This window comes from Marmota flaviventris, chromosome 8 (assembly GCF_047511675.1).
Source record: "Marmota flaviventris isolate mMarFla1 chromosome 8, mMarFla1.hap1, whole genome shotgun sequence".
Taxonomy (NCBI): domain Eukaryota; kingdom Metazoa; phylum Chordata; class Mammalia; order Rodentia; family Sciuridae; genus Marmota; species Marmota flaviventris.
The window spans coordinates 14223611-14367789 of NC_092505.1; the positions used below are offsets into that span (position 1 = coordinate 14223611).

A 144179-nucleotide genomic window follows, 5' to 3' on the forward strand; every position below is an offset into this window, starting at 1 on the left:
TTCATAAAAATAAATAGCTCTCCTTTATACAAAGCATAATAAAACAAAAAGCAATTAAACAAACTCACAATAGCTTTAAAAAATTAGAAATAATTTTAGTGAATATCCAAGTCAAATTAGAAAATATTATAACTTTACTGAGGAGATATGAAAGGACAATTGAATAAATGCCCTGATATATAAAACTTAGAAACTCTAAAACTATCAGTTCAACCTTCAAATATACAATTTAAAAAGCTACAGGACTTGAGGAGATATGTGACAATATTATATTAAATTCACCAGGAAGGTTAAATGTACCAGAATATCCAGACAAAAAATCTTGAGAACATACAGTCAAAAGGTCTAATTTTGCTAAATATTAAAACATATTATAAAACTACACAGGAACTAGCCAGGTGCAGTGGCTCATGCCTGTAATCCCAGTGGCTTGGAAGACTGAGGCAGGAGGATCAAGAGTTCAAAGCCAGCCTGCCTCAGCAAAAGTGAGGCACTAAGCAACTCAGAAAGACCCTGTCTCTAAATAAAATAGAGCTGGGGATGTGGCTCAGTGGTTAAACAACCCTGGGTTCAATTCCCAGTACCCAAAACAAAACTAAAACATTTTGGGACAAGACTATGAAATATTTTGTTGTCTGTTGCTGCATAACAAATTTTCCCAAAATATATTGGCTTGAAACAATATATATTATTTTCCCCAAACACACATCTATGCCCTGAACTCATATATTGTCTCAGGACACATTGGCTTAAAACACACAGTTTCTCTGAGGAATTGGATGTGACTTAGCTGGGTTCTCTGACTCAGGGTGTCTCACAAGGTGCAATCAAGGCATCTACTGGGCTACAATCTGCTCAAGGCTCAACTAGGGAAGGACCTTCTTAGGAGCTCATCCTATAGGTTGTCAGAAGGTTTCAATTTCTTGCAGGCTGTTGGACTGATGGCCTCGGTCACTCCCAAGCTGCTGGCTAGCAATCTCCTTCATTCCTCACCACATGGGCCTCTCCCTGGGGCAACTCACAAGTGGCAGATGGCTCCATTAGCACAGGCAAGAGGATGAGAGAGAAAGAGGGTACTAGTAAGAAGGAGGTCATAGTTTTTGTAATATAAGTGACATCCCATCACTTTGCATATTCTATGGATTAGAAGTATGTCATTAGGTTCAGCCCACACACATGGGGAGGAGTTAACACAGAGGCTTAAATTCAGGAGGCAAGGATCAACAGAGCCATTTTACATATCTGCCGTCCACAGCTGGAGAGTACAGAAATGGACACCAATTCCTTGAAGAATTTCAAACACAATAATATAGCATTCCATATTAATGATGAAATGTTGTATTAATTTTCATGTCATTGACAAACTAAATCATCTCTAAATCATAGCTCCAAATAATATGCTAGTCATCTGAAAAAACATTTGGATACCTACCTTTCTCATACAGAAATAAAATTCCTAATAGGTCAAAACTGTACATCTAGTAGAGGTAGACTTTGGATTTTTTTTTAACAATTATTATCTTGCAGTGTGAAAGACTTTTCTTAACCTGATACACCATGAAAAAAGATATGATATTATTTGCCCATACAGAACTTTTAAACACTCATAGAGAATAAAAAATCTGGAAAAAAAAGTTGCTATACATACTACAAAGCACCTGTTTCCTTAATGAAAAAATAGGACTTATAAATAAGTAAGTGAAATTAAAACAGTAGAAAAATAGAAGAATATGTAAATATCAAGAAATATATGAAAAAACACTGAGCTGAACTCATAATTAAAGAAAAAAAAAGTCAAAAAGAAAAATGTGATACCATTTCTACCTATCAAAATGCAGGCCGGACACGGTAGTGCATGCCTGTAATTCCAGGCTCAGGAGGTGGAGGCAGGAGGATCTTAGGTTCAAAGCCAGCCTAGGCAAAAGTGAGGCACTAAGCAACTCAGTCAGACCCCTTTATCTAAATAAAATGCAAAATAGGGATGGGGATGTGGCTCAGTGGTCAAGTGCCCCTGGTTCAATCCCCACACAGACACAAAAGAAAAAAAAATGCAAACATTTTAAAGTTTTATAATCTACAGTTGGCAAAAGCGCAGGGAGAGTGTAAATTGATGTTATCTTTTTGGATAGTCATTTAGAGGACTCTTTTTAAGTTAAAAAAGTTTATAACTTTTAACCCTACAATTCCATTGCTAGTGACTTAACCTACAAAATTCACAGAAGCACACAAACCACACACACACACACACACACGCAAATATCATTTTGGTTGTGATCCAGTATTTGTCTTGCACAGTACAGATGCCATGACAAGGTTGCAGGGAATTTGGGGGAGTAGCTGATCAGGGTAGGCAGAAATGAATTACAGTACAAGTTCAGAACATTGAACTCAGCATCCTGGTATGGTGCTCTGTCAGGAGGAAGATGTTATCAGATAGGGTCTAACCAGAAAATTTACGGCACATTCCAATTGGGTGGGTCACCTGAGCAGAGCTTGATAAAGTAGTCTAATTACAAAGGTTGAGCAAGGTATAGAAACTTGAGATAATGCAGTAATCTAGAGCTAAAAAGCCAAGAAGGGAGGCAGGTCTGAGAAGAGGCAGACCTAAATTAGGGAGAGAAAGAGAGAGAGAGAGAGAGAGAGAGAGAGAGAGAGAGAGAGAGAGAGAGAGAGAGCGCACTTGAGGGAGGAAGCCAGCATAGTTGAGCAGGGAGGAAGAGACATGGGCAATTAACACATTGGCCTCTCCTTACTCTCTTCCAGTTTCCTGCATCTCCTACCATTGGCTGAACCCAACCCAAGCCTAGTGAGACCTACATTAAGGTGGTTCACTGGTGAAGTGGAGACTAGATCCACAGACCAAAGCATAGATCCTGCCTAAATGAGTGTCATTTCTCACCTAAACTAACGCACCACAACATTGGCAGCTACCTTGGTGTCTGCATTTTTTACTTGCACGAAAACAGAAATCGTGTAAATGCTCATTATTAGGGGACCACATACCAAGTTAATGTGTATGATACAACAGAATGCTAATGAGCTATTAAAGCCACTGAGGAAATTTTTATATGCATGGATGTGAAAAAGAAACCACTAAGACATTAAGTTAAATAAAGAAAATATAAATTATTATCTCCAAGTATTGTGCACACACAATAGGTAGATAACATAGCGTGTAGAAAATGTTACTTTCACTAGTATGGCAATATGTAAATCAATGGATGTGTAACTGATGTGATTCTGCAATCTGTATATGGGGTAAAAATGGGAGCTCATAACCCACTTGAATCAAAGTGTGAAATATGATATATCAAGAACTATGTAATGTTTTGAACAGCCAACAATAAAAAATTAAAAAAAAAAAAAAGAAAATGTTACTTTATAAAAAAAATATACTTTTATATGCTGAGAATTTCTGGAAGGATATTGGAGACTTGTAAAAATGGTTATCTCTAGGGAGTTAATAGAAGTGGGGGGGGGGTTGTCAGGAAAAGCAGAGCAAAGGAGACTTCATATTTTAATATTATTCTTATAATAATAAACAAAACCAAAAGTTATTTGGCAAAAATGACTTTTAATGTTGCTTACCAAAGATGTAATACAACTATGAAAAATATATAGGATACATTAGGGTATGACAACATTACATGTGTGATATAATTTTATGTTTTTAAAACGTGTACAAAAGACAATTTTTAAAAAAGACATATCAGACATTACCAGTGGTTGTATATAAGTCGTATTATTGGCATGTCTTAACTCTTTTGCATGTTTTAAATGTTTTTAATAAGAATGCAGCACTTTTATAATGGAAAAAAAGGAAAGTTTTCTAAGGCATGAATTCAAACTTTGAAAGAAGTGAGCATCATTTTCAAAGGAATTCTTATGCAGCACCCTAACCATAAAGAAGACATTCAAATATTTCCTGAGTGAATTTTGAATATATAAAGTTAAAATTATCTGAAAACACCCAATAAAGCAAGATGTGAAAATATCTTTAACCTCATGATATAAAAACTAAAGAAGATGGATATTGTTATTAGTCATCACTGAATTTTTTAAAGTACATATAACAATTTAGTGCTTTTTAAAAACAAGTTCTGATTTCTTAGTTTTATTCTTCACTAGACAAAGAACCAAATTGGAGGAAAACTTTGAAAGCTGGAAATGTTGACTTTAAACATGAAAATAAAACTGTGAGTCCTCACTTAAGCTGAACAAGGAGTCTAGTCCTAAAAATCTATGCATACATACGGCCTATCACAGAGGAGAGAGTCACAGAAGTCACACAACCTCCAGAGCTGGGAGGGAACCCAGGTTTCTAGAATGTGGAACAGGAGAAGGACAAAGGAGTGTTTGTCTTTTCTAAATGCAATGCTGACTCCCACCCACATGGCTCTCTGTGGAGAATGAAAGCTGTGTTGTAATAAATTCTGTTTCTCATTTGTGACTAAAGGAAGCAGCAAAAATGCTTGCTGAACAATATAGCTTTTAAAGGAAGGTTAGCCAACTTTCTTCTTGGAAGAAGAAATGAAATCTTCCCAAAAAAGCACTTTGGGAATCATGATGGAAATGGGGAAATGATCTCTTCTTCTTGTGAATAAAGATTCAGTGTTACAATATCTAACAGTGCAGAAACTGAAAGTAGGAAATGTTTAATGGGGTGCTCAATGTCTGCTCATCAAAGAAAGATTCATTAAATAGAATATTCACTATCTGAATAGAATATTTAATAAAATAGAACATTTGGTAAATATTCTATCTATTTATTAATATTTATTTAATAACTATTCTATTTCTCTAAATATTCTAAATAGCATATTTAATATTTGAATATTATCTGAATATTCAGATTAGAAGTTTTTGTGACGAAGCCAGGCTTGGTGGTATATACCTATAATCCCAGTAACTAGGATGATGGACCGCGTAGGAAGATTATAAATTCTAGGCCAGTTGTAGCAGTTTAGTGAGACCCAGTCAAAAAATAAAAAATAAAAAGGGCTTGGGATATAGCTCAGTGGTAGAGTGTCCCAGGTTCAATCCCCAGTAATAAAAAAAAAAAATCAGGCTACCAAAAGATAAAAATTCTATTAGGAAAAATATGGCAATGTGTGTTCTATTTCTGCTGACTAATTTCTATATATGAACAAGAATCATTATATAGAGGAGATGGAAAGGTGCTGCATAAAATAACATAACATTGGGAAATTTTCATTTTTAGTTATTTCAAGAAATATAGAGTTACAAGGAATTGAGATATAGGGCATAGACCAGTTTCGCCATTTGGGAAATGGGAAACTACATTCTTATCAGAGGTCAAATCAAAGTGTATTACCAATGTGTCCTCACCTTCTTCATCCTAAGGTTTTTGCAGCATGAGGAATCTTCATGTGGACATCCTTAAGACAAAAGAAGAAACATTTCCCAATGTTCACCTTGTACAACCAAGTTTCAGTATGAATTTTAAATGTCAAATGTGAATGTGATGATAATTTCTTGTATTATTTCTTAACAGGAAATATTCCTCAGAAGTATATTCAGTTTTTTTTTTTCTGTAGAAGCATAGTCTTAAGAGTGGACAACCTCAAATTAATTTTTCTACATAAATTTTGCAAAGCTGCCAGGTGAAGGAATTTTTCCTGTAAGAGAACCTGGGATTTTTCTGGAGGCAGCAAATGGCTTGCCATCTAAAACCCGGGTTCTGACTTGACTCATGCTTAGAAGCTTTAAGCAAGGCATAACTGCAGATGCTTCAACTGTATACTAACAACAGGTGCCAAAGGACCACCACATCTTGGGGTTCCCCCTGGGATCATTTTGGAAGCACATGTAGCAAATCCAAGTTCAAGAGAAGATTTAAAACTCTCTCCTCTCAATGTCATTTTAGCTCACTCAAGATAATATTCTTTAATAAATCATTATTTATTTCTCTCATAATCAAGCATTCTAATGAACAGATCCCCTTTAGCTCCAAAGTAGCTTGTACATGGGTAGTTCTTAATATGTATCCTTGAGTGCATTCTGAAGTATAATCTGTTCATTCCTCTCCTTGATTTTTATTTTTTTAGCTATGAAAAAAAAACATCAAATGACAATGTAAGGTCTATTTTTCTTTCTTAAATTATTTCTTAAGCATACAAATATGAAATCATGAATCTTAGGCATATTCATGGAACATTCCTCAAAATCACTTACATGTCACATCATTATATCATTATAGCATATTACAGATAATAATAGTAATATGCCTATCATTCATAAGACTTAAGAAAATTATTATCTATAAGACTGGTCAAATCCTGAGTTGAAAATAAAGCATGTAGAAATATATTCTTTTTGTACTTGGTGCTATCATTTGATTGATGTTATAGTGGGAAAAGACTATAATATTCATGAGCCAGTTCTATGTAAAACGTAACTTTAGGCCATTGATTTTAACCTTGGCTTTCTGCTCTACAAAATAGCCATCATTCTCACTTATTTATATACCTCTTAGTTTGATGTGTGGATAGTGGGAAAAATACACACAACTCCCACTTGACAACTTGAATACAGAGGTAATGGTTCCCAGAGCTTGGTTCAATTGTTCTAGGTAGCTTGCTGGCTCAGAAAGATAATTGGGAAAAGCATGGCACTGCTGAAATTTGTCCTGTTGTTATGGTGGTTGGGGTGGTTGTGGTTTTGGTGGTTGAGTTTGCAGATAGTGGGAAGGGAGCTAGAAGTTCACTAAAATTTATCTGACCAAGATCTACTGTAAAGTGAAAGTGCGTAACTTTGAGGAGTTGCAAAAAGAAGAAATTTGCAATCACGACATAGTTGGACATGTTCTATGCATATAATAGTGGATCTTTCATTTGTTTCAGATACATGTTTACAGAAACATATACCTGAAGTGAGTTCACCCTCTTTAGCTTTTAGGATTAATGCCCCTGTGGAGCAGGTCTGAGCTGTTTTTAGGGGCATGGCATAGACAAGCTGTTGAGAAACGTGGCCTAGAGTGCATAGGATTCCCGGCATAGGTAATTAGAGCTGATGGTCCTGTTTCCAGAACAACCCAAAATTACAGAGGAGGCTCCTGTGGGGTCTGGGCTTGCCCTGCTCTGTCATCATTGCTTCCTGTCTCCCTGGTAAAGGGCCTGAGAATTGGCTTGCCAAGATGAGCACGTGGACAACCAACTTACTTTCATATTTGGCAGACTGGAAACAGAAACTTAGTTGCCTGAATCTTAATCTAGTATTTCCCAACCACACTTGAGGAGAGTAAATAAACTATTGCTATTTTAATCATTTGACTATGAAAATAATATTTTCGGCTTTCCAGCTGGATAGACTAAGCATCAAAACAGCACCCTTGGCCATATGCTCTGGTCCATGCACAGTCTGTGAGCACAGATTTATTTTAGGGGCTCCAAATTTGGCTTCTTCTGATCTACAAGACACCTACACAAAGCCTCCTGAGAAACAATGTGTTAAAATACTTTTTAAAAAGTCTAAGCCCACCTTTTTAATCTTTAATGCACCACCTCTAAAAAAATTGCTTAATATTTTTCTACAGTGAAATATTTTCTACAGTGGTAGTGAGTTTTGGAAACCATCTTCTTGGAACTGCTTCTTCTTTTTTTTTTTGAGTAATTAAAATATTTAAAAATAAATACATGCCATAAAATCCTACATAAAAAGTACTGATATACTGCCTTTTTCTCTCCACAACTAAGTTCAGAAGAATGCATATGGGGTAGAACCACATGCAGTCAGCACAGGAAGGAACTTCAGAAGCCATCCATCCCCAACTCTTGTTTTACACAGGAGGATGCCAACGGAAATATGTTGGAACCCAGATAGATCTGCTCCTTTCCATGAAACCATACCTCCATTGCTTAAATCCAGGCAAGTCAGTGGTGTTCTAAAAGAACTTCTGCATTCATTCCATCCCACCTTTTTATTACTAGCCTCCCATCTTAGCCTGTTTTACAACATAGAAAGAATAGAGGGAAAGTAAAATTCCTTATTGCCTTGAGTATCGAGATAAAATACAGAGACATAGGTAACACTCATTTTTCAATAGTATTTCAGTTGTATTGTGAAACAACATAACTCCACCTCCAGGTTGGTGATTATGCCAATTATTTTAAATCTAGAGAAAATCTACTTCATATTACTTAAAAATTTAACTTATACATGGTTTTGGAGCTTTTCCTATTTTCTGACTTTGAAGATGCCTAATACAACAGGGACTGGAAGACACAGGAAGAAAGTATTTGTCAAGAAATGCAGTTGATTGTAGGAAAACCTGGAAGAGACAAGGGCCCAAGACTTTTGAAAGATGCTTACTATAGAAATCCACACCTGATAATTCTGAACTATTTAACCTTAAAAACCATGAAGTTCATTTTTCAGAACAGGTTGTTTTGAAGATCCATATGTATGCTCCCTAAGAGCAGAGGTACATGTTGGAATAGTTAGTTGGTACTCCCAGTTTTCGGAAATGCGTCCAGCACATGAAAGAATTCAATGAATATTCTTAAGTGAATGCTGCCATACCCAGAAAGAAGATTAATTTGATTTGCTAGCTAAATAACGAGGAACTCATCTGAACATGACTGGTTGGACAGATTCCCTGTGCCTCTGGCTCAAGGATGGTTACATAAGAAGACTCTGACCATGTAAATTATCTGGTAATTATATCAAAAATGTCAGCTTAACAGACACCTCCGTGAGTTATCTTGGGAATCCCATCACCTTTTGTGTGATTAAGGAAATGCAGCACATTTTTGACAGAAATCCACAATTTATGATTTCCTGACATAATTACAACACTTAAAATGCATTTACCTTGCTTTGAGATAGATCTTGCCATGCATACTTTTTGAAAGAGGACAGAAGAGGGACAAACACATACATCATAATTACAAAAGTATGTTACCATAGTTCTTTTTAAAGAAACACACCCTCATTTCTAAGTATCTCATTGTCAATTTATATTTATATTGTAAGACCTTAATTCTAAGAGACTACTCCTTTCATTGTCGGGGTGGAAGCAAAGGGAACTAAGTGATTCATAGAGAAAGTGAGAAAGTGGAAAATATTGGGAAATAAGACAAGACAAACCAGCCAAACTTTGGGTTTCCATGGAACCAATAACCACTACTCTGCAATTAGAAGTGGAAAATACACCTGCCTGACATACTTTTTGGAAAAGCCTATGTTGGAGAGGGGAGGGAGGTGAGGAAGATGCTAGAAAAAAATTAAAGAGAGCTGTATTCATTTTGAAACAAAGGAGTATATAGATGGTGGAAGAGCTACTGCCAGAGGCACAGGCAGAAACTCAGCAACTTGACTGTAAAAGGCCTACCCAACAAGGGCTGAATGGCTACTCATTGACTCTTAAGAGAAGGGAATATTATGCTGAATCTCTTTGCTGCTTAACCAGAATTATTTCATGTCAACTAGATGCTTCTCAAAGCCTGGGCTATGGAATCCAATAGTCATTTCTCTCACTACAGCTTCATCACTAAGCAGCTGTGGGATGTTGGACCAGTAGTAACTCTCTCCAAGCCTCAGTTCCACATCCAACATGGAGAGAATAGTCCCTGTTCCCAGGTATGTAGAAACCTTTGCACAGGACTTGACATACAGGACAATGTCAATAAGTGGGAGCTGTTATTTTTCATCTCTTGAATGGGAGGAATTGCTTTTCATTTCTTTTTATGTTTTCTCTTGGTAGTTTAGTCAAGTTAGTTTTCAGATAGTGGGTTCTAAACAAGAGTGCTAATATAGAGTAAGCAAATATGATATTCTCATTCAATGGACTTGGGAGACAGCAGCAAGTGCTGGGAGTCAGCTCAGTTGCTGCAGGAAATGGGGTAACTCTGCAGAAAAGGGAGAAATGCTAAGGAAAAAAGCTTGCCTTGTCTGTTTTAGATGCTCTTTTCTTTTCTGGAAGGAGACTATGTATTTTGTTCATTCATTAGACTAGTTATCCATTTCATCCTCTACAAATGTGAGGCCTCGTGCACAATGTGTGGGGAGAGGACGGAAAATAGCTTGGATCACAAACTTTTTCAAATCCTAAGTTCCATAGAGGGACAAAGAAACTGACAGATGCAATACTGATGGTGGAGGGAAGAGTCCAAGGACATGGAGGTTCGCATGCAATTTCATTTCCAGTAAAAGATGATACTGGTTTGGGTGCCAATAAGCATGCTGATAGGGACAGTAAAATATTTCTAATGACATTATGTATTCTAATACTAGCTTATTGTCTTATAAATGGACCAATAAAAGGACATAATTATAGAAGGATTTATTTTACTTCTTTAAGAGGTTTTGCAGACATTGAAAGTAATTTGATTGCTGAAAAGAGAAGCAGCGTTCCTGATTACTCTGCACTAAAATCAGATTTTCTTTCTATTTTTAAGTTATAAAAATTCGTTGTTTTTACAAGTCAGAAACATGTATCCTCTTTTAGACTTTAAAGAAAGCATAAAAGTCAAAAACAAAACAAAACAGTTTCACCCTCTAAGCTATTATGTTCCATGAAAGAACTCACTGATAAAACAGTAAGATAGTCCAAAAATAATTCACCTACTAAAAAGTGAGCAAAAATGCTAACCATAGAATCCCTCTAAAATCAGGGACATCTATGCATCTGTTCCTAGATCTAGCTCTTCTTTGTCATCCCATACTTCTTGAACTTCTCTTGAGGCTAAAAAGCCCAGGTCTCTGGCTATAACCTTTCCTGCATCTTCTGGCTTGACTCCAAACCACAATGATTTTGCATCTGCAAGAGCACTATTTCAGAGCCAGCCTAAAGAAGAACAAAGTATGCATTTACAAATGCCAAATCCATCGAATGCATTCAAAAGATGAAGGCAAAAAAAAAAAAAAGAAAAAAAGAAAGAAACTTACAGAAAAAAAGATCTGGTCTAAGAGGAATAAGCAAATTTCAAGGGAGTTAGGTCTGAGCCAGGCTTCATCTCATAAAAGAAACCTTGGCACAGATTCCCAAGCATAAGAACCAAAGAGCTATTCTTCCCTGTCTTCTTTTTATGACAGCACTCAAGGTTAGGAAATGCAGATTTATAGATCAGAGGCTTCTGTCCAGAGCCTCGCCTCTCTCATGAAGTTACATGTCTAACATGTCATCCTGACATGATGGATGGTACGGATGTTGCCCACATTGACTCTCTTCCCTGTAAGGTGATTATACATCCCAGTCCATTTCAACACCATGTAGTCTCTCTCTATAGATGGAGTAAACATCTCTGCCACATTGTCAGGCTTGGCCATAGGACATATCTGGGTAATGAAATGTGAGCAGAGAAGACAGAGCACCAGGCCTCGTAAGTTCTATAGCTTTGCTTGAAGTCAGCTTCCCAGTTCTATTTATCCTTTTTGGATTAAATGGCAGCATTTTAGAAACAAACCCCTCTGCTCAGCTCTGCTTTCCTGCCCCTCAACTCATTCTCTGATTCTCATGATTTCTAGCAGGACAGTTTGTCAGGCCCAGCTGAGTTGCTGTGGGCCTGTCCAGGTGGTTAGGACTTTGGTTGTTCTTGGCTTCTTTGGATCTGATATACCAAAGCAGTAACACAACTGCCTTGAGATAAGCAAATTTATTCTCCATGCTAGGAATCCACAGAATAAATGTACATACTCAGGGCTACAAGAGCCACTAAACAGAAAATGCTTCCTTTAGTTCCTAGTTCTGCAAATGCTTTTTGACCCCACCTCTTCCTTTTAATTTATTTATTTATGAGATCTCTGACAACTTTACTGCTAAGCCAGTGGCCTTAGGGTATAATTATAAATACTCTAAAACTCAGAGTTAGCATTTTTTTTTAATCAATTAAATGCACTTAAAATATCCAAAGAAGCCAAGAACAACCAAAGTCCTAACCACCTGGACAGGCCCACAGCAACTCAGCTGGGCCTGACAAACTGTCCTGCTAGAAATCATGAGAATCAGAGAATGAGTTGAGGGGCAGGAAAGCAGAGCTGAGCAGAGGGGTTTGTTTCTAAAATGCTGCCATTTAATCCAAAAAGGATAAATAGAACTGGGAAGCTGACTTCAAGCAAAGCTATAGAACAGCATGCCTCCTTAACAAGCTTATGAGCCCAGGCCTCGTAAGTTCAGCTAGCAATACACAGAGTATACACACATTCAGACATGATTTCTACTGTCTCTGGAGTGAGTTATTCTTCAGAATGCTAACAGGTAGACCATATTGAGGGGATAACTCATCCTCCAGGTCTTACAGAGTCTGGGAAAGGATGAGCAGAAGGAACTCACTGGCAAGAAAACCTAGTGATACCAAAAGCAAGGATTTTCCAATGAGGATGTTAGGTCACCAAGCAGCCACAAGCTGGAAAGGACATTGGAGGTCCTGGCAAAACAGATCCCTACTTTTACAGATGAAAACAGCCCAGAGAGGCAAAAGACCCCAAGGCCACACTGGCAGCAAGAATATGGCAGAAGGCCAGGTATGGTGGTGTACACCTGTAATCCCAGCAGCTCAGGAGGCTGAGGCAGGAAGATCACAAATTCAAAGCCAGCCTCAGCAATAGTGAGGCACTAAACAACTTAATGAGTCTCTGTCTCTAAATAAAATACAAAATAGGGCTGGGGATGTGGCTTAGTGGTCAAGTACTGCTGAGTTCAATCGCAGGTAACAAAAAAAAAAAAAGAGGAATATGGCAGAAGCAGGGCTGGGGGCTAAATTTTATGACTGCTGATGAGAGTTCTTTCTTGTCTCTATAATGGTCTATTCTGAAGCTTCTAGAAGTCAGCTAGGCCATTCAGATCAACAGATACAGAAGATGTTAATACAACAGGAAGGGCTTATGAATCTGAAACTCTGTTGACACTGACAATTGATCAGCCCAAGAAACTAACTTTTCCTCTCAAAGACTCCAGATCTAGTAAGGGCATGAGATGCTGTTGTATAGATATTACCTGCATGTGGGGAAAAAAATCCACCATGGCATTGTTCAACCATGTGATATATAAATCATTGAAACTTCCTATTTGAGAATGCTACAGGTCAACTACCAGTGGGAGGATCCTTCCTAATGAGATCTTCATAAAGCATAAGTAAAATGCATTATACCCTGCAAGGGGCTGGAGATAGGGAGGCAGGGAAGTGGAGCGGAAGGGCCCAGAGAGGAAGGAAGATGAGGGAAGTGCTTAACAAAACACATACTGACAAATAATGAAAACAAAGAACTTGACTGAGGTGGGTGCAGCTAAATTAAGTTTTCATATGAGAAAGAGAGCAAAAGACTCATTGAAAATGTTTGTAAGTAGGCTGAAAGTTGTATTAAAACACTGGATTGACATACAGATCTTCAGAAATATATAGAAAATGCAACCGTCTGTAGATCTCCTTTACCACTACCAGTGGGCTTGCTTTCATTTCCTCCAAACCAGATTCTAATTTATCCATTCAGCAAGATGTGATACATGAGCTCATAAGCAGATATCTTCAATTACCATTAAAGCAACTAAACTTCATTGTACAAATATTATCAGACCTCAGTGGACGATGTTTTTTCCTTCATGACTTAGTTGCAGCTGGGCTTCATACAATGAACTTCTCAGGAGGACGGGGCTCTTGAGCACTTATTGGAGAAGCACTTTTGTGGCCTGCCTCTATTTTCGTGCCTATTATTGCTACTTAGGGAAGGCTATGGCCAGTTTCTCTTTGCACAAACCACAAAATAATCATGACCTAGAATAGTCTTCGGGGCTTCCTGACTGTGACAACATTTGAACAACTTTGTGAGCATCTGGACGCTCCTAAAAATGATTCAATCACCTGGCTACCTCAAAAGACCAGAACAAATTTGAATATTGAGTAGAAAATATGATTCATGTAGCTTCCTCTGCAGCTCAAGATAAAGCAGACACAAGAGGGCACTTGAGTTCATATCCATTTTAGAAGCAAGGTCTCATAACTCCCTCCATCTTCCACCCTCCACCTGCGAGCCCCATTCCAGACGATGAATCTGATCCTTTAATATATTAAAAACCACTTTTACAAAAGGAAAAAATATTAAATTGATTGATTTAAAACTTCACATGATCCTACATTATGTGTCAGGCAACACTGGTTTTCAGGTTAGTTTTAGAATGGAAATTTAGTTTTTTGCCAGAGTAGTGACTTTATAGCCAACTCTTGATGATAGACATGATAGAGGTCACAGAGAGAAAGCATAGCTCACACACAACCCACAACCCACAACCCAAGGGCTTTTTCTAGACTGTAGTTCCAAATTGGGTGATCAGAGCCAGTGTCAGAGAAACTCAGTTGGCCAGTTTGAGATTCATTTCCCTCTACTCAAGAAGTAATGATGAAACACCACAAAAATGCTGCTTTAAACACTGCCTGAATTCCCCAGGTTCTTTCAGATTACCTCATGGGAAAATAACAAAGTAGACAAATGTAAAAACTTTACTAGTTTGGGGTTTTGATTTGTTTTACCAATTAAGACCTCAGAGAGGTATATGATATGAGCTGAACTGTGTCCCCACAGCTTCACCCAGATGATTACGTTGAAATCCCAGAACCTTGGAATGTTACTTAAAAAAAAATAATAAAGTCTTTTAAGTGGCAATTAAGGTGAAATGAGGTCCTTAGGGTAGGCCCTAATCCAACCTGACTGATGGCCTTATAAGAAGATTAGGACACAGATGCCCACAGAGGGAAGATGTCCATCTATAAGCCAAGGAAAGAGGCTGCAGAAGAATTAACCCTGCTGACACCTGGATTTTGGAGTTCAGTCTCCAGAAGTGTGAGAAAATAAATTTCTGTAGTTTAATCCACCTAGTTTGCTGCAGCCCTTGCAAACTAATGTGGCATGCAAACTTTTTCAGAATTTAAGTACATACCACAGTGCAGACATTAGTAAATTAAAAATCCACTGCTGGGAAGTCACTTAAAAACCAAGTAAAATCTGTCCCTTACAAAAATTACTGCTTTGTTAATGTCCACATTTCATTGGAGTCATGTCCAAATAACTGAAATATAGTATGACCAGCCTGGAGGTTTGGGCCATCAGAATTATAGCATGTGATGCAATTCTGTGGACATGAACATTTACAGTTTGTTGCTACCATCTCCATTTTTACAAATATGGGGGACTAAAAATGCTATACAACTTGTTTAAGATGTGCAAATGGAAAAGGGAAAGGCAAGGATGCGAATTTAGGCAGCTGAAGTGAGAAATTGTACTCCTAAGAATTGTAGGACACTCCCCCTCCCAGCAGGGAGAAGGGACTCTGACATGTTGTGAGCCTTCATGGCTGAGGGAATGGTTGTACCACTGGCACAAAGTTCTGTTTTATGGGGGGGAAATGACAAGTTGGATGTTGGACCTGTTAACTCCAATGAAGAGCTCTACAAAGAGCTGGAGTGGTAGGATGGGCTATTGGCAGGAAGCGGCTCCTCTACACAAGACAAGATCTTTCAGAAGAAACTGTAGGGAAGACTTCATTTGGATGGGGCAACATTAAGATGAGAATGAGAGAAAGGGAGCATGAAGAAGCCAGAGGGGCAGAGTCTAACCAGAAAACACAGTGTTCAGGAAATCAAAGAAAAATAATATTAGGGGCACAACATGCAGAATAGCAAATGGCTGATGTGTACTGTTTGTGAATTGAAATAAGTATTAACTTTGAAGTATGTGAGGACAGACAATTGGTTGAATGCAAACTTACTCTATTTTTCATTATTGAGATATGCTAGACACTATATAATAAGAAACTAACATTAAAAAATCGTTTAAGCTGGGCACAATGATGCACACCTGTAATCCCAGTGACTTTGGAGGCTGAGACAGAAGGACTACAAGTTCAAGGATAGTCTCAACAATTTAGTGAGACCCTGTTAAAAAAAATCGAAAGGGTCAGGGAAGTAGTGATAAATTGCCCCTGGATTAAATTCTCAGTATCCCCCCAACAAAATAAAAAGTGAAAAACTTTCAACCTTCAGTATTCACTTCAATTTGGAAAAAAAAAAAAGTGAAATACATAGGAAAAAATAGTGTGGTCTTTGCAAATAATCACAACAATCTGAATACAAAAGCATGCTCTAAAAGTGTTTCTAACATTCAGAAAACAATATATTTAAGGGCTCAAAAAGAAAACAGAGAGATAGCTACATTTTGACAAAATAATGGGTATTAAAAATGCATATATCTAGTAATCTCTACCTTGTGACAAGTTGAAGAAAATAAAATAGTGATCTATTAAGAAACAGGTAGAAACTGTTGCTTGGCTTAATTGGTGAAAAGAAAAGGTCTTTTAGTGAAGTGTCATGGTTTGTGGAAAAGTACACACATCCCATATTTTGGTCATCATTTTAAAAAAATTAGAGAAACTCCTCTACTTAATATAGAACCTCTGTGATGGAAAAGCCATCCAAGTTAAATTAATCACCACACACCCATACAGACAGGAATTCCCCTGCATTGTGCCCGACAGATGGCCATGCAATTGCCCACATCATTGTCTCTATTAATTATAGAATGCTCATCTTAATAATGAGTTTACAACCATATCCCCCCTAACATCCATAGCCATCTTCTCTTGAGACAGGACAAAAGCTGTCTGAGCCAAAATAATAGCCCATTTCTCATTAATCTTTGCACACACCTAATTCTTCCACTGAACTAGCATATATTCTGACCTTCCTGTTGAGCCATCTTTATGTGCAGAAACACAACCACAGAAACAACAGCAGAAACTATCTGTAAAGGAAACACAGGGCTCAGAGAGCGTGGCCTGTAGCACCAAATTATGTGCAAAAGGTCACGAGAAGCAGAATCCTTATCCCCTTAGAAGACTCTCATGTGCCTGTGCACTTTCCTAGGAATAATGGAATAATTTAGAATGTGTCAAAGTATATGTGTGTGTGTGTGTGTATATATATATATATATATATATATATATATATATATATATATATACACACACACACACACACACACACTACATAAGTATATTAGAGGTTGCTATAAATGAAAGGTAAGTTTTCATGAACTTTGGCTTAAGATAATTATTTTTGAATGCTAAAAACATTTATTGGCCAAATTCTTTATTATTATGATGAACTCACATAAGTGACAAGTTGTATCTTCTCCAGTAAACAGTGCACAAAACATGTTTAATGGCGACACATAGCATAGCTGAAGTAAGCAATTGGCATTTGCCTGAGCCAGTTTTTGTGCCATTTTAGTTCTTTGCCGCTAAACAGAGAATGGAGAAAGACCCAGCAAGTTTTTTGATTTTATAGGCATTATCATTTATTTTTCAGCCTTCAATTTTACTGAGAGGATGTGACAATGCTCTGTATGAGGACATTTTTTATTTTTTTAAGATCTGACATTGTAAACAGTTTTGAGACTGGTCCTTACTGGCTGTCAACTGTTGTTACCTTAACTTCTTTCATGTAGATTTTGACCCAGTGAAGGAAGCTGGGAGTCCCAGGTTGAATAAGTATACTCTCTGTCAGCTATATGTACAGGATGCTTTGCGAGTACACAGGGAACTAAGTTGACAAAGGTCCAGAAGCCGCCAGAAGAGTTTACTCTTTCTTTTCTTTTTCTTTCTTTTTTTTTAATATTTTTAGTTGTAGATGGACATAATAATTTTATTTATTTATTTATTTATTTATTTATTTATGTGGTGCTGAGGAGCAAACGCAGTGCCTCACACGTGCTAGGCAAGCAATCTACCACTGAGCCACAACCCCATCCCCAAGTTTACTCTTAAATTGAGTCTTTCAAGCAAGCCTGACCAGGAAAGGACAGGTGACAAGGATAGTACTTCAAGCCCAAAAAGAAATTCGTGCAAAGACACAGACGTGAATAAAGGCTTGGTGAAAAAAAATAACCACAGTGAGTCAGCATGTATGGAGTTCAAGGACAGGAGAACAGCAAGATGTTAATATGGACAAAGAAAATCCAACAGTATATGAACAGAATAATGGACCATGACCAAGAAATGCAAGTCTGGGTCAATCAATGTAATTCACCATATTGGCAACCCGAAGGGGAAAACCACATGACCATGTCAATTGCTGTAGAAGTCATTTGACCAATTTCAACATCATTCTTGATTTAAAAAAAAAAATCTCTTTTCAAAACTTCTTGCTTTTAAAAAATAGAAGCAAACTTTCTAAACATAATAAAAAACATTCCCCAACATACTTAAGATAACTTCATATTTCATTGTAAAAGACTGATTCCCACCTCAAATAAGGAATAGACCAAGAATGTCCACTCTTATCACTTCTAGTCAACAGCATATCCACCTCCTAAAATCATCACATTGAGGGTTATAATTTCAACATATTAAATGTAGGGAGTGACACAAACATGAAATTCAAACAAGATTATGTCCCTGGCTTTTGGAGATAAGAAAATAATAATCGGATTGAAAACTATTCAAAAATTTTTCAGATATCCAAGTGAGTGTGTGTATGCATGTACACACACATACAGTGCTTGAGGACAGGATATTTCTGTTTAAGGTAAAGAGCAAAGCTATCTTATTACACCATTCTTCTAATATCTAACAAAATGTTGAATGTCTATTTATTTATTTATTTATTTATTTATTTTTGGTACCTGTGATTGAACTCAGGGACACTTAACCACTGAGACACATACCCAGTCTTTTTTTTTTTTTTTTTTTTTTTTTTTTTTAATTTAGATAGGGTCTTGCTAAATTGCTCAGGGCCTTGATAAGCTACTTCGGGCCTTGCTAAGTTGCTGAGGCCACTTGCCATCCTCCTGCCTTGGCCTCTGGAGTCGCTGGAGTTACAGGTGTGTATGCCTGGCATGTTAACTATTTTTGAAACTTCAAAATAAAATTACCAGAAGAATACAGTGAAAGTAAGAGACACAATCCAGGGTCAATAATGTTAACAGAAAGAAATAAAGGACATTAAAGTTTGTGTACCACCGCAGAAGCTCTTAATTTCACTCCTGATCCCAAGTGTTATTGGTTCACCAGTAAAAGCTCAAGAATTCCCACTAATGCACTCTCTAACACACGTGTGAAAAGAAGTAAGGAGTGTATTTTCTTTTCTTTTCCCTCTTCTGACAGGGAAGGGTGAAAATAAGTAATCATTAAAAGTAGGAGGTCCAGGGCTGGGAATACAGCTCAGTTGATAGAGTGCTTGTCTTGCATGCATAAGGCCCTGGATTCAATCCCCAGCACCACAAAAAAAAAAAAATGTAGGAGATCCAAACAACGTGGCTGATTCTGTGCGAGAGAAAAAGTCCCTGAGATGTTATGAACTGAAGGTGTGTGCAAACCAGAGTCTAGAAAGGAAATACACCCCAACAAGAGAGACAGAGAATCCACGTACCTTACAATCAAGAGAACCTTGAAAGTGAAAGCAGATCCCAGACACGTACTTACACACACGTGTGGATAAACACACTCACCCATGCCCATAGACTACTGGACACTGAACTAACACAAAACACTACCAACCACCTCTTGGCCGTGGTGGATAGAGTACTGAACTGCAGCCAGGCTGGATGGACAGACAGCAAGTCTGGGAGTGGTCTACATGCCGGTGAGGATGACCAGTCAGGTTTTGCTTAAGTTACCTTCACTTGTTTCTCAATCAAATCAGGAAACAGGGCAAAAAAGACCAAGCTTTCAGGGGATGGAGGTGGATCCCAGTGCCCCTCTCTGCACCTCAGAGAGAATCACCCAACGTTCAGTGCTATCGGTGCTTACAGAAAATGAATAATCTGCTGGTTGGAGGAGCAAAGAGCCATGCCCAACAATGAGAGTAAAGATAGGAGAAACTATAGACAAATAGAAGAAAATACTATAATATAAAAATAAAGAATCTAAACTGGAGGGGAAAAAAATCAAACATGAAACAAAGGATAACTTTCAGAAAAGCCTTGAGTAGTACGTAACCATTTGAATTTGACAAAATAAGAGCAAACAATCAGCATGAAGAACAAAGATTAGAATAAAGAAAATGGAAAACCCGTTCTTAAAACACAAAACGAGAACCAAAATGATGTCATGAAAAATAAGCAAACTAAAAACAAGTTAAAAAGAAACATGATAATAAGAAAAAAATGAATTTACTTACCTTTAGAAAAGGATTTTGATAATGACAGTAGTACAAATGGACACAAAATGCTTAAAGAATCATGGAGAAACTAGTAAGAACGAAGGACAAAAACAGGCAACCCAAAAGTACATAATTGGTGTAATGTAAGGGGGAAAAGCCTCAATAAGTAGAACAAGAAAAAATATTACAAAGCTGCAGCTTCTTACAAAAATAATATCCCTCAAGTACGATTTCAAGGAGCACAATGAATGAGCATGAAAATTAGGTATAGAGCTCTTCACATTGTTATGCTCTTGTTAAGTCACTGAATTTCAAGAACAAAGACATTATTCAGGCATCAGAAAACAAATCACCTAAATGGATTTCAAAAAAAAAACCAGACTTCTGCATATCAACACGTGATGCTCAAATATAATGAGAACTGTCTATAGTGTGTTATCCAATATGGTAGCATTGCTATATGTGTGTCGTCCAATATCATAATACTGGCTGTGTGTGTGCTTTCCAATATGGTAGCACTGACTATACATATGCTATTCAATAAGATGACGTTGGCTATATGTATGCTATCTAATATGATAACACTGACAACAATAATCTACAAAGTTTTCAAGGAAGACTCTCATAGCTCTCCAAGATGTGTTAAAGTAAATGTATATTCAACTTGAATATAAGGAAATTCAGCCTTATAAAGCTTTGTCAAAGAAACTACTTGATGAAATCTAGAAAAGAAGAAAAATAAAGGACTTGCCATTGAAGGAACTATGGTAAAAAGGAATAGTGGTCATTTAAATACACTGGTGCCAAAAAATTGGGAATTTATAGAATGAAAGTGCTATAAATAGTAATGATATTATGGGAGGGTCAGCAAACTTTTTCTGCAAAGGTCCATATAATAAATATCTTAAGCTTGTGGGCCATATGGGCTTGTCAAGGCTATTTAATTTCACAGTCATAACTCAAAAGCAAGAATAGATCATACAAAAACAAAAGAGCCCGGCCGTGTACACTAAAATGTATTTACAAACCCAGTGCCACACTGCTATTTTCAAAACTGCTCAGTTTCACTATTATAATTCAAAATCAGGATGGCAATACATAAGCAAATGGACATGGGAAAGTCACAATAAAACTTTATTCACAAAACATTGGCCTGCGGATTCTGGTTTGTTAAACTTATAACAGGGGAGGAGAAAGAAATATGGTGTGATAAAATCCCCATCTTCGTAGGGTTTATATACAAAAAGTACTCTCTAGAAATTGAAATATATGGATTTTTAAAACACAAAAATCAACTTTAACATTTAATATATTTTCCTCTAAAGAAGGCATTTTACCCCCCCCCCAAAAAAATATATATATATATATATATATCTATATCTATATCTATATCTATATCTATATATATATATATATATCTTTGGGGACTAAGAAACTTTAGTATGACATTCAGTTATTTCTTTAGTTGTACATGAGCATGTTTTCTATAAGTTAAATTTTAAAAATTGAAATTTTACTTCAAAGAAATAAGCAATAGATTCTTTTCTATGCCCTTATATTGATAGTATTCCTTGTGCTGTTTTTTTAAGTTTATGTTCAAATGCCCCAAAATATATATGATTGCCTTTTTTTTCAAATAGTGATTTGAAAAATAACCCACTGAGACTTCACTTGGAATGGAAAAATGGGAATAAAATAAGCAACTGTGTTACAATTATAATCTGCCATATTCAGCTCAATCTTACAAATTTGACCCCCCATCCATGCCCTCTCTGGCCTCTGAGTTCCCAGCTGCTTTTCTCTATCACATTAGTTATTTTTTAAAATAACCTGTTGCTGTTTTTGTTTTTCCAGCTTAGCCACTTTGGTCAACTCAGGTCAACTATCCTGATACTGTGTGGTCCCCTCTCATATCATCTGACCCTAAAAATAAACCCCTCCAAAGTCAAAGAAGGAGCTTTTCTTTCTGAGTCACTTTGACAGGTATCTGACTCTTAAACTAAAGAATTACAACTGTTGGGATTTCAGGCATAAAGAATGCTGGGGTGAGAAAATCCTTTCGTTGGGTCCCTGTGTTTACTGCCATTTCTGCTTCAGTTTTTCTTCTATAAAATTAGAAAAAGATCTAGTCTTTGGGGGTGGAGTGCTGTCCACAGAACACAACTAAAATCAAAAGGGACTTCCCAGGTCCCTAAGAAAAGCAACAAGTGGAGCTTTATAAGAAAGTGCCAGTAACTCATAAACAGCTCAGATATCGTTTCCTAGGAAGATTAAGTTCTAAAAACAATAAACCTGTTGCCTGACTTGAATTGTGTATCAGATACTGTCTTTTGGTATAATTACATTTTTAATATTTAAAATTTTGTACTACAATTTCATGCATGGCTTGGAAACTGTAAGCAAGGTTGTCAAACATTAATTAAATGCCAACCATCTAAATTTTAATACTTAAAGCTTCTATGATATATTTGAACATTGATCTAAATATACAAGTTGAAAAAAAAATTTTTTTCACTCAAATAATTCACATTGTCCCTTGCAAGTAATCTCACCTCAATAACCATCCATTTTCGGAAATTCACTATCACTGTAATAGCTTCAGATTATTACAAGAATGAAAAAGGAAACTGAAGTCCCCTGTATTCTGCCAGTCAATCCATTTTCTTCTGATTTTGGCATGGCCCTAGACTGTATCATCTTCATGGTAAATTGTTGGATAATTTTTATGATAGATAAGTTTTACTCATAGTCCATTCAAGCATTTAAAAATAAATTTCTCTGGAAGAGAAAAATCTATTCTAGACTGCAGATAGGATAATTCTTCAGTGGTCCTTAAATAGTAAGGTGCGTCATCAAACCTAACATGCCACACGCTCAGGGTCCCTACAGAAATAGTTATTTTGTTTGTTCAGCTGCACATAACCCCACATATCTCAGTCCCATGCCTTCTTGGCATATTTAGTAGCTGCTCAAGTTGCTTATCTTTCTTTAGCATATTTTTTAATAATCCTAAGTAAGGAACCTCTACTGCTTTAAGAATTTATTCCCACTTTGCTGTAGTCAATGAGTCTTGTTTGAGATCCTTTAGCCCACTCTTAGACTCAGGAGATTATTGCTTCTCCGCAAATTGCCACCAAAGGAGTTTAGATACCAGATGAGATCATGTTAGCAATGTAGGGGTCACAGACACCTGCATTCACAAGTGCAGGCCTAGCACAGTGCTAACTACTCCGAAGCAGTAGAGTCAGGATGGTTGGGTGACAGAGCCTGCTGCTTCACTTGGGTATGTCTTGATTTTCACTTCTTAGTCAATGGTGAGGGAACGAGTGAGGGCCTTGGTGAATTGGTAAAAGTTTATCCAAAATATTGCTAACCCACCTTCTGGATTCCAAAGAAAAAGGATGTACTACTAACTGCCTTCTGAAAATCAAGCCTCAGCTTACATTTTTAGGAAGACAAAGAAGAGGTTGTTGCTTTTGTTCCTTTTTCTTTTTCTTTTTCCTATGAATAAGGAAGGAAAACAAAAAGGCAGGCAGGTGCTTCAACAGCTATATCTGAGATCTGGATTTAATTCTGAAAGGATTTTTAGACCTATCAGTTAAATATCAAGATGTTTTACTGGGTGAAATTGTTATCTTCTCACATGGCAGCATTTTAAGAAAAGCCTGAGTAAATCATTAGAAAAAAAACTACTTAATTTTAATTTACAAATGCATATTTTTTAAAAAAATTATGGATCCAGCTCTGTATGTGTATTATGAATTGAAATGCATTCTGCTGTCATGTATGACAAATTATAATAAATAAATAAATTTAAATTAAAAAAAAAAAGTAATCCAGAAGATTCCTTCTATCTCCTTCACTGGTATTGAGAAATTGTCTAATGTTTTGGTTATAAGCACAGACTCAACCCTTTGGGACTCAGTTTCCTCATCTGTCGAAGAGATAATCATTGTATCCACTTCACAAGATTTCTGTAAAAATTAAATGTGTTAATTTAACATACCTGGTGGGTATATGGCACATGGGGGGTACTACATGTGATTGCTGCTGTTACTTTAAATGCACATCTCACACTTCTTTACATAGGATAAGACAAATAGGATAAAATAAATTCGACTTTCTTAACATCTTTATAGACATGACCTTCTATGGAAACCTGGCATAAAGGCAGAGACAGAGGAACTATTGAATTTTAGTATTCTTTATTACCCCACTTCATGTGTTCATTCATTAATTGGGAGCCTGAAGACACGAAAGTAAATAAAGGAGAATCTTCAGGAAGAAGTAAAGGGTCATGTACATAATCCAAGCACATCAATGCAAGATGCTTAGGCTGAGGCCTGCAAGCTGAGCAAGGCTCCCATGGGGTCTGGGATATTCTGAGGATGCAACATTATACATAAAGGAGGACATGAGTGTGACACAGCAGGTAGCACGGAGGCCCTCCAGCAACCTAATAGTGGACAATCTGACAAATCTCACGTGTCTTATAAAGCAGCACAGAAAAAACAGCCAAGCCTGAAAGGAAGAGGAAACCAGCAAGACGTTCAAGAAATGAAGAGGAAAATTTCAATACAGAGTAGTAAATGGAACTGGTTTAGCAATCTCCCAAGAGGTCATCAGCCCTTCTTAGCAATAGGACTGAGACTTAACGTGCAGGCAGTAGAGGATAAGGATGCTGGTCTAGGTGAGGTGGAAAGCTATAGCTGAGACCTCTGTACCTAACTGGGTCCACCTGTGAGAAGGAGACCGGAAACGCTCCCCCATACTACCCAGAGAAGTAACAGAGAAGCTTGTAATGTGCCTGGGTAGAGGGTGGGGCAAAATCTGAAAACCCCAAACCAAAAGCACGCATGCATGTGAGGACCTAATTCATATTATGCCCATGATATCAAGATCCCCAGTTAAGACATTGGCATAGAGCTTCTCTAACCCATGAAGCCATAAAAACCTGCAAAACTGGGACTTCTACTACCCAGGGTGCTACCCTCATGGCCCAGAGGGAAGGGAATCAACCCCTGCTGAAGATAATTCTCACAAGGAAAAACATACACACACACACACACACACACACACACACACACACACACCAAACTATGACCATGAGAAAGAGAGAGTAAATATAAAAAATGGAAAATTCACATCACAAATACTAGATTTAATAGGTCTCAGCACGACTATAAAATAAGAATGGTATGAATAATCAAGGAGATAAAAGAGAGAGAAGAAGCAATAGTAAAAATGATGATTGAAAAAAAGGCAGACCAGAGCTCAGCACAGCAAGGTCCATTCCGATCATCACCCATAGCTGAAGATCTGTAAAGTGGGCAGGTGGGCAGGGAGAGCAGGGGTACAGGGATGTGTGTCGATGGGGGATGAAGGAAGAATGGAGAAGATGCATGAAGAGAGAAGCTGTGAAAGGGAGACTCCTTAGCAAGGGGAAGTTTTGGAGGAGTTTTACCTAAGAAAGCAAACACATGGATTTGTTTTAGAATGTTCTCTTTGGGAGGAATTGAGAATGATTGAAAAGAAAGAGGAGGAACAAGAGAATGAAGATCACGTCTTTAGTTCCTAGCAGAAATTACAGGTCTGAGAAACATTCAAATAAACTTATCAGAATTCTAAACTTTGATTTCCCTGTGAACACCAGCAGGACTCCAAAACTGCAGGACCACTCCCAACTTTACATGCACAGAGCATTTATGCCACAGACACTGGACATATAGACACAAATAAACAAGGGTGTTTTCTTTCCTCCAAGTGCTCACAGACTAGCAGGACATATAAATAAATAATCATTACACAATATAATATGTATAAAGGAGTTATAAATGGAACACATGGGAAGGTGGGCATAGAGGGTGATGCCACTCTCATATAAGTCATGGTGTGATGTAAGAGAAGAACAAAACAATGCTCGGTGTTAAGGTTTGGTGAAAGTTTGGACATGAAATGATTGGGTTACAAGAGCTTTAGCCTAATCAGTGCATTACGCTGATATGGATTAACTGGGTGGTAACTACATGCAGGTAGAGTGTGGCTGGAAGAGGTGGGTCACTGGGGGCGTGCTGTTGGGGTTTATACTTTGTCCCTGGTACAGGGAGCTCTCTATGTTTCCTGTTTGCCATGTTCTGAGCTCCATTCCTCTGCCACACTCTTCTGCCATGATATTCTGCCTCACCTTAGAGGTGAGCAATGGAGTCCGCCATCCATGGACCAAGACCTCTGCAACCACGAGCCAAATAAATTTTTCCTCTTTTTATTGTTCTTGTTGAATCTTTCGGTCACAGCAATGAAAAAGCTGACTCAAACACTCAGGGGGCTTTTAATGCAATGATCCTTTATTGTGGATGCTGTAACTCAGAATAACTTTACAAGCATTATTCACATTCTCTTTTCCCCACAATGACTGTGCAAAGCTTATCTCATTCTACCCATTTTTGATGATAAAATTTATTAATAGCAAAGTACTTAAAATCAATCTAACTCACAAACGATAATGAACATTAGAGGCCACGCAGTGTGTGTAATGGTGATACATCCACAGTTGTTCCATCTCACGGAGAAATTTCCAGCTGTTCTGATCAGTTCCACTTAGGCCAGGATGATTCTGTGTTTCTCTCATGTTTCCTTCCCTGACAAAGTAACAAAAACAAAAAACAAACAAACAAAAAAAAAAAAAAAACTCACCTTCTTAGTAGTTTGTCCATGGGCAATGAGTTACTGAGGGCTAAGTTGACACTGCTCCTTCCTTCTGAGTTCCTCTCTGAAAACTCTGTCGCCTCCACCACTTCCTCTCATGTCCCAGTCTCCCTTCTGCTGTCTTCTGCTCCTGGTTTCAGCCTCAGATTTAACATAGTCATCCCAAGCAAATGTCTGAAAATGCACAGGTAGGTGTTGATTACGTTCATGGGGAGCCTCTGGGTCCAAGTGAAAGTAAGACATAGAAGGAAAAGGAAATGTTCAGAAATCAAATTTAATAACCAAGATCATCCCACGGGGCATGGTGGCACAGGCTTGTAATCCCAGGGACAAGGGAGGAGAGGCAGGAAGACTTCGAGTTCAAGGCCAGTTTCAGAAATTTAGCAAGACCCTGTCTCAAAATTTTCTAAAAGGACTGGGGATGCAGCTCAGAGTAAAGTGCCCCTGGGTTTTATCCCCAGAGCTGCAAATAACAACAAAACATTCTGCCGAATATACGGTGGCCTGAAGTGGCTATTGGAAGTTGAAGAAGGAATAGAGAATTTAAACTGAAATGTTCCCAGACCAGGCTGGACAGGGATAGAAAAGACGCATTTGGAGAGAAGAAAAGGGCTTATAAATTTGAGGACTGGTTGGGACCTTAGAGATCTTGGAATCTGTCCTTCCACCACCCCCACATTCTGGGGGAAGAACCGTATAAGGAAAGATCCAGCTTGGATCTTCCAGTGACCAGACTGGCCTTCCAGAGGAAGTCAGTATTGTCAAGAAATAGTTTGGAAATAGGCATTAATTTAAAAGAATGCAGATGAATATAAATCTATGAATAATGAGCACTTCCTTTGTGTAAGCCAGTATTAAATTTTTATTAAGCACATAATTCATGTCCATTAAAGCATCCATGTCCTTATTAACCCAAAAGACCTAAGAGGAACAGATTGTTCTTAGGAAAGTACCATCTTGTTGAGCAGCTAATATTAATTGTATCTTCCCGCTCACAAGAACATCCCAGTGATGGGGATCTCTGTTACGTTCTTAGTGAGGAGCCATCTCTTGGTAGTCGATTACACATCTTTGAATGAACATCAGATCCTCAAGCCACTAGCAAACTATTAAGATGCTTACTCTTCCACCATAATGTACTGTCATTTAAGTATGAAAAATACTTTGAGTTCTGTCATATACAAACAAATCTAGGTGAGGAATTAGGTCAAGTCAGTAAACCACGCTAATTTTAGTACAAGAACTAATTAGAACTCTGTGAGTATCTGCATGTCATCTGTTTTTGTGAATAAAGTTTTTTTTAACATAACCATGCCCCCCATTGTTTGCCTATTTGGATGGCTGCTATACCACTACAACAGCAGAGTTGAGAAGGCATTAAAGAGACCAGACGCCAACAAACCATTAAATATTTACTCTCCTGCTCTTTAGTGAAATAGCTTGCCCATTCCTGATTAATCTTAGTTCTCTTATCTGAAAAGTGATTAGGAATATGTCTTGAGCTTTCCTGTTTCCCTCTGTTCAATGAACATTTATTGAGCACCTGCCAAGTGGTAGGTACTGAAATAGGCATTTTGGGGAGGGATATAAAGGTGAATAAGACATATATCCTGCCAAGACTATTATGAGGGCTGAGAAGGAGTAAAAAGGATAATTTCAAGATGTAGGTTAAATACTGTGATACAGGTATGTGTTGACACAGTGAAGGCATGACAGGAGGAGAATATCCCAGAAACTGTAGAAGACATTCTGGAGAAAGGAGACCAGAGCCATGTGATAAAGGATGAGTAGTATGCTTAAGTCAGAATAATCTAACAATAATGTATTGTGTATTTAAAATTTTGTTATGAGAATAGATTTTTATGTTAAGGATTTGTATCACCAAAAATAATAATAATTAGAAGAAGAATATAGAAGAGAAAGAAAGTAGGAGGAAACTTTTGAAGATGATGAACAAGTTTTTTGGAGTTTATGAATTCTGGGTGATGGTTTCACAGGTATATAACTATCCCCAAAAGTCATCAGGTTGTATACATAATGTGCTTCTTTTTGTGTGTCAATCATATCTATATAAAGTAGTTCAAAAATAAGTAGGAGTTAACCAATAAACGTGCTAAAAGGAAACTGGAAGGATTTAAGAGCTTATTTTGGCAACCAGCAGTCAAAAATTGACTCCTGACTGCATTTCTGCTGTAATAATTCTTGCTGAGATCGCAGTGCCTTAGGCTGGAGGGGGCAGAGGAGCGTCTTGTGCTTTACATGGTTTACTTCAGAGTGAGAACTCCATTCCTGAAGGCTAATGAAGAGGAAAGAAAGAAGGGAAAGTTTAATATGAAACTCACAGAAAATGAAGCTTTCATCTCCATGAAATTCAAGTCATTTTTAAAAAGTCACTTGAAATTTACTGATAAATCAATCTACTTGCAAAGTGTAGAAGCATCACGCAGTTGTTTTTTTTTTTTTAAATGTCTAAAAATCTGGACAATTTCAACTATGTAACAGTATATAAAATAAAACTTTTTATCTTGTCTATTTTCGGTTGAGCCTCCAAAACCTGTTGATTCATTAGGTGTCCACCTCCGAGAAAGGGTTTGCAAATTTGTCTTCATGATATGAATTGAAGAGAAAAAAGTCCTTAGCTCCAGAAGTTAATTGCCATCGTGCCTTAAATTCCAGTGAGTTAAAGGCACTCCTAGGGATTATTTCAGTGAATTTTCAAAGGCCGTTTACCTGTCAGGAGTGTGCATTTGGACCTGATGGATACCACACATGAATGTGGTTCCTTCCACCATGAATCCTAGTGGGAATGACTTTTTCTGTGTGCTGAATGGAAAGTAAAGCCCAAGACCCCACAACAAAAGACACACAAATTAGGCCACAGTTTAAAAGACAAGAAAGATCCAAAGCATGAGCACGGCACTGGAAGATTTGGGTGGATTATATGTTACACAATGAGCACCAGGGAACACACAGGAAGCATAAAGAACAGAGCTAGTTTTCCTATATTTAGGGTCTGTAAGTGGGTGTTAGTGTAGGTGTGTGCACACCTGTGTCTGTTTGGTAGGTGCAAGGGATGCAGAGTAGCCAAAGGAAGGGAGTGGGATTTTACCAAAAAGAGGAAAGCATGAGTGGATAGTCTCAGAGATCAGCTTTCCTACCTTCTAGTTTCTGCTTACCCATTTTTATAATTTTTCTACATGACAGAAGAATGCACTTTGATTCATCATATATAATGGAGCATAATTTCTCATTCTTCTGGTTGTACGTGATGTGGAATCACACTGGTGGTGTAGTCATACATGTACATAGGGTAATAATGTCTGATTCATCCTATTGTCCTTCCTACCCCCTTACCCCCTCCCCTCCCTTCACTCCTCTCTACCTAAAGTAACTCTATTCTTCTCTAGCCCCACCCCACATTGTGAATCAGCATCTGCATATCAGAGAAAACATTTGGCTTTTGGTTTTTTGGGATTAGCTTATTTCATTTAACATGATATTCTCCAGCTCCATCCATTTACCAGCAAATGCTGTAATTTCATTCTTCTTTAAGGCTGAGTAATATTTCATCATATTTTTTTAAATAACATTTACTCTATTATTTAAGTAATATTAAACATACTTATTTTCGAATATATTAATTCAGAATAAAGTCTTAAAAATCCATCTAAAGTCCAACTTGTGACATTCCAATATTCATATTTAGTATTTGGGTGCCAGCAAATCAATCTGCTTCCCTGCATCCATCGTATTTTTAAATAATTTTACTTCTATATAGTTAAAGTGTAAATATACCTAAATTCTGTGAGAGTATTTCCTCAATGTTAGAGTACAACATGTACTACTCCAAGGTGATCCATGTTTAATAGAAGATGAATATTGGTATATTTTCATTTTAATATCTCCCCTGAATATTAAGAAAAGTATTTTATTTTTATTCTTTTAAAATCGTATGTCTTATAATTTTAAGACTGTTTCAATAAGATCCGAATTAATTCTACCAGTGGGGAGGGTGTTACCACAGTGCACCATGTTTCAGGTCCTATAGAGAAGTATTAGTGCATCTGTGCATGATTTGCTGAAAGACTACTCAAAGCTCATGTATCCCACCTTCCTTCAGCTTCACACCAGAGGAGTAAGGAGATCTATAAGGATTTCTTTGTAGGTTCGCCCAATCTTTCCCTGAGTAGGAGGGGTGCTTCTCTTCCATTCTCAGGTTGTTACAGTCCACTTGGGCTGTTATAATAAAATTACCATAGAGTAGATGGTTTGTATAAAAAAATTTCTCACAGCTCTGGGGTCTGAGAAGTCCAAGGTCAAACTGTCAGCTGAATCAGTTCCTGGTGCACATGACATGGAGGAAGGGCAAGATAGGTCTCTAGGGTCTCTTCTTATAAGAGCACTAATTCTGGATTTAAAAAATGTGGCATTTATACACAATGGAATATTACTCAGCACTAAAAAATGACAAAATCATGGAATTTGCAGGGAAATGGATGGCACTGGAGCAGATTATGCTAAGTGAAGCTAGCCAATCCCTAAAAAACAAATGCCAAAGTCATCTTTGATATAAGGAGAGCAACTAAGAACAGAATAGGGAGGAAGAGCATGAGAAGAAGATCACCATTAAACAGGGTCCAGAGGTGGGAGGGAAAGAGAGAGAGAAGGGAAATTGCATGGAAATGGAAGGAGACCCTCATTGTTATACAAAATTACATATAAGAGGAAGTGAGGGGAAAGGGGAAAAAAACAAGAGAGAGAAATGTATTACAGTAGATGGGGTAGAGAGAGAAGGTGGGAGGAGAGGGGAGGGGAGGGGAGGGGGGATAGTAGAGGATAGGAAGGGCAGCAGAATACAACAGACACTAGTATGGCAGTATGTAAAAAAGTGGATGTGTAACCGATGTGAATCTGCAATATGTATACAGGGTAAAAATGGGAGTTTATAATCTGCTTGAATCAAATGTATGAAATATGATATGTCAAGAGCTTTGTAATGTTTTGAACAACTAATAATTTAAAAAAAGAGCACTAATTCTACCACAAGGGCTTCACCTCCTAATCGCCTCCCAAGCACCTCACCTCCTTAACCTCACATTGGTGATGTGAGGTTCAGTTCATGAATTTTAGAGGGACATAAACATCATCCAGGCCATAGCACATGCCAACCGAGAGTGTTCAGAACTAGCTGTAGAAACTCGGGTTCTAGCAAGAGGGAAGCATGACAGCTCATCACTACTACTCCCTCCCCCTTCCCCCCCCACCCCTCGCCAGCCAGACGCCAGCCAAGTTGGGCCCCAGTGATGACATGGACCCTGAGTGGAGGGGCTTGTAGAAACTGGGGTAGAATTTCCTAGTTCTGTGTGAACCAAGAACAGGTTCCTGACTCTCGTCTGGAAATGTCTAATGTGATGTTGGCTAGAGATCCCTCCTAAGCAGAATGAAGAGAGATGGCTTATACTTTCGACTCTGTCTGAAGCCAGGTGTTGAGTGTGCTTTGGGGAAAATGAACACTAGGGAAGGTAGCCATCCTGGGAAGTCTTGAAAAGACCCTGTGCAAGGGGTCTCCTGACAGGGCAACGGAACCCCTACAGAAAAGGCTGGGGGTTGGTTTTCTATGACACAAGAGGGTTGCAAAGCAGGGATCATTGTCATCTAGGGACACGCAACTTACTTCACAACAGAAGATATTTGATACTCTGAAGCCAGACAATGAGGCAGGGTGAGAGCCCTTTGGCCATTCTCACAAACCAGTGGTGAGAAAAAGTATGGAATGTGCCTTTGGACATCTATTTCCTGGAGGGCTGGAAACTCCCAGTTACAACAGTGACAGTCAACTTGGACTTTGCCACCCAACCAATCCTCCTGCATCCTACCCTGAAGACAGGAGACGAACAGGCAGCTGATGAAGAGAAGGTGGTGGGGAAGAGCAAAGAAGTTGACCAAAACACCTTTTCCCCTCTGTAGGATCTCAAGCTCAACAGACCTGAGCCTTAGAAGATGGGATCAGGTTGGGGGAGTGATTGAAAGTTTGCTTTTACTTGGTGTTAGGGTTTGATCTTAAATGTTCCTCCAAAGGCCCATATGCTAAATTTAGGCTTGGTTGTCAGTCTATGGTGCTATTGGAATTCTGGTGGTAGAACTTTTAGAATGTGGGGCCTAGAGGAAGGAAGGTAATTGGGGGCATGCTATTGAGGGGAATATAATATTGGGACCCTTGCCCTTTTCTGTCTTTTTTCTGATCTGGGTCTGCCCTGAGGTGAGCAGACCGCTTTCACTTTGTGCTCCCACCATAAAGTGCTATGCCACCACACACCCAAAGTGATAAGGCCAAGTGATCCTTCACTGAAACCATAAACCAAAATCGACTTTCTTCCTTTTAAGTTTATTGTCTCAGGTATTTTGTCACAGTGACAAAAAGCTGACTAACACACTCTATAGTAACTGAAAACAGATCCTATAAGACAGATATAAATTAGAATCAAGAAAGGGAGATCTGACAGGGAGTTTGAAAGAATGAGATATATTAAAAACATGATTATCAAATAATGAAACTGGTTTCCTTGCGCGGTATATAAATGTTTTAGTCGACTTTTTCACTGCTGTGAACAAAAGACCTGACAAGAACCATTAGAGGAGGAAAAGTTTATTTGGAGGCACATGGTTTCAGAACTCTCAGTCCATAGATGGAGAACTCCATTCCTCAGAGCCTGAAGTGAAGCAGAACATCAGAGCAGAAGTGGATGGCGGAGGGAAGCAGCTGGGAACATGTCAACATGAAGCAGAAAGAGACATTCCATTCACCAGGGACACAATACATACTCCAAGGGCACCCCCATGACCTACCCCCTCCAGCCATACCCTACTGCCTACCATTAATCCCTATCAGGAGATCAATGCTCTGATTGGTTTAAGGCTCTTATAACCCAATCATTTTACCTCTAAACTTTGCATTTTCTCACACATGAGCTTTTGGTGGACACCTCACATCTAAACCATAACAACCGACCAAACTTAAACAAAATTACCTGAGAAAAAGAAATGAGGTCTCAAGAAACATTATTATCATTACATTGAAAATAAGGAAAGAACTTGAAGGGGTCTTCCTTCTAGTTCATTCTCTGAATGCTTGGCCTGTGGTATGCTACAGGCAGTCAGGTTCCACTTCTAAAAAATGGGTCTCCTTATTTAGTCTTATCTCAAAATTTAAACCACAACCAGAAGAAGGTAAAATAGGTAATCCTTGCCTGGGGTTGTGGCTCAGCAGTAGAGTGCTGGTCTAGCACATGCGAGGCCCTGGGTTCGATCCTCAACACCACATAAAAAAATAAATAAAATAAGAGTGTCCAACTACTTCTAAAAAAATTAATTTAAAAAATTTTTAAAATATGGGGGCTGGGGATGTGGCTCAAGCGGTAGCGCACTGGCCTGGCATGCGTGAGGCCCGGGTTCGATCCTCAGCACCACATACAAAAACAAAGATGTTGTGTCTGCCGAAAACTAAAAAATAAATATTAAAAAATTCTTTAAAAAAATTTAAAAATATGTAATTCTTTTTTTATTACAAAATAAATTAAAGGTTTCACTCAAACAAATATAAATCACACTAGAAGGAAACAGAATATGGTAGATCTATGGTACCAGCAATGATTCTACCTCCTTCACTGTGCTCATGTTTTCCCCAATCCTCTTTCTATACAGGAGACAAGCCTTCCCCACAGACCACATGTGTGAGGTACTTTGGACTTTGTGTCAAGCATTTCTATGACTTATATAACATCATCTAATAGAGCATTTATATTATTATTTTCAGGAAAACAACTCCAAGGAATAGCACAAAAATATATAAAAGTTTATTCTTTCTATATATGTAAACTCGAAAATAACTTATGTAATAAAAATATTGCTCTAAATTTTATGTTAACAATGGAAACAAAATATTCCTAGTGTTATATTGCCCAGTACTATAGCCACTGGCCAGACTTAACTATTGAAATTTAAATTCTGATTAGTTAAAATATTTTAAAAGTTAAACATCCATTTGGTAGAGGCTATCATATTGGGCAGCAGATACACAGAACATTTTTATCATTATAGAAAAGTTTTATTGGACAATCGCCATCCCAGGGTTTTAGAAACAATCATTTTTGGAACTGAGAACAAAACTCTTTTTTTTTCTCTGCATGACTAAGTTCTTAATATTTTAATCCTCAGTGAATTTGAGCTTTTGGTAAAGTAAGGAGGTCTGTGATATCAGAAGCTTGACACAGCAGAATATAATTTCTCATTTTAGAGAGAGACTGAGTTCCCTTGATACTTTATTTTTAAATGGCCTTTTAGGGCCAAAAGACAAGCAGAAATCCAGAGTTGCAAAACTTCTTCCTAGAAGCCTGAGCACTATTCAGAAATCTGGCAAACCATGAAAACTCAGCCCTGGGGGATTTAGAGTGTTGAGTTAGTCATCTCATGCATTTAGTTTTGTTTTTTTTTTTTTTTTTCTCAGAAGTTTTCATGGTTTCTCTACTAAATACATAAAGCACTTCTTTGTATGACATTCTTTTCCCATTTTAGACATTTTCACTTCCCTTTTGTATGATTCATATTTTTTAAAGCTACATTATTTACTGACATGGATAGATGTTAATGTGAGCTTTGAAGACAGAACTTTCAGTAATATTTCTGGAATTCTGTCACCGTAGAGGCTGATAAAACCTAGAGACTTGCTATTTACTTGGAACAAGGAAAATTATGAGTTTTGAATATTTGAGATTTCACTATATAGCTCTTCTTCCCCGCCAAAGGACCAACTCAATGAATCTTTGTCGGAATTTAAATTTGTCCCTAACTGCTTCATCCAGAAAGATGTAGAGGCTTAGATCATCAAAAACCACTTTCATTGTATAGTGAAGATGTGTCCATCTCAGAACTTTGTTCTAATCTCTAGTAAGAATATGTTATTCAATCTTCCTACAGTGGAAAGCCATCTGTGTTTAATGTGTAAATTCTCGTTATGACTGTATTTTTAACTTTCAGTTGGTTGTAAGGAGACTGAAAGGACAAAGTCCTTTTACAAGCAATGTGGCCACTACCAGAGCAACACTTTGTCCCCATCCCAGAACAGGGAGGACAATAAGGAAGCAACCTTGCTAAAGACTTCTAAATATGCTCTTCAGGATGTTTCTTGTGGCTACCACTTTAAGGTTCCGACAGTCAGACTTCTGAAATTAAACTATTGCAATGAAGAATGTTATTTTTCCCTGTTTGGAGAACTTACATTTTTATTTCTTAGAGACCTTTATTAAATGGGAAGGGATCATTGGTATACCTACAATCCCAGCTTCTTCCTACAATTGAAGAAAGGCTTAGAAAGACTGACGCTGGAAAACTGATTGACAGTGTTCAATGATTTAGGAAATTAAAAAAAAAAAATCTAAACTTTTACTATTGTCCTTCTAAAATTTTCCCAGAGCCAGCCATAGTATTGACATAAAAGAAATCACCTATGACATTAGAATTCAGAGAAGGGAAGAAGGAACAAAAGTTTGGAATGAAATGAAGTGTAACGATTTTTGATTTCCAGGAAGAGCATTGCAAGGAATTCCAGAGGGAGTAAGCAGTTTGAGAAACAAGGTGACAGGAACACGCCTAAGACCTGTCAGGAGGATAAAAACGACATGCTGTCTCAGTGATTTCCGGACTTTCACATGCATAGGAATTAATCTTGCCACAGTGAAGCAATAAGAAGTTTGGATTAGGACCTGAGAGTCTGCATTTCTAACAGGCACCTAAGTAATGTCCCTGCTGTGCTTCTATGAGTTGCCTTTTGAGTAACAAGGCTGTAGCAAACTCAGTCACCAGGACTGGTCCTCACCTATTTTACTTCATTTGATCATTGTGAGATATCTGGTTTTATTTTAATTATGCTATGGAAACATGCTTAAGGAGGCTTGAGGGACTCCTCATCACACCACAGTCTTGGTTTTTTTTTTTTTAAGGGATTCTTCATTATCAAATTCTGAAGATCACCTCAAATCTATACTTGCCCTTCCCAGATTAGATGCAATCAGATACATCAGTGATAAAAAAAAAAATTCTCCACGCTTAAAGAAGTTTGAAAGTATTGACTTAAAAACAATTTCTTCAATATAATATTTCTCAGTGTTTAACACGAAGGTATATTAGGAATGTCAGAGGGAAAACTATAAAATTCAGCCAGGCCATGGTAGCACATGCCTGTAACCTCAGCAACTCAGGAGGCTGAGGCAGGAGGATCATAAGTTTGAGGCCAGGCTCAGGAAATTATCAGAATTTATCAGGAGTTTGTCTCCAAATTAAAAAAAAAAAATTTAAAGAGGACTGGTGGTAAAGGACTGCTCAGTGGTAAACCAACTCTGGGTTTAATCCCCAATACCAAAAAGAAAGCAAAATAATTTTAAACTATAAAACTCTGAGAAGAAAATGTAAGAGTAAATTGTCATGACATTGGATTAGGCAAGTGTTTCTTAGATATTTCACAACAAAAATGAGTAGATGAATTAGATTTCACAGAAACGAAACACTTCTGTTTCTGAAGACACAATCAAGAAAGTGAGAAGACAAAGAATGAGAGAAAGAATTTACAAATCATATATCTGAAAGGGATGTGACTACAGAATTTATCAAGAACTCTTGCAATTCAAAAATAAAGAAAATCCAATTAAGGTGGAAAGAATTTCACAGATATTTCTTCAGGGACACCCAAATAGCCAATAAGCACATGAAAAAAATGTTCATCATTAGTCATTAAAAAAATGCAAATAAAAGTCACAGTGTGATGCCACTTTACATCCACTAGACGGCTATATTACTTATGTATATATATGACTGCATGGCCAATGTGATTCTACAACATGTACACTCAGAAAAATGAGAAACTATATCCCATCTATGTATGATATATCAAAGTGCATAAATGCATTCTACTATTATGCATAACTAATTAAATAAAAATTAAAAAATTTACAAAGGAAAAAAAAAAGAAATAAATACTAGGGAGGATGTAAAGATAGAACCCGCAAACACAGTGGGAAGTAAAACTATGAAGCTACTTTGAGTTCCTCAATAATTTAAATATGTTTAAAAAGTTAAATATCAAGTTACTAAGTGATCCAACAATTCCTAGGTACCTAACAATTCCTACCCCCACCCAAGAGACATAAAAACATATATCTACCCAAACACTTGTAGATGAATGTTCATAACAGCATTTGTCATGGTCTCTAAAAAGTAAAAACAACTCAAATGTCCACTGGCTGTTAGAGGAATAAATGAAATGTCATATATCCATACAAGGGATTATTATTCAGCCATAAAAATGAATTACTGATATATACTATCATATGATGAGTCTTAAAAACATTTTGTTAAGTGAAAGAAGTCAGAACCCAAAGGCTACCTATTGTATGATTCTGTTTATAAAAAATACCCCAGAGTAGGCAATTCCATTGAAACTGAAAGTAGGTTCGTGATTGGCAGGGGACAGAGCAAAGCAGGAATAGAAAGTGCTAATGCACAGAGTTTTCTTCTCGGGAGAATGAAATTGTTCTGAAATTAAATATTGGTGATCATTGCACAACTCTGAATATACTGAAAAAAAAAATCTCTGCATTGGATATTTTAAAGGAGTGAATACTATGGTATATGAAGTTCTATATAAATTTATGTTTTAAAAACTATAATGATGCAAATTTCAAGTTCCTCCACTGCAGTCATCTGCTTGGTCATTTGGAGTTGAATTTTCATTCTGGGATAGCCAATGGATGGCAATTAAACGTATATATACACACATATTTAACAAAAAGTCAGCTATATCTGATTCAGAATCACTAAAAAGCTGAAGGAAACTTCAAGGTCATAATCCTAATCACCCTCCCCCACCTCTATATTATAAGTTTGTAAGCTAAGGACTTCCCAGGTCAAGTGAGTGTCTCAAAAGTCACCATTATTTATTTAGACCAAAATCAATCCAAGATTCCCTCCATGACATCAAGATACGTGAATCAAAATAAAATTAATCAGTGTCAACCTAAGCTGGGGGTAGGGCACAAAGAGCTTCCTGGGGAAGGACCCGCACTTTCTTACCTCTTTCTGAAGATTCAACATAGATTTCCTGGACAATAGAACTTCTAGAACACCCTTCACTCTGTTCCTCACCAGGACCACCCCTGCCCATCGTCCCACATTTCTTCCTGCCTTTCCCCTTTTCCCTCTTCTTAGTGACAGCAATGGCCTGGTCAGGTGCTTCAGATTGCCTTCTCTCCTCCACCTCAGGAATCAGCCTCTTCCTGTCCCCTTCTCGGATTGTCTGGAAGCCCATTTTCCATTACTCAGCATTGGATTAGAGGGGGTCCTCCCACCAGCTTTTAACACCTGGGGGAAGGATGGGAAAATGTTCCTAGAAACCAAACTGGAAAGTTGAATATAACTTCCCCACAGAAACAAGATGCCTGGCACGCTTCGGGCACTGTGGCGTAGGACATGCTTGAGTAGGCTAGTCGAGAAGAGCTTCCCAACAACCAAAAAGGGTCCGTTCATTAAAAAATGGAAACTACATCCCCACTGCTAAACAACCACCAGCTCACAAACAGAACCTTTCTTCTAGATTTTTAAAAATCTGGTCTCATTCTATTTTGTTGCTGCATTCCTACAGAAAACCCCAGAATGTAGGCACTGAGAACTTAGCTCCTGTGCAGGTCACATAGGCCTGGTCGAAAAAGCTGCCTGGCACAAGAGGAAGATGGAGCAGGGGTTTTCCTGAGGGTGTGGCCATGGCAATGACTCAGGCCGCTTCCTTGTTCTAAGCCTTTCCATGGGTAGGGTGGAGAAAGCTCACAGGCTGGGGGAGGATGTCTGTCTGTCTTTAGAGGCTGCCCGTAGTGTGGTGATTGCTTTTTGTTTTCCTTTTGCAAATATGCAAAGCAAGGACATAAAAATGCAGAGCAAGATAAGGAGAGTTCAGAACTGTAACTGTGTGGTGATGGGGCTCAGTAAAGGATGCCCCAAAATACAGTGTGTGGGCATGCTGAGGACCTTGAACTAAAGGGCATTGCAAGGCTTCAGAGGCAGCCCAGAACCAGGGCTTCTCTGACCTTATCTGCCTTCTTGCTTCTCACCCTTCACTCTTACCTGAAGCCAGTTACAGACACCAGAATTCCTCTTCCCCATGGTGAGTTACAGAAACCAGAACCCCTTTTCCTCAACGCAAGCTATAAAGCTTAAAAATATTACTACATTCTCCCCTTCTACCTTTCTGTGTCATAGCTGGTCATAAAGACATTCTCTAACCTACCTGACCTATCAGACAGAAGATCAGAAGAACTTCCTGCCAAGAAGGAGTCCTGCCCTCTACCGAGGAGGTGGGAATGCCACACAGACAGGCCAAGAAGAATCCTAACATGCTTGCTCACTGCTCACTCCCTGCTCACTCTATTACCATGAGGTCCCACCCTTTTGTCCAATCACATTCTACCTAGCTGTCCATGCTTTATTGAATCTAAGTATAAAAGTGACAGAACATTTTCCCTGGTTCTTTAGGTCTGCACTCTGAAGGCCCCCAAGTCACATAAAACTTGGATTCAATAAATGTGCTATGTTTTTCACTTGTTGACTTACCTTTTCCTATAGAAGTTTCAGCCATGACCCTTTTGAAGGTAAGGGAAGCTATTCCACCTTTCCACCCCTGCGGGGTCAACAAGAAAGATTCGTCTATAAAATAAATGCAACATATACTAAAATGAATATTCCTTGGTGTGTGCAGAAATGAAGGTCACACTCGGCATCTTTCTTTTTGTGAAGTCAGGCACTCAATGACTCTCCAAGCATACAATGCAGATAAAAAGAGCAGAAGGAAAAGGAGAAAGAGGAGAGCAAAGAAGAGAGGGAGTGTGAACATCAGCTGGCTTTCCAGAGTGCCTAGTGGAGATAGTATCTCAGTTCCCCAAACAGTCTTTGTTTTGTAATTGCACTGCATGCCTCTTTCCCATGTTTTCTCTCTGAGCGGCTAGAAGTCAACAGGGCTAGAAGCTGAATCTGTGAAAGCAAGGCACTCAAGCCCTCTTCAAGTCTCTCCACTCACAAAAAAAAGAGAAATAATTGAGGTTTTTGTATCTCAAGAGATGTTCAAGGCATTGCACAGAGATGAAACATCAGCAAGCAATACAAAGCCATCCATAACTTACAACCGAAGGAAAAGAATCCAACTATTGAGGAAATGAGAGCCAAAAAAAAAGGGGGGTGGGGTGGGGAGTTGTTTAGTCCACAGAATGCTGCTGCTTTTCAAATACTGTAATTCCAATCATTCAATAAAATTTACTTGCTTAAAATCTCTTCTTCTTTATTGAAAAGAGGAGCTGAGAGTAAGGAAGCCAGAGATTGCTATTCCATAAAGTAGGCATAATTATATCCATTCTGTGTAGTATTATGAAAATTAAATGTAAAATGTTTAGGTAAAATACCTAGTAGAGTGTCTGGCACATGTAATTAGATCAACACCACTTTTGTATCTTAGTTATTATTATTATTATTATTATTATTATTATTATTGCCATTACTAGTGTTGTTATTATCATTGTTATTATTACAGAGGTGGATCTGTGAATTTTAAGGAGATTTCTGGTAATTGTATAACACATCCAAATTATTCGGAAGGCTTGTTGTAGTTCATGGACCAGGTATAGAAAATAGAATAACATTTTCGTTTTTGTGTCAAATTATAATTAGTTAACACTAACTCCTCCAATTACTGATTTTTAGTTATCAAAATGAATCTCCACCCCAAATTCCTGAATATATTTTCAACCTGTAGGAATTCCTGAGTATATATTTGACTTGTAGGGGACCAGATTATGCCCCATAGAACATGGATCTTTAGCATGAGGAATATTTTGAGAAGCTCTGAAAGGAGTAAAAGTTCTCCTTTGGTAAGGAAAACTCATGCCTTTAAAGGAAATTTTCATTTTTCAGAGTGTCTCCCTCTCCATACCAGGAAGAGAAGGACAACTAACCACCAAAAACTCTTATCAAAGTGAGACGACACCAATTTAAACCATAGTTGACCTTCCCTGCATTCATCTTTCTTTGCATCAGTAGAAGTTAGCACTTAGGCTCAGTTCAAAGCTCCCTCTTTGATATTTTCCACCTCTTTGAGTTTCCCTTATTATCTCCCCTGTATACATAAGACATCCATGTTATTAAAGTTCTGTTTGTCTTTCTCTTGTTAATTTATCTTTTGTTATAGGGGTCTGTTCCAGCTAAGAGCTATGAAGGGGGAAGAGAAAATTAGTTGCATTTTTTCCCTATATGCCCCAATGACTAATTTTATTCCCGAATTAATTTCTGTATCTTGATTCACTTAACCATTCAAAGATGTCAGATGCACCAAAATCACTTTATAAAGAAGGAATACAGCCAGGCACAGTGGCACACACCTGTAATCCCATCGGCTTGGGAGGCTGAGGTAGGAAGATTTTGAGTTCAGAGCCAGCCTCAGCAAAAGCAAGATACTAGGCAACTCAGTGAGACCCTGTCTCTAAATAAAATACAGAATAGTGCTAGGGATGTGGCTTAGTGGTAGAATCCCCTTGACTTCAATCCTTAGTACCAAAAAAAAAAAAAAAGGAATACATAAGAAACAATGAGAAACATTTTCAAATTTACTAAGTGTCCTAACTCATCCAGCTGAGTTTCCTATACCTGTGTTTGCTTCTGTGACTAGGCTATTTTACTACTTTTTAAACAGAAATTGAAGAAAAGTGATCATGTTACAAATAATTCCTGTGCATAAAAATGCAAATTGGGTTTATATGAATATTGACCAGTTTGGGGTTTATTTGTAAATTCACTTTACATTGCTTATCTGACTAAAAATGTTGGTTCCCTTTTGAATTGGGAATATTTATCATTAATTCCTGAGTGAAGTTCTCTGATATAAAGTTCATTTCATATTGCATAAAAAACATCATTTTATCCTTACTTAAAATATATCCTTCAATGAGTATAAACATTAAGCTTACATGATTCTCTAAGGCATATATTACTTTTAGTTTCTTTGTTAAATTTACCTCCAAGGCCAGCATCACTCCCTTCTTTCTGGGGCTGCCACAGTGGCTGATGGTTGCTCACAGGTACCTAGTGAAGAGCAGTGTGCCCTAGTGTTTTTGAATAGCTTTTTCTGTATAAGAAAAATTTGCATTGCTTCTAAGGGAACACATGGATAAATTTCTGGGGAAAATAGGTGAGTATTAACCAAAGGAAGAAAACAGGAACTCTTGGAAGGAGGATTTGGAAGCCAGACATGATTAAAAAGAGGACAGTAAACTAGGTGCTAGCACTTGCATATAATCTCAGCTACTTGGGAGGCTGAGGCAGGAAGATCTCAAGTTCAAAGCCAGCCTGGGCAATTTAGGGAGACCCTAAGCAACTCAGTGAGACCCTGTCTCAAAATAAAAAATAAAAAGGATTGAGTGCATAGCTCAGTGGTAGCTAAGCTCAATCTCCAGCACCAAAAAAAATAAATAAAGATAAGAGGACAATAATAGTACTCCCTCTCACAGAAGTATATTCAAAACAAACTCTTTGGTCTTTTTAATTGAAATTTGGTCAACACTTTTTGAGGGAGCAAAGTATTGAAAAACATTTTGCTTCATATATAATAATTGTAGTTTTAAAAATTATAGAAATAATAATTCAGCAGCTTCTCTCTAGGAAATATGCTGCTAAAATTTCAGGCCTTTCTTTACACTGACTTTAATCCCATGTAATTGCAGAATTGGATATTTTATAGCTACAATACCATTGTAGTTAGTAAGTAATTGAAATAATTATATGGCAAGAATTTAGTTAACTCAAATATACAACAATGCATATAGGTTACAGAATTATAAAGAAATTTAAAACATTTTTCTATGTGAACATGTAGTACTGCTGGAAAAAAATAGCACTGAACTATAATCATATAAAGAGATGAAGATTATAACTAATGATTATTTAATGAATGTGACTAATGATGCTGGTGGGCGTTTAGTAGAAAGGAAAGCAAGTACAGTATTTTGTGTCTTCAGTGTGGAACATTTAGTAAAACATTGCACAAACCTAGAGATGGCTAATTAGAATGAAAAGCCACATTTGATTGTAAAACTATTCATATTTCTTTGACTTGTATCTTTCATACATGACCTCCTATTAACCAGATTGATGGTGAGATCATTTTGTCAATCACTATTCAAGCATTTCCTCCCTGTAAAGCCATCCTTGATGTCCCCAAGACAGAACTAGATGTTCCCTCTTTTTTAATCCCACAGTGTTACCTGCCACAGGTGCTCAGTAATTAGCATTTACCTGGGAGTGCCTATTTGTAAGTGTGGAATCATAGAAACAATATAGATGTTGGAGCCAAACCAAATTTGAATTTCAAAATAACCAATTGCTACTTGAGTGACCAGAAATGAGCAAAAGAACATTGTGAAACTCAGCAAGATGCACATTAAATTGTCATAGTATCATTGTATTAACTTATGCATGCAATAGTATTATAGCATTGCTGTGAAGCTCAAGGGCAATAACATGCTGTAAAGGTTAGTAACAACCATTACTAAGTACTCAGAAAAGGTTACATACAAACACTTCCACTTCTTTCCTAGATCATCAATAAGCTCTGAGTATCTGTTTCATTATTCATTGATGCCATAGCTTTAAACTGATGTTGTAACAAAAAATTGGGAAAGACTAAGATTACAAATGCCATAGAAGGTAATAATATTTCTCACACCATCACATCTTTGGTAAGTCATCATTAATGTTCTTTTTCCTCAACTTTGCTAAAGATGCTGTTTTGACACCAACATTTGGGGAAAAAATGCAAACATTGAGCAATGTATGACCCTTGTAAAATGTTCCTGGTTTATTTCTTCAATATTTGTTAAGGAAGACTAATATCTAAGTCTAATTAACTGGATGAAACATCTGCCCAGACAGAAAGATTTAGTTCTGCCTGTTGGCAAGTATGGCCAAGATGCAGAGGGCAGGGTGCCCAGCAGACTGAGCCTTGAGTATATGCAGCATCATCAGACCCTGCCCAGCCATCTGTCTGGGATTTCTGCATGAGTTGAATCAGATTTCATAAGATACAGTGGATTTGGACTGGACACCATCACTGAGTCCAATAGGCCAAACAAATATGGAGTTTAAATTGCTGTTACTGAACTTTATTTGGTCATAAGAGATCCTGTAGCCCATTAATTATTTAAGCTATAAATAATTAACTGGTAAAGATGTAACCATTTGAGTGGTTGGTTGACTATAGTCAATTAAGTTGTTTTCTATATCTCACTGCTACTTTTCTACAGATGCTATCGGATCTTCCTCGTGGAGACCTCTCAGAACACACTCTGGTTCTGGGAGCCTCCCAATTTGCAAGTTGATTTAGTTTCATTTTGCTCAAATAAACTTCCTAAATTTAATTTTCCCTAAGAAATTTTATATTAACATGTGAAACTAGACGTTGTAAATGTTATATAGAGTTTGCAACAACAGATTATCTATGATGATTTATTTCATGTGTCACATTGGCAGGGCATGGAGGCCCCAAATATTTGGTCAAACATTATTATGTGGGGGAGACACTGGCGTAGACACTTTACTCAGGTAGACTGAGTAAAGCAGATTGTCCTACCTAGTTTGGGTGGGTCTCATCCAATCATTTGAGGCCCTCATAGAACAAAAAAACTGGCTGTCCCCTGAGTAGGGAGAATTCTTCCTGCCTATTTCCTGTACACAGAGCCATTAGCTCCTCCTGAGCCCTGAGCATCCTGGCCTTTGGAAGGGAACTACATCATCTGCTCTCCTGGGTTTCAAGCTTGCTGGGTCACCCAGCAGATTTTAGGACTTTCCCACTTTCATAATTGTATGAGCCTATTTCTTTTAATAAATTTCTCTTTCTTATACTCTCATACATACACACACACACACACACATACACACATCTTCTCCAAAAACAAGAATAGAATAGAATATATATATATACATACATATATATACACATATATATATAACATTACATATGTAATTACAAATAATATCATATAAATTATATATTTATACGATATTATATGTGGGTTATACACAGGATCATATAAACACAAAAGTGTGTCAATTGACAAAGTAGCAAAATTTTATCTTTATAAATATATTTAAACTTAAAATAATCTGTATAGATACTAAAAATGAAATAATCTGTATGTGATGGATATCTTTCATGAATTTTGATCTGGTAAGACAGGAAGATACTGCTACCCAATGTGATACATGTATATGTGTGTAGTATTTGTCTTGTTTCTGGAGAAGCCCCTTATAGTATCACGGGAAATAAGGAAGTCAGAAGCTACTTTGATTAGAGTACATCCTTTTAATTTGCTTGATCATCCTTCATGATCCAGGTAGATCTTTTCTCCTTTTCTGCTATTTCTAGGTCTGTTGTGAAGCAGAACCTCATGGCAAAGGGTGTGTTGGAAGAAAGTTGATCACCTCATGGTGGACAGGAAGGAGAAAGAGGGAGAGAGAGAGAAAGGAAGAGCCCAGGGATGAAATAAACCCTTCTGAGGAAGCCCCCAGTGACACTTCTTCCAAGTAGGCATGACTTGTGAAGTCTCCACTTTCCAACAGCATCACCAGCTGGGACCTAGCCATTAATATGTAAGCTTTGAGGGAAAATTCAAGAACCCAATCATAGTATCATGAGACCCTCTCCTGTTGTGTTATGCAAAAGGAAAACTTGTGGAAGAAATGGAAGATTTGGGGACTCATTGGGGAAGGCTGAGATGAGAGTATTGTAAGGATTTCAATGTCGTCAAGATGCGAACTGTATAACGCCGAACAGAGGCCCCGTCACAGGTGGGCTGCCTGCGCAGTGACACCCACTCCTGCACTTGGAAGGGATCTGGCTTCGATGCTCTGTCACTGTCTTGAGATTCTTAAATATTTTTGAAACAAGGGGCCTGATGTTTTCATGTGGTACAGTGCCCTGAGAGTTCTGTAGTTGGTTCTGATGCGGAGTAAAGCTTTCTTCAGTTCAGTACCAGTGTTAAGTCAAAAGTAAATGTTTATTCAACTTTCCACCTAATGAGTCTGATGGCTTAGTACAAGCAAGTCAGACTGATGCTTCATATTATTCCTCTTCTCCCATGGATGGAAAGAACCATAAGCAAGAAATACAGAGCAATAACCTTAAGGGTTATATTAAGCAATAACCTTAAGGGGTCTCGTTCAATTGGTTCTTATGTAGCACTTGAGATGCGAATGCCTAGTAGCAATTCTTACAAAAATATAGATAGCTGCTTCTGAAACCAAGATGAAATCTACCCTTAGTGGACTAGCTTCAAAATCCCCTCTCTAGGAAATGAGTAAGTAATTCGGCACTATGTCAAAACCTTTCTTTGTCATACTTCACCTTTGACAAACTTCGTCTAATGGTAGAAAAAGGAAATGCCAATAATTTAGGAGCTTATTACTTGCTGTACAAAGCTAATCACCCTCACTTCCACTTCTACCATTAGAGAAAACTAAATAACCTGTTTCAGTGTTTTACACACACATGCAACAAGTGTATCAGCTGACAAAGTGAAATATTTTATTTTTATAAAGACATTTGAATTTAAAATACTCTGGATAGATAGTAAAAATGAAGTAATCTGGATCTGATAGATATGCTTCATGAACTTTGGTCTGGTAATACAGGAAGACACTGCTACCCAATGTGATCAAAAGAGACATGAGATGCTGAAGTGTTGGAAGGTAATACTGTCAATTTCCTCCTTAATTTAAAAAAAAAAAAAAACCTGTATAGGTAGGTAGGTAGGTAGATAGATATTAGTTTATTATAATGAATTGGTTCATGTGATTATAGAGACTTGTTTTAATCAACTTTTTCATTTCTGTAATCAAAAGACCTGACAAGAACAATCTTAGAGGAGGAAAAGTCTATTTAGGGCTCATGATTTCAGAGGTCTCAGTCCACAGATGGCCAACTCTGTTGCTCTGGGCCCACAGTAAGGCAGATCATCATGGTGGAAGGGAATGGAGAAGGAAAGCAACTCAGGACAGGGCCACCAGGAAGCAGAGAGAGACTAAACCTAGCTCACAAGATATATTCCTCAAAGGCACACCCACAATGACCTACCTTCTCTGGCCACACCCTAGCTGACTGTAGTTACTACCCAGTTAATCCCTGTGAGATGATAAATGCCCTGATTAGGTTAAATCCCTCATAACCCAATCCTTTCACCTCAACTTTTTTTCATTGTCTCACACTTGATCTTTTGGAGGACAGCCCATATCTAAACCATAATAGAAAGAGAAGTCCTAAGACCTGTAGCTGGCAAGCTGAAGACCCAGAAGAGCTGACAGTGAAGTTCCCACCCAAAGGCTAGCATGCTCAAGGCCAAGATTTCAGTATGAGTCTGAAAGGAAAAAAAAAAAGAAGAAGAAGAAACAAGTCATGTCGAGGTGGTCAGGCAGGAAGAGTTTCCTCTTACTCCAAAGTTACTTGAATCAAATCTTCAACTGGTTGGAGACTAACCATATTAAGATGAACAATCTGCTTTACCCAGCCCACCCTCATAGACACATGCACAATACTGAATACTGTTTGACCAAATAGCTGGGAACATTGGGACCTAGTCAAGTTGACACACAAAATTAACCATGAAAGGGTAGAACTAGAAGCACCTACAGCAGCTTCCAGAACAGCCAGCCCACTCCTTTGGTCCTCCTCTTCTTTGTTCCTTCCTCCACTGCAGCTTGGAACATGGATGCTGCCCACTTGGACCATAACAATGAAAGACACTCATCAAAAATAGCAGAGAAATTGAGGCCCCAAAGACTTTATGCAACAGAACCTCTATATCAGCCCAGGACCACACATCCCCCATCTTTTACAGGAGAAAACAAATACACTTCTCTCTTGCTTAAGCCTCTGTTACTTGATGGGTTTCTGTCCTTGACAGCTAATTCCAATCCTTACCTTCCTTTTACTCCCATTGCTCAGAAGATAGCATTACAGATTGGACAACAAATTAGAAAAAAAAAAAAAAATACCTATAAGTATCCAGGAAAAAGTAAGAGCTGTGTAGCCCACCAAATCTACAGTGAGGGTAATAGCCGAGCTCCGTCAGCACAGCCTTTCACAACATTACTGCAGAACTTTCCAAAAATAACTGGGAAGCAAAGAAGTCATCTCTTTTTATTCTCATTTTTCTCTCTGAATAATCTAAGATTGTCCCTGCTTAGATGATAATTTGGTTTTAATTGACTCTTTATATTAAACTAAGCAAAACTATTCAGTATCAAGTGGACAATCTAATCTCTTATTAAATGGAATGCTATCTCTTTGCAAACATTTATGGGGAGCTTTGAAGCATCTTTATGAATGTAAATTTAGCCTTAAGGCAAGATTATGAGATAATGATGAAATTCTGCTGTAGTGTGAACATCAAAATGGCTTTGTTAAATTTAAACTGCATTTCAATGGAGACCCATGGTCCCAGTGGAACAGGGACACTGAGCCTATTATTTGTTCATTGTGATTTAAAAAAAAAAAAAAAGAAAGAAGAAAAAGCAAGGAAACATCTTTATTGGTTTCTTTTATTTATTTTTTTAAAGAGAGAGAAGAATACAGTGGAGGGGGTAGAGAGAGAGGAGGGGAGGGGAGGGGAGAGGTGGGGAGGGGGGAGGGTGGAGGATGGGAAAGGCAGCGGAGCACAACAGACACTAGTATGGCAATTTGTAAATCAATGGATGTGTAACTGATGTGATTCTGCAATCTGTGTATGGGGTGAAGGTGGGAGTTCATAACCCACTTGAATCAAAGTGTGGAATATGATATGTCAAGAAATTTGTAATGTTTTGAATAACCCACAATAAAAAATTAAAAAATAAAAAATAAAAAAATAAAGAGAGAGAAGAGAGAGAGAGAGAGAGAGAGAGAGAGAGAATTTTTTAATATTTATTTTTCAGTTTTCGAAGGGCACAACATCTTCATTTTATTTGTATGCGGTGCTGAGGATGGAACCCAGCGCCCCCCGCATGCCAGGCGAGAGTGTTACTGCTTGAGCCACATCCCCAGCCCTTTATTGGTTTATTGATGCATGTTAGTATTAAATGCCAGGAGAAATCTTCAAGCCGTGAGAACTCTTTTTTGTGTGTCTATGTACTGGGGATTGAACCCAGGGGTGATTTACCACTGAGCTACATCCCCATCCTATTGATTGATTGGTTGATTGACAGGGTCACCTTACAAAGTTGCTGAGGCTGGCCTCTCAGTCTTTAGAGTCTCTGAGATTACAGGCATGTGCCACTGCACCTGTGACAACTGATTTTAAGGTTTTATTTGACCTTAAAACCTTTGACCAGTGTTTCTTCTCTTTCTCTTTTGCTTTTTGCTTTTTTCTTTTGTTCTTTCTTTTTTCTTTCTTCACTGGTGTTGAAGATCATGGTTTCAGAGATACCTTAACATATTCTACTTCCAGGTCATTTTCTCCTCTAAGCATACATTAATGGACCACCAGGTTGGAGGGGTGAGCTATTACAAGGGTACACTTCCAGAACCTTCCTCAAACCAGCCCCCTAATTAGGGGTGTCTGTATTTACAAACATACAACATGCTCAGTTAAAATTGACTGCCGATGAATGACAATTTTTTTAAAAATGGGTAAGTATAGCCCTTTCAATCTTTGGGACATCCTTATACTAAAAATTATTCCTTGTTTATCTGATTTCTGAAATTCAGTTTTTCAATGGGTATGCTGTATTTTCTTCGGCAACTGTACCTGTGCTCATCCTGAAGGAAGACTCACTGCTTGTCCTTCTGGCTCAGGCTTCCAGACATTTAATGGAGCTGTACTGCTAGGGTGTCACAGGATTAAAACCACAGGACAGGCCAACCTGCTCTCTGCTTGCTAGTGTAGCATGTCCATCTCTTTAGCTCATCAGTCTGTGCTGGAGACTTTCCATGTACCCCCGAAGATCCACTGTCCACTCTCTTTCCCTTCCTCTCAGTGCCCCAAGGTCTGGTGGTATGGATCACAGCAACACTCCTGTCGCTCGGATTCTAGTCGACCTTGGAACCACCAGAAGAAGATGAGGGGACAGAAGGAGAGAGTGTGCCAGGCGTTTCTGCTCTTGCTTTCTGGGAAGGCTTGGCCAAGAGAAAGCAAGCTGCTCCCCACCAAAGGGCTGTCCCCAAAGACAGTCAGGGCAGGGGTGGGCTGGGGTCCCTCCCCCATAGTCACAGCCCAGTCCAGGTCCTAATGCTTCTCCTCTTGTGCCTGCCCTTGGCTGTCCTGAGGTGGCCAGCCCCAAGGCCTTCACAGCCCGACTGATTTCCCTTTATTCTGCTCCCAACTTAGTAATCGGCCCCTTTGTTGAGCTCTGAGTCACCCCTTTTTGAGTGTGTTTCTCTTGCCCACCAAGACCCTGACTTTTGTGGGATTAGACTGAGATACATGGTAAATAGAAAGTCCCTGTCCAACACTTAGTCCTAAATCTCATATCTGTGCCTGGTTTTGCCAGAAAGTCCTGTGTCAGGAGCTTCAGCACCTGCCTAACAATAAAGGGATCCTTTGTTCCCCTCCTTCTGGATCAGCTTGCTGGAGATCAACAAATGCTCTAGTGGGCTTGACATAAATTATTGATATCACCCCCACTACTAATTATCATTATCGCCCTACATATCTGCATTTATTTTGAAATAGTTGTGCAACAGCTTGGAGGCAGATGCGAGTCATACTGTCAGTACTCAAAACATAGGACCGCATTGAGAACTGCCAGCAGACCACGGTGACTCGCGGGTGGTGAGTCTTTTGTTTTGTTTCTGGCCTGGGATCTGACATTCAACCAGAACATTTATGTCATTAGTTTCCAGAATCAATAAATCCCTAACATTTTGTTGGGCAAACTAGATGTTCTCAGAACACTTAGGTTTAGACACAATGCAATTCAAATGAAAAACAAAACAAACAAAACCACCCCCAACTTACCCATGATCGAGTTCTCCTTTTTTTTTTTTTTCTCCTCAGTTATTTTTAAATAATCAAATCATCATAGTATCTATGGCATTTTGGAGATTGCAGGGTTTGTGAGTCATATCCTTATTTACAGGAATGATGGGGGAAGTCAGCTTATTCAGCACTTACTACATTTATGAGAAATGAGTGGGCCTCAGGAGCTGAGGGGGCTGTCTCACATGTAACTTCACCCTGTCCTACAACTGCTTTATCTCTCCCTCCTCAGGACTCTGACCTGAGAAAACAGCCCCTGCCTAGACATGTTCAGTGACAGATAAAACAGACTCTAGTCATTGACAGTCGCAAATTCCTTCTTTCTTGGCTGTGGAAAAACAGCTTTTCCTTCACACACACTGACTCAGTCTTGATGCTCACAATGCTGCTCAACTCCTTAGTCTATAAACAGCCAATAAAAAGATTTTAAAAGCCCAACTCCTTAGAGGGAAAAAAAAAAATAGAAAGAAAGAAAGTTTGTTTTCCAGCTTGTGTGACTCAGCCCATCCCATCACCTCAAGGTCATTATCACAGCCTCAATAGTTCACGCTTGTAAAAGCCTCTCCTTTTCATCTCTCTGCCTCCAGAGCTGCCTGGGAAGTGTGTGTGTGTGCCCAACACAGACGCTTGCAGTTTCAGAGAGCAAAATAGATGGATATGATTGTGACACGATGTCTGAAAACTCTCAAAAGTATAATAAGTTTTTCTTCCAGGGAGAATTTGATTGTAAGTATGAGAAATAGAAGACCACAATGCCAGTTAGTGAAAACAGAATGTTGGAACTGGAGTGTATTCAGAGAATCTAAAGGATGATGCTCTCGGCTCTGTGAGTTATTTAATCTATTTACCTTTATAAATTTCTGTACTTGCATTTGATGTGATTTGCATTCCCAGCTCTGATTACTTTCGCTCTTTTATTTATTTATTTTTTATTTATTATTATTATTATTTTTTGGCTCTCATTTTTTTTAAACTAGCAGTGATGGTATGTACACATATATCACAATGAACCCACTATGATGTATAATGCATCAATAAAAAATGATGCATAATGCATCAATAAAAAATAAAGTGAAAAACAGTGAAAGGGAAAATGTTGTTTTAAATAATTAAGTTCTAACTGTTTAAGAATGCTCTGAGCTTGGCACCTTTGAAACATGAGCTAAGGATTAGAAAACAGGCGATTATAGAAATCTTTCATAAACAGCTGGATTATTGGTGTCACCAAATTAAATATATTAATAGTAAGAACAGAGACCGACTCTGCTTTTTATTCTGCCAGGCTACTTTATAGCCTGGGACTATTTGTTCTCTAAAGAGAAAAATATTCACTATGACTCTACATAAGGTACATAATAACCCTATCTGTCCATATATCCACCCATCTAAAAATGTGTAGTATAAACCTGATATAGCACTCTAAGCAACTTAAAATGAGGCATCTTACAAAAGAAAATTCTTAAAACATATTAGCAAATAAATTGTTATCCCTATAACATGTTTAAAATTCTCTTGTCTTTGCTTTTAGGATTAAGGCCACAGATCTTCAAATGATCTTCAAGTTTCTGCCTTACTTTACAACTTCATCATGTACCATATTCTTCCCACCTCTTCATGCTCAGATATACTGGCCTACCTTCAAGTCTGACTGTGTCACAGGGCCTTTGCACCTGATTCCATAGTCTAGACCCCCTTCCTCCACCTCCTTCTTTGTGTCTGTAGCTCTTACTTATCCATTGAATCTTATCTCATTAGTCACTACATTATGAAAGCCATCTCAGACTCCTCCTTTCAGATTCCCTTTTTTGTGTGCATTAATAAACTATAGTTTGTTGTTGTTTTTCCTGTTTGGCACTTACCCCATTTATTTGGCACATTTATTATCTATGGCTACATTAAAAATCACACCAAAACTTAATGGCATAAAATAGCAGACATTTATTGTCTCAAAGTTCCTGAGAATCAGGAACCAAGGGCAATTTAGCAGGGTGGTTCTGTCTCAGAATTTTCCATTAGGTTCCACTCCAGATGTCGGCCAGCCTACAGCCACTCAAAGTCTCACCTGGGGCTGGAGGATCTGTTTCCAAGTTCACTTACATGACTGTGGGCCAAAGGCATCCGTTCCTTACCCATGGGCCTCTCCATGGCCTCACTTGAGTCTCTTCCCAACACGGCACCTGGCTCACCCCAGAGCACGGATCCAAGAGAGCAGCTGAGAAGGAAGCTCCAATGTCTTTGATGACCTACTCTTACCAGGCTCTTCTGTCAGGCTTTTCTGTTTGACTCCGTTTTCTAGAAACACATCCTTAAGTCTGATTCACACTAAAGGGAAGAGAAATTAGTCTCCACCTTTTCAGAGAATTTTTGGGTATATTTTAAAACTACCTATGTAAGTATTTAGGTAAACGTCCACCTTCCTTACTAGGAATAGGATCCCTGTTTTTACTGTTTTCTTTTGTGTCTCTTGTCCCTTCCAGGAAGCTTAGGAGGGCATGAGCATTCAGTATGTATTGGAGGAATGAATGAATGAACGAACTAACCAGCCAACCAACCAATCAACAAACCTTTGTGTTTGAATCCCAGAGCTGGGGACTTTGTACCAATTATAACCTCAGTTCCTTGTTTGGGGGCGGGGGTGTAATTACAGCCACCTGGTGGGTTGTTATAAGAATTAAACGATACATTCATATATAGCACCTGGTCTACAGGGGCACAGATGGGGGTTCATTTTAAATGTTATGTTTCTTCATCTTCCAATTCATTACAAGCCAGGTGGATTCTAATTCATCTTAACTATTTCCCATTCCTTTTAGTCTGTTAGTCCATTTTAATTGCTACCACTCCAAGACTCTTACACATGCTCGTACTAGCCTCCTATAATCCTCAAAGGGTCTATTCCCTATTTAGTACAATCTATCCCAAACACTGTAGCTAGACTGGTTATCTTCAAGTCTTTATGTCATTCATTTTTGCAACCTCTATTGCTATTGCTCTGCCCTGTCCTTGATAAGTATATAATATTTTTTTTTTGTGAATTGAATTTGAATTCCAGGTCCCTTTCACTTGCTTATTTGTACTGAATTACTAATACATCCAAGTCCTGCTAAAGGAGTGACATAAAGAAACATGCTCTGCCAATGCCAATGCTTACAGTTTGACTCTTTGCCTCACATAATGGCATTCTTTTCAGGTCCACACAAATAGCAGATTCTTTAGTAAATCAATTGTAGAATACAAGTTAAGTGTTTGCCTATAATTCTAGCACTAAAGCAAGTGCCTTCACTTAATACTGCTAGGAACTCTGTGCTGATTTTTTTTTTTTTTGCATTGCAATTCTTATTACACATATGTACCACAATTTTTCATATCTCTGTGTGTATATAAAGTATGTTGACACCCAATTCGTGTCTTCATACATGTACTTTGGATAATGATGTGTGTTGATTTTTAATGCTCTATATACATTATCATTACTGTTCATACCAAAAAATATTGTAAATATGTTTGCCAATAAATTTTTTTATTTTTATTTTTTGGCAGTGCTGGGGATCAGACCCAGGGTCTTGTGATGCTAGGCAAGTAGCTCTACTGAGCTACAGCCCCATCCCTAAAGATGGAAAAAGCTTAAATGATCTGTGTTATATAGATAATGTGGTAAATAAAATTGCTGGAAACTCATCAAATGAATGAAATGATGAGACTGATAATATAAGAAATTCTGCCTTTGGATTTCTCTGACTTGCCATAAAATGCATGATGTTCAGGGTTTTAGTGGATAAAAACCTGCTGGAAACACATGCACTCAGGGGAATGCTTGCTTTTGAGTGACAAATGTCTGTCTTTTGGAAACATGTAAAACTTCAGGCGGGGGACAGGCAAAGATATAAAAACTATTTACTTGATGATTCCTCAGTATAATATCAGTGGAATTCCAATACTTCCACACTATTAAATTATTTTCATTGTGGAAGACCAAAGAGATTTTGGAACTACATTTCTCTACCCCCTAATTCTACAGAAGGCTGTATTGTAGCTGTGTGCATTCTACAAATATATTCAATGCTCTTTGGATAAGCAGTGACCAAAAACGAATCCCTATATTTGAAAATATAAGTTACTCTACTTCGTGTCATTTCATTAACCCAGGATTTTTATAAACTTAGTGAACAACATCTTCTTTATGTTATATATAAAGCCATAGAGTCACTCAAAGAAGAGAAGGTTCTGCTAGGATCACAGGGATTCTCACCTGTGGTCAAACGTTAAAGCATCATAAAGGTAAATAGATTCACATGGCATTAAAACTTTGAGATCTGCCAAAAAGTTTCATTTTACAAATAAGGAAAATTAGGATAAAGAAGCTTAAAGGCTTCAGAGACTATTTCAGTCAGTTTTGCATCACATTGACCAAAAGACCTAACAAGAACAAATTAAAGAAGAGAAAGTTTATTTGGGGCTCATGGTTTCAGAGGTCTTAGTCCATAGACGACTGAGCTATTGCTCTGAGCTCAAGATGAGGCAGCACATCGTAGTGGAGGGACACTGTTTCCCTCACGGCAACAGGAAGCAGAAAGAATGAGAAGCGGGGAGGGACCACAGGGAAGAGGCACCCTTCCAGGGCACACCCCCAGTGACTTACCTCCTCCAGCCACACCCCACCTGCCTACAGTTACCTCCCAATCAGTCCATGCAAACTAGGAAGGACTGATTGGGTTACAGCTTCACAATCCAATCATTTCATCTCGGAACATTTTTGCATGAACACAGGAATTGTGGGGAGACACTTCATATCCAAACTGTTGGGTGCAGAGCAGGCTGAACTGTGTTGTCTGCAGGGCAGGCTGAACAGATGTTGGCTGCAAGATAGCCCACGCACTCAAACCCCCCTCTATCTGGTCCTTTATCACCTGTTTGCCTCAAGTCTGAACATTCAACCCTGCTTAAGACTGAACACTTAACCCCCCCTTGGGCCAACAAGGCAGCTTGCAGACCCAGAGGCCCCATTAGATTTGGGCTATAAAAACTCCCTCCTGCCAGGCCCCCCTCTCTCTTGCTCTTTCTCTCTTGCTCTCTCTCTCTTGCTCTTTATCTTTCTGTCTCTCTCTTGCTCTTGCTCTCTCCCTGTTCATCTCTTCTCTTTTCTCTCTCTCTCTTTCCTTCTTTCCTTTCTCTTTGTTGCACTGCTGCAATAAAGATCTTTTGGTTGCTCTGAGTGTTGTGGTCACTTTCCTTTCACAAACCATAACAGAGACTCTGCATACCAAGGCAAGAAACCTTGCAATATGCTTCCCCCTTAGCATTACCCAAAATTCCCAGTGATTAGTCTGCCCCTGGGTGCATCAATCTTGGTGCTATTGACATGTTGGGCCACACTATTCTTTGTACCTTGTTAGGGTGTTTAGCTGCACCCTTGATCTCTAGCTTCCAGGGCTCCCTCTCATCTGTGGCAACAACAAAAGAAAATGTCTCCAGACATTCCAAATGTCCCTTGGCGGCATTCCCAGGTGAGAACCACTGATCTATCCAAGGTCATTTTATTATTTAAATAAACTATTCTTTATGTTTTGTGGGCAAATACCTCAAGACACAAGTACATCATAACCAGTTTTGGAGCTGAGTTATTTGCATGAAAAACCACAGGTTTTCCAAGAAAGGGTACTTTACATCTTTTTTTTTTTTAGCATATACAGCCAAAAATAAATTCTAACCAGCGTTAGGCAATCCTAATTTTCAGCATAAAGGGGATTAAGAAATGAGCAAAAGACAATGTGACAGTTTTGTTCCATGTTTAATTAAAAAGAAGTTACATGAATAGAAATGGACATATAACAAAGATATCAATTTGGGAAAACATGGTGATAGCTAGAACAAGGGGAAAATCATTTTTATTCTGAATTTACTCACATATTCCTATTAGTTTTTACTGGTCTAAAACATATCCTTAAATCCAAAGTAATAGTCATAATTTCACTGATGTTTTCATGGAAACTCACCAAAGCAAAGTCTGAAGCATATCTTTTCACTCCCCAATTCCCTCCCTCAAGCCCCCCCACCAATACACACACAAGCAGAGGCTGAGCTGTTTACCAGGTGTTAATGCAGAGTAAAGAAAATACAACCTTTTCTGTTTCTTTACTACAACAGCAAGTCAGCACTGGCAAATGAGCACCTGGCCCAGACCTGATTTCTGCTAATATTTTCATGAGAAAGCTTTTAGGATATGTAACCATTTATTCTTAGGACAATTAATCATTGAAGGATTACATCTGACTCTGTTGAACATAAATATATGCAGAGAAGTGTCTGTCGGTTTAAATGTGAGCAGACTTGAACCAGTAAAAGCATGAAATTTAAAAATGCACAGATGTGGAACTACAGTGAGTATTTTACTGATTTGTTTCATGGCTCATGATTCTGAGTAGGGTCAGTCAATATTCTAGTTTTATCACTTTCTAGCCTGGTGTACAGTAGTATCTTATCTTCCTAAATAAGAAAAAAAATATATTTGTATATATATATATGTATTTATATATCTTTGGGAAAGAATTCTGATCTCTGAAAATATATACTGGTAATAGCTTTGCATTAATGATCTCACTTAAAATATCCCTTCTTTCAAGCTAGAAGCTGGCAAGCATGAAACACATTCTGGATATTCTCCATGTTGATAATAGAGAAGCAATAGATTTTACTCCCAACCTCTTTAAAATAAAAATCTTTCGGCGGGTACATAGCGATCAGTAACCACTGATGCTCACATTTAATAACTTTAGGTTAGGATGACCCCTGCCTCTTCTGATACTGTATTCTAAGTTTTTCCAGTTGTTCCACACACTGCGACTGGGCCAACTTCAGTGTCCGATTCTCCTCTGTCAAAGCTTCAAATTCCCGAACCAGCTGAGCAGCATCCACCTTCTCCTTTTCTGCCTGGTCCAGCTTGGCAATGAGCTCCTTTCTGAAGATTCAGGGTACAAGACCATGAGAAGCATGGAATTCAATGCAAAGAAATCAAATGATCCCATAATAGTCCAATGGAAGTTGGCATGTTCCACTCTGCTCTTCTAAATTTTTACCCATCTGCCTCCAATGACTTATTTTTCTAGCTTCAAAATTTCATTTCCTATTTTTTTTCAACTCTACTGGACCTATCCTATATATTAAACATATACAAAAGGCCCCACAGGTCCTTCAATGGCCCAAAGCACTCATCTTTTCAAGAGTATAACAAATTGTCAAAATTATAAGTAACTTAGAAAAAAATCAGTTTATAATTTTTATAAATTAAGTTTCTGTCTGTTGTCTTGTAGGGAGAAGAACTAGTTTGCCTCTTACTGAGTCTTTGTCCTCCAAATTCATTCATTATCTTCCTTTATTTCCCTGGCCTTCTTTGAACTAAAAAAAATCCCAATTCCTTTCTTGCAGATATTACTTTCATGCCTTTTGCTGGTCCTTAAAATATACAGTTATCCATCAGTATCCTTGGGGGACTGGTTCCAGAACACCCAGGGACACCAAAATCTGCTGATTCTCAAGTGCCTTACATAAAATGGTGTCCTATTTGCATATAATCTACACACACATCCTCCTGTATACATTAAATAATCCTTAGATTACTCACAATAATACAAAAATATGCTATGTAAATATTGTTGTATTGTACTTATAATATAGCATAACAGTATAATAATGACAATGGTGATGCATGCCTGAAATCTCAGCTACTCTGGAGGTTGAGACAGTAGGATTCCAAGTTAAAGGTCAGCCTCAACAACTTAATGTGACTCTATCTACAAATTTATTTATTTATTTTTATTTTATTTATTTATTTTGGTGGTACTGGGGGTTGAATCCAGGGCCTTATGCATGCAATGGCAAGCACTCTGAACTATAGCCCCAGCTCACAAAATTAAAAAAAAAAAAAATTAATGTAGTTCAATAGTATAGTGCCCTTGGGTTCAATCCCCAATACAAGGGGCAGGGGAGGGGGGAGGGAAAAATAGAGAGAGAGAAACAGAATAATAGCAAGAAAAACACACACCGTAACTACATAGCATAGTTCCACAGTTGAATCCATTAATATGGAACCATGGATAGGAAGGGTCACTGTACCAAATTAACCAAAGAGCATTTTCTACAGTTCTAATGCTGGCCTGACTTAAGAATTGAGGAAGCAGGCAAGAGTACTGGAGGGAACTTAGTAGTTCAAATTCCATTCTCAGTAAATATCTATAAATAATTCATTGATATAAACACACCTAATGAGATGCTAACACAGTCTATGTCTAGATTTAATGATCATGAGAACCCTAAAGGATACTAGCTCCACTCCCCATATGGAGTCAGGTAATCCTATCCTAGACTAGCTCTTAACCTAGACTGAATCTAACTGAATTCTTTGCCTCACGTTTCTTCCTCCTTGTGTAAGTGTGCAAATTTGTATTGTCATCACCACTGTTGACCACATTTCTAAAAGCTTCTCTTCCTTCTTCTTGCATTGTCAGACACTGATCTGATACTACATCGTCTAAGGGAAGAATAAAGGAACTGATATATTACTGACAAACAATAATACTCAAATTTATATGGAAAATAAGCCCAGGGCCACTGGGAGATAGGGAGATTTCCTGATCAAAAATTCAACCGGAAATGTTCCAATAATCCATAGCTAGAAAATAATCTGACTATCTTATTTATTCAGGTCTCCAAACATTTATTATGTAAGACTGTTAGTCAAAAAAGAAAAAAACTGTACACCTGACTATTTCAATGTGTGTACATTCATTCATAAATAATATGTGATAATATATTATAAAGCATAACCAAATATAGATATGTAACAGAATAAGATTGAGTGCTAAAACTAGTGGGTAAAAGTCTGACAAGGAACAAGACATTAACATATTCTCAAAATGTTTCCCCACAAATCACTTATTAATTGCAAAAGAAAATAAAAAGGAGGAGGCACCTAGAAGACCACTTTAACCAAGTGACCAAAGTTCACATCCCCACTGAGGAGATAAATAGATATCATGAAAAAAAAAAAAATAGATGCCATTTTCACGTGAAGGACACAGCATCCATTCTACAGCATTTTTGTCACAAATGATTCACCTATGTCTAGTCATGAGGAACACCAGACAACATCAAAGTGAAGGAAATTCTACAAAATTGCCAGCCTATATCCTGAAAAATGCTGTGAGCTGCCCCATATTTTAAAGAAACCAAAGAGAACTGACAACTAAATTCAATGTGCTATTCTGGAAAAAAATATCTCTGCAGGATGTTAATGGAAAATTGGTGCAGTTTGAATATGGACCATGAATTATATAATAGCTCTGTATAAATGCTAGCTTTCTTGATTTTAATAATTATACAATGGTTAAATTAGGACGGCCTTCTTATTATAAAATACTAATGTATTTAGGGAAATGGAGCATGATGATGTGTGCATGTATGTATATGTATACATATACATAAAACATATATATACACATATTTAGATGCATGTGTGTATATACAAATATAAATATAGTATTAGATATTAATGAATGAGAAAGAAAATCTCTGTCATGTTGAGGGAGGAAAATAATGTTGAGCTAGGGAAATTCAGAAATTTTTAATAATTGGTAAATCTAATAAAGGATATATTTTTGTTACCTTTTTTTGTTTTGGTTTGGTTTTTTCCTTTATTTTTTTTTCAAGGCTGAGGACCAAACCCACGGCCTCACACGTGGCAGGCAGGCATTCTGCCACTCCTCAGTCCCTGAAACTTTTTTCTAAGTTTGAAATCATTAAAATAAAGTTATCTCAGAAAAAGTGCAAAGAGTAAATTGGAATAGAAGTTTTAGCATTTTCTTTCTATACCAGTAGACTGCCTTGTGCATCAAATCTAGTGCCCACTGAACAAAACCAGGCTTTGGAAAAAAAAAAGCACCCAGTCAAGGGCCAGTGGAAGACACCCTGGGGCATCTATGTATATATACACAAACTTGCTTGGCTCTTGCTGACTTTTGACCTTTGACCTTCATGATGTTTGGAATAGAACAGCCTTCCAATAAACACTTGCTGAATAAATAGTTTAAGAAAAATGTAGCTCATAGGAAGATTAATTTATATTTTAAAGGGCAGGAAACAAAACCCAAAATGCTCCATTAACTTAAAAAGCCACAGAGCTAATAAGAAAAAGGGAGAAATCAAGCCTATCTTTCTGATTAAATGGTTAGAGCTCTGTACCTCTGAGCAGGGTTTAAAGCAGTCAATATCAATAATTATTGATTAGAAAAGGTCTTTAACTATCTTAAATAAATTAATGAGTAAAAACCTATATAAGTAGAGAGAGACACATGCTATAAATCCTCTGCCAATCAGATAATCTATTTTTGTTCTATTTTCCCCCTTTCAAATTACCATTGTCATACAAATAATTTAGGTAGAAATAGAGTTTTGCTTTCAAATCCTGGTCTGGCAGTTGGTAATCCTGGGTCAAACCATGACTATTTTCCTGAGTCTTTATCTGACTTCATTTATAACTCCTGAAGTCATCTGTTAAAAGTTTTGACTAGTGAATACAATAAATCACAAAATCACCAATTTTATAACTACAAAGAATTATCAAGATTGTCTCATTCTATCTTCCTGCATTGAAGAAAGTCAATAATAATTTCTACTTTACTAGAATCAAAAAGAGTCAGTTGATAGGTTTCTAAATTAGTTTCATGTACTTGATAAGCAATTACACAGATATCCAATGAAAACTGTCAAAATATCTCTTGTCTCCTGTCCAGGACCTATTTCTATAGACATATTTATGCTCATCCATTAGTGATTCATAATTAAACCCTGGCACATCAAGCTATGGAGACTATCTTATAAATAGATAATCTGAAGAACAAATCGATATATAAAATTGGCTAGAATATGGTCCTGCCTCTGAGTTCTTGGTTAGAGTTACAGGAATCTTATTTCTGAAGTTAAGAACCTGTAATTTGGCTTTCCAAATGATGTAGCTCAATGGTATAAAAGCCATAACCTTGGGGTCTACCGTAGATTATCTTCCACCCCCCATCCTAAGCCAGCCACATGCCTGGAAAAGGTTTTTGTAGCCAAGACAAATGGGGGAAGGGAAAGCCCAAGTGTGTTAACAAAGAAAAGTTTAAAACTTTATGGAAATAAATTTCAAAATTAAGGAAGTTCTTTATGCTGTAGGAGAGTGAAGTATGATTTCATCACTGGGACAAATATTTCTGCATTCTGGAAGGACCACTTCCTTGGCATTGGCACTTTCAAAGTTAACTATGGACTTTCATTAGAAAAAGTGAAATGTTAGACCAATTGACCCCAAATTGATCCCAATGAACTGGAGAGTGTGGGGTAATAATAAAATAATACCTTCTTCACAGGGCAATTTTTATCTTAAAACGCGGATTTAGACTACATGCACTGATGGTGGCTCTTGAGAGATGTATGTCCAAGTACAAATATTTATAAATAAGACAAAGAGTAGATGCCTCAAGATGACAAAAAAGATCAAAAGTCCACCTTAATTGTATGCAGATTGCGTCAAGCTGAGGTTCCTAAAGCTCAGTGTAGACTCCAGTGTTGAAGCCCTGCATATGAATAATGCATGACCAAATCCACGAATATCTTTTGGGAGCCAAAGGACAGCCTTCCACTCTTGGAGGAGGAAGGGAGACTCCCCGAAGCAGAACTTGTCCGTGTTGGCACAATTGACATCATGGGTCTTGTTTGTTTTAGGGGTGGCGCTATGCAGCAGCTTTATTGGACATTGAGCAGCATCTGTGACTCCTACTCATGAGATGCCAATAGCAAATACCCCTCTAACTCATTACAATCAAAAATGACTCTAGATATTACCGGTGTCATGGGGGCAGGGAAGGAGAGCAGAATTGCCCTGTTAGGAACCACTACTCTAAAGAAAATGGAATCGCTTGCCATTCATCACCCTGAAAAGAGTCAGTCCTGGGAGAGCACTGAAATGAAAGGCAAACAGTTTCCTTGCTCTGCTCCCCAGAAAGTGGATAGGAGCCTCCTTCCTTAGTAAGAGAAGGGAGGCACTATCATTAGGGAGATGTAAATATTCTGTCCCTGTTAGTTGGTTTCAGGTATACAATTAGGTGGAGAAATTTAAACTAGAATTAAGATTCCAGTTAAAAGACTGAACAGCATGAGAATATGGTGGCATAAAGGGCCCAAATCATCATGGCTGGGGCATTCAGAGAAAGTATAATCTCACAGCCTGATGAAGTCTGGGATATATAATGAAGTCTCATTCTGAAAATAAAAGTATCCATTTGGCTATTCTCTGCCTCCTTAAGCAAAGCAAAGAACCAAGACAGTTGGTTGTTCTAGTCATTCACCCAACATGTATTTAAGGAGATCCTTTTGCAAACTAGGCAGTGTCTCTACTCTGACTAGCCAAGTGAGTCCTGGGAGCGTCTCTGCGCTGCTAGGAAAGGAACTCACATCCCATACCTTACCCAGAAGGCAGATGCCCACATCAGACAGCAAAGGAAAGAGAGGACACACTTGACCCCACATTTCTATATATCCTGCAAATGCCTGTGGAGAAATAGCTCCACTTACTCTTTCTTTACGACAGTGAAAACCTAATTTCTGGAGGCCAAGTAAATATCTAAGAGAAATATGTTTGGACTATAAAAGCAAAGTTTGGTTTTCAGTGTTTTCAGACTGTGCAGTCTTTTTTCCAAACAAATAATCCTCCAAAATAAAACAGATAAAACTGGAACTCTTCTGGTTGACCCTAATATCATACCCTTTCTGACACCCTCTCCCTTCCTAATAGCTGACACTCTTCCCCAGAACACAGCTTAAAAATCTCTTGTCTCTGGAACATCCTAAAGAAATAAAATGGTTCTATTTGAACATTAAAATCTCCTGTTGACAATTTCAGAAAAAAAAATCAAATACCATAACTAAAAACAATTTTAGGGCTAATTTTAGTCTATGCTCTTATGAAATACATATGGACATTGTTCCCCTAGATGAGGCCTTGCTTCCTCAGTTATTATGTTACATATTTTTTAAAGACATGAGAATATAAATCTCTCAATGATTGTGGGAACCACATATAAAACCACCTTCTAATGTTTTGCCTGAACTCACTGAGATTACATAACCATCTTTAAGCTCAATAATGAAATGATCACTTAACCACTTAAAAGGGGGCAAAGGCTCTGAGCAGACATTTCCCCAGGAAAGCATAGAAATGGCCAACAAGCACACAAAGAGCCGTCGGGAAAATGTGAATCAAAACCACAATGCCAGAGCAGCCCCCCACCCCCCTCGCCTGCCAGGTAGGGGAAGGGTGACCACCAACAGAAAAGGCCCAGTGGCCCAGGGCGGGACAGAGCTTCCAATCACTCCTGCAAGGTAGGCGGGCCTGCGACCCACTGGCAGAAGAGGAGCAGCCGCCTGCTGAGAGGCTGAGCCGCCCCCTCCCCCTGCGCCAGCATAGTAGAGGGAACTGGGACCAAAGACAGAGCAGGCCCAGCGGCCTGCTGAGGGGCAGAGCCGCCCCCCACCCCCCTCGCCTGCCAGGTAGGGGAAGGGTGACCACCGACAGAAAAGGCCCAGTGGCCCAGGGCGGGACAGAGCTTCCAATCACTCCTGCAAGGTAGGCGGGCCTGCGACCCACCGGCAGAAGAGGAGCAGCCGCCTGCTGAGAGGCTGAGCCGCCCCCTCCCCCTGCGCCGGCATAGTAGAGGGAACTGGGACCAAAGACAGAGCAGGCCCAGCGGCCTGCTGAGGGGCAGAGCCGCCCCCCACCCCCCTCGCCTGCCAGGTAGGGGAAGGGTGACCACCGACAGAAAAGGCCCAGTGGCCCAGGGCGGGACAGAGCTTCCAATCACTCCTGCAAGGTAGGCGGGCCTGCGACCCACCGGCAGAAGAGGAGCAGTCGCCTGCTGAGAGGCTGAGCCGCCCCCTCCCCCTGCGCCGGCATAGTAGAGAGAACTGGGACCAAACACAGAGCAGGCCCAGCAGCCTGCTGAGGGGCAGAGCCGCCCCCCACCCCCCTCGCCTGCCAGGTAGGGGAAGGGTGACCACCGACAGAAAAGGCCCAGTGGCCCAGGGCGGGACAGAGCTTCCAATCACTCCTGCAAGGTAGGCGGGCCTGCGACCCACTGGCAGAAGAGGAGCAGCCGCCTGCTGAGAGGCTGAGCCGCCCCCTCCCCCTGCGCCGGCATAGTAGAGGGAACTGGGACCAAACTCAGAGCAGGCCCAGCGGCCTGCTGAGGGGCAGAGCCGCCCCCCACCCCCCTCGCCTGCCAGGTAGGGGAAGGGTGACCACCGACAGAAAAGGCCCAGTGGCCCGCGGCGGGACAGAGCTTCCAATCACTCCTGCAAGGTAGGCGGGCCTGCGACCCACTGGCAGAAGAGGAGCAGCCGCCTGCTGAGAGGCTGAGCCGCCCCCTCCCCCTGCGCCAGCATAGTAGAGGGAACTGGGACCAAACACAGAGCGGGCCCAGCGGCCTGCTGAGGGGCAGAGCCGCCCCCCACCCCCCTCCCCTGCCAGGTAGGGGAAGGGTGACCACAGACAGAAAAGGCCCAGTGGCCCGCGGCGGGAAAGAGCTTCCAATCACTCCTGCAAGGTAGGCGGGCCTGCGACCCACCGGCAGAAGAGGAGCAGCCGCCTGCTGAGAGGCTGAGCCGCCCCCTCCCCCTGCGCCGGCATAGTAGAGGGAACTGGGACCAAACACAGAGCAGGCCCAGCGGCCTGCTGAGGGGCAGAGCCGCCCCCCACCCCCCTCGCCTGCCAGGTAGGGGAAGGGTGACCACCGACAGAAAAGGCCCAGTGGCCCGCGGCGGGACAGAGCTTCCAATCACTCCTGCAAGGTAGGCGGGCCTGCGACCCACCGGCAGAAGAGGAGCAGCGGCCTGCTGAGAGGCAGAGCCGCCCCCTCCCCCCCGCGCCTGCAAGGTAATCGGAACTGAGACCACCATCAGAACAGGTCAGACCTGCAACTGAGAGACAGAACGGGCCCAGTGGCCTGAGGAAGGGTAGAGCCGCCCCCCCCCACGCCTGCAAAGTAGGCGGACCTGCGACCCACTGGCAGTACAGCCCCAGAGGCCTGCAGAGGGGCAGTGCCGCTGCCTGCGCCTGCAAAGTAGGCAGAACGGCGACCACCGACAGAACAAGCCTAGCGGCCCGCAGAGGGACAGAGCCGCCGCCCGCGCCTGCAAGGACGGCGGACCTGCTACCGACTGGCAGAGCAGGCCCAGCGGCCTGCCGGCGTGGTAGGCACATTGCCCCAATTGGCGGAGGGGCAGAGCCGCCGCCCGTGCCTGCGAGGGAGACTTTGCAACTATACAAGACCAATATAAATATATAGGGGGAAAATTCAATAGCACAACAGTTTCACCAAGAAGAAAGGAACGCAAACAGTATGAAGAGACAAGGAAAGAAAGGACCACAAGCATTGCAGGTCAACTCAACTTTAGAAGAGGTAATAGCTGCAGCTGATGGAATGTCAGATAAAGAATTCAGGATATACATGCTTCAGATGATCTGGAGTCTCAAGGAAGACATCAGACAGCAAAATCAGACAATGAAAGATCACTTCAACAATGAATTACATAAACAAATCCAAGAAGCAAAAGATCAACTATACAGGGAAATAGAGGTTATAAAAAACAAACAAACAGAAATCCTAGAAATGCAGGAAGCAATAAGCCAACTTAAAAACTCAATTGAGAATACTACCAGCAGAGTAGAACACTTAGAAGACAGAACATCAGACAATGAAGATAAAGTATTTCAACTTGAAAAGAACATAGACAGCTCAGCAAGACTGTTAAGAAACCATGAGCAGAACATCCAAGAAATATGGGATAACATCAAGAGACCAAATTTAAGAGTCATTGGGATACAGGAAGGAACAGAGTTTCAAACCAAAGGAATGAGCAATCTATTCAATGAAATAATTCGAGAAAACTTCCCAGACTTGAAGAATGAGACAGAACCCCAAATCCTAGAAGCCTACAGGACGCCGAATGTGCAAAATCATAAGAGACCCACACCTAGACACATTATAATGAAGATGCCCAACATACAGAACAAGGAGAGAATTTTAAAAGCTACAAGAGAAAGGAAGCAGATCACATTTAGGGGTAAGCCAATCAGGATAACAGCTGATCTTTCAACACAGACTCTGAAAGCTAGAAGATCCTGGAATAACATATTTCAAACACTGAAAGAAAATGGGTTCCAACCAAGAATTGTGTTTCCAGCGAAATTAAGCTTCAGGATGGAAGATGAAATTAAAACCTTCCACGATAAACAAAAGTTAAAAGAATTTGCAGCTAGAAAACCATTTCTTCAAAACATCCTTGGCAAAACATTACAGGAAGAGGAAATGGAAAATAACAATGAAAACCAACAGTGGGAAGTAGGACACTAAAGGGGGGAAAATAATCAAAGTGGAAAACAAACCATGTTTAGTAACATAAATAAACAAATATGGCTGGAAGAACAACCCATATCTCAATAATAACCCTAAATGTTAATGGCTTAAACTCACCAATCAAGAGACACAGGCTAGTAGAATGGATCACAAAACAAGACCCAACAATATGCTGCCTACAGGAGACGCATTTGATAGGAAAAGACATACATAGGCTGAAGGTGAAAGGTTGGGAAAAATCATATCACTCATATGGACTTCGGAAACAAGCAGGAGTATCCATACTCATATCAAATAAAATAGATTTTAAGCCAAAGTTAATCAAAAGGGATAAAGAGGGACACTACATACTGCTCAAGGGAACCATACACCAACAAGACATAACAATCATAAATATATACGCCCCAAACAATGGTGCAGCTATGTTCATCAAACAAACTCTTCTCAAGTTCAAGAGTCTAATAGACCACCATACAATAATCATGGGAGACTTCAACACACCTCTCTCACCACTGGACAGATCTTCCAAACAAAAGTTGAATAAGGAAACTATAGAACTCAATAACACAATTAATAACCTAGACTTAATTGACATATATAGAATATACCACCCAACATCAAACAGTTACACTTTTTTCTCAGCAGCACATGGATCCTTCTCAAAAATAGATCATATATTATGTCACAGGGAAACTCTTAGACAATACAAAGGAGTAGAGATAATACCATGCATCCTATCTGATCATAATGGAATGGAACTGAAAATCAACGATAAAAGAAGGAAGGAAAAAGAATATATCACTTGGAGAATGAACAATAGGTTACTGAATGATCAATGGGTTATAGAAGACATCAAGGAGGAAATTAAAAAATTCTTAGAGATTAATGAAAACACAGACACAACATATCGGAATCTATGGGACACATTGAAAGCAGTTCTAAGAGGAAAATTCATTGCTTGGAGTTCATTCCTTAAAAAAAGAAAAAACCAACAAATAAATGATCTCATACTTCATCTCAAAATCCTAGAAAAAGAAGAGCAAAACAACAGCAAAAGAAGTAGAAGGCAAGAAATAATTAAAATCAGAGCTGAAATCAATGAAATCGAAACAAAAGAAACAATTGAAAAAATTGACAAAACTAAAAGTTGGTTCTTTGAAAAAATAAACAAAATCGACAGACCCTTAGCCATGCTAGCGAAGAGAAGAAGAGAGAGAACTCAAATCACTAACATACGGGATGAAAGAGGCAATATCACAACAGACACTTCAGAAATACAGAAGATAATCAAAAATTATTTTGAATCCTTATACTCCAATAAATTAGAAGATAGTGAAGGCATAGATAAATTTCTTAAGTCATATGATCTGCCCAGATTGAGTCAGGAGGATATAGACAACCTAAACAGACCAATATCAATTGAGGAAATAGAAGAAACCATCAAAAGACTACCAACTAAGAAAAGCCCAGGACCGGATGGGTATACAGCAGAGTTTTACAAAACCTTTAAAGAGGAACTAATACCAATACTTTTCAAGCTACTTCAGGAAATAGAAAAAGAGGGAGAACTTCCAAATTCATTCTACGAGGCCAACATCACCCTGATACCTAAACCAGACAAAGACACTTCAAAGAAAGAAAACTACAGACCAATATCTCTAATGAACTTGGATGCAAAAATCCTCAATAAAATTCTGGCCACTCGGATACAAAGGCACATCAAAAAAATTGTGCACCATGATCAAGTAGGATTCATCCCTGGGATGCAAGGCTGGTTCAATATAAGGAAATCAATAAATGTTATTCACCACATCAATAGACTTAAAAATAAGAACCATATGATCATCTCGATAGATGCGGAAAAAGCATTCGACAAAGTACAGCATCCCTTTATGTTCAAAACTCTAGAAAAACTAGGGATAACAGGAACATACCTCAATATTGTAAAAGCAATCTATGCTAAGCCTCAGGCTAGCATCATTCTGAATGGAGAAAAACTGAAGGCATTCCCTCTAAAATCTGGAACAAGACAGGGATGCACTCTCTCACCACTTCTGTTCAACATAGTTCTCGAAACACTGGCCAGAGCAATTAGACAGACGAAAGAAATTAAAGGCATCAAAATAGGAAAAGAAGAACTTAAATTATCACTATTTGCAGATGACATGATTCTATACCTAGCAGACCCAAAAGGGTCTACAAAGAAACTATTAGAGCTAATAAATGAATTCAGCAAAGTGGCAGGATATAAAATCAACACGCATAAATCAAAGGCATTCCTGTATATCAGCGACAAATCCTCTGAAATGGAAATGAGGACAACCACTCCATTCACAATATCTTCAAAAAAAATAAAATACTTAGGAATCAACCTAACAAAAGAGGTGAAAGACTTATACAATGAAAACTACAGAACCCTAAAGAGAGAAATAGAAGAAGATCTTAGAAGATGGAAAAATATACCCTGTTCATGGATAGGCAGAACTAACATCATCAAAATGGCGATATTACCAAAAGTTCTCTATAGGTTTAATGCAATGCCAATCAAAATCCCAACGGCATTTCTTGTAGAAATAGAGAAAGCAATCATGAAATTCATATGGAAAAATAAAAGACCCAGAATAGCAAAAACAATGCTAAGCAGGAAGTGTGAATCAGGCGGTATAGCGATACCAGACTTCAAACTATATTACAGAGCAATAGTAACAAAAACAGCATGGTACTGGTACCAAAACAGGCGGGTGGACCAATGGTACAGAATAGAGGACACAGAAACCAATCCACAAAACTACAACTATCTTATATTTGATAAAGGGTCTAAAAGCATGCAATGGAGGAAGGATAGCATCTTCAACAAATGGTGCTGGGAAAACTGGAAATCCATATGCAACAAAATGAAACTGAATCCCTTTCTCTCGCCATGCACAAAAGTTAATTCAAAATGGATCAAGGAGCTTGATATCAAATCAGAGACGCGCCGTCTGATAGAAGAAAAAGTTGGCTACGATCTACAGTCGGTGGGGTCGGGCTCCAAATTCCTCAATAGGACACCCATAGCACAAAAGTTAATAACTAGAATCAACAAATGGGACTTACTCAAACTAAAAAGTTTTTTCTCAGCAAAAGATACAATAAGAGAGGTAAATAGAGAGCCTACAACCTGGGAACAAATCTTTACTCCTCACACTTCAGATAGAGCCCTAATATCCAGAGTATACAAAGAGCTCAAAAAATTAGACAATAAGAGAACAAACAACCCAATCAACAAATGGGCCAAGGACCTGAACAGACACTTCTCAGAGGAGGACATACAGTCAATCAACAAGTACATGAAAAAATGCTCACCATCTCTAGCAGTCAGAGAAATGCAAATCAAAACCACCCTAAGATACCATCTCACTCCAGTTAGATTGGCAGCCATTATGAAGTCAAACAACAACAAGTGCTGGCGAGGATGTGGGGAAAAGGGTACACTTGTACATTGCTGGTGGGACTGCAAATTGGTGCAGCCAATTTGGAAAGCAGTATGGAGATTTCTTGGAAAGCTGGGAATGGAGCCACCATTTGACCCAGCTATTCCCCTTCTCGGTCTATTCCCTAAAGACCTAAAAAGAGCATGCTACAGGGACACTGCTACATCGATGTTCATAGCAGCACAATTCACAATAGCTAGACTGTGGAACCAACCTAGATGCCCTTCAATGGATGAATGGATAAAAAAAATGTGGCATTTATACACAATGGAGTATTACTCTGCATTAAAAAATGACAAAATCATAGAATTTACAGGGAAATGGATGGCATTAGAGCAGATTATGCTAAGTGAAGCTAGCCAATCCCTAAAAAACAAATGTCAAATGTCTTCTTTGATATAAGGAGAGTAGCTAAGAACAGAGTAGGGTCGAAGAGCATGAGAAGAAGATTAACATTAAACAGGGATGAGAGGTGGGAGGGAAAGGGAGAGAGAAGGGAAAATGCATGGAAATGGAAGGAGACCCTCAGAGGTATACAAAAGTACATACAAGAGGAAGTGAGGGGAAGGGGAAAAATAATACAAGGGGGACAAACGAATGTCAGTAAAGGGGGCAGAGAGAGAAGAGGGGAGGGGAGGGGAGGGGAGGGGAGGGGAGGGGGGATAGTAGAGGATAGGAAAGACAGCAGAATACAACAGACACTAGTATGGCAATATGTAAATCAATGGATGTGTAACTGATGTGATTCTGCAATCTGTATATGGGGTAAAAATGGGAGCTCATAACCCACTTGAATCAAATTGTGAAATATGATATATCAAGAACTATGTAATGTTTTGAACAGCCAACAATAAAAAAAAAAAAAAAAAAAACCACAATGGGACATCATTTCACACTCACTAGATGGCTATGTCAAAAAGGCCCAATGAGTCCTGGAAAAGATGTGAAATTGGAACCCTTATACCCTGCTGGTGAGAACAGAGGATGGAGCAACCCCCTGGAAACAGCAAGGCAGTTTTTCAAAAGGGTTACATGTGGAGTTATCATATGGCCCAACATTTCTACTTCTAGCACAGGAGGGAATTGAAAACACATGTTCTTGTATATGAATGTTTATAACAGCATGATTCATAATAGCCAAAAAATACAAATGATCCAAATGTCTAGAAAATGATGAAAGGATAAATAAAATGTACATCTATGCAATGAAATACTGTTCAACAGTAAAATGGAATGAAGTATTGATGCATGACACAACATGGGTGAACCTGGAAAACACTGTACGAGTGAAAGAAGCCAATCACTTTTCTAAGAGTCACTCTCTTTATCTGTTATTCTAAGTCAATCTTCTAAACACCAAATACATAGATCAGACAGGTGGTTTCTCCTTTGGACAAGCTAAAAGCCATCAAATATTTTATCTCACTTCCATTAGCTTCCATTACATACACAAAAAGCTATATGTGTTGTGTAAAATGCTTATAGTATGTACTTAAAAAAGCATACTATTTTATGTGTGATTATGAGGAGATATATATTCACATGCAAAAAGGCCTAGAAAGAAGTAGGTTAAAAATGATAGCAGGAGTTCCTTAAAGACATCAGAATTCTTGGTAATGTTTTAATTTTAATAAAGTTCTCATTTTTGTGGGGTTTTTTTTATAGTAAAAAGAAAAAAAGTTTGATAAAAGTAGAAATGAGCTTCTCTTGCCTCACTATTCATAAGGAATGATTCTTTAAACTGGATTAATCTAGGGTAAGTGTATGATACTAAAAGTGTTTGACTTCTTTATCCATGCAATAACATGATTAAAAATAATAGTTATAGCAACTTTTCTCATCCACTGCTGCAAATTATCCCAAACTTGATCCAGGGAGACCTCCTCTGGAGATGAGAGAGAAGTTCAGTCTGAAATTTAAACTGCAAGCTGTGTATGAATAACTCCAACAAAGAAAAACTCTCTTTTAAACTACTTTAGTTAGCATCTTTCTTTGGTCTAACCAACCACCGGAGGCAACATAATCAGCCACACTTTATGAAATGATGAGGAAGAAATTCTTATCAATCATCAAAAAAGAAAAAAAACTGAAGAGCTAATTACTTGGGTCAAATCCATCTGGCCCATTTCACTTTGTTTGAAAACAAAGACTTGAGGATAAGATTTGCTGTAAAATGAATTTCTGCTTCAGTACAGTATTAACTGAAAACAACAACTGCTAATAATTCTTGGAGGATGAGGCTCATTTGTTTATAAATATAACCAGACTTCCCTATTTAACAATTTATCTTAGCAACACTTTATTGCTGATATTGACTGTATTTTAAATATAGACTACACAAACTAAAAATAAAGTATGTGCACACAAAGGATTTTACTATAACCTATAATTGGCTACTCCAAATCAACCTTACTCATATTTGACCCTAGGCACACACAGGTCTATGACAGATGACCAGGATACAAAGAGATGCTAAAGGGTATCTATGTCTGCGGGAATTATACACAGTCAGAAAGATAGGAAATAAACAGACAGCCATGGATAATACTGATTCAAAAAAGTACCAAAGAATCATTCTAGTGACTCTTCTTTTGCTCCAGAAAAGTACTGATCATTCTGTGATGGCTGGGCAGGGATATGGGCTGAACTCTCAGCCACGCTGGGCAGCATTTGGGCAGCCACAGAGGAGGAAAGGGGCCAAGAACATGGTGTGAACAGGCCTCACATGCAGGAGGATCCTCCTCCTACCTGGGAAAAGTGACTAGGCCAATGCCACTGAAGCGAGGGATGTAGACATTGTATGTAGGCAGACTATGGTGGCTCTTGAAATCCAGGCCCCAAACTGGCTGTCACTTTCTAGCAACAAGAAACCATAGGCAGGAACACCAGTTATTGCATCAACCAAGATGGTAGAATTGGGAATGCAGAAAAAGAAATTTGAGAAGCTTTATGTCAAAGAAAGAAAACTAAGAAGAGAAAGGAGGAGAAGAAGGAAGAAGAGAAGGAAGAAGAAAACTAGTGATACATCCATTGTTTAGGGAAAGCATTCAGATAAGAGGTTTGGGGAGGATTTAAGATGAGTTCTGAAGAAGCATACATATGATTATCTAAATAAGGGGCTACCCTACTTCTTTATGTTTCTGGAGGGTTGTATAAAGTACTTCTGCTAGTCTGCTAGCCATCTTCTTTCTAGAAGTTGACTATGCCTTTTCTTATTTTAATATTGTGGTGGTACCCACAAGTTATCCTGTTTCCCAACACAAGCAGTAAGGCTATATTTCAAAGACCATATATGGCTAACTCTCATGTCATTATTCTATCATTTTTTAAAATATAAATATATAAAAATATAAACTTGCAGAACATATAATTTAGTGGATGATTCTTGTGTTGCTCCCAAAATGCCATACATGGGTTTAATTTAAGTAACAAAGTACTCCGATAAATTCGAACTAAAGCATTTATAAAGAAAGACAAAACTATCTGGGGTTTTTTCTATCATACCACTACAGTTCACATACACAAACACACACACACACTCCCCCCCCCCCCCCACACACACACATTCTACTGATTATGGCAGTCTTCCTTTGAATGCAACATTTGTTACATCACTAATAATCTTTAATTTTTTTATAAAATTGTTTTTAAGAAGCAGACTATATAAATGTGCAACCTGAGTATTCCAGGCAACTTATCAAAACTCATAGACCAAAAGGAACCCTTAGATTTATGAAGAAAATGTTGTATTTCTGATTTTATTTATTAATTTATTTATGTAAGTATTGTGGATTGGACCCATGATAAGCAAGTGCTCTACCACTGATCTATACCTTAACTCCTTTTTAAATTTTTATTTTGAGGCAGGGTCTTACTAAATTGCCCAGGTTCCTGAGTAGCTGGAATTACAGACATGTACCCTATTCTGATTTCTTAATAACATCCTTTAATCCCATATAACCAAAGTCCAGGTAGAATATTAGATTTGAAGCATGGAAGAGCAAGGAAGTAAGAAAGAGCTAAATGAGGTCTTAGAGTAAGTACAGAAATCTGCTCCCCAAATCCATAATCCATTCTTTACCACCAAATCATGTTGTCTAACCACTATTCTGGGGATTCTTAAAAGAGTACTAAGAATTTAAGTTTCTGTAAACAAAATGCATTTCACTTCCTCTCATTTAAAAATCTAGCAATAAATATATATCATGTGTCACTCCAGTAAGTAAGATGGAAAAGAAGAAATAAAAGTTAAGAATTACACTATGTTTGAATTCTGTTTCATGCATTGGACAAGGGTTTTCTTAGCTGTTGGGTGTCACATAATTGCCCAGGCTTCCAGAATTTGAAGATGGTCAACATCTAACTTTCCATGATTTTATGGCACTCACCACTTAGTAGTGACTAAAATATCCCTAATAAATGTATAAGTACTAACTGTTCAATAGTATTAAGTCAAAGAGTCTAAAGCTGTTGCTTTGAAATAAGAAAATGAGGAGTCACTTGGGTAGATGTCAGCAGAATTGAGTGCAGTTAAAAAGGGGGATTCTGAAACAAAAAGTTAGGGGTGAGTAAAATTAGAATACTCTAATTAATAGAACTGAATAATCCCCTATAGCAGAACTGTAATTGTATTAAGAGCCATCAAGACAAAAATTTATTCAGACTATAAAATAGCTGGACAACTAATACATCTGCATTATTCCATTATTCCAAAAACTTATCCCAGTGGCTTCTCCATTTAATGTAGAAACTCTACCATTTAAAAATTAATTAAAATCCACTCCAAGCCAAAGCGCTCTAAGGCCTCAGGCACATTTACAGAGAACATAGTATGACTCTAGGTAGTAATTTGTCAATTTAATTTCCTGAACCAAAATCTTTTATTAAAAAAAATAATAAGTTTTGAGTAAAAGCACCCCTCTGTTCTTTTTGCTACCCCATGAAGTAAAGCACTCAAGCTACAGCAGGACCATTTATCTAGATTATTCCCACAACCTGCTCCCCTCTCACCCACCTCCAGCCTTTGCAAAATAGAAGGTGCTTGGAGGAGAGTGAGTATTTGGGGGGCATGGTTAGTACTTACTTTCTTTCCTCAAGCAGAGCGATTTCTTTTTTGACCTCATGGTATTCTTCTGCTATTTGGCAGTGCTGTTTGAACACCTGCATGGATTCCACGGAGTCATGACAAGGTGGCAGAGGCTTTGCAAACAACAAGAAGAGATAATCAGTCCATTTCTTTGCATCAGAATACATTACCAACAATTAGTTCTGCTCCTATTCTTTAGAGGGAGATTTTTTGCATGAAGCAGCATTGTAAATCAACATTAGACAAAGTCTGGTGAGTTCTATTTGACTGAAAATAGAAAGGTGGACTGATAGTCACCACGTGCATCTTTCAAAGACATTCATGGGCATCTCGGGCCTGAGCTAGAGCCCTGAAACCCATTACGTTTCAATTACTTGCCATGTGTTGTTGGAAAAATGTCTCCTAATGATTTTGCAGCTCTCTTCCAGAAATCTTAAACAGCTTTAGAAAAGGGCAGTTGTGTGGGGGAATACTTCAGTTGTCTGTTTCAATTACCCCTCACTGTCTGTTCTGGTAGCCCACAGGCATAATTTCATCCTGCAAAATGGAGTAGTCTTACAAAAATGGCTCATCCCTGAGAAACTCATCCAACCTGAAGAAATGATGGTGAGCTGGAAATAACACTTGCAAGCATTAACAATTCCGCATGAAAGACCAGACCTCAAATAAAACCCTGCTGATAACATGAACACAAGAGCGTACATATCATTTCTCCTTTTTTTTCCCATTCATGTCAGAGAGGCCAGCATGGCAACCCTTTCTGAACATACCATGGTAAAACCCTTACTTCTAGAAATTATTTTTAAAGAACTAACTTTCCTAAGTTTATTATTCTAATGTCTATGTTATCTGCATGTGACGGAAAAAACACTTTTTTTAAGAATACTAGTTAATTGTCTTTTAAAGAGTTTTTTTGAAATCACCCTTTACAATTATTTATAGAAAAAAGTATATACAATCTGAAAAATATGAGTTCATTGTTAAATAGGCTCTTCAGTCTAATGAATTGTTTACAATAGTCTATATGTGTAAGCCATGTACCTGATGAGGTCCTGTTCTGATTTTATATTAGTAAATTGAGAACTAGCGAATTTCTTACTGTTTGCTTCTCTCACATTCTTCAAGGACACATATTTCAAAGGATGAAATACAAATTCAATAAAATTTATCATCTGATTGATTTTAAAAAAATGACCCTCCCTATTTACCATGAGGTCTCTGAGTAAAAATGTTCTAAAGGAAATAAGATTCTAAATAACTATGCACATGTTGAATTATCATACTGAACCCCCCCCCCCCCCCCGGTTAATAGGAACAATTAACACATGTCAATCACTAATTAAATTTAAAAAGAGAAAAAGAGTTGGATCAATTTTACTTTCATGTGAAATCTGTCTTGCCTGAGACATAAAAATATATGGTGGCACATGGCTGTAATCCCAGCGGCTTGGGAAGCTGAGACAGGAGGATCTCAAGTTCAAAGCCAGCCTCAGCAGTGCTGAGGTATTAAGCAACTCAGTGAGACCCAGTCTCTAAATAAAATACAAAATAGGACTGGGGATGTGGCTCAGTGAGTGAATGCCCCTGAGTTCAATTCCCAGTACCTCCCCACCACCAAAAATCACACACCCACACCCACACCCACACACACACACACACACACATAAAATAACACGGGGCTGGGGTTGTAGCTCAGTGGTTGCCTTGCACTTGTGTCACTGGGTTCAATCTTCAGCATCACATAAAAACAAATAAACAAAATAAAGGTACAACTGAAAAAAATGTTAAAATATATATGTTTATAATAACAATCTTCTGTGTACCATCTTTCCCTACTGCCCCATGTGCATGCCGGTAGCATAAACTCAGCCTGTTGGAACCATTCTCCCTTTCTATATAGAAATAAATTGAAAAGTAGTGCATAGTAGTACTACAATATAATTCACACCATGAGATGAAGCTGTTGCCAAAGGAATTCAGAACTCCTGGCTCCTCCAGTCTGTGTCCCAGAAATCGCTACCCACTCATCAATTTTCACCTGTTACACTGGCAAATTACCAGGTATAACAGGCAGGGGAATGAAAGCAATGTACCCTGGGCTCACTAGCCAAGCTGTTAAATCATCTGTGCCCTGTTAAAGGATTTGCTTACTGGCAGACATAAAACTACACATCCTATCCTGTCCTGATGACTATCACATAGGCCACACTCAGTTCAAATGAGTTTAGTACATAATTGCCTCCCACAAGTATCCAATCCACAAATGCAGCATAGGAACCTATGTAATAGCCAAAAGATTCGAGAACTCTGTGTAAAGAATCTGCATGCTTAAGAAAATATAGAAGAGAGCAGACATGTAAAGGCAGAAATGTCCTTCACTGCACAAATGAAAAAGGAAAATTGAAAACTAGCCCCCTCACCCTTTGCTTACTACTTTGCAATGCTTTTATTTAAGTGGGAAGTTTAGCTTGTTCATTTTTTTATTGACACTTTTATTGTAGGGAATCTGAAGATATTATTATATATAAGTAGTGTAATCATGCCGCTAAGGGTACATGAAAATAAGTAGTAAGTATTTCAGGATATTTTCAGTATCCTCATGCACTCTTAGCAGAAATAAGCATGCAACCTATACATAATAATATTTTCAAGATTTACCACAATAAAGTGGCAATTAAAAAGAGCAAGCTATAATTTAATGTGCATTTCCAAGAGCAAAAAAACGGCAGTTATCATTTCAGCCTCTAACCCCTGCAAGCTGTCTTCGCCCAGACCTCCAGACCCTACTATAACTCACCACCACTTTAGGGTTTCCTAATTTTCAAGAAAACATTCAAGAGCAATGTAGATTTCCTTTTTTTTTTTTTTTTTTTTGAGCAAGGAAAGAAATTATATTGCAAAACCCACCATAATATTGTAAAATTATCTTACTAGTTTCCAGAGACTGCAGGGGAGGGGAATGAAAAGTTATTGTGTATAGAGTTTCAATTTTACAAGATAAAGTTCTGGAGATTGGTTATATAACAGTGTAAATATACTTAACATTACTGAACTGTCCAACCACAAGAATGGGATCCTAATTAGAATAAGTTATACTCCATGGATATATAATATGTCAAAATACACTCTAGTATCATGTATATCTAAAAAGAACAAATAAAAAAAGAAATTATGATAATCACAATCACCAAAAAAGTTACTAAAATGATAAATTTTAGTAAATGGGGGGGTACCACAATTTTTTTAAAAAATGCAAAAAAAAAAAAAAAAATTCTCATCAGATATTTCTGCTGCCCCTGACTCACCTTTGAAGCATTGCTACCAGGATTCCCTATTTGAAGCTCACTGAATTTGTACCCAGACTTTTTCTCTTTCCCAAATTTCTCTCCAGGAAACTTCAAATTCCTCACCCCTTTATATTTATAATCCCAATCCATTCACTGCTAATCAGGAATGTTGATGGCAAATCAAAATGTCCTCTGGCCAGCAGAATCTAATGTTCTTAGACGATGAGTAACATTGTTAGACATTCACCCTAGCCCAGAAAACTCAACAGAGAATTTGTTTCAACACATAGGATGCTGCTGGGCAAGAGGGCCCACCCATGTAATCCCAGCAACTGAGGGTAGCGGGGACGCTGAGACAGGAAGAGTGCAAGTTCAAGGCCAGCCTGGGCAATTGAGTGAGCTCCTGTCTCAAAATAAAAAATAAAAAGGGCTGGACAAAATGCCAGTGGCTCAGTGGTAAAATGCCCCTGGATTCAATCCCAGTATTATGAACAAAACAAAAACATGATGTTCTCACCCCAACAGGAATTCTGATGAAAAAAAAAAACTGAGATATTTAGGTTTTATACATAATATAAAAAGTAGAAACAGAATAATGGAAGCGTTATTCTGTGTAACAGCATATTCTCATTGCCTTATGACATAAAGTGTGCATGTGTGTAGTTTCGTTAGGTCCAAGACCACAGTGATTCTCTCTTACCTTCTTATAATGGCTCAGGTTAAGCAACAATGTATGACCAACAGTGTTCATTGAAATAAAGTTTCTGCCTGAGAAAATAGATGCCCAAAAGCATGAGAATTGTCTCTCCAGTTTAAAAATGGAGCTACCAGTTGATTTAAGCAACGTGGCATCTAAAGCAACTGGCATTTGTGAGCTGATGAGCTGTGCATAGGTTTGTGTTAAGTTAAAAACTAAAGAATAGGGGTTGGGGATGTAGCTCAGTTGGTAGGGTGCTTGCCTTGCACGCACAAGGGCCTGAGTTCAAACCCCAGTACAAAAAAAAAAAAAAAAGAATAACAAAAGAATGCCCACAGTGACCAGGTGACAAACATTCATTAACTTTAGTTTTAATAAAAGTAACACCTTTTCCATTCTCATTGCTTGACTTGGACTATATTTCTTATATTATCGTAGTTAAAATCCCATGCCGACTACGGACAAGCAATAAAGAAACTATTGATGTGATCATTTCTTTTCACAGCAGGAGGAGAAATTTGCCTTGTGAATGAATATTCTCCATTACTATGCTACTTTTTTTAAAAAAAAAATTATTTCCCACACTTTGGATACATTTATTCCATACTCTGGTTTAAAAAATGAAATGCTGCCTACCGAACAAGAGGAATCCAAAACATACATATTCAAGACACTGATTGGGGCTTGGATGAGGCCAGACCCCGGGGGGTGGCACTGCCTCTTCACCCTCTTTCTCCCATCTCCGCCTCTCCCCATGGCAGCTTGGGAGGACGATGGAGCTCCAGAAGGGTTTAAATTTCATGGCAGTTTGTGGGAACTGCTACTACCTCTGGTACCCAGCCCAATCACCGGGACCGATTTAACAAGATGAAGTAAGAGAGAAACCGCAGGGTCCTATTCCAAGAATGCCGCCTTGAGCCACACCAGGCATCTCGGCCATCAGTTCACAGCAAGCTCCTCCTGGGTGGATTCCGGCCTTTGGAAAGGGCCCCATGGGAGAGGGCCGGGCCAAGCATCCCTCCGCAAGGGGCAAAGCCGGCTTAAGCGTTTCCGTTTTCTACTTGGCCTCTGCAAATACTACTGGCCCGTCCACTTTAAACATGCAAGAATTTAATTTTCCTATCCCAGCTTCCCACACAGAAGATATATTTAGGAAGCTAAGCATTCTACAGTGGCTGAGCAGACTCTGTGTTTATTTCTTGATTCTCAGGGTTACCTATTTCTGGGGTGAATGGGGGTGTCTGTTTTAAACTTTTTGTATCTTTGGGCTGGGGCTGTAGCTGAGTGGCAGAGTGCTTACCCAGCACTGGGGTCGATCTTTAGCACAGAGTAAGATAAAATAAAATAAAGACATTCTGTCCATCTACAATTACAAAAAAATTTCAAAAATTTTGTTGCATCGAAATGTCTCAAAATTAACAAGCATAGTTTGTTAAAACTAAGAGGAAAAACAGTCCAGGCTAATTCCCATCATAAAAATTCTATTATCTTAGAATTTTAAGTATTTTAAGAACTGATATTTCCATAGTATCTACATTATAATCCAAGTAAGCACTACCACTTATAACTTATGCATTATATTACATTAGAATAAAGTATATTTAAATCCTTTTGGTTGATGTAAGCAATGTAAAAGAGGGCAATAACTCAAGAATGTCTTCATGATTTTTCCAATAAGTTGTATCCTAATATCCTAATAACCACTAACTAGGCTTCCCAAAAATAAATTGAAGTTACTACAGTAATGTTCCAAAGTATCTATATGTGTTTTCTGTGTGGTCATAGCAGCCTAATTAAGAGATACTTTTCAACATGTGCACGAGAGAGAAAATGTTCGCTATTGTCAGTGCTTATATGAGCCTTTTAGAATTGCATTTCATGTTGAGAATTCTTCATTGTCTACCGTTTTCATTTCCCGATATTCAGCAATGTATTGATGCAAGACCTAAAAGAAGTTTCTGGAGAGGCTGCTTGGATAACAAGATATTATGGTTCTCAACTGAAGCTATGAAATTGTTTATTTGTGGAGGTGACATCAGTTTCTGGACTTATCAGACTCTGTCTGAGAAAAGGCAAGTTCAGTGTGTACCACAGAGACACCTGTCACTGTCATCTCCGATCAGATGGGAGGACTATAGAGCGTTTGAAGCTATTGCTCAATTTAGCAGGAAAAAAAAAATCACATTGTTTTCCAAGTACCTTTCCTTGGTGACAAGAAGAGAGCATCAGAAAACTCTGTGCCTGACTTGAAAATCCAAAGGGAAGCTTGTTTTATTTCACTTTGCACAGATAAAGATAAATTACTTGTTTTAAATATTCCACTCGATCAAAAATTTCACCAGGAAAGGAAATTCATCTAAATTGAGCACTTATTTTGCCAGACTGTGCTAGATATACTCATTACCATATTTAATTCCCACAACAATGTAAGAAAGATACTGTTATCTCCACTTTGCAGTTAGGAAAAGTAAGGGTTGGCAAGAATAAATAGCATGCCCCAAATCACAAATCTTCTGTGGAGCTGAGATCAAACCCACATCAATCTATGTTAATAACCATGTTTTTTAGAATGTTTATTGTAACTTACTTGATGTCATATCTTTTGCCTGATTATAAAACTATATTCCTCATTTCAATATAATTAATACTACATTATAGCATAGCTTTGGGTCATGATAGCATACTTTTGATCTAAGCAAGAGTTTCCAAACATCATAATATTACCAAGGTGTGAAACAGTCTTACTTTTGACCCAAAACCTGGAACTGTTTAAGGATTCTACCATCTTTCAGTGCAGAGAGAGGTCAGTCATTACTTCTTTTCCAAATAGAAGAAAACTGAAATTTGAAGAAAAGTAAGAATTTTTCATTTATCCCTAAAGGGTACATAGAATTGGGCCTTATTTCTACTAACTGTATGATCTAAAGCTCTACCAAAATACTGTCCTGCATAGGCATAGGAAATTTAGAAATCTAGTCCCAAGAAAGGAATCTGCACGAAGTAAGATTAACCTTCCACCTGCCCTTGGGCAGAGGCCCAAGGCCCACAAGTGAATATTATAAAGAGATGCTCGCTTTAACACCTACCTTACCCTGAGATCTCTTGCCCAACATTTTGCATTAATAGAGACATCAAGAGAAATGTTTGTCACTGCTATTCTTGCACAGGGCTTTTTTTGGCTTTGTGAAAATAGAAGTACCATGAATTACATGCTCAAACATGTCCACATTCTTGGCAAAGCAACAAAAAAATCTTGGGGGTCAAATCGGTGATAAAGTATCTACCAAATGGATATTTTATAGCTACACTTTATAAATTACCAAGGAATGTGCACTGGATATCAGAAAGTCAGAACAAATTTTACAAGACTGTTCCAGAACTACCATGGCAACCAAATACAAGAAAACCTCCACCTATCAAAGTAATTCGAGCAGCCCATTCATTCCACAAAAAGTATTAAGGAAAAGTGGGGACTAGGAAATTTATTTTAGACCAAAATTTGGTCTCAAGTTTCTCATCTGTAAGTGGACACATAGTAGTTTATGCAGTTATTGCAAGGATCAAGTAAGATTGTAATCCCCCCCCAAAAAAAAAACAAATGCCGAATGTTTTCTTTGATAAAAGGAGGCTGATTCATAGTGGGGGAGGGAGGGGGAGGATGGGAGGAATAGACAAACTCTAGATAGGTCAGAGGGTTTGAGGGGAAGGGAGGGGGCATGGGTTATTAATGATGGTGGAATGTGATGATCATTATTATCCAAAGTACATGTATGAAGATATGAGTTGGTGTGAATATACTGTGTATACAACCAGAGATATGAAAAATTGTGCTCTGTGTGTGTAATAAGAATTGTAATGCATTCTGCTCTCATATATAAATAATTTAAAAATTTTAAATAAAAAAAATTACAAAGTATATATATATATGATTATTTGTAGGGAAACACCCTTTACTGAGCAGGCACTCATATACTGGGGGAATTTAAGTTTTGAGAGATTGCAGAATGTAGGGCACGCAATAATCTCCTGACAACATCCATTTTTAATAGGCAAGTTTTTAAGGCTTCAACAGAGGCAATCAAGAGACAGTCCATTCTCAAATAGTGACACCCACAAGGTATTTTATATGCCTTTGCAACCCAACTTTTATTCTTCCATAATGGATTGTGGCAGTAAAAAATTCCAAGAACCATAATTGTGCAGTGAAAGCCCGTGAGACTGCCCATAAAGGCGGCCTTCTTCTTGTAATGGGTTATTCCCTTTGTACACAAAGCATTTTCATTGCTTTCAAAACAGACTTCCTGCTGCAGAATGGCTTAAATGCATGTGCTTAACACAGAAGGAAGAATCTGCTTTTAGGTGTCATTTTTCTGTTAGTTGTTAGTTTTTCTGTCTCAGTCCTTGCTGTCTTGCTTTTTTTTTTTTTTTTTTTTACTCATGCCCCAGAGTGTAGAGTAAAGGTTACAGGCAGCAACTCTAGACAAAGACAAATTTAACCAAGTGTACTAATAACTCAGGGAATGTTTGTAACAAATCCAATCACACCCTTCACTCAATAAACATACACTTATTTAAATGTGTTTAGTTGGAAGGCTGAGAAGGTTCTGTCTGCTAAGGAAAAGGAAAACAAATTCTATATTTAAAGGGGAAAAAAATACAAAGACCTCTGAGCTAGAAAGCATCCTGTCAATTCCCTGCCTCATTAAAGACCAATGAAGATGAAATCATCTCATTGGAGTAAAATAATTAAATAGATTTAATTTCTAATACATGTCAGGTAGAATTAAAGCTATAAAATTCGAATGGACTTAGTGATGCTTTAACAGAAATTTTATCTGGATAATTGTCAGGGGTACTGAGAATCCTGTGGAGAATGTTCCACAGACCAGGGTAAATCATTAAAGCTCCCAAAGGGGGGAAAAATGTTTCTTCCAATACAAAAAAAAAGTAAAATTCACAATCCATAATTTGATGTAGGAACAAGATCTTGAATATGCTTTCATTTTTTAGTTTCAAAATATGTTTACTTTTATTTTCATCTAATTTCCACGATGATAAAATAGCTTTGCGATAATAATATAAAAGGGAAAAGTAGTAAGTGGGGGGAAAGTGTTATTATTTTACAATCCCAACTGCACCAGCAGCAGCTTACAGACTAAGCAAGCAGCATGGCATGCAGTGTGAGCACAGGGAGGCTGAGGAGCTCTCTATGCTGAAAAGAAGAGGACATATTGGTGGAGGGAGGAAGGGAAATCAGATGTCAGGAACCAGGAGAGCTGGGTCAAAGAAGCGTGGGGGACCAAGGAAGAGGGAGATAAGATGACTGACAGCTAGAGAGGAAATTTTAGGGATTAGGAAGCTGTGTTTTGACAGCTGTGTGGTAATCACTGTAACCCTCCCACCTCCTCTGCAATCATCATTTATTCCCCCATGAGAGTACTCTGTTGAACCAATGGGCCGGTAGTAGATTGCTGCCATACCCAGAACTGCTGGAGACATGACAATGTGGGCTCCTCCCAGAGCCTGAGTTGCTCTGGGTTGGTTTTTAGAGAGCACCCCAGAAGTTGGGACACCATCTCCTCCAACATAACCTAGTTGCTTCCAAGGCTTTTAATGACCCTGTGCACCTGGCAAGGTGATAAGAACTGAAGCAAACAGAAAAGAACACTGTGTTGGGTGGAATATGGGCCCATTCTTGGTTCTTTCTATCTCCACCAAAGTCTGTCCTGGATCAGAAGTCCCAAGCTCAAATGACTTTAGGACACCAGGCACACCCACAATTGGAAAAAACTACTGAGTATAAGATACAGTTTGAGCATCCCTAACCTGAAAATCCCAATGCTCCAAAACCCAAAACTTCTTGAGTGCAGATATAATGTCACCAGTGAAAAATTCCACACTTCATCTCTGTGATAGGTCACAGTCAAAACACAGGTGCACTAAAAACACTGTACAAAACTATCTATCTGCATAAGGTGTATATGAAACCTCAATGAATTTCATGTTTAGAAACGGGTTCCTTCCACAAGTATGTTTGTGTATGTATACACACACATATGCAAATATGCATATGCATATATATGCAAATGTTTCAAAAAAATTTTTTTAAATCCAAAATACTTCTGTTCCCAAGCATTTTGGATAAGGGATACTCATCCTATAGTACAGCATGTCAGGGTCTGTTGGAAGCTAAAGATTACAGATCCCTCCCTAGAGGCTTTTAGAATCCATAATTAGGAGGAAAAGGTGGTGGACAAGCAAAACATCTGTGTGAAGAATTTAAGATCTTTATTAGTTTTGCCTAAATGCTCGATGACCAACACCACATAAAAATAAATAAATAAATATATTATGTCCAACTACAACTAAAAAATAAATATTAAAAAAAATTGCAAACTCAGAAGCATCTGAGAAAACCTGACAGAAATATGGCCTCAAATATCCAAGTTAAGTACTCAAAGTTAAGTACTCAAGTGAAGGACTGACCCAAGCTTGGCATCCAGGTATTTTAGGCAGAACCTCTTTCTAAAATCATCTTTGCCAAAAATCACCATATAGCATCCAAAGAAATTTTAAAATGTCATGAATATCTCCTAAAAGAAAAAAAAAAAAAAACTCTGGTGTATTCAAATGAGAAATCTTTTAAAAGATCATCCGGAAACCATACATACACACAATTTTTTTTTTTGGTACTGGGGATTTAACCCAGGGGTCCTACATCCCCAATCCTATTTATATGTATATATGTATGTATTTTTGAGGCCTCACTAAGTTGCTTAGGATCTCACTAAGTTGCTGTGGCTGGCTTTGAACTTGTGATCCTCCTGCTTCAGCCTCTCAAGTAGCTGGGAATACTAGAGGCGTGAGCCACTGTACCTGGCTACAAATTATTTTTCTTGTGGATCAAACCAAGGTTTTCAGAAGGTTTAATTCACAATGATTATATTCCACTAAAAGTTTTCCGAGAACTGTGGAGGGGCAAGCAGTAGAGCAAGAAAGATTATTTCAAAGTCCTGGAAACCATGACAAATTTTCTTTGCAGAGTTTATTGTTAAATATTAGCCTCAAACAGGGCCAAAATCCTAATGGCCCAGAGAAATCTCATAGCAAAGAGGGGCAGGAACCAATCTCTTTTCCAGATTCCAGAACTCCTGAAAATAGGAGTTTGATTATACTATAAGCATTTGATGTCTGGGTACCTAGCCAGGGTACTCCCTGAGGGCTTCAACCTGATTTCAGAACTCCAGCAATGCAAATATTGAGGACTTGGAAGCTCCCATTCTGTGTTCAAGTCAGTCTTTTGCAATTAGGCCATTCCCCTTCTCACTATCATTTGCAAAACTAAGAAGGAAAGCAGAAAGACTTACCTGCAGCTGCTGGTCTAATTCTGGAAAGACCAAAGGAATAGGGTCTTCAGGAGGTGTATCATCTAAAACATGAAAATAAAATGATTCTTCACTAGAGAGCCTTTATCTCTTAAGCGTCACCCTGCTGGGACCAGCCTTGTAGTGCAATAGTTAAACTGTCACTATCTACTGCTTCAGTTATTTTCATCACTTCAGTGGTGACAGAATGTAAGAGAAATTTTGCTCATTTTATGTACACATAGAAGCATGGAGAGGTTAATTGGACTGACTAAATTTAAAACACACACACACACACACACACACACACCCAGGATCCTCCAATATCCTGTCTGGTAACTCTACAATTAATAAGGGCTACTTTGTCTTTCAAAATTCCCACATTAGCCAAAACCAAAACATATGACATGCAGGAAAGTGCTTAACAAGGTGTTAATGAGGTGGCCAGAACAACCTAAATGGGGCAGAACACTCCACTGAAAAACAGAAGCATTAGTTGCACTGAAGCGTCACAAACATTGATGGTTGTGCCCTCTGCTCTTACTACAAGCCAGCACCAACAGGCAGCTCACCAGGAACTCGCTCTGGGTTACAGCAGGTAGGACAGCAAGCCACCCACACACCAGACAGCCCTCCCCACCTGAGGCAGAATCCACAGACTTGTTTCAGGGCAGCTGGAGCCCAGACAGCTGTAGCAACTGTCCTCAGCTGCCCCATCCTCCTTCTCCAGAAGCACTCACATGGACAGACTGGCAATAGACTAGCTAGATCAAAAAATGCAGTCTCAGGACTGGGGTTGTGGCTCGGCAGTAGAGTGCTCGCCTAGCCCTGGCAAGGCACTGGGTTCCATCACCAACACCACATAAAAATAAATAAATAAAGATATTATGTCCAACTACAACTAAAAAAGAAATATTTTAAAAAATGCAATCTCAGAAGCATCTGAGAAAACCTGCAAGAAATATGGCCTCAAATATCCAAGTCACTGGGGGCTGGAGATGTAGCTCAGTTGGTTAGAGTACATGCCTCAGATGCACAAGGCCTGGGTTCAATCCCCAGTACTGCCAAAAAAAAAAAACCCAAGTTACCCAAGAATGTCTTCAAGAAGAGCCTACTGATCCCACCCTGTTACTAGAGAAGAGCCCCTTGGTAAACAGCACCTCCATCTCTCCAGGTCGACTCTGGCTCTCAGGGGCCATCGTCCATCCTTCTCCAGTACCTACCCCAGTACATGACTATTGAGAATACCACAAAATACAAACTAAAAGAACAATTTTTTTTAAAAAAAAGCCATTTTAAATTATGATAAATCAAGGAAAGATAATGGCTCTTTATATTCTCACTAACATAACCAAACTTATTAATAAAAATTGATTGTGTTCTTTTTGAACTAGAGGAAATGATACAGGCTTTATTCAATGAAGAAACAAGTACATTTATGTCAAGAGGGATTCATTCCAGGACTTCCCATTATACCAAATCTGAGGACATTCAAGTCCTTTATAGAATGGAGTAGTATTTATGTATAACTTCAGCACATCCTTCCATATACTTTAGATCATCTCTAAGTTACTTCTAATTCTACAATTAATTGCTATGTCAATAATGTATAGCTTCTAGACTGTATTGTTTGGGGAATAATGGTGGGGGGAGTATGTACAACTTCAATACAAACAGTTTTTTTAAAAAAAAAAACAACAAAACATTTTCCATTCTCAGTTGAATCTACAGACAAAGAGCTCACAAGTCTAGCAGGCCAATTTTATTCCCTCCCAACTCACTGATAGCACAGCCCAAATAAAATGCAGTACATGAAGTACTCCTAGTTTCTAAGGGAATATGTCTCTTTGGAGACCTGGAAGATACTTACCAGAAAGATCATTTAAACAAAGGCAGTATTAACTTCTGCCAGATACCTCAGGAGTCTTGTCACTTAATAGCATTTGTTCTTTCTTAGTAAAGAGGATAATAATACTCCTGCTTAGAAATGGCTTCGAAGCAAGCAATGCACCACCTCACTTGAATCCATTTTGTACCCACACCTGGGCCAGTCAGTATATGTCCACAGGTTCATTGATGCAACTTAGTTTCACAGAAGACTCAATCCACAGACTCTTGGAATGCTATCTTCCTATCAAGACTAGGAGTGACAAATTCTAGCCAATTACTGTGGCCTTTTCAATTCACTCCATCACTTGCAGAGAACTGCACAAAAGGCAGAAATATCCACTTGCCACTGCTGACCCATTATAGAAAGAGCCTGCATTATGAAATTTATACTCTGTAAAACCGATTTTGGTCTTAGAGGCATTTAATTTATTTCAGTACAATTTTAAAAACCTAGACACCATGATTATTTTAGCTCATTGGGTCCAAGGCCAGAACAATTTGGCACAGATAATTGAGGACATATTATGTTTTGGCATCCCAACCCTAATAATCACAGACAAGCAGGCACTTGTTGGAAGGAGAAACCACTCTGTAAAGTACAAATGCAGACAGAGAATTCTAGAACTCTAGGAGATATTCAGGAACGGAACTCAGATGCTTCCTGAGACTTAATCCACCTCGCCTTCTGCAATGTCATGCTCCTTCCTGCTTAATTATTAAAAAGGGAGGAAAAATTATTCATTTTTTCTAATGTAGTAACATAGATAGAAAATAACTACTGTGACCCAGGATTAATGAAGTTCAATATTGAATCTATGCCATCATTTATAGTCATACATCAAGGTATATTATATGTGACTGTAAAGATAATTTTCCAGATAAATGAAGGCTTAAGACTGGACTTCTTAAGTTGAAATGAAAGTCTAATTGACATGAAAATAAACATATAATAGATGTTTTGGGAGACAAGCAAAATAAAAACCTTGTGTTAAAGAATGGATCAAGTTGGATTAACCGAAGCAGGAAATGGCAACGGAAATAAGAAAACCAAAGACAGTTGTAAGGAGACTACCAAGCCTGCAAGCCAACCCTGCATTTCACTGCTCCATGCCATCTGGTTTAGCTGGCATCCCTGCCTGCCAGGAATTTGAGGGCTCGAGAAGCAGCTCACAGAGCTGCCCCAAGTTGATGTGTGGGGTGTTTACTTTTAAACCGTAGCTGTCTTCTTTGACTGGTTTTAAAAATAGGCAAATATTCTAAAAGTGGAATGATGAATCACAGGAATGGGCCAAAAGGAAAGAAGGAAAATGACTCAGTTAGACGAGTAGCCCAGCTGTTCCACAAACATTTGGCCGAATCATTGTAAAACATTTTGACAGTGATACTGGATCAGAGTTCCTGAGAGCAGTTAAGTTTGTTTTGACAATTCCAGAAGCACGAAGTAGTCTGTACAGTAGCTATACCGAGAGACCCCCTGGGATGTTTAGCTTAAAAACAACAAGAAAGAAAGAAGGTTGCTAGATGTGTTTATAATAGAACGAATCATAGTGCAAGTATGTTTTTTATTAAAATTTATCTTACTCAAAGGTTATAGAGTGTCTGTTATGTGCAAAGCAGGGACTTAGACTCTATGCTAAAATGGTAAATTACCTTATATTTTTCAATGCATTAAGGAAGCAATTGGAAAGCACCTCATTCAAAACGACAATGTAGGTTTAATGGACCAAGCAAAATGTATCCTAAGGGATTTTTTAGAGGATGAAATATTAAAGAAAGAATTAAAGAGGAATTTTTAAAATAAGCAGATGTCCACTGCTTATTTGGCAAACACTGTGTGACTAAGCCAATGGTCCTTAAGATAGAACTTTCTTGTTGGTATCCCAACCATTATAACATACCATAGTACATTCTATGATGGGCTCGTCTCAGCATCTACCAAGCAGCTGTTGGGTTGCTTCCGTGGTGATTCTGTCTTCAGATTCCCTTAAACTGTCTTCTCTTTGTTTCTCCATGGAATGGATAAAGAGGACACACTGACTCTGTGATCCAAATCCTCACTGCCATGCCATCTGAGTTATTAGAGAATGCCTAAGCCGAGAGGAAGCAAGCAATCCTCTGGCCCAGTCCTCTCAAAGCAAAGCTAAGGACAAAGACTCAAAAGGGAAAAGAGCCCCCCAAGACTTCATGATTGGTGGCCATGTGAGATGAAGGGGTATCTCCCCTCCCAGGATTCTTTTTAACATGCTACTCTGCTTTTCTTCACTTTCTGGCCCATGGATTCCCAGGCTTATATTTCATGAACCCCTGAAAATTATCCCCCAGTATTTGGAATCATGCCTCGGAGCATCCAACTTCTTATTTAGCTAGGGAAGATGATTCAAAAACAATTACTGTACATCAATAACATCTCTTTATGAGATAGAACATTTTAATGCCCAAATCATAAGAATCTTGGAATAAAGGAGCATCCATTCTGGATAAATTGATTGTGGACATGAGCAAACATACCCTAAAACAACCTCACTGTCATGCCCTTTTTATTTTTGTTTTATGAGAGAAGAAAACTTCATCAAAGTCTGACTTGGTCTACAACAAGTGTTTGAGAACCACTGTTCTAAACAATATCTTGATTGGACAATATCTTGATTTAACTTTGGGATTGGTTACCTCCCTCTCCCACTGTGCTCATCAGCATAGACATAATTGGAGTCTCAATTGGGAAATTCCAGTTTAGGTTGACACACAGAAGAGACTGTAACAGGAGAGGGAGAAGCCATGCCCAGAAGACAGACCCCTGCCACTCCACTCCCCAACTAGAATGCAAGAGATGGCCCTGCTCGGGATCCTCTGAAGATGCCTCTATTTCCTGCAGTCAGAGCCAGCTTCATGCACACATGACTGGCAATTACACAGACCACTTTGCCCACAAGGGACCCCATGCTTGTGTTAATGCTCTGTTATAATGTCTTGAATTTTTGTAATTTTTGAATGAGGAGCCCTGCATTTTCATCTTGCTCTGAGCCCCACAAAGTATGTAACTGGTCTTGCCTGCAGAATGACCTCTGAGTCCTGGTGTTCTAGAGACTGCCCTGCAGGGCACCAGGGACAAACTGTTGATTTAAAGGCAGATAAATGGGGTTCTGAGGCTAATCCTGGGAAGTGTCTGCCAGTGAAGCTCCCAACCACTAAAGACACAGTCAACAGGAACAACATTCAGTAAGTAGGACAGTATTTCGAGTTGGTCACTTTTTAATTGGTGAATGTGAATTGTCAACATAATTTCTTTGAGGCAATTTTGTCCTCTGAAAAATAGGCAGAGTATTTAATTTATCTCAGAGACTTGTTATTGATGTCAATCACTTAGCCTAAAGCCTGGCACCTAGGAAATAATCAGTAATAATAATGGATGCTTCATGAAGTTTATTTTCCATTCCTTGCACCATAAATCCAACCAAAGGTAATGTAAAATTAAGGCAGTTGTGTGTCCATGTATATGTGTTTGTGGAGGTAGTATTTGGAAGTGTTACTCTTTATCATCTGAATAGTATGAAAAGAACACCTTGGTCAAGACCTCTGATTCTACTTACTTCTCTCTTGACAGTTGGAGATTTCCCTGGTACAGCCATTACCTCGGAGCTTATGGATTTACTCTTTTTGTCTAAATCAGAAGTTGAAAAGTTATTTTCCTATCAAAGCAAACACTGTCTTTAGAAAATATTGTAAAAAAATTTAACTAATACATAAAAGGCCTTGAGTACTTTTATTCCAAATCCAAACTGAGATTGATATTTTATTTTTAGAAATAAAAAAGTGATAGACAGCTGTCAACACACATTTCTAATACATCAAAAAACTTCTAAAACTTTTTTTAGATACCTATGTTCTTGATAGATCATCACACAGTTTTGAGCCACATCAAAAGCTTTTTAAAACTTTGCTTTCTACTGATTAAACATTAGAGATGTGAATTCTTTAATGTACATTGGATTTTCAGGGCCACAAAATGAAAAAAATATAGGTATAGAGATGGATATGGATGTGAAAACAGAGATGGATAGAGGTAGAGATTTGGTATGACCCCCCCACAGGAAATTATCAATTCTTTACCATTAATAGACACCATATTACCCTAACCAGTACTTAAAATGATCAGGCAAGCAAGATCATGCATCAGTGGACTCAAAGACATTTTTCTACAATGGAAGACTTGATTGAGTTGAAGAACACGTTTTATATTTCTTAGAAACACTCATCTATTCACTATTGTAGCTATCATTTATTAATCTCATTATTTCAGCCTTTTATCAGAATATTTTGACTGACTTAGCTTATACTCCTTCAAAAACATTTGCTTCAAGAAGAGACTCTTGGGAGCTGGGGTTGTGGCTCAGTGGCAGAGCACTCGCCTTGAACGTGCAAGGCCCTGGTTTCGATCCTCAGCACCACGTAAAAATAAATAAATAAAATAAAGTTATTGTATTGTGTCCAACTACAACTACAAAAAATAAATATTAAAAAAAAGAAAAGACTCTTGGACATAGAGTCAGCCCTCTGCATTCATAGATTCCACATCTATAGATTCAACCAATTATGGATCAAAAATATTGGAGAAAAAATATTACATCTCTACTGAATGTGTAGAGACTATTTTGCTGGTCATTACTCTCTAATCAATACAGTATAACAGCTGTTTTTATAGCATTGACATTGTGTTAGATATTATAAGTTCTCTTAAAATGATTTATAGTATTCAGGTGGATGTACATAGATTATGTGCAAATGTTACATCATTTCACATGAAGGACTTGAGCATCAACAAGGGGGCCTGGAACCAGTGCTGTCAGAAACCTCGGGATGACTGTATATGTGTTGTGCATCACACGACTAAGTAAAACTTTACCTCTTTTTCCTCTTTCCTACAGCAGCATACGAGAAGCAACCTTTCTTCACCATCACCCGGGACCACAGGAGAGTTATCTGCTGTCAGGGACACACAGGCTTTTCTTACTATATGGCTAGTGGAGTAAAAGTAGCCCGAGGGCCTGGCTTTGAAATCCTAGTACTATTTATTAACTTCTTGATTTGAGATTACTTAATCCCCCTAGCCAACACTTGCACATTTATTAAATGCACATGACAACACCTTCCTGCAGGGTTGTTGCCAGGATTAAATTGAGGAGATGACACAAGTAAAAGCACCTGGTGCTCAATCAACACTCTCTTTCTGGCCTTTCTTTACAACCTTAAGCAACAGTCACAAACCAGTAAGTCCCAAAGAATCTTCATTGATAATAATGATCTCCAAATGGCCACATTGTACTACTGATTTTGTAAATCTTCAATAAACTTCTAGTGTGTTTCCCAACTTTGTGCTCCCTGCAGGATGCAAATGTAGGAGAAACCCCCTCTCACCCAGCCTTGAGGAACTTTCTTCTGAATTTGGTCACCGGGTTCTGGGGCAGCTTTAAACACAGACTCAGGCTGGCACAGATGAATCGAGAGAGTTCAAAACGTCTGTCCTAACTCCTCACTCCTCTTAATGCCATCCTTATCAAGTTGCCTGGTATCTAGTGGGATTTATCATTTAACTTCCTACTGAATGGGTATGAAAAACAAAGAAAGAACAAAACACGGAGAGAGATAAAAAGGTAAACCTCAATATTTACTTAGAGTTTAAGTGTAGATGAGGTTCTCTAGAGTCTTTCCAAAGAAGAAGGATTAAGAATCTGGAGAGAAGAGAGTACCAGAAGTATTTGGGCTCTAAGGATAGGGAAAATCATACCCAAGTTAGGGAAAGTTGAAGAAAGGGGACAATGACCCTCAGTTTTACTAAGAGCCAGTTTCACACATGTACACAAAAAACAACCACACCATTCCCAGCTTGTTAAATTATGTTCAAGGTGAATATTTCAGCTACTCCACAAAATTCTTACTTCCATCCCCATATTTGCAGAGAAAATTATATTGTCTTAAAAAGATACCAAAGAAATGGGTCCTGAATTTTTTCAACTAAATGACATATGATTAATTTGTGCCCAGACATGAAAAATTCTAATGCTTGAAAGACTTTTTAAAAAAAAAAAAAAATGTTAGCAGCTATCAGCTTGGGCTGAAACTGGTGTCCTTGACTCTTTCTAAATAAAAACTAAAAACAAAAAAGAAAGAATGCTCCAAAGTCTAATTTTACATGAGAGTGTGCCAGATTTTAGCTCAGCTGGAGAAAAAGAAAATTCTCAAGTAATTAACATGAAATCCTAAAGTCTGGATGGATAGCTCTAAACTTTCTTAATTGGAGAAGAGCCCGTGATTCTCTAATAACCCAAGAGGTAGGATTCATACTTCTCTTCTGCATATTTTTATTGAGAAAATTAACTCCATAAAGAATGTAGATTAGAAAGTTAACTCTTTGGGATTCCTCATTTAGAAGTAATAAGGATCTTTTCATTTTCTTATTAAAGACAGGCATCTCTGTTTCCAGGAATTACAATTAGCTAAGTATCTTTTCATGAAGGGCTCTGACGGTAAGATCATAAGATAGATGATAGATAGATAGATTTTTTTTTTAATTTTTACACCAAAACCTTGCTTCCTTTATTTAAACTCCTGGAATTCCATGGTCTATTTGAAGTCTGTGACTTGTTCTGCTTTCAATGAACAATGACCAACTAACACCCATCCACCAAGGGCAGTCTGTCCATCACCCAGTTCTGTCAACACTTTCTTCAAAACATACTATGAATTCAGTCATCCTGTTCCATTCTTAAATCCAGATTCTCATCACTTGTCTCTCTGTACCATTATACAAGGCCTCTTCCATTCTCTCATCTCTCCACATCCTGAACTATTCCACCAAATTTTTACCATTATCATCATCTTAGTCTTTTGCTTAAGGACTTTTGAAATGCACTTGTTTCTGGTCAAGTACAAACTCTTTTGCTGAACTTTCATTAACTTTAGTCTGTTGCTCAATAATTCCAGTCTATTGCTATTTAAATAACATTCCCCACATTGAGCCACATTGCCTGGCTCAAGACAGGACTAGGTAGGAAGCATGATGTTATTCTACAGTTCAGACTTCTACTCCAATGACTATTCACTATTGTTATTTTCTGGATATACCATGCTCTTCTTGACTTTTAGATTTGGTTCATGCTTTCTATTTGGAGAAGATATGTACCCCCTTTTTTATACCTGGAATCCAGAAATGACACCTTTCCTGCATTGCCTTTCTATAACTTACTTGCCTTTAAGTCAGGTTTGGTTATTACATTTTCCAAGAAGCTGTTGCCAACATGGACTTTTTTCCAAATATCTTTGCCTTATAAAGCTCATGAGAGGGATCATGCTGTACCCTTCTTTGTGCATCCCATTACCTTTGGCAGAGAGTTGGAAACACAGAAACTAAATAAAGGTAAGTTAATGATCAGAGAAGGAGCAGGACACTCACAATCCACGAACAAAATAACTAGTCCCTAAATAACTACAGCCCATTTGCACTATAAAATCTACCTTGAGGGCTGGGGATGTGGCTCAAGCGGTAGTGTGCTCACCTGGCATGCGTGCGGCCCAGGTTCCATCCTCAGCACCACATACAAACAAAGATGTTGTGCCCGCCAAAAAACTAAAAAATAAAATATTAAAAATTCAAAAAAAAAATCTACCTTGAGCCATGCATGTAATCCCAGTGGCTCAGGAGGTGAGGCAGGAGGATCACAAGTTCAAAGCCAGCCTCAGCAGCTTAGCAAGGCCCTAAGCAACTTGGCAAGACCCTGACTCAAAAATAAAACACAAAAAGGGCTGGGGTTGTGGTTAAGCATCCCTGGGCTTGGGGTGGGGGAGCTACCCTGACGTCAAGTATGAGATGTAGGTGGGATATACAACTACTTATTAGTTTACATTTGCCTTAACACTACAAAATCAATTATCACAATTATGAAGAAGAGTTGAATGCTTAATTTGCATCAAGTAATTTGCTAAATATTTAACCTATATGGTATCATTTCATTCTTATAATAATCCTGTTACTATTATAAACATCTTATGGAAAACTGAATCCCAGCAAGTTTGAATCCAAGATCACACAAATAATGATGGAGATGGTCTAGAAATTATGAATCTCCAACTCCAAAGCCCTATGTCTTTAACTTCTATAATAAATCATCTCAGGAATACGTGCAAAACAACAACAACAAAAAGACCTAAAATAACTGAAAGGTCAGGTTCATAAGAAAAAAACATCTCAATATTTATAAGCAAAGATGTCTCTTTTTTCTTGAACTCTGTTTATTCATCAATAAATAAATTCAACAATAAGGAATTACCTCCAAAATTAACCTTAGCTTCCCATTTACTATTAAGCTCTTGGATGTTTTTCCCCTAAATGTGTGGTCTGAAAGCCACAAGCACTGGAATTCAAAAGGCACGCACAGCTTGCATGACCACAAGTGTCTGTGTGACACCCTACATGCTCCTTATTCAAGAATTTGAAGGGAGTGTCCCCAAATATCTGCAAAGCATCTTTTTGTACACTCACAACTTATGTGCATGGAAAAGTTCAGAGTTCTGGCCCTTACTAGTCTTTGAAATCTTGCATTTATGGCATGTATAAACACAGGAGGAGACATTTCTTTTTCTTTGTAAAGAAGTAATGAATCTCCTGAATTGGAATATACAAGACCTTTGAACATGCATTTTTAAACTTTTTTTTTGTTCTAATTAGTCATACATGATAGTAGAATGCACTTTGACACAGCATATATAAATGCAATATAACTTCTTATTCTTCTGGTTACACATGATGTAGAATCACACAGGTTGTGTAATCATATATGTATATAGAGTAATAATATCCAATTCATTCTACTGTTCTTCTTACCCCCATACCCCTCCTCTCTGCCTAATCCAGAGTACTTCTATTCTTCCATAGTCCCCACACCCTTATTGTGAATTAGTATCTGCATATCAGAGAAAACATTCAGCTCTCAGATAAACACTTCAGTCGGGCCAGAGTTGAGAAATACTGAGCCTCAGCTCCTGCCTTAGATTTTCTCTGTAGGTGCCCTTCCTAGAGATAAGGAGACATATTAATCATAAAATAAAAAGTTGATTTTTCCATGTTCATCATAAGCCTTCATACACATCTTTTTATGAGGCTCAAGGATAGGCATTACTTACAATAAATTATAACCCCTTTTTGAAACTACCTATTAAAAAACATGAATTTTAAAAGTGAGCATTCTTAGATAAAGAAATATGAAATATATACATAAGTAAGTTTTATTCAGTCATAAAGAAAAATGAAATTGTATCATTTGCAGGAAAATGAATGGAACTCGTAGACATTACGTTAAGCGAAATAAGCCAAACTCAGAAGGTCAGGGGTCGTTTTCCCTCTTATGTGGAAGCTAGAGAAGAAAAAGGAAAAGAAAAGTAGAGGGGGCAGATCTCATGAAAATCAAAGGGCGATCAGTAAACTAGAGGAAAAGGACAGCAGGGAGGGGGAAGGGAGGGAAAATACTAGAGATTGATGTTGGCCAGATTTTATTGTTACATTATGTGCATGCACAAATATGCAAGAACAAATTATACCATTATGTACAACTATATTGCACAAATTAAAAATAAGAGTAATGGAAAAAAAAATGGGCATTCCTGAGATGTTTAAAAGAAAACACAGAGATTGGAACAAAGCAATTTGAATTCATTGATGAAAATCATGAGAGCTTCCCATCAGGGACCAAAAGAGTTCAAAGACTATGGAAAATAAATTACATTTTGTACTTCAGGAAGATTTCATTCATGCAGCCCAAATATCAAGATTCACTTTATATGGCTCTCTTCTGATTAGTGCATTTATTTTCTGGTCCAAAATGATGATGTAATAACATCAATTGGGATTTAAGCAAGTCTTATATTCTGAAATTTTATTTAAAAGACTATTCATTATGACAGAGCTTCTTCTTTTCATACAGGACATGAGCAGAAGAAAGAAACCATGCAGTTCCTTCCTTTGTGGGTTGTGAATTTGGATGCATCTATCTTGAGAGCTACTCACTTACACACTGACTTTCCCTGAAATCTTGGATTTATGAAATGCGTTTAAAACTGAAAGGATTTTTCTTTTTTCAATTAGAGAAGGAACAGGGAATAATGAAGAATTTGGACATGTGAGTCTAAGGACCTGAATTTAGAATTCTATTACTTTTGAACAGAGTGGTCTCTAGGTCCCAGTCTCCGTTTCTATAAATAATGTTCATACCTTCATCACACGGTTCTTTTAGGAACTGGAAATAATAAAAGTGAATCCAAATACAAAAGAGAAGTGCAACTAATGGCAGCTGTCACTTCTGTATTAGGTTGGATTAATTCACCTACTGGGCGGGTTTCTCTCCACCACTGTTTAATATAGAGTTACCCCAGAGTGGGGACATCCTACAACAGCAAGTCATGGGAAGAATTCTGGAAAAATAGATCACAAAGAGTCAAGGCATTCCCCTCCCCATTCTGCAATTTGCCCTCCATTGCAGACCACATGGTCCGGAAACTCCAGGGTAGATGTGTCACTTACATAATCACCTGGTATAGTAACCCCAAGAATGCATTGACTGTGTCACATCAGAATTCACAGAGCCCAGCTCCTTACTTCACATTATTTTGGAAAGATCCTGTCCCTTTTCAATCATTAATTTTTAAAGCATCACACTCACATAGTATTACAGGGAGAGAAAGAGAGAATCAGTCCTCAAAAGACCCCTAGTTTAAACGGTAATGCTGTTTGAACATGTGTTTTAGCAGGTGGTGTTAAGATAAGAACAATGGCCAATGCCAGTGGAGGAGAGCCAAGCCTTCCTTTCCTAGCCGCTGTGACCTCCCACCACATGAGGTCCCTCGTTCAAAGGTGGTGCAATTCAATATGTGTGTTAAGAGGTCACTGAGGGGAGCCATGACGAAGGGCTCTAAGTATGGCAACCTCACCTCAGACCTTACTATTTCCAGAGGCCCCGCCTCACCTGCCCCATTCATCACTCCTGCTGAGGTCTGTTTGTTTAGCCGGAAGTGTGGGAGCACCAGCAAGAAACCAGTGAGAAACCACTTCAAACTCAGGCTTCAACAAATGTTGCTGGAACCGGGACAGTGATATTTTTACATTACCTAACCAACTGCCAGCTCTTAATCAACATTTCCTCGTGCAGTTTTAACAATGACACACTCTGCTATCCTTAGGAATGGTTTTTATCTCCATGAATCTTACCCTAAAAGAAAGCTAAAAAAGGGGAAAGAAAAAAAAAAAAGAAGAAGAAATGAACTAAGACAACCACATCAATATGGGGAAAGACGTTGCCCCAGCCATTTCTGGAAGCCACAGCCTAACTGCATGATGGAATACCATATACCTTCTCATCATTAAGTCATGCACACATGCAAATTTAAGCATCCTTGTGGAATTAGAGGAGGTGATGGAAAGGAGGGAATGAGGAAGGCACACACACCCCCCCCAGCAGAGCATACCTGGGGCGTCATTGAGGCTGAAGGCGATGCGTACTGGCTTATCCGCAGGTACCCTGGCTGTGCTGATCATGTGGGCACCTGAGGCCCGGCCTTCTCCTGGGTCTTCCAGCTGTGAGGACAAAAGAGAGCTCTTGTCACTTTACCCAATATCACGCCTCTGAACGCCCTTGGAAATTAGAGGGGAAAGTTGGTAAACGTCCTTTTCCTATTTCAAAAGTATCCACTTGCTCCATTAAATTTTTTTCTGGCTTATACAGAAATTACTTTAGCAATACACATCTAAAACAAATGAAATGTGGCAAAAATCTCTACCTACATCACTTTTTAAGTATTCCTTCACACTGAAAAGTTCTATTATAGCTGGGCATGGTGACACAAGCCTATAAACCCAGCTCAGGAGGCTAAGACAGGAGGATCATGAGTTCAAAGCCAGCCTCAGCAAAAAGGGAGGCACTCAGCAACTCAGTGAGACCCTGTTTCTAAATAAATAAATATTTCTGTGCTATAAGAGAATTTAGCCTAAATACACTTTAAACAAAATATTTGATAATTGGTGTTCAGAGAGACTAAGGAAAGATATTGTTATAAATACACGATATCTTTGTTATTTAGATATTTATATTTAACTTTTCTATTTTTGGTCCTGCTTCCCCTAAACCTTCTACTCTCCTTCTCATGTAGACAGCAAACTAAAAAACCTGAATGATATTTTAAGGAAAATGTCTCTAAAAATGGCAAAATATAAATATCTCTTTAGCCATCCTAGCAAGATTCTGGGAATTGCTGTAGTCGGACATTTTCTCAAAGCAAGGTTTTTTACTCTTTCCCATAACTTTTCTGTATCTAAAAATAGATTTTGGAACACTGAATTTTGTTTTTACAATTACGTATAGGTCCAAAGTAAGTGCATATATGCATGTGTAGTTAGACATCCATGTGTTTAGAATCATCTCATCCAGTATATGCAAAGAGAATGCACTTATATTAAACACCTAGTACAGCTTTGGAGAAAAAAAGAAAAAACAGCATCTATCTATCACCCAGTTAGCATCACATTGGGCCCATTCATTTAACACAGATAGCAATACACAAATAAGCACCCTACCCTCCATGTATTATACTTCTAAGCTACAAAGAAACAGTGGCCTGACGCATTGAAGAAAAGGGCAACATAAAGCTACATTTTCTTGCTCAAGATTCCTTCTGTCTTAACTCTGACACATGTCTCTGTGGTTTCTTCTGCTTAGAGTCAAGTACTTTGCTAGCCACCTGTTCCTGGAGAAACAGCACAGACTATCTCAAGTTTAAAGAAATCATCAAAATCCCCAAAAGTTGTAGTTAAAAGAAAAAGTCTTGCTATTGCACATTGTATAATCCCCAGCCGCCTTATCATAATATCAAAGGACAGAAAGCCGCACTCCTTTTTGGGTAAATCTCCCAACAATGTCCTGCAGCAAGAAATAAAGCACAAGAGATGGATATTTACCTCCAGAATTTTGTAAAGAGATCTCTAGTACAGTTTCCAGCTACAGGAAATGGAATTGATAACACAGCTGATTACAACCCCCTCCCCAGCACAGCAGAAAACATCTGTCTGCCTGAGATGGATTCTGAGTTCCACACAGCATCTACCACAAGACCCCCTAAACCAACTTGCCTTTCCATCCCACCGCCTCGGGGAACAGGACACTGTGTCCTGCTTTCGGCAGTAGACTGTGACCAAGCTTTGGTTAAGGTGCTGGTGCTCTGAGCAGTTTGTTCGCTTTTCACACCTGTCGCCTTACCTCACTTAGTTGAGTGTCTGCACTTGTGTAATCCAGGACCAGCCACTGCCTTGGCCAGTCGCTGCCTTTGTGGAGTGAAGACTCAGTGAGCAACCCAGTTGCACCTGCTGCATAGCAGCCGCTGACACTCTGAGGAGCAGGGACAGCTGTCAGGGCTGCACGCTGCTACCTGCTCTGTCCCAGACCCCAGCGTCCCACGGGACCTCCCTGTTCCGCTTTCCTCCACAACCCCTCTCTCCTTTCCTTGCCTCTCCAACAGCCAGGATGTTGTCATGTTTCTAGAAAAAGCAAGAGCAAAAGAAAACCCTCCTCCTGTCAGAGGCATTGATAAACAGCAAGTTGTGGAGAGTCCAAATGTTTTAATTCATTAGTCCTGGCAAACCTAAAATACAAACAGACTTGCTTCACAAGACAGGAATGTCTTCAGCGTGACCCAATCGGTGTCTGTGTCTATTCCAGCAAACTGGCAAAGATAGCATGACTCTAGTCAGCAAAAATGTCCGCTGCTCCAATCAGCTCCGCCAGACCAGCCAATTTGGACAGGCCACAGGCCAGCTCTCAGATGATAGCAGCGATGATCCTGGTTAAGAACGTGAGGTTTGAGGTTGAGCCCATGTTGGGCTTGATGACTTGATCCATTGTACAAATGCAACCAACCGCAAAAGGGTCAATGGTAAATAGGAATGGAGCATGAGGATTTTTCAACCTTTTTAACAATTGTAAACTTGGAAACCAAGAGTATTTAAAAATAGTTGGACCATAATGTTAAATAATTTAAAACAAACAATATTAAGAGAATGCAAAGACAAGCCAGAGGCTGAAAAAAATTCTTTGCAAAACACGCACATGTTTTTGATGTCCAAAATAGACACACAAATCTTCAATTCATCAATAGGAAAATAAACAACCCAATCAAAAAAGTGGACAAAAGATCTGAACAGACAGCTCACCAAAAAAGACATACAGATCACAAGCAAACCTATGAAAAGATGAACAACTTCATATACCATTGGGAAATCACAAATTAAAACAGCACTGGCAACACTACTACGACAACAGCCAAAATCCCAAACAGTGACACCATGAAAAGTTGGTGAGGATGTGAAAAAATAAGAACTTACATTCTCTGATAGTGAGAATGCAAATGGTACAGCCACTTTCAGAAAACAATTTGACAGTTTCTTACAAAACTTAACAAACTCTTACCACACGATCCAGCAATGACATTCCTCAGTATTTACCCAAATGAACTGAAAACTTATGTCCACACAAAAACCCACACACAAATGTTTAGAGAAGGTTTATTCACAATCCTCAAATCTGGGAAATAACCAAGATGTCCTTCAACAGGAAAGTATACATACACACTGGAGCATTCGGACAATGGAATATTACTCAGGGATAAAAAAAAATGAGCTATAAAGTCTACAGATTGTATGACTCCAACTATATGACCTTCCAGAAAAGATGAAACTATGGAAATAATAAAAAGATCAGTGGTTGTCAGAGGTTCAGGAAGAGAGAAGGGAGGGATAAATTGTGAAATACCGAAGATTTTTAAGGCAGTTAAACTACAATTGCATATGATCCACTGCCATGGTAGATACATGTCATTACAGATTTGTCAAAACCCATGGAACCTACAGCACAAAGAACAAACCCTGGTATAAACTGTGGTACTTATGTAATAATAATGTATTAACATTGGGCCATAAGTTGTAACAAATGCATCACATTAATGTGAAATGCTAGTTAGTAATAGGGAAATTAGAAGTGAGGAGGATGAGGAAATATATAAGAACTCTGTACTTTTCACTCATTTTTCTTTTTTTGGTAACCTAAAACTACTCAAAAAAAATTAAGTGACACATAAAAGGGCTTAGCAAATGTGTTAGCTTTTCATTGCTGTGACCAAAATACCTGACACAAACATATGAGGAGGAAATTTGTATTTGGGCTCACAGTTTCTAAGGTTTTAATCCTTGGTCAACCAGCTCCATTGCTTTGGGGAGAACATTATGGCAGAAGAACATGGTGGAAGAAAGCTGCTCAGTTCATGGGAGCCAAGAAGCCAAGAAAGAGCTGGGGACGAGATCAGCCCTTCCAGTGCACACCCCAGTGCACATCACTTCCAACTATGCCCTACCACCTAATGATATATTCAAAATTACTAATCCACAGTATGGATTAATCCACTGATGAGTCTAGAGCTCTCGTGATCCCATTATCTCCCTAAAAACCCACTTCTGAACATTGCTGCATTGGAGGCCAAACCTTCAACACATGAACCATCGAAGGACGTTCCAGATCCAAACCAAAATCTCTTTTCTTTGATCAAACGAATGGAAAATTAATTTGTTATGATATAAATAGCTATAAAGTTGTATGGATTCAGACAATTAAAACATTCACACAAAAAACTATTCTTCCAGGAATAATTAGTACTGCTTGAAGGTTATTTTATGGTTAGGAATATCACCTTACATAAAGGATTGTAATTTATCAAATGAATTGTTTGTCCACTATGCTATTTTCATCTTCCAGACAATCCTATGGAATAATCGTGGTCAGTATTGTCACAGCTCCTTGACAGATGAGGAAACTGAGACTCAGAAAAGTTCAATAACAAGCTCAAGGACAAATAATCATTGTAATAAAGGACTCAGCTGCCAGTTTTCTAATTTTTAGTTCATGCTCTTTCCACCACACCAGGATGCACTCGATTAAACATTCAACTGACTTTTTAGTTAAGAATAAATCTGACTCCCAGCTTTTGGCTGGAGGAGATGAAGGTATAACTTTCTTCTATGGTCCAGCATTCAGGTTCAGCCAACATCAGTCATCTTTTCACCTAAGTGCAACCCAAGGAAATCAAAGCTGCACATCTTGTGTGTGCCAAGTAGATATGGAAGTGAATATCATATCCGAGTAAGCTCCCGAATCAGTCCCCTGGGTCTGCCTTCAGAAAAGCAGATGATGGCATTGACATTGCCAAGGCAGTCTGTGGCTTCCAATGAAACTGACAGTTCAGAATGGAAAGAGCCAGAATGAGCTAGCACCTCTCTCTTCTGCCCTGATCATCAAAGCTCTTGCCAAATCATCCAGAGATAGAAAGGGACATTTGTACATGAAACACAATGAAAATATCTCCTTCTATGACACTGTCAACAACACCTGACAGAGGCAGCTGCTCTTTATCCCAGAGAAGAGTCCAGAATCATTAATATTATCCTGGGGACTTCTCAGTGTGTGGGCTACAACATTGATGGCTGTATCCTCATCACATTAAAGATGACCTCAAGATAGGTATGGTAGATGTTACAAAGGAAAACATTTCATTAAAGGACCATTTGACAATGAGAAGGGAACAAAAAATAATACAACTGAAATCATCCAAATGTACTCTTTCCGAGTCTGACAATACAAACTCAAAGTTTTCACAATCATATAATTAATATTTACCAACTGTTCTGTTCTTTTAGGAGCAATGATGTATTTTGGGGGGGGGTGGGGGTGCTGGGGATTGAACCCAGGACCTTGTGCATGTGAGGTAAGCATGTGAGCTGTATCTCCAGCCCCAATGATGTATTTCTTGACTCTTTACCCAAACACTTACAAGAGATCAACAAATCCAAAACACAAATAAAATCCCTTCCCACCACTGAAATCCAAAATAACTACATGGTATTTTAAGAATGCAATGGAATTATACTAATTCAATCCAGAAAGGACTCATATGCACATCAAAATATTTGCAGATTAACAATATGTTTCTGAGTGGTACCAGTATGTATAAGGTTTTGATTCTTTTTAGCAATAAAAGCTTTTACTTTGTTAATATGCCTTCTGTTCCTGTGACAAAATACCTAAATAAACTCATCAATCAACTTAAAGGAGGAAAGATTTATTTGGGTTCATGGATTCAATCCATGGTCACTTGAACCCACTGCTTTGGGCCTGTGGCAACACAGTACATCGTGGTAGGAACATATGATGGAGAAGCCTGCTTAATTTATGTCTGCCAGGAAGCAAATTAAGATAAAAGAGAGACAAGTCCTGGAAGATGGCCAAGAAGATATGTATAATCTCATTAGAATAATCAACTAAGGGAAAATTAAATCTTAATTAAATATCAGAAAGAAATCAAAATAATAGGAAATAAAAATCCTCTCTCTATAATAACACTGAATGCAAATTATCTAAACTCTCCAATCAAAAAGATTGGCAGAATGGATTAAAAAGCAGAATCAAATTATGTTGTTTGCACGAGATCTCCTTACAGAAGAAGACACCCATAGGCTGACGGTGAAAGGATTGAAAAAAGACCCATAGTGCAAATGGAGACCAAAAGCAAAGAAGATAACCTGCTCCCGTATCTGACCAAGTAGACTTCAAGCCAAAATTAATCAGAAGAGACAAAGAAGGTCATTTCAATCTGGCTAAGGGAATCGTCCAACAACCATATATAATGATCATAAATATTTATGCCTCAAAAATAAAAAGAAATTATTATCAACCCTTAAAAATAAATAAACAAATATTTATGCCTTAGACATCAGTGCAACAATGTTGGTGCACCTATGCACATAAAACAAAACCCTACTCAATATAAAGAATCAGATAAACCTAAATACTGAGTGATTTCAATATACCTATCTCATCAATAGATAGGTCATTCAGACACAAACTTAGTAGAGACTCTTAGAACTTAAAAAAAAAAAAATGCTATGAATCAACTGGGCCTAAGAGACATCTACAGAATATGTACCCACCAACAACTGAATTCACTTTTTTTTCCCCAGATGCCCCCAGAATCTTCTCTAAAATAGATCATATTTTAGATCACAAAGCAAGTCTTAGAAATTACAGAGAGAGAAGAGGTGGGGGATTTCTTGTATCCTAGAAGATTGCAATGGAATGAAATTAGAAATAAATTACAAGATAAAAACAGAAAACATTTTAAAAATGTGGAGACTAAATAATACCCTTTTCAATAAGGTTGTAGAAAATTTGAAGAAATAAAAAATTCTGAGAAATAAAATAAAACATGCCAAAATCTCTATGACAAATTGGTACAATCACTCTGGAAAGCAGTATGGTGCTTCCTCAGAAAACTTGGAATGAAACCACCATTTGACCCAGTTATCCCACTCCTGGGCATATACCCAAAGGATTTAAAATCAGCTTACTACAGTGACACAGCCACATCAATGTTTACAGCAGCTCAATTCACAATATCTAAGCTATGGAACCAAACTTGATGCTTTTTAACAGATGAATGGATTGAGAAAATATGGTATATTTACACACACAATGGAATATTACCCAGCCATAAAGAAGAATAAAATTATGGCATTTGCCAATAAATGGATGGATCTGGAGACTATCATGCTAACTGAAATAAGCTGATCCCCCAAATCCAAAGGCCAAATGTTGCTCTGACATGTGGATGTTGACACACAGTAAGGGGGGAAGGGAGGGAAGACTAGAAGTTCCTGGGATTAGACAGAGGGGAATGAGGGAAGGTAAAGAGGAGGGAAGAGGAAAGACAATAGAATGAATCAGACAAAACTTTCCTATGTTCATGTATAAATACATGACCAGTGAAATTCCACACCATGTACAACCACAAGAATGGGATCCTAATTAGAATGTTATATTCTTTGTATGTATAATATGTCAAAGTGCACTCTACTATTATGTATAGCTAAAAATAAAAACTAAATTTTAAAAAAATCTCTGTGACAGTATGACAGCAGTTCGAAGAGGAATGTTTATAGCATTGAGTGTCTTTATTAAAAAAAAAAAAGAAAAAGAAAAAGAAAAATCCCAAATAAATAGTCTAATGTTATACCTCAAGGACCTAGATAGCAAGGACAAACTAATTCCAAAATCAATAGAAGACAGAAATTAAGATCAGAGCTGAAATTAATAAAATTGAGAATAAAAAACAAGACAAAGATAGTTCATTGAAAAGATAAACAAGAGTGATAAATCTTTAGTCAAATTAACCAAAAGAAAGAGAGAGAACAACCAAATCAATAAAATTAGAGATGAAAAAGAAGATATTGCCAAAGACACTTCTGAAATCCAAAGAATCATTAGGAAATATTTTGAAAATTTATACTCTATTAAACAGGAAAATCTAGGAAATATTGACAAATTTCTAGACACATACAACCTACTAAAATTGAATCTTGAAGATACAGAAAACCTAATGAGAGCTGGGCGTGGTGGCGCATGTCTGTAATCCCAGTGGCTCAAGAGGATCACGAGTTCAAAGCCAGCCTCAGCAATGGTGAGGCACTAAGCAACTCAGTGAGACCCTGTCTCTAAATAAATCTCAGTAGTTGAGTACCCCTGAGTTCAATCCCCAGTTCAAAAAAAAACTAATGAGACTAATAAAAAGCAGCTAGATTGAAGCAATAGTTAAAAGCCTTCAAATAAAGAAAAGCCCAGGGCCAAATGGATTCTCAACCAGGTTCTTCCAGACCTTTAAAGAATAACTAATACCAATCTTCTGCAAATTATTCCATGAAATAAAAATGAAGGAAACACTCCCAAATCCATTCTATGAAATCAGTATAACCCTAATACCAAAACCAGACAAAGACACATCAAGGAAAGAAAACTACAGACCAACATCCCTGATGAACACAGATGCAAAAAAATCCTTTAAAAAAATACTAGGGCTGAGGGTGTAGCTCAGTGGTAGAGCCTTTGCCTAGTGAGGTCCTGGGTTTGATCCTCAGTATCACATATGAATAAAATAAAGGCATTGTGTCAAACACCACCTAAAAAATAAATATTAAAAAAAATATAAATTAAAAAATACTAGGAATCCACATTCAAAAACACATCAAGAAGATAATACACCATAATCAAGTGATGCAAGAATGCAAGGTTGGTTCAATATACACAAATTATAATTCACAACATAAATAGAATTAAGGACAAAAACCATATGAACATCTCAATAGATGAAGAAGTGGCCTTTGACTTACTATAACATCCATTCATGGGAGTTCATAACCCACTTGAATCAAAGTGTGGAATATGATATGTCAAGAAATTTGTAATGTTTTGAACAACCCACAATAAAAAATAAAAAAAAAATAAAATTTAAAAAAAAAAACATCCATTCATGTTAAAACTGTTGGAGAAACTAAGCATAGAAGGAACTTACTTCAACATTATAAAGGCTATATAGGACAAAACCAAAACCAAAAATCATACTGAATGGAGAAAAACTAAAAGTGTTTCCTCTAAAATCAGGAACAAGACAAGGATGCCCACTCATACCATTTCTATTCAATATAGTTTTAGAAATTCTAGCCAGAACAATCAGGCAAGAGAAGGAAATTAAAGGGATACAAATAGGAAAACAAGTTAAACTATCCCTGTTTGCTAATGATATGATCCTATACCTAGAAGATCCAAAATACTCCACCAGGAGACTATGAGAGCTAGTAAGTAAATTCAGCAAACAGAACACAAGATCAACATTTCTAAATCCATAGCTTTCCTATATTCTAATAATAATTTTACTGAGAAAGAAATGAGGAAAACCACCCCATTCACAATAACTTAAAAATTTGCATATGCTTAAAAATTAATAAAACCAAGGAGGTAAAAGATCTCTAGTTATGGTTTTGATATGCGATGTCCCCCAAAAGATCAAATGTGAGACAATGCAAGAATGTTCAGAGGAGAAATTATTGGGTATTGAGAGTCTTAACCCAATCAGTGAATTAATCCCTTGATAGGGGTTAACTTAGTGGTAACTGAAGGCAGGTAGAACATGGCTGGAGGAGGTGGGAATTGGGGACTTGGCTTTGGGGTATATATTTGTCCCTGTCAAGGGGAGACCTCTCTCTGCTTACTGATCATCATTGTGCTGCCTCCCTCTGCCACACTCTTCTGCCATGATGTTCAGCCTCACCTGGAACCCCAAGGAATGGTGCCAGACTTCTATGGATTGAGACCTCTGAAACCATGAGCCCTCAAATAAACCTTTTCTCCTATACAATTGTTCTGGTCAGGTCCTTAAGTCACAGCAGCAAAAAATCTGACTAAAACAGAAATTGATACTGAGAAGTGAGGTTGTTGCTGTGACTAACCTAACCAGGTGCTTCAGAAGTTTTTTGTGCATTTTGGAATTGGTGGGAGGAATTTTGAGATGCTTAGCATTACAAGATGGAAATCCTTCAGATTGTTGTAAGTGGAGCTTAATGGCCAATTCTGATGGGAGCTCAGACGACCAGAATGCCAATAGGACCATGGACAGTGAAGAAAGTTTTCAAGAGGTTTAGAAAAGTAGGACTGTATTGAAATTTGGTGTAGAGACCATTCCTGCTATGTTCTGGCTGAGAATTTATCTGTATTTTTCCTTTGTCCTAAGACTTTCTGTGAGGCTGATTTTAAAAGTGATTTCTTAATCTGGTGGAAGAAATGTCTAGGCAGCATAGCATTCAGGTGGTGACATGGATATTGCTGGCAGCTTTTAGCCAAGTTTATTGTGATATTCAGAAACACAAAGCAGAGCAAAAATATTTGAAACAAACACTTGGACTTGAAAGGTAGGAGTAAAACTGTGTCTAAGGAAGTTGCAGTTGTTAAAGACATTACTGCCACTAATCCTGAAGACTTAGCCAAAGATAACAAGAAAGAAGGTTTGGGGGCATCTCAGGAGCTGGCAAGATCACTTTCATCCCATGCTCAAGGAAGTAAAAGTGAAAATTCTCTTGATAAGAGACAAGTGGGAAATCTTTCTTGCTCAAGGGTACTTAGGAAGTTTTTTCAATGTGCTCACTCAGAGGCTGCTGCAGCCAGGGTCCATGGAGGCTTGGGAACTGTTCAAAATGGTGGCAGACCTTGGCATCAACCATGTGGTACTGGTTCTGCAGCAATGCAGGCTACTGGAGTTAGGGGGTCATGGAGGCTTACACCAAGATTTCAAAGGAAAGCCTTGGAAGCCAGGCAAAGTACAGCAGGGTTGGAGTCCCTGTGGGCACTTCCTGAGAAGGGAAGGTGTGGAGATTTGAGGAGGAAGTTGAAATTGCAGTGGAGACACCCAAAATTAAGAAATGTCAGTAACGTGGGACATCATTCTAGGAAAGCTGCAGGAATTGAGCAGAGGCAAGCCAACATAAAGGCCACTTGGACTGCAACCAACAAGGCCTTAGGGTTGGAGCTACACAAGCCCTTTGGATAGGACATCATGCTATGTTCTCCAGATGTCAAACACAGAATGACAGCTCTTGTTTCCCCAGCTGGATTTTAGTCTTGCTTTGGTCCCATCCCTTTTTTTTCTATGGCCCTATTTTTGTGAGTGGAAATGTTTGCTCTGTTCCTGTATATATTGGATACTTGTAAATTGCTTTTAATTTTATAGGAGCTCACAATGTGATATTGCCTTGAGGCTCAGAGAAAACTTTGGACTTGAACTTTGAGCAATCTCAGAACTGTTCAAATTATAGGGACTCTTGGAAATGGACAAAATATACTTTGTATTGTGAGATAGTTGTGAGCTTTTAGGGGCTAGGGGTGGAATATTATGGTTTTGATGTGAAGTGTCCCTCAAAAGCTCACATATGAGACAATACAATAGGGTTTAGAGAAGAAATGATTGGTTATGAGAGTCTTATATCAATCAGTGAATTAATCTCCTGATAGGGGATAACTAAGTGGTAACTGAAGGCAGGTAGGGGGTGTCTGGAGAAGGTGGGAACTGTGGGCATAGCTTTGGGATATATATTTTGTATCTGGTGAATGGAGTCTCTCTCCCTGCTTTCTGATCATCATGATAGCAGCTTCCCTCTGCCACACTCTTCTGCCATGATGTTCTGCCTCACCTAGAGCCCCAAGACATGGTGCTGAACTTCTATGGACTGAGACCTCTGAAACTGTGAGCCCTTAAATAAACTTTTCCTCCTCTACAATTGTTCTGGTCAGGTCCTTAAGTTATAGTGGCAAAAAAAAAAAAAAACTGACTAAAACATCTCTACAATGAAAATTATAGAAAATTAAAGAAAGAAATGGAAGAACTTAGAAGATGGAAAGACCTCCCATGTTTTGGGATAGGCAAAATTAATGTGGATAAAATGGCCATACTACCAAAAGCAATACACAGATTCAATGCTATCATCCCAATCAAATTAACAACATTCTTCCCAGAACTAGAAAAAATACAAATGGCCAATGGACATACAATAAAAAGTTCAAATCTCTGTCAATTGTGGAAATGCAAAGCAAAAACAACAGCAAAATTATATTGAGATTCCATCTCATTCCAATCAGAATGACAAACATCAAGAATATAAATAATAATAATAATAAATGCTAGCCAGGCTATGGGAGGAAAGGTATACTCATACTCAAACATTGTTGGTGAGACAGCAAATTAATACAACCACTTTGGAAAACAATATGGAGATTCCTCAATAGAATAAGAAAAGAACTATCATATGACCCAGCTATCCCACTTCAAGGTATTTGTCCAAAAAAACTAAAATCAGCATACCATAGTGATACAGGCACATCAATGTTTATAGCAGGATAATTCACAACAAGCAAGTTATGGAATTATCCCTGGTGCCTGTCAACAGATGAACGGGTTAAGCAAATGTGGTATATATATACACAATGGAGATTTACTTAACCATAAAAAGAATAAAATTGTGGTGTTTGTCAGTAATTGGATGGCACTGAAGAACATCCTGCTAAGTGAAATAAGTCAAAGACTAAGAATATCAGGAGTCCAATGTTCTCTTTCATATGTAGAAGCTAGAGCAAAGTAAGGAATAAAACATGGGGGTGAGGGAGAATCCCTTGAAAATAGAAAGGAGATCAGTGGAGTAGAGGAAGGGGAACGAGCTAGAGGAGAACGGACAGGAAAAGGGACAGGAGGGACTGTGGAATGAAATCGAACAAATTATGTTATGTACATAACTGAATATACTATATGAATTTGACCTTTAAAAAAAAGCACAAATTTTAAAAATAACAAATAAATAGACAGAAGACCAGGAGAGTAGAGAAAGGCAAATGGGGGAGGGAAGAGGGGAAGGAAAGAGGAAATAATAGGGACTGAAATGGAGCAAATTATATTCCATGCATGTATGGTATGTCGAAATGAATCCCACTATTATGTATAACTATAATGCACCGATAAATATTTATTTATTTATTTATTTATTATTTTTTGGTACTGGGAATTAACCCAGTGGTGCTTAACCACTGAGCCACAACCCTACCCCATTTTATTTTTTTATTTGAGACATTTTATTTTTTTATTTGAGTCCCACTAAGTTGCTTAGGGCCTCGCTAAATTGCTGAAACTGGCCTCAAACTTGCAATCCTCACGCTTCAGCTTCCCAAGTCATTGGGATTACAGGCATACACCACCATGCCCCGCAAAACATTTTTTTTTAAAAAAGAGAGAGGAAGAGACTAGGTCCCTAGTACCCCTTCAAGGGTATGCCCCCAAAGACCTAATTTCCCACTGTTATGTGGGATATTATTTTTAAGAGTAGGGGCCTTTCACATAATATGCTTGCTTCTGAATTATGACATGTGATACACTCATGGTTTAAGTCACAATTTTGTGATATATATTTCTCAATACAGTTCAATAAGCATTTTGTGAAGAGTTGGTATTTTCCAGGCTAGTGTTTCTGGGACTAAATTGAGTGTAGGATACAAGTGCCTCATAGGGAAAGCACTCACTGAAACCAGTGACACAAGGAGAAAAGTCTAGAGACACCAGTTTACTTTGCCAATATCTATGATTTCATACTCAGATCCAAATTGCCCTTTTAACTTTAGATCCATTTTTGTGAGGAATCAGTATCCCCAAAGTCACAGGTCTGGCCAAATGAATTGAGACACACATGCCATCAATAAGAACATGTTTGAAGAACATACATGCTGTTTACCATAAGCCATTGATTTATAGAGGGACATATATTCTTTAGACCAAAGTTGACTGGCTGGGACAGTTTTAAAATCTGTGTGAGGGAGAGTAGTAAAGAAGGAGGACCAGGCAGAGAAGAGGTAAAACATGAATTGCCAAAAGAGGATGTCCAAATGGACAGGTTAAGTTTTCCTCTGCGGTCGGTGATGAGATCTTCCCAGGGTCTCATAAAGCATTCAGTAAAAGCCACATTCTCTACCAACACTTCTGGCGTTATGTATTTTGTGGATGCAAAGAAGTGGTGAGTCTGAAATCCAAATTGGTGGTGGGGTGACAACAGAGGCGACCCAAAGCGTGCAATCACCTTTATATGTGACACTATTCCTGAATAGTGTCACAAATACCATCGACAGAGGGAGTTGCAGCAGGCATCCAAATGAGCAGCTACTGACTGAGAGCACTTTGTTGGTGGAGGTGGGATTTTCTTATCAAGGTTAAAGTCAAACTTTTCCATTTGATCAACTGAGATACATTTGATGTTTGCAGAGGAAAAGACAAAAGTAAAATTGCATGGGGTATAGTGGGAAGTGGGCCACACCTTAGCCATTCACCACTGAGCAGAACATCATTAACACAAAGGTTAGAAAAAAGACTCCAGTCTCATAAATGGCATCTAACTGTTGTAGTGTCCTTTCATCTCGGTTGTCTCTAATCCATTTAGCTGGGTTGAGATTGTCAGGCAGTATCTCTGGAACTCAGTTTCCTTCTCTAGAAGAGAGACATTTAAAATCAGTGCTCTCTAAAATTTCCTACAATTCCACATTCTTTAATTTTGGGAGATGGAGCCAGCTCCTAAATTTAAAGTAAAATCATTCTAGAGTTCCTTCCCTGGTTTTGATTCAGTAAAGAGTCAACTGGTTTGTAATGAACCAAAAATACACTTTACAGCAATCATCAAGAAAAGAACAGAATGAAGATAATCCCTCTTCTTTTTCCTTTGGAAGCCAGTTACCAACGCAACCTCCAATTTTACTGCCAAACCCACTTAGTCATCAGATATTTGGTACCCAAGCAGAATCCATTCAGTCCCTGATTATAGCGTGAAACCTGAGGCCACGCAGAAAAGTGGGAAGGAAGAGATCATGTTTTGTTCATCAAAACACTTTTCAAATTAAGCCATCACATCCTAAAATAGTGGCTTAGAATCACCCATCAGGGCTTCTTCCTGAAAGCATGTAAATGCACAGTCCTTGTTTAGAAGCGGAGTGTCAATTACTGTGCAGATACTAAAATGACTAACAGAACGGCCTAATAAGACACCTGTCCATTTCCCTTTTTTTAGCTTAGCAACTCTCCATGCACAGGAGTTGCCTGTCACAAACAGCATTTTGCTGACAGTTCTGGGTGTGCTTGAGCAGTGATAGCATTCAAACTAAAATGGAGTTTCAGATATTTCCATCCTCTTCTTAAAAATACACTTGAAGAATTACAGTATTAACCACAAATGAATGGCTGCCCAGCCTCTCAAATGAGATACAAAAATAGCATTGTTAAGTCCATCAGAAAAGGAAAGCTGCCCATCACCACTCCAGTTAGATGGAATGAAGAAGATTTCCTAGAAGAGTCCCTAAATAGAAACTGACATTTTTCTGGAAAGAAAGATTCCAGTGAAGGTCAGAAGATTATCTCCTTTGGAGATTCTAGAATCTCAAATCTTATAATTTATGTTTATGTTAATTGTTGTATTAAATGGAAGATAACACATCCATAGCTAGGACAGGTTTTACAGCTGCTCTTGTGTCTGTGATACAAGCATGCATCATTAGACAGCAAAAAGCATTATTCAAGAGGAACATGCCAAATTAATCCAACAATTTAAATTAAACAAGTCTGTACTGTCCTTTACGTGTGAGTTCTCTGAAAAAGGAAGTGACTTATACGTCAGAAAATCATTCCTGAATACAACAAAAGTATATTGCTTTAGAAAGCCTTCTGGGCTTTAGCTAATTCACACCCTGAATGGTAAAATTATTTATATATTCAAATTTTTAAAAAGAGCTCTCTGCAGAGTCTAATTAGCATGCTTTTAGAAGCCTCTCTCCAAATTTAGAACCTGAAATTCACAATGAACAAGAATGACATTCCCTTTTTAACCAGAAAAAGTAAATGAAGATGAATCCAAATAGAGACGGGATAGTATTTTATAGTCCCTTTGGGTTCTTTAAATGGAGATTTTAAGAAAATTTTATCAGCCATTGATCCAAGATATTTTTGAGTTCTCTTTAAGGACATATTAAAAACATAAGAAAATAACCATTTGTAAATAGGTCTTCCCACTTGTATCTATGTGGGCAGTAGGGAAAAACTGAGCACTGTGTTATTATATTACTAATGTTGGAGCTAGAAGAGTTCTTTTAGATCATCTAAATCACCCCCTGCTTTAACATATGAGAAAACTCACCCATCATTTCCATTTACTTTTATATTTTTAAAATATTTACACCTATAAGTTTTCTTCATATTTTGATGCCAAGATCCTGATGTCATTTACTTGATTCTTAAATTCATGTGACTTATTAAGGTAAGAATCTCATGGCTTGTTTAATGACAGAGCTAGTATATCTTGAGACCTATTCTAGCACATCCTCACGCAGTAAAGAAAACAACAATCATGAGTTACATATTCTCATTGTCTACTGTTTGTACATGAAATATAGAAAGCAGTAAGAAATGACAACTGAATGAATCAGTATCACTCAAGGAAGCAGGACAGTATCTGTAGATAAATTCTGCAGGGAGCCATAGGGTAGAGGCTTAGCCACCAATTCACTGCATTACCCTGAGCTAACCACAATCTCTCTGATTTCCAGATTACTCGACTGTCATTTTTTAGGTTTAACTAACATTTAGATAGATCACAGATGCACCAGACACTACTTGAAGGATTCTAAACAAATAATTCTAAACAAATAATTCACTTCATTCTCACAATAACTTATGAGCAGGGCCAGCTTCCTGGGCAGTAGTACACAGAGTCTCATGTTCAGAAGGGTCCCACATTTGGTTTAATTTTCAGCTGCTGCCATCCTGAAAATTGAATAAGGGATCCAGCATGTTCATTTCATTGAAATCTGAACAAGGGGCTCTGTAAATTATGTAGCTAATCCTGTCAATAAGGTAAGAACCATTATCACCCACATTTTATAGATGGGGAAACTAAGGTGAAGAAAGATTAAGTAACTTGTCCCAAAGCTGGCTATTATTGGAGCCAGGTTGCATGCCATGACCATCCACTGCAATTAAGAGAGACATCGGAAGCCATTAATGCTAAATTCCCTGACACTTCTACTATTACATTAAAGTCCTTTAATAAAAAAGAATGTTGATTCATTCTTTGCTCCTTCCATCAATGCTTTTTATAGGTGCAGAATTGCAGTGGATAAAGAAAAAGAGATGCATTCATAAACAAGCCAAATTTGAAAAAAGAACTGCTTAGCTAAATGAAAGGTGAGAGGGTTTTAAATGGTGTGGCAGGGGCTTAGCTATTTAAATGACAAACTAAACAGGATACCTTTTGGCTATTTCAGACTCTGATCCTCAAATTAGAGCTTTTAAGAGTGGGATCCAGAGCCCTACATGGGAAAGACCAAGTTAGCCAGGAATGGTGAGGCCATAGCAGAGGCAGGACACATCAAAGGAAGTCCTCTGTACTTCCTTTTATAGATGTGAAAACAGCCCAACCACCTGGTTGTCCAATGGGCAAACATAAATAAAAAACTTGCATCAGCTGTGGATCAAATAGTAAGGAAAAGAGGGCTCTGAGTCAAAGGTCAAATCCCTTGTGGAGAGAAGCATCTGGTCTCCTGGGTTCCCAGAAGTCCTCTTCTACCCTTTCCATACCCACCTTCTACCTACAGTAACCTTGAGTGTTCCACTTTGACTAAAATCTACCAGCTCAGAGCAATGAAATATGGACCTTCCTCATTAAACCAGGACCTGATCTACACCACATAAGTTCTGAGAGGTTTATTATTATTATTATTATTATTACTGTTATTAATTATTTGTCATGTTTCCATCTTCACTTTACTTTTTTAAATAAAACTTCTGTTTTATTTCTTACAAAATTAACTTCCAAATATAGGCCAAGGTAAAAAAAAAAAAACACCTAATTTGATCTAAAATGATGCTTCCAAAGAGAACCAAGAAAATTACTATTCTAAATTAAGCAGTCTTCATTACCAAAACTTTACCCAGTGCAGACCAGAACCATGTGAGTAAGTCTGAACAGACTTAGTAACTGATAGTGAAATAAGCATTATATGAAAATGAATGGTTTTAAAGACTCAAGAGTTCTCTGACAAAATGCCCATTTTCTGATTGAATTAAGTAGAGCCAATGAGTTCTCACAGTGCTTTTGACTATTGTGATTTTCTAATTGACTAATAAAGGTCTCTATGCCTGCTAATATTTAATCAATTAGACAACCATAGTGCCTTCAGGGGGTTCTCCCAACTATCACCCTGCTCAGAATTACCTAAAGAGCTTTTCCTGATCCCAAATCCTTTCTGCATTTGTATGTCATGGGACACCCTGTCCCTCCAATCTGGTCTGGAATTCCCTTCAATGACTTTACTGTTCTGTGTGTAACAAAAAGTCAGAAAACACTAACTTAAAAAGAACAAGGTAGAAAATGCTCAGGTGGAGGTGATGGTTGGCAACCAGGGAACACAGAAAACTGTCTTGCCTTGATTCTTGAACCTTCCGCAGCTGCACAGCTCACCATCTCCTGGCATCACTTTACTATTCTAGGAAACTCTTTTTTTTTTTTTTTTAGTTGTTGATGGATATTTATTTATTTATTTATTTATTTATTTATTTATTTAGTAGTCAGTGCTGAGAATCAAACCCAGTGCCTCACACATTCTAAGCAAGTGCTCTACCACTGAGCTACAATCTCAGCCCCTCTGGGAAATTCTTGATGAGGAAGATGTAGTTTCAAATAACTTGGGTGTTTCAGAAAATTTCTACAAATTCACTTATCTAAATATGAGGATACTCACTGGTGTTCAATAAAGAAAAAACAAAACTTCTCAGAACAACAGATCCCTTGACCAGGCTTATCAAATGATTCTTGGTACTTCTTGACTGGTTTCACAAATCTTACTATGCCCCAAATTCTGAACCATCATATAACAAGCTTTGACCAACCTAAACCAAGCCCCACCACATTGAAAGACGCGTCTTAAACCAGACCCAGAAGTATACTACCTTTATTTTCCTGGCCCCAAGAAGCCACTTGAAAACTACTTTGCTTTATCAACATTTTTTAAATCTAGGGATCTTTAAAGGGAGTCAGTAATCAGTACTCCTTTCTCCTCTGCTACTGACTCCAACAATTTGGTCTTCTCCAGCCAAGCAACAAGCTACTGGCAAGAAGGCCTAGGAGTCTGTGGGAGTTGCGGAGAGAAATGGTGCAAGGTTTCTCCCCAGTGAGTCAGGAGAGGACCTGGAGACTAGCAGTGGAGAATTGAACCAAACCTGCATGGGTCTATAGAACTCTGGGGAAATGGTCTCCCTGTCCTTCAAAAGGTGAACTGAGTCCTCCCTGACCTTGAGGCTGGGAAAGCATAAGAGAAGAGGAAAATAATTTTTCCTTCAGATGTCTCAGCAATAGGCTATACTTGCCTATATCTCTTCTGCCTGCCCATGAGACTTGGCTCCCATTTGGAGACCTAAACAAGCAGAATTATACCACAGTGAATGGACAAAGAAAAACAGACCCACATAGAAGAAGACTCAGCAGTCAGAGAGAGAGAGAGAGAGAGAGAGAGAGAGAGAGAGAGAGAATCAGTCAGACTGTTCAGATTTAGCACACACAAACAGAAATAGAAATGGAAGAAAGTACCTTGGGGAAAACAATGAAGGAAGTCCAAATTCAGGTCCAAAAACAGTTTGAAGCTAAAAATTATAATTTTCCATCTAACATTGCATGAGATGAGTTGGAAGAAAGAAAGATCATATTGAGAACCAAAATAGTGGTGGAAAATATCTAATGGAATAAATAGCTTGAAGCACAAAGCAAAAATATAAATAGATATAAATCACAAAGGAAAACAATTTTGAGAGGAAAATGGCTATGGTCCATAAATTCTACATCCAAATCAGCTACTATATAAACAATAACGAAGCTTCCAAGGCACAGAGGAAGATGAAAAGAGAAAAAAAATGAGGGATAGATAGAGATAGATGCTATGTGTGTGCGTATATATATACGCACACACATAGTTTGATAATATATGTGTAAATGAATAATGGCATAATATCTGGAAACACAAATAAAATTATTAATAAGTTAATACTTATGAAATTATAGAACAGTTTCTATAGTTTGATAGACATCCCCATGAGGATGGTACTAGTATTAAGCCCTTTTCACCAAGGAAGAAACCAAGGCACAAAGTGATTAAGTAACTGATACATAGACACAAAATCAGGAAGTAGCAGAGCCAGCATTCAAACCCAAACAATTTTGCTCCAAACATTTTATACACAAGGTCTCCAGTGACTCTTTTTTATTTTATTTTATTGTAACCTGTCATTTAAGGGAATACTAGTGTTTTCTTCTAAATAGGATGTAAAATTTGTTCCAAATACTCTTCCTCAGTGCTGCCTGTCAAGAAATCAAATGTAACTGTGATATAGCAACCCTTCCCAGGTATATTGACAAGTATGTGTGTGATCTCAGAATGCACAGGTGACATAGATATGATAGGACAACTGGTAATGGTGGATTCATTTACATTGTTCACACTTCTATGTTCAGTGACTTCTAAAGAAGAAACATGCAATGAGGAGAAATTCTAACATTTGTATAGACTCAGAAGTTCTCAAATATTTCACCCAGTATTGGAATTGAGAGTTGAAGTTGTGGAAGGGGAGACTGGAGAGTAGAAGGGCCTCTACCTCATCTAGGCAGAGGGGGAGTAAATGTATTCTGTATGAGTCTTCTCATCAAGGTGGCAGTGAAGCATGGTGAGTAAGGCATGTTGGTAAGGGAAATAATTGCTATCTTGTCTTCAAAAATGGTAAGGAAATATACAAATATATATATGAGAACCAAAAAGTATGAACAAAATGGAAAAACATAATAACCATCAATGGAAAAACAATGAATTGCAACTTGATCAAACATACCAAAAAAAAAGGAAAAAGAGAAAATAATAGTCTAAAGTAAATAACAAGGACACTGGGGATGTAGTTTAGTATTAGAATGCTTGCCTGGCATGTGTGAGGCCCAGAGTTCAATTCCAAATTTAAAAAGAAAACTGAATAAATAATAACAAATAAAATATAAGGAATTAAAGTCTATGTGTTAGTCAGTCTTTCTGCACTGTGGCAAATCCTGAGAAACACGACTTAGAGGAGGAAAGGTTTATTTTGACTCACGGTTACAGAGGTTTCAGTCCAAGGTTGGCTGGTTCCAGTGACTTGGGTCTTAGGTGCTTTTGAGTCATATCATGGCAGCAGGAGGGTGGCAGAAGAAGCTGCTTAGCTTATAACAACCTGAAAGCAGAGAAAGGGCAGGTGCTGAGGAAGGGGCTGGGGAGCAAATAAACCCTTCCAGGGCATGCCCCTAGTGACCTACTTCCTCCAACTACCTCCCATCACTCAGTAGTCTATTCATCTGCCATCAAATGGATTAATCTATTGAGAAGGTCAGAGCCCTCCTGATCCAATCATTGCCTAAAAGCCCCACCTCTGAACCTTGCTGCATTGGAGATCAAGCTTTCAATATGAAACTTTGGAGGACATTTCAGATCTAAACCCTAACAGTCTAATAGATCAATCATTAAACAACTGGGCTAAAAGCCAAATCCTAGCAATACACCAGTCCTCTCTTAACTCTGGGGAACACATTCCAAGATACCCAGCAGATACTGGAAACTGTAGACACTCTGAGCCCTGAATATACTACGCTTTTTCCTATATGTAGATCACCAGGAGAAAGTTTAACTTAAAAATTAGACTCAGTAAGAGAATAACAACAATAACCAATAAAAAAATAGAATAAATATAGCAACATTCTATAGTAAAAGTTATGTGAATGACATCCCTCTCTCTTCCAAAGTGGGAGATGGTGCAATGCCTGTGTGCTGAGATGAAGTAGAATGAAAGATGGCCTCAGAATGGCAGGCAATATAAAATATATAAGTTATTTCTTTCCAGAATTTTCCACTTAATATTTTCAAGTGGAGTTGAAACTGTGGGTAACTTACCAAGGGGCTATATGAACAACATCTAAAACAATGTGATAAAGAAATATTTCCCTCTGTAAGGATAGAGGAGTGCGTCCAATTTTATTCCTTCTAAGAACTGCAGACACAGAGACTTAGGAGAGTTAGAGAAGAGACAACACAGTTTGGGTTTGAGAAGCAGGTTGTAAGAATGAAACACAGTTTAGTGCACCAGAGGGTTTAAGCTGTCAGTGGTTAAGGAGAAGAGCCAACCTCATCTGCAGTGCAGAATCCTCAAGTGGCTCAGGAATTGATGGCACCAGGTACCTCTGGCAGGGGCCATAAATGGGGGTTGGATGAATTGGAATCTGTCCAACACACAGTCAGACCTTTCCTTCCCTTTCAACTCTGAGCTTCTTTCCCACCCCGGGAGAAAATGGTGCTTTATCCTCTGGAAAAAGGGAAAGAACAACAGTCTGTATACATCAGTCTAGAAAGTGGGGGATTCTTCAATCCCCTTGTCCTCTACATCCACAGTGCTTTTGGGCAGGAGAATGAAGATGGTTGTCAGAGGAATCAGGGAGGATCTAGGCATGTTGAGGTGGGGGATAGGTTAGGGGAGGGGTGTGAGGATCTGAATGTGTCCCCAAATTTGTGTATTGGAGCCTTAATCCCCAGTGCAGCAATGATGGGAGATGGAAGCTTTAGGTCATGAGGGCTCTGCCTTCTCAAAAGGATTGATGCTGTTAGCACAGAAGTGGTTTCATTATTGTGAAAGTAGTGTCCCTGTAGAGACATTACGAGTTTCTCTCTCTGTTACAACACTTGTAACATACTTGGACCTCCCAGCCTCCAGAACCATAAGCCTATACATTTCTGTTCTTTTTGAATTACCCAGTCGCAGGAATTCTGTCACAACATCACACAACACACTTAGCTGGAAGGGGAGGGAGGCAAAGTTCCCAACAAATCTGGACCCCACAGACTGCAGATTTACCACTCAGAGGGCCTGCCAGAGTCTGACTCTTCACTCTTGAAGAAGAGCAAACACACGAGGAATGTTTCTCACACGGGAGACAAAGAGGAGATATTTAAGAAGACCGCTGACAGTGAAAAATACTTTTAAAGTGCACACATTCAGCTAGGTGTGGTGGCACCCGGTAATTCCCATAACTCAGAAGCCTGAGGCAAGAGAGTCACAGGTTCAAAGCCAGCCTAAGCAAGTTAGTGAAACCCTGTCTCAAAAAAAATAAATAAATAAAAAGGACTGGGGATGTATCTCAGTCATAAGAGTGCCCCTGGTTCAATCCCCAGTACCAAAAAAAAAAAATAAATCAAAATTAATATTGATATATATATTGATCTATATATGTACATATATACATATATACACACACCTATATATGTCCACATGTATATTTAAGAAAAGATATTGTATCCAAGAAACAAGAACAGAAAACAAGAAATGGATTTCAGTAGCATAGGATACCTATGGAACTACCAAAATCCATTCTTTTACCTATGTCAACAAATGTTGACAGAAAGACAGAAAGATCAATTGAATAGTGTGAGATACGGTTTTACCACAAGTCTTACACTTATGAAATTCTTAGCGCCTCCTATACAAGCAATTTTCTAAAGCTATCTCTGATTTTCAAGGAAAATTAAAGTCTATTTTTCCATTATTAAACAAAATTAATTACTAGATGCAATGCTAATAATAGCATTAATTAATGGCCATAAAATTAGCATTACACAAATGTTCAGTCTGTACATAATGGAAGCCCTTCATTCTTGGGACTCACAGCACTTAGCACTCACCCTCCCTATCCCACACCCTGAGCTTTTACTAGGAAAGGGCTGGGGAACAGAGGGGAGAAGAAGAAACAAGCATCCCCACTCAGGTTGGACAGTTATCCTAATTTAGAAAGGTAATGAAGACTGCCTTGGAATGATGATCATTTCTCACAGGAGCTGGGGAAATCTCAAATGCCAAGTTTATGGACTCTTTGCTAGAGCTGCTCTTCTAGAATCAGAAAATTGCTTGGGCCCTGGCTAAATGGAATTTGGACTCATGTTGAACTTTGGAACTCAAATGAAAGCATTCACACATTTCTCATTTTGATTCATTTTCAGACTATTTGAGTTAACTGAACTCTGCGCAGTTACTCGATTTCGCCTAGCCTCCTAGATAGTCTGCAGTCTGATATGCTAAAACAATCATATGAATAACACCAACACTTACACTTTACTTTAATGGTTTGCAAAATGTCTTCTCATCCTTTCTCTCTGTGGCTCTTTCAGTCATCCTGTGAGTTGGCACCAGCGAGACAGGGATCATTATGATGATGCTAATTTGACAAATGAGGACGATGAGACTCAGGGGAGAGTCGTGTGTCCAATTATACTCAGGTGCTGAGAGTTAAACTGCAATTCAAATTCAGTTCTTGCAAGGTCACATTCATATTAGTATATAAACAGGGAAATGTGCATGTTTTTATGACACTGGTAGGTGTGCCAATTGGTGTGATGTTTCTGGCAGTAAGAATCAAAAACTTTCAAATAGGGCTAGGAGTGTTGCTTAGGGGGAGAGCTCTTGTTTAGCAATTACAAGCCTTAAAAACTCTGTTTTAGTCAGCTCAGGCCACGATAACAAACAGACTACAGGGAAGAAAGGTTCATTAACAGAAATTTATTTCTTGCAGTTCTGAGCTGAGAAGTCCAAGGTCAAGGTGATTCTGCTTTTGCTGCTCTCTGCCTTGCAGAAGGCCACCTGCTTGCTCTTTTCTCACATGACCTTCTCCTTGTCTGTGCAGGGAGAAAGCGAGCTCTCTGCTATCTCTTCTGTAAGGACTCTAATCTAATCAGATAGGTGCCCCACCCTCTGATCTCACTTAACAACTTCTTTAAAGGGCCTCTCTCCAAATAGAGTCACATTGAGAGGACCTCAACATTTTAATCTTAGGGGCCACAAACATTTAGAATATAACAATATGCACCCCTTTTGAGCTGGTGATTCCCCTGCTAGGAGATTAACTAAAAAAACAATTCAGTGCATTTACCAAAATATATTACCAAGGATGTTTCTTGAAAGCAATATTGTTGGACATAATACTTTTCATTTCTGAACTTTGGTTTACTCATACCCAAAAAGAGAGATAACAGCAATACATACTGCAGGGAGCTATGTATATAATGAAAGTCTGACACAGTACCTAGAATATACAGCTTCCACATCAGTTAAAATATTTCCATTAGCCATGAACAGAATACTCAACAAAATCATTCCAGAAATGACATTGGTTAATTTCGCAATTCAATAGTCAGGGCTTTGCTTTAGCTTCACCTGTTGTTTTCATAACTTTACTTCCTCATGGTCTCAAGACAGCTGCTGCAGCTCTACCTTTCACAACTTCCAAAGGCAGGTCCAAGTGGCAGGGTAACGAAATTTTCTCAGAAGCTCTCAGCAGGCTCTCCCAGAACTGCGTTACTTGCCTACCCTAAGTCACTCCAAAAAGAGAGTTATCATAGTTAACTTAAACTAGTTATATAGCTTAAAATAATTTAAAATGGGGATACACGTGGAAAATCACTTTCGGGTAGGCTACTAGCCATGTCTCCACTGTTTCCTTCTATTCCTGAGATTTCTTCTTCTGTCTCAGACCAAACCTCTTTCTAATTCAGAGTTTGATACACCTCAGGCTTTAAATGCTAACACCTTCGTCCTCTTAGCAATCAGTCCTACGACTCTGAATTCTCTTTTCTCTAATCAAGCCACAGCTTGGGTAAGACTGGTCAAAGCAACTCTGAAATAGCAGGGCAGGATCTAAAAGGCCTGGCAGTGTTGACAAGTCCTCAGGAGGGAGCTCTGGGACAGACAGCAAGGCAGAGGCCTGCTCCAACAGATTGGCTACACTAGAGGGTCTGGGTCCCAAGAGCTCAGTGGCCAGAACCAGCCAAAGGCAGGAACGTCTGGAACAAAGAGCCAAACAAAGTGCACTGAACAGGGCTTGAACATCCTGCCAGAGGAACCAGTAGCAGCAGTGTTCCATTCTAAACTTCACACACTGGACTTCAGCCTGATCCTCTAGCCAGAGGTTGTGCCACAGGGTTGCCACACATGGAGGGCAGATACTAACAATGCAGGGGACCCAAAGGAGCACATGGGACCAAAACGCACTCAGCAGTGCTCTCTCAGCCATGATCCCCTTGCCAGGCCCCATCTACCTGGGAAAGGGGACACATTTTTCTGAATATTAATTCCATTTGGTGCTTATGAAAGTCTCTGAGCCTCACCAACCTCTGGGCCACCCAGAAGAAGGAGGCTTTTCCTTTTTTATGAAGGACCTTTGGGTTACCTGCACCCCTGGCTGGCTTGATCCTAGAGCCTAGAAATGAGAAGTCAGGGAAGTTCAAGAGACCTCAGCTCTGAGAAAAGCAAAAAAGGCCGGGAACTGGTCAAGCTAAGACTCTCAGTGGTATTTGAAGAAGAGGAACGCACAGAGAGAAGGATTTGTTTCTGTCTTGTCTTGCACTAAAATGGAGTCTCCTGTAACTCTCTTCTACCCAACTTCTCTCCAGATAAACAGGTGCTCCCTCTAGAGGATCCCGTAACATTTAAATGTCCTTGGGATTATTAATCATGCCTTGCACATTCTGGAGTATTTATTCCTTCTATTAAAATGTTATGTTTCTCAAAAAAAAAAAAAATCACTGACCACATATTACTTGGATTAGTGTGTACAGAGAAACTCCTTCTTGACCTTGTCTTTTCAGTTTTCAGCTCAGAGATGGAGGAAGCTCAGTGGACAGTGACAGGAGAAATGAAGGGCCGATCTGATTTGCTGAAGGTTAATCCTCAGCATGGCATGGGGGACAGGGACCGGGGATGGAAGAGGTGAATATCTGCAGTAGAAAGATCAGGGGAAAAAATCCTTCCTTATAGATAAAATTCCCTGGGGCAAGCTTTGCTTCCCGTGTTGGAGCTGTAAAAAGCACAGGACAGGATCAGCCTGGACGTGATCAGTCATTGGGTCCTACTGGTGCTGGAGAGGTGGGTGCAAATCCAACGGCTCCTGGTGGGATAGATACTTCCAATGACACTCTCTTCCCTTCTCAGCAGACATGCTTCTCAGGATGAGCAAATCCTATCTGTGGCTCCCCAATCTCCTGTATAGGAACCTTTAAGTGGACCCAGAGTTTTTTTGGGTCCCCAGACATTTTTGAACTGGTTATTCACAAAGTAACTATGAAATCTATCCAGTATAAACCTGGGCCCCTGGCCAGTGAGTTGCCAAGGCATGAAAAGATTTCAGGAAGGATGCTGTTTGGAAAAGACGGTACATGCAGAAAGAGAATCTCCACCTCTGTTACAGAGGATTAGTTGGAGGACATGCTGCATTTCATAGCAGACGTACCTTTGTGCTGATGCTTCCTGGAGTGCCGTAATTAGACGCCAAGCACACATTCTGCCCTTAGGCAGCTCAACAAGTACCCAGCCCTTTCCTGTGTTTGATTCCAAATACTTCCAGCTTGGGACAGTATCGAATTTCTACACAGGACTTCTCTAATCCAGACAGCCTTTCCCTGCTTCTGCAAAGAATGTTCTCAAGTTCAAGGTTGGTGGAGAAGGATGGTCAGGGCAGAATTGAAAACAGCAAAGCTTGCCTCCAGGTGGAGGGTTTACTTGTTGTTCTGTCCACCATGGAACTGGAAATGAAATGACTGCTGTGTCCACAACCAGCATAGACCACAGAGGATGGGATGGGAAGAAGTGTCAGTAGATTAGAATTGTGGAACAGGGTTTTCAACCATGTTGTAAACCATAGCTCTTGCTTAGAGGAGAAGTGGAAGATAATTCTGAAAGGAGAACAGAAAGAACTTCACGGAAGGAAAAAAAGTAACATTTTGTTTTAAAAGGGTTGCCTACAGTGGCACTGACACTGCTGGCCAGCCCAAGGACCACTCTTTGAGGGCAGGTCCTTGGAGGACCCAAGCCTGAGACTGGTGTATAGGAAAATGTGTATTAAGAAGAAGGAAAAAAGGGCTGGAGTTGTGGCTCAGTGGTAGAGCACTTGCCTTGCATGTGTGAGGCACTGGGTTCAATTCTCAGAATCACATACAAATAAATGAATAAAATAAAGGTCCAACAACAACTTAAAAAAGAAGAAGGACGAGGAAAAAGACAGGCATGGCAGTCATACCTATAATCCCAGGAACTTGGAGGGTTGAGGGAGAGGACCTCAAGTTTGAGGTAAACCTAGGCAACTTAGCCAGACCTTGTCTCAAAATAAAAAATAAAAAGGGCTGGGTATTGGGGCTCTGACTGTGGCTCAGTGGTGCAGTGCTCACCTAGCACGTGTGAGGCACTGGGTTCAATCCTCAGCACCACATAAAAATTTAAAAAAATAAATAAAATAAAGGTATTGTGTCCATCTACAACATATACACACACACACACACACATATATATATATATATTTTTTTTTTAAAGGGCCGGGTATTGTAAGTCAGTGGTAGAGCACCCCTGGGTTCAATCTCCATTACTGAAGGAGGATGGGGGAGAGGGAGAGGAAGGAGAGAAGGAAGAAAACAATATCATTGTCAAGGCTGGAGTTTGTGATGAGGACTCTCAAATTAAAACCACTGGATGGGTTGGAAAGCTATAAAGGATGGAAAGAGATGGCCCTTTTGTTACACAGCCATAGACACCTAATACAGGGAAATTGGGCAAAGATTCCTAAAAGAGATCAGTGGAACTATCCTCTTAACCTTGAATTTGTTATATCTACTATGACCCCCGCCTACATCTCAGAGTCAGTTTCCAAGACAGAAATCAAAAGAGGCAAGAGAAAGAATATTTGATCTGTTTTGTGACAAAAACTTGACAGAGTAATGAAGAGAGAAAATGCAAAACACAAAGTCCATGCCTCATCTGGTCAATGCCAGCCTAAAGGTGGGAGTGAGCCCAGCAACCAGCTTAGGCCTGCGGCCTACTCCTTAGGCCCTTCATAGACACGGTGTGGACAGTTTTCAAGGTCATGGTGAAGACATCAGACGTGCCACCAGCAATCACGTGCATTCTTTGGACCCTTTCGCCTCCTGGGAGTTTTCAATTTATTGTGGGTGTTCTTAGAAATCTAGTGCAGCCCAACTCACAAGTTTTGGCCTTTTCCTATGAACACTGGTGCCCATTTGGAGGGGAAGAGGTGGGAAGTGGAAAGTAATTTTAAAGTGGTATCAGTAAGAGATTATGCTATAAACCCCCCCAAAAGTACCAAGTTCCATTCACATGTTCCCCAATTCCCTTGACAAATTAATATGTTTGGGGGAGGAGTCGATTTTCTTTTGTTTGCAGGGATACTTTGTTCAAGTTGAGAGTTGAATAATTAACACAATGTGAGCTGCAAGTAATCAAATCCCCAACTCAACGAACAACAGTAAGGAATTTAACTATATTGAGAACCGGGGTATTGCAAAGGGAGGGCAGCCTCAGGATGGATAATCTAGTGGCTTGATGACTTCATTACAGACCCAAGTCCCTTGCTTCTTTAAGCTTTGTTATCCTTACTGTTAACTCTATCCTCATTCTGATTTCTCTCATGGTCACAAGGCTGCAATAAGGGGTCATGGCTAGATATGACAAAATTCAACATGAAGAATTAAGTGTCTATTCTTGTATGTTTTTTCTTGGAACCTTAACCAGATCCCTCTGTATTAGGTGCTATGTAAAGATGTATATATAGATAGGAAGATATAGACATAGATACATAAACATACACACACACACACACACACACACACTCCAAAAGTTGGACAATTAAAGGAAGAATTGGCAAACTTTCTTTCTGTAAGACAGGACCAAATAGTAAACATCTTCAACTCTATGGGTCATGTGATCTCTATCATGATTACTAAACTCTGGAAAAGCAGCCACAGACAATATATAAATCAATAGACATGGTTGTGTTCCAATGAAACTACATTAACAAAACAGACAGCAGACTGACTATATTTGGCTTTGGAGCCATCCTTTGCCAGTCCCTGTCTTAAAACAGCCACCAAATCTTACCTTCTGCAACTTCTGTGGGTCAGGGAGCTGGGAGCAACTTAGCAAGGTGGTCTGGCTCAGAGTCTCTCATGAGGCTGCAGTTATCCAAAGGTTCGACCAAGGTTTGAAGCTCTGCCTTCAAGATGGCCTGTTTCTGTGGCTGTTAGCAAGAGGCCCTGCTAGTCCATGTCATGGACCTCTCCAGAGGGCTGCTGGAGTATCCTAAGAACATGATGGCTTGCTGTCCCCAGAATGTGCAATCCAAGAGAGGAGGAGGGAAGAAGCCATGATGCATTCTGTGATCTAATCAGGCATATTCTGCTCTATGCTTGATTTTAGAATTAAGCCATTTATCTAGCCTGCACTGAAGAAGGGAGGAATTAGTCTCCCCTTCTGAAGGGTGAAACGATGGTGATAGCATTAAGTCAATTTTCATGTCTTGGCCAAGTGTGTGATCCATTTCTAAAAACTGAAATTTAGCCTTTTCTTTGAGGTCTATGTCCCACCATGTATTTAATGTCCCTGATCTTGGGTCTTAATTTAAGTCAATTGACCCAAAACTACCAAGAATCTTTGGTTACTGTGAAGCCACAGGTCTGCCATGAAATGTGGTACAGTTTGTGTACTGTGCAAGAAGAGGCACAGACAAGGAATGAATTCTAGCCTGCACTCAGCTCATTAAGTCTTATTTCCAAAGGAGGAAGATAACTTTGTGTTTCTTCTGTCCAGAGAAGGTAACTGTGTAAGGATCCATGCAAGGTAATTTATATGCTAGCAATGATCCTGAGATGTTATTTACATGATTTGCTTCCTATCTTGGTGTATTGTTTGGATCCTGACTCTGATATCCACCACATTCTAAGTCACTTTTTCTGCCAGTTTGTTGCTCCCACCCATAGAGACATTCCTTTGAGGTTCAGGTTAAAAAGTAATTAAACTCCTATTTGTAATTTTTTAATTGAAAGCAACAAAGAAATTAATTACTATTAGATAATAGATTAACACCATCAAATGTTTATAATTTATAAACATGCATGAAATCAAACATGTTTTTACAGATGCATCATCAAGAAGAATTAAAGACTATTGTTTTATATTATCAGTCTAAGTTATTGATAAAATTTTGTAATGAGAACAGAGCCTTTGGGTGAACAGTAATCAAATAATCTGTCTAGGTACCTCTACAACTTGACCCAACATCTAATTCAAATAAATAAATATATAGCAGACACTCTGTGGTAGGCAGCCTGAAAGACAGCCCCCAAAGATTGTGCTTCTTGCTTTTCACACCCATATAAATGATATTTTGCATGGTATATCATGTAGCTTTGCCTAGATAGATACTGAGTTGGAGGTATCCAGCTAAACTGCATCCACAGAAACTGAAATTTAAAAAAAAATGTTTGCTGTTACTCAGAAAGTCAAGGGTCAAATGTTTTCTCATATGTGGAAGTTAGGAAGGAATAAAAATAAAGATGATCTCACAGAAATAGAAGAGAAACCAAGAGTAGATGAAGGAGATTGAGAAGAAGGGAGAAGGGGAGGGCATGGGGAAGTACTGGTTACAAAATATGCCAAATTATGCTATACAATGTGCAAGTATGTCACAATGAGTCCTACTTATATATGCAATTACAGTGCACTAGTTGGAATAATAATAATAGGATATCAGTAAAGAAGGAGAATCAGAGAGAGCGAGAGGAGGGAAAGGGGATATACTAGGGAATGAGATTGATGAAGTTACATTTTGTGCATGTACAAATACGGCGTAATGAACCCCACTAATGTGTATAATTATAATGCACTGACAAGAAAAGTTTTTAACGTGTTTGCTGTTTTAAGCTGCTAAATTTTGAAGTTATTTGTAGTGCAGTGATAGACACCTAATACATTCTTGTAGGCAATATGTATTAGCCTCAAACTTGCAACAAGCAACAACTCTGCTACCTAGCTAATGTCATCCTCATACTAATGAAGAGACAGAATGTTTAAATGACTTTCCCAAGTTCAAACCCCACAAGTAAATGACAGGATTGGAAACTTTAAATCCAGTTTGACTCCAAATTATCCCACTCATAATAGATTATTTCCCTTACTAGCTATATGTTACCCATACCTAGCTATATGACCTTAGGTAAGTTATTCCAACCTCTTAGTAATCAATTTCTATTTGAATTATATTTATATCAAAGAACGTTGAGAGCGGGGACGAGGAATTGAAGGTCACTTAATTTAGCTGAAGGCATGCAGTCAGGTCCAAAAACACCGAGATTTGTGTATTTCCACTGTGTGTGCAGCTGAGGCCAATAGGGCTGCCACTCAAAGTGTAGAGTGGGAGACCTGTTTCTAAGAGGAAAGGAAAAAGAGGCTCCTTTTTATTTATTCTTTTTTAGTAATATATGACAGTAGAGTCCATTTTGATATAATTATGCATAGAATATACCTTATCCTAATTAGAACCCCCTTCTTCTGGATGTACACAATGGTGGAGTTCACTATAGTGCATTCATATATATACATAGGAAAATTATGTCAAATTCATTCCAGTATCTTTCCTATTCCCATCTCCCCTCCCTACCCTTATTCTCTTTTGTCTACTCCAATGAACTTCTATTATTCTCCTCCCTCCGCCTTTTTGTGGTTTAGCATCCACATACCAGAGTGAACATTAGACCTTTGGCTTTGGGGGACTGACTTATTTCACCTAACATAATAGTCTCCAGATCCATCCATTTACTGGCAACTATCATAAAGTCATTGGAAGAAGAGGCTTCAAACCTGCTCTGACCCACTGCCATGTCACAGCATCTTCACAGAAATCCTCCCAGCTGTAACTAATGTAATCAAAGTAACCAAAGCTACTTTTGCTAGGACTCAGTGTCCACACCCTTAATACAGAGGGAGCCTGACACATTGGAACAATGGAGGGAAAGATGGCAATGTAGTGTCAAAGAGGTCAAGAGTGTGATAATTAGGAAGGGAATGAAGGGAGAGGGAAAGGACAGAAACTGGGGAATGAAATTCACCAAATTATGGTATTTACATGTATGAATGTATAATGACAAATCCCAATATTATGTATAATTATAATGCACCAATTAATTTTTTTTAATTGTGGCTGTATTCACGAATTCTGAGATATTGCTTTCCTTTATTATTACAGTTATTTTAATTTATTATTATTAAAGTCAGTTACCACTTTGGTATGTGAGCTGTTTTGAATCTTTCAACTCCTTTAATGGTGCCTTTAAAAATCCAATGTTTTAAGCTGCATCTCAAGCTAAAAAGAGAGAGAATTACTGCCCTAAATCTTGGAACAATAGCCTGTGGGGTGGGAGGATTCCTTCCCATATGAGCTATGTCAAGATACCTGCCATTTGGGCATCTTTGGGAGATGAATGAACAGGACCTTGAACTTTGGCTGCTGAGAAGCTATGTGCAGAAGCAAGGATGCCAAGTGCACATGAGTGAGCAGATAGAGGTAGGTAAGGAAAGAGGTCCAACAACACAGCCCCGTAGGGCTTCATGACTCTTGGCAAGGCAGTCTGGGTAACAACACGTGGTCTTGGCCACTTGCCATCCACTCACTTTTTGGACAGCTCTGCCACTTACTGGGTAGGTGAACACAGTCAAGTTATTTGCCTTCTCTGGGACTTCATTTTCACCTGTGAAAAATAAGGAAGACATTATAAAACCTCCTTCATGTATTACTACGAAGATAAAAGAAGATCACTTATTTGAAAGGACTATGCAAGGTGGACCAATAGTGGGAATTCAATACATACACAGTTTTCTCCTTTTCTATTCATTTTATTTTCCTCAAGAAATTTAAATCTAGTATATTTTCTTTAAATCGCTCCAGCTGCTCATAGAGAATACTGTTCCTCTGCCTAATTTATGAGAAATCCATTGCTTTGGTAAATACTTATCACATTACTTGCCCATAATGCTTATAGAAGAAATTATTATTTTCAAAAGAATGCAGAAGGAAGGCCATGATTTGGACAACTGATAACAAATCTGGCTTGTCTACTGGTGAAAGAACTGAGTTGTCATCTCAGCTCAGGTGCTTAGCAAGTGTCTCAAGGGCAATTGCAGCAACAATAGTATCATTGAAAATAAATTTTTGTTTTACTCTGTCCTTATACTTTGTGCACAGTAATATTTTTAATTCACAAACATTCTTTTCTGTTTTCTTCCTTTCTTCTCATTTTCCTGAGACAGCCTGCAAATATCTATCTGCCACCACATAGTTCATAGACATCCCATCAGTGTATTCAATACCAAACTTAACATCTAAATAGCAGTTAGGAAAAAGTCCAAGGTCTTATCACAGCATGCATGATCCCTCCAAATTTGTACTACATACTTTGAACGGATATCTTTTAATTCCACCATCCTTTCTTTTTTTTTCCCCTGATAATTGCAATCCCTTCTCCCTAAGGTAGGTCCCTCCCTCCTACTTGTGATTTTGGTGGGACATCCCCTCCCAGTGCTCCTCTCCTCTCCCAGCCACAGTCATTGGCCTAGGGCTGTACGCAATGCTCATCCAAGGGCCAGAGTTCTCATCCTGGGATTTTATATGAATTCTGAAAGAAAGGAGACCTCACTTTTCTTTGCAGTAGTGAAACTGGGATGCTGTAAACCTTGAGGTATCTGTAATCATAATCTGTCATTCCCCAACTACACAGAGGAAGCACTTCTTAAATGAGGGACAAGAAGACCAGCATGTAGAGGGAAGTAGGGGAGAGGAAGAGAGCAAAAAGACAGTTGTGATTATTTCATTTCACTATACCTGAGTCGACCTCCGCCCATGGACTTCTCAGTTCTGTCAGTCAACTATTTCCCTTTTAAGCTCCTATGAGTGGGTCTCTGCCATCTGGAACCAAAAGTGTCCTATTGAATATGGACACATATTCTCCAAACTCATATGGAGCTATGCTCCCCCTCACTCTCATGCCTGGCCATACTTAAACATTCTCTGGCCATGGTGATTTTCAACACTGGATCTTAAATACATCAACCCTCTTCCTGGAGCCCTTGCCTTCAGATCTCAGCTTAAACATCAATTTCTTAAGGGGGTCCCACCCAACTCTCAGCTAACGATCACCCTTAGTATAAGCTCCCATAATGCCCTGTGTTTCTGCTTTCATAAACCCCACCCTACTTATTACTTGCTGTTTGGCTTCACCAGTGGACTCCAAGCTGCATGAGGCCAGGAACTGTATCCCTCTTATTCACTGACATTTTCCCTCCACCTAGACTAGTGCTTGGCCCAAAGTAAGCATCTAATGAACATTTTGAATAAACAAACAAATGTGGTTTTCTTTTTATTTTCTCATTTGAAGTTGACAAGAAATATATGCTTTATCATTATATTTTCAAAGCATATTTTATGTCTTCAACCCTACTTCTTAATACAATCAAGTACATATTAATTTCTCTGTGTTCCCACAGAGAACTCCCATTGAGAATTCAACTCTCAATCCAGCTCATTTCCCACTTGCTTCCAAAAAAATACTTTTCCATATAAAAATGAGAAGCTCCACAGGTCAACCAGGGTTAAGTATCATTGTTCTAAAGTCACTTTGCTTATTCCTCTAAGGAACAGCAGATACCACCAAGTGGCTTCTCTCTACTTATTTTATAGGTGCTTTTTAGCTAATTCTAATGACCTCAATGAAATCGTTCCTTGAAACTTTTAGTCTTGCTACTCAAAGTGTGATCCCTGGGCCAGCAGAATCAGCATCACCTTGGAACGTCTCAAAAGTGCAGAATCTCAAACCTCATCCCAGACCTATATAGAACAAGAAACTGCATTCTAACTAGAACTTCAGAAAATGTCTAGTCACTACTCCAGAATAGCCACATCAGATGTTTTGTACCATAACATTTGTATTCAAACCACATGGGTTGAGGGCAGACTGTAGGTAATAGAAAATAAAACTGGCGTTGAACCATCGAGCGTTGAGGTGATAGATTAGGACAATGAGACAAACTGAGAGTAACAATCGGACCTCTGTTCACTTATACAAAGGTGCAAGCAATAGACATAAGAGAAAGGTGCCATTTCCCCCAGGCCCCATGTGTCCCCAGAGAACAGAGTCAGTTGAGGATTAGATGGCCTGTAACACAGAGAACTGATTCACACATAGAAATAACCCCCTAAAACATGTCTACCTTTTTATAGACCCCTAGGCTGGGAGAAGAAAAGAGGAGAGGATGGGAGCAAAAAGATGCGGAGTCAAAGTAGAGCAAAGCTCCTGAGCCAACATTCCCAGTAAAGAGGCCTGGGAGGGAGGCACCTGGGCAGGGAGTACTCATACGTGTATGGGGGAATGTGGGAACTGTGTCCCTGTAGGCCACTTTCTCCAGAAAACTAATGCACTAGCCAGCACCAAGCCTGGTGTGGGAAGAGCAGTTTCCCTCCCTGAGGCCTGCCAGGCAAAGCCTTGCTAGTGCCTGAAATCACAGGAAGGATTTTGTCCTGGAGCCAAACTCCTTGCCCAGCTGATGCAAATGTTGCACCATTTAACAACAGACTACGTTGCTCCATTGGCTAAGCAAAGCAATCTGTGAATCAACCAATACATATCAATGCATTGGTCTCTGGCAATAGCTCTCAAAGTGTGGTTCCAGGACCAGCAACATCAGCATCACCTGGGAACTACTTAGAAATTCAATTTCTTGGACCCCACCCTAGATCTCCTAAGTCAGAAAATATGGGGATGAGATCAAGTTGTTTGTGATTCAACAAGCCCCCTATAGTGACTCTAACAGCAAAATACCTCAGACTCAGCACTTTTGACATGGGTGCCAGAAAATTCTTTGTTATAAGGGACTATTCTATGCATTGCAGGATGTCTAGACAAGCCATGGCCTGTAGGCAATAGATACTAGTACTAGCCTCCTTGATGTGACACCCCAAAATATCTTCAGCCATTGTCAAACATCATCTGGAGGAACAAAATTGTCCCCAATTGAGAACCACTGCCCTAGAGTATTAAATATGCCCTAGATTGGTCTAAGCCTCAATCATGGCATATAACACACAAAAAAAAGTTATATATATGCACTTAAGTATTTAGAGATACATGACAATTTGACATAAACTATCATTTGAATAATTTAGAGTTTACAAAGTGTTTGCACATATTGATCATTTGTAATTCTGCAGGAGTGGTAATTATCCTTATTCCAGTATTAGTGGTAAGGAAACTGAGATTCATACCAGTTACTGGTTGTGACCAACATCACAGTGACAGAATTGGAATTCAAACACAGGTCTTTGTCTTTCATAGGTGAAGATAATTATTTCATTAAACGAGTAAGGAGGAATATTTTTAGCCTTTAACCGTATTAGTACTTTCATAACAAATTCAACATTAGCTGAAAAATAATAGCTATAGGAATACTTGGATTGTTCAATATGAAAAGTGTGTTGTGTATCCAAGATTAGGTAAGCCTATCCGTTGATATTGGCATGAGGTATAACATGAGCTAACTCTTGGAAATAAGTCTCATGATAGTCATTGTGAGCCTTAGAGATATCAGGAGATTTGTACTCAAGTCAGAGAAGTAAAAAATAGCACAATTAAACAAATTCAGGAATAGTCGTGCTCCTTCAAATCACACCCCTCTGGTGAGAATGAAATCAGAATCCCAGTGTGTCCACGGGATTAGAGAGGAGAACACCCAGAACTCCAAAGCCATTGTCCTGCTCTGACCCACGTCCCAGCAGAAGAAAGTTCTGCCCAACCAGACGTGGGCTCCCACAGAGCCATGAGTAAAAAACCTTCAAAGTCTATGACTTTCATAAAATGGATGGACACTCCTCCAGAGGTGAGCTGGGGATTTCCATCTGCACAGTAATAGACTTTGGCTTCTGAGTGTCCAATCGCCAGTAGCCAACTTGCTGACCTTTGGATGGTCCTCCGACATGGCCGAACTTGTTGCAGAACATAAAACTGAAATGCTAAATAAAGAGCAAGGCCGAATCAAAGTCATGAGGAGACAAATGACCCCACACAAACCTTTTGATGTCAGTTCTTTTTTGCCCTGAGAAGAATTTATAACCCCTTGCCTCCTCTTTAGAAAGAGCTGTTAATGATCCTATAAACTGGAGTTTAAATCTGGAAACATTTCTAATCAAGGGAGTGAGCACTGAATTTGGAGTCCAAAGCCTGGGTTCCTGTCAGGAATGTTCAACAAACAAACCACTCAGCCTTCCTCAGCCTCTGGGTTGGGTTTTTGTTTTGTTTTTTATAAAACGAAGATCTGATTAGGGAATTTCAGAAGCTATAGGATTTCTGCCACTTCTAGAATTCTCCCCCTCCCCCTTTTTTTCAGTACTGTAGATTGAAATCAGGGGTGTTCTACCACTGAGTTACATCCCCAGCTATTTTGTTTGTTTGTTTGTTTGTTTTAAGACAAAGTGTCACTAAGTTGCCCAGGCTGCCCTTGAACTTTCAATCCTCCTGCTCCTGCCACCAGAGTAGCTGGGATTACAGGTGTACCCCACCATGCCCAGTTCTTGCATTATTACACTGTTGTGTGATATTATAAACAAAACTTGCAGTTAGAATACCCATTACTTTGGGGACAGTATGCATAAAGCTACAGAAGCCAGGATTTGGAGTCATTCAGATCCAGCTTGAGATCTTGGTTCTGCAGTATTCTAGCTGGATAGGTTAGACAGCAACCCTAACCTTCCTCTGTTTCCTCATCTTCAAAATAGAGGTGATAATAACAGTACCCAACTCAAAGGGCTATTGTGAATACTAAATGAAATTATATGAGATAGCCCCGGCACATGGGAAGTATTCAACAGATGGTAGCTGGTGTTATACATTTGCAAATGGATACTCAGGAGAATAAAAGTGAAAAAAGTTTTATTAAAATCTATACCTCATATTGTGACTAAGAGAATTAGCACTGCCAATCTCTAAAAAACAAATGCCAAATGTCATCTTTGATATAAGGAGAGCACTAAGAACAGAGTAGGGGGGAAGAGCATGAGAAGAAGATCACCATTAAACAGGGTCCAGAGGTGGGAGGGAAAGAGAGAGAGAAGGGAAATTGCATGGTAAAGGAAGGAGACCCTCATTGTTATACAAAATTACATATAAGAGGAAGTGAGGGGAAAGGGGAAAAAAAAACAAGAGAGAGAAATGAAGTACAGTAGATGGGGTAGAGAGAGAAGATGGGAGGGGAGGGGAGGGGAGGGGGGATAGTAGAGATTAGGAAGGGCAGCAGAATACAACAGACAATAATATGGCAGTATGTAAAAAAGTGGATGTGTAACCGATGTGAATCTGCAATATGTATACGGGGTAAAAATGGGAGTTCATAATCTGCTTGAATCAAATGTATGAAATATGATATGTCAAGAGCTTTGTAATGTTTTGAACAACTAATAATAATAATAAAAAAAGAGAATTAGCACTGAAAAAAATTCACTGGCTACAATATGTTTTCATTCTATAAAAAAAGATCTCAGAACTAGTAAATGACAGTCTCTCAACAGGCCAAGCCACATGTTTCCTGCATGATTCAAATTGGTATATAACAGACATAAAAGGTCCCTGCATACATAGCACCGTTTTGTAATACACTGTTTTCTGCTAGCTTAGTTGGGCTGGAGCAATTATAAATGTGGAAAGGAAAGTGTAGATATGTGCTGTCCAATACAGTAGCCACTAGTCCCATGTGCCTTTTGAGCTATTAAGTATGGCCAGTCCAAACTGAGATGTATTGTAAGTGTAAAATATACACCAGATTTCAGAGACTCAGAAAAAGGAATGTAAAATCTTGGTTAATACTTTTATATGTCAGAAATATAAAAATTAGATAAATTAGTATAAATAAAATAAATGTCAAATATACTATCACCTGTTTCTTTTTATTTTTTCAATATGACTAAAGTTTTAAATTATAAATGCAGCTTGTGTTATATACCTGTTGGACACACTATATAGAAAGAGAGAAAGAAAACAAGCACATACACAAGAAGAGGGAAAAAGGAAGTCCTGGGGATGCAGAAGTTTGAATTTAAAAAAAAAAAAAAAAAAAAAAAACCAGTTCTAAGGGATAGTCTTGATGACTATCCAAGTAGAGGAAATCACGAAAACTAATTTTTCTGTTAGCAAAAAAGCTAAAAGTTACACTTAGGCATTTTACATATTCATTCTTCAGCATTTGGTAGAGGAAAGAAAAGAGTTAAATCTTCTCTTCCTTGGAGAGTATTTTTAATTTTATAAAACATCTTGTTTTCTTTCAATGATGGGGAAGATGTAAAAATAGGGAAAGTGCACCCTCTGCAGGCAACTTGGTAATATTTTTTTCTAATTGGTTGTTCAAAACATTACAAAGCTCATGACATATCATCTTCCATACATTTGATTCAAGTGGGTTATGAACTCCCATTTTTTACCCCAAATACAAGTTGCAGAATCACATCGGTTACACATCCACATTTTTACATAATACCATATTAATGACTGTTGGTAATATTTTTAAAGAAAAGAAGGCACATTGAAGCTCTACAAATATAATGTAGAATGAATAAACGAATGCCTGAGGTACATTTGACATGATTGCACCTATTGTTTTCACCATCAACTCAATAATGATGCTAATCAAGGTCAGGTAACAAGTTTGATAGTGTGGAAATTGTAAGTGGATCATGTCAACCCCTTTTTTCTTTCCTTCTCAACTACCCTATTTCCTGACTTCTCCATTTCCTTTCTTCTTTCCTTCCTTTCTCCCTCCCTCCCTCCCTTCCTTCCAACTAATTTTTATTTTTTTCACTTTTCAAATAGCTGGTGAACAGTTATATATATATTTTTTTTCCCAAAATATAGAAGGTACAAGGTCAAGATCAGCTTAGATGTTTACATTGTTTGTGTCTATGCAGATTCTTTTTGCAATTAACACTTCAGAAGTAAGCCCATCCTTATTTCTGAGAGCATGAGCAGCCTTTCCCAGCTCCTGGACTTAGAGATGAGCTGTTCTCTTGGGAGTCCATACAGATACCCCCAGTATCTGTATCTTGTTAGCTCTCTATGTTGCAAAAAAGACACTAACTCACTGAGTGTCAAACTAAAGAGCAAAGCAAAGTTTATATCATTTGGGGATCAGAGAAAGGAAGACCACAAAAGGTGAATTCTCTGTACCTTCTTCAAAACACATGCATATACATGTGTGTGCGCACACACACACACACACACCTTTTCCCTGTATAATTAAAACTCACTTCATAAATTAGTCAATTGTATCCTGACTGCCTTTATTGAGAATAATAACTGGGCTTTAATAGCCTCCAAAAAAATACAGCATTACTGTTATAGACTATATTTCCTCTTAGCATTTTTATTATTTGTAAGCACAATTTATTTTAAAAGCCATTTCATTCCTTTTAACCTACTAAATAAAATTAGCATAGCTAAATTAAACTTTGTAATAGGTGGAATAACTTAAAATAGCTGTTGAGAGAAAAATCTGGAAAAACTCAGGAGGTATATTTTTGCCTTAAAACATGATGAAGGTCTGTTCATGTGTGCCAACTACAAATTGACACTAAAGGAAATGTTTGTGGAAAACAATAGAAAGGGATAGCATTTATTATTTATTATTTGCTTTCTCTTTGGCTTATATTTAAAATTTTTCATCAAGAATATTTGCAATAGGCTAAATTGTATCTATTTAAGCGTCTCACCATAAAACTGCTGAAAACAATCTAAAGCATTCATCTTGATGAGAGTTATTGGAAAGTAAGTGAAATGTTTTGCAGCTTTTCTCTCTCCAGAGTGCAGAGGTGAAATTCAGCACTTTGGGGAAATATAACCACCATCTAATCTATAGTGCTCCAACAGAGAATCCTGCAAGCACACAGTTTACTTAGTAAATTAAAACAAAACCACAATTCCTGTCTTGGTCATCTAAGTTTAGTTTTCAGTGTAAATTTCCCGTAATTACAGGTGTTATATACAGAGCTTTAGTAATCTCTGACCTATAGTCTGGTGGCTAGGACAAAGAGTTAAACCTGAGTATATCCTGCATAAGCCATTCGGGAGGTGTATAGTCTGAGACAGATATCCTAGCCACTCTGTGCTTCAGCTTCTTCATCCAAACCTTGGTTGCAAGATCCCCGTGGATACCAAAACCTGCAGATGCTCAAAACTTGGGATTCATTCATTTACTGACTACCTACCATGTGTCAAGCACTGTTCTAAGACCTGGGAAAGGTTTGGCCTAAATTATCAATAAGATTACATCCCAATTGGTGGAGATAGAATTTTAAAAGTTAACATAAAAATTCACAGGTATTACAGTTGGTCCTCCATATTTGTGAGTTTTCCAGACTGAATTCAAACAATCATGGAGTGAAAAATATTTATTTATTTATCTTTTAAAATGTCTATACCAAGCATGGAATATATCTTATTCTAATTAGGATCTCAGTCTTGTGGATGTGCACAATACTGTAGTGTATTCATGTATGTGCATAGGAAATTTGTGTCAGATTCACTCCACTGTCAAATTTAGTTC

At 38.6% G+C, this 144179-nt stretch overlaps 1 protein-coding gene and 2 long non-coding RNA genes across 6 annotated transcripts; 1 reads left to right on the forward strand and 2 right to left on the reverse strand.

Moving 5' to 3' along the window:
• Nucleotides 1–49618: 49618 nt before the first annotated feature.
• LOC139706766 (uncharacterized) lies at nt 49619–51972 on the reverse strand. The gene is made up of 3 exons (XR_011708414.1): nt 51878–51972; nt 50669–50958; nt 49619–49698 (listed from the first exon to the last, which is right to left on the reverse strand). It is a non-coding gene; the product is annotated as an uncharacterized lncRNA (long non-coding RNA).
• A 223-nt stretch (nt 51973–52195) lies between these two features.
• LOC114087628 (uncharacterized) lies at nt 52196–53756 on the forward strand. The gene is made up of 2 exons (XR_003581866.2): nt 52196–52724; nt 53427–53756. It is a non-coding gene; the product is annotated as an uncharacterized lncRNA (long non-coding RNA).
• A 3911-nt stretch (nt 53757–57667) lies between these two features.
• Nucleotides 57668–103509, reverse strand: Map3k7cl (MAP3K7 C-terminal like). Of its 4 annotated transcripts, XM_071615797.1 has the most exons (5): nt 103430–103509; nt 101646–101754; nt 88251–88312; nt 76897–77012; nt 57668–58853 (listed from the first exon to the last, which is right to left on the reverse strand). In XM_071615797.1, exons 2-5 carry the CDS (start codon nt 101713–101715, stop codon nt 58673–58675), a joined length of 429 nt encoding a protein of 142 aa, XP_071471898.1. In that variant the 5' UTR covers nt 101716–101754; nt 103430–103509; the 3' UTR covers nt 57668–58672. The 4 variants fall into 4 exon arrangements, with proteins under 4 accessions (XP_071471898.1, XP_027785020.1, XP_027785021.1 ...); XM_027929219.2 differs by lacking the exons at nt 101646–101754; nt 103430–103509 and adding an exon at nt 92036–92115; XM_027929220.3 differs by lacking the exons at nt 101646–101754; nt 103430–103509 and adding an exon at nt 88888–88969.
• Between the last annotated feature and the right edge of the window lie 40670 nt (nt 103510–144179).

What these genes read in the sequence shown, in the direction of transcription:
- Map3k7cl (XM_071615797.1), bottom strand. Translation starts at nt 101,715, where the DNA reads ATGATCAGCACAGCCAGGGTACCTGCGGATAAGCCAGTACGCATCGCC. An exon ending in CAGCCTCAATGACGCCCCAG is followed by an intron (nt 88,313 to 101,645) that starts GTATGCTCTGCT and finishes TTCATGTTTTAG; the next exon opens with ATGATACACCTCCTGAAGAC. An exon ending in AATTAGACCAGCAGCTGCAG is followed by an intron (nt 77,013 to 88,250) that starts GTAAGTCTTTCT and finishes TTGTTTGCAAAG; the next exon opens with CCTCTGCCACCTTGTCATGA.